General features: G+C 41.5%; 3 protein-coding genes across 4 annotated transcripts; 1 reads left to right on the top strand and 2 right to left on the bottom strand.

Moving 5' to 3' along the window:
• The first annotated feature begins 50099 nt into the window (after window positions 1-50099).
• On the top strand, window positions 50100-54470 carry klf4 (Kruppel-like factor 4). The gene is made up of 5 exons (XM_035141635.2): window positions 50100-50427; window positions 50552-50663; window positions 51284-52190; window positions 52800-52970; window positions 53330-54470. The coding sequence occupies exons 1-5, from the start codon at window positions 50423-50425 to the stop codon at window positions 53503-53505; spliced, it is 1371 nt and encodes a 456-aa protein (XP_034997526.1). The 5' UTR covers window positions 50100-50422; the 3' UTR covers window positions 53506-54470.
• A 1439-nt stretch (window positions 54471-55909) lies between these two features.
• On the bottom strand, window positions 55910-63347 carry rad23b (RAD23 homolog B, nucleotide excision repair protein). The gene is made up of 10 exons (XM_035185094.2): window positions 63129-63347; window positions 62229-62310; window positions 60332-60411; window positions 59485-59672; window positions 59326-59381; window positions 57978-58105; window positions 57707-57836; window positions 57450-57577; window positions 56991-57182; window positions 55910-56836 (listed from the first exon to the last, which is right to left on the bottom strand). Exons 1-10 carry the CDS (start codon window positions 63192-63194, stop codon window positions 56726-56728), a joined length of 1161 nt encoding a protein of 386 aa, XP_035040985.1. The 5' UTR covers window positions 63195-63347; the 3' UTR covers window positions 55910-56725.
• A 2669-nt stretch (window positions 63348-66016) lies between these two features.
• Window positions 66017-113173, bottom strand: znf462 (zinc finger protein 462). 2 transcript variants are annotated; one of them, XM_035184088.2, is made up of 13 exons: window positions 112788-113173; window positions 91874-92124; window positions 86433-91669; window positions 85769-85903; window positions 82457-82869; window positions 80863-80981; window positions 78505-78702; window positions 75769-76024; window positions 75500-75639; window positions 74853-75076; window positions 71754-72060; window positions 70799-70940; window positions 66017-70011 (listed from the first exon to the last, which is right to left on the bottom strand). In XM_035184088.2, the coding sequence occupies exons 2-13, from the start codon at window positions 92082-92084 to the stop codon at window positions 69795-69797; spliced, it is 7599 nt and encodes a 2532-aa protein (XP_035039979.1). In that variant the 5' UTR covers window positions 92085-92124; window positions 112788-113173; the 3' UTR covers window positions 66017-69794. The 2 variants fall into 2 exon arrangements, with proteins under 2 accessions (XP_035039979.1, XP_035039983.1); XM_035184092.2 differs by having other exon boundaries at window positions 82457-82866.
• Window positions 113174-144179: the final 31006 nt, after the last annotated feature.

The raw sequence follows: 144179 nt of genomic DNA, 5'->3' as shown, positions 1-144179 counted from the left end.
TTGTTTTATATTTAGAAATATTGCCCCATAAAACCATTAAAGCAACATGAAGGCCTCGTCCCCCAACTCCAACAAATAAACCTATTACCACATGAAAGACATGCTCTGCTCTAATCCCATTTGCCATTATAGCCTAACATGTTTTAAGACACAGCTTTACTGGGATAGAGGTTGTGTTTTTCAATGTTTCCCAATATACTGGTACTTGATTATGTTTGATGAACAACAGAGGAGAAACACTCCAACAAGTAAAACAGCACCCAAATGGAAAGTGCAAAAAATGCAGGGTCATTTCAATAAAGTCATTACAAACTATCAGGTTAACAGCAGGTTGAAGAAGTGGACCTTTAAGAGGCAGGAATGTTATTTTGTTTTCAATTGCAAATAATGGTTTCCAGCAGAAGATGGACGAGACGAGAAAAGGTATGAAGTCAGGTTGTAGTTAAAATCAACCTCAGCAGATTCAGTCAATACCCATTATTCACTCAAGCTGTCAAATCAAACTGTTGATCTAAAAAGTACATGGGCTTTCCAGGCATTTGTAATTCAACGCAACTTACACTGCAGTCCTCTAATAGCCTGCTGTAATTCTATGGAGGACATGGGTTTCATTACATCCAATCATGACAGATACGTTTCTGAGCTGATGTATTTGGACTCTGGAATATAGAGGGAGCTTTGTTTGCTATGTAGCACACTTCAGTTTTATGAAACCCTGCTCATCTGAATGAGAAGCAGCACCACAAACACTCCAGATTGTAAACTTCACCCAAAAGTGAAGCCAAAGCGTCTTGTTCGCCACCTGGTGGGCCAAACGAAAAAGTCAAAGCACATGTCAAATGTTTTCTGTCATTTTAGGTAGTTTTTATCACTCTGATTTCTATTCAGATCTTAGGTTTTCTAGTAAGTTTGGTTTCAATTAGTTATTTGATGCTATAAAAAAGGGTTAAACATCCTGATTGACCGCTGAGACTAACTTGTGATTGGTCGAGCGCGTACATCTACAGGATCTTGCTACTGCGCAGACTCAAAATAAGAAGGACGGTGGCGTTCGTATTCCGGATATTTGGCTTCAGTGGGAGTGATCGGAGACACATCGTCCATTTTTATATACAGTATCTAGATATACATGTTTGTAAGCTTTAAATGTGCTAGTCGGTCCTTGGACAGACATATGGTAGCTGTTTCCCCCTGTTTGCAGTGTTTATGCTAAGCTAAAAAATTGTGGTTGCATATTTATGTGCACTCGACACTCATCTCACTCATAGCAATAAATTGTGTCGCCAGAAATGTTGGAGTATTCCTTTCATCATTTGTCATAGTCTGTTGTCACAATGTCACCTCTGCGCAAAGTATAGAATCTTATCACAACCACCCTATATTCAAAACAGCAGGAAACAGCAGCTGAAATGTGCCAGAGAGAGTCGTGCAAAGGAGCTCGGCAGCGAGACGCAGCGAGTGTGTTTCCAGATTTCAAAGTTCGCCACAATCATTACATTTGATTCCAGAAAAAGATCAAACAGAGGGGAAGGGAACCCGCACGCTGCAGACATCAGGAAAAGCTCCTCACCAGAGGTGGACAAAAATAGATTCTCTTTTTACACACAGCCTCGCTTGAAAAACAGTGCACTGTGCAGCTTCTACACTGCGCTACACAATATCCAATGAACGAAATGGAGTGCAGCAGGAGGGATGTTTTTTAAAAACATTTGTTACATTCAGTAAATGATTAACAAAATTAGAGAATGACTTGTTTGTCCACTGTGGTTTTTTCCCCACACAGTCTCTGCACAACACAGTGGCAGTTAGTTATATGACAGAAGCTCAGGTCACAGTCATTGGGACATAACGTGGCAACACATTTCTAGCTGTGTTTTTGTAGCTTCTGCAGCAAATCAAATGTGTATTTGAGAAAACAATCATCATCCTCTCATTGATTCCTTAGACACCATCTATGTGTATGTGTATGTTGATTGACTTCAATTAAACATTTAATCAAAAGTGTTTTTTTTCTCTTAATGTCTAACCCTGTATACTGGGAATAAAATGACAGTTTTGACCTTTGAACTTGCTTCTTATATTTTAAAAGCAAGAATACAACAATACCAAAAGCATATTCAAAACAGTCTTGAAAAGAGTCTGCAACTTTTTATTTAGGCTAGCATATTGTGTAAATAAAGGGGTATGAAGTTTTACAGTTTTTCTACGCATTAGTTCAACCTTGGCCAAGACATAGTTTGGGTGATTTGCCATTTTTACACTTTGGATTTGTTTGGGTTTAAAATAATGCATAACAAATGATTCCTTTAACTGGTGTTTGTTAACGTGTATGTGGAAGCTAAAAAAAAGTGGTGGCTTTAATGCATGCAAAAATACACTCTCTCACAAAAGCCCTCCGCAAGAGTTGGTGTTGAAGAGAATACCATGTTCCCTACACTACTGGCTCTTCATTATAGTTAGCTTAAATTAAGAGCCACTTCAATAACACTAAAGCAACAGTAGGCAAGCTAATGAAACACTGAGCTGTTTCCAGCGTGCGACTCTGACCCAGACTTCACTCACACCCACCAGCATACTTTTCCCTGACATCAGCAAACAAAAAAAACAGCAAAGCCTTTTTATTATTCCTAAAGCAAGATAATATAAGCTGTCACTGGCATTGCAGACTATATTGTGGAGGTTTTTTCAAACTGTGCATTACGCTCCCATAAAATCCCCACTTTTTATTCAACACAGCATGTCTAGACTATATTTTTATTATCATTATTGCTAGTAGCTAATTGGGGTTTTTATTGTGCAAAGTCAATTGAGGTTTTGGTGTGCCTTTGTTTTCCTAAGTTTTTGTCATTCCTTGTGTCTCTGGGGAAATGCCAGTCGACCAGTCAGTCAGCCACCCACTCAGCCTCGGAGCTGATGGAGGAACCACAAGGAACCAGGAAGCGTCTGCGCGTCTCTCCGAGCATCAAACTGAAATAGAAAAAAAAAGGGCTGTGCTGTGTGTCACATACGCTGAGAGAAAACCTTCCAACCAAGATGTTTACCAGCTGATATTAGAGGACACTCTTCAGGGTGGAGCTGCTGTGCCTCGCGCACCTATCTTCCTCTCAGAGAGTTCAGGTTTTAAAAAGTCTGATTTAATAATGTCAGCGCTGCATACTTCTTCTGGTTTATGTGATTTGACATGGCTGACACCGCCTTTAGGCAAAGCCAGGGAAACAGGCCGGACGGGTTGCCAGTCCATCAGGTCTGACAAAACAGAAATCATGCTTCTTGCCAAAAGTATTTGGTAACTCACATGAATAGAATACATGAATGTACTACAGTATATTATGTAGAAGTATAGGCTGCACCAACTCATCTGCACTGAATTAATTCAACAGTTCACCTGAGGTGCATATTATAGACAGCAGGAGAATTCATGAAAAACAACCAGAACTCACATTGACTTTACCACCTACTTTTCTGACCCTAGGCACTTACACAGTGCTCATGTAATACAGCACTCCTGTCATTTCATTAAGATGAATGTTTACACCACTTTTCACATTTTCTTTTTCTCTTGAATTTGGTGACCCTCATCTGAAAAATATTTTCCTTTACGACTCTCTCACTGTGTCTTATGTAAGGCTGCATTAAGAGATTGGTTGTAAAACGTATTCCTTTCAAACAGCATGAAGGTTTTTTTTTCTGTTTCATCTTGACTGACAGCTCATAAATTGCCTTCAGTACAATCATTCTGCTCACGCTGATGATTTTGAACCTAGACTGCATCAGTATTTACTTACATGATTCATTTTTACAGTAAAATGACAGACAAAATGTTTTGGGGAAATTTTCAAACTTACCAATGGAGCCTGTTGTGCTATCACCCCTGGTTATATGTGACTAAACAGAGTGGATTTGTTTTTGCTGGAGCAGCAAAGTGCATGATTTGATTTAATGAACTGAATGTTTTTTAACGCACTGAGGCTGCTGTTGACTTGACGTTTCCTGGGCTGAGGATCTTCTTGTAATGTTTGAGCCATAAATGCAGTGTACAGGATGCAGAGAGGTCACATCTGAATTACAAAAATGTACTTTGTGACTTCATTATCTCAAAATGCATAAATTAAATAAAACGTAAGCAAAAATGCTACCTGATGAATATCAAGGAATGATCATCCTATGCCGATCCCCGTTTTTTAAATATCCCCCAGTCATTTCAGATGTGCACCTTCACTTAAGAGCTCATAGTGAAGAATGTAGGTAAGCCTGCATACATTTTCATTTTATACCAGCTCTCTGCAGAAGGGTAAGGGTGGAGGTTGCGGGAAGAAGGAAGGTGGAAGCTGTGGAGAGAAAAAACGAGCGCAAGTCACACACACACACAAAGAAAGAGTGGGAAAACTGAAACCGAAAGCAGCTCAAAAGCTAAAAGGCAGATGTGGAGCTGGTGATGCTTCCTATAATAGATGAGGTGGTTGGTGTCGGGTTACGCTCTTTGCCACTTCACTCCCTGTCTGTTCTTCCTTTCCCCTCCCGGCATCTCCCTGGCTGCTTTGGACCTGACTTACGGCCCTTTATTGACCCCCCGCCACACACACTCACAATCGCTATCACCCCTGAGGACATCATTGGCTTGCTCTCCACTCCACAGCTGTCAGTGGTGGGCGGCCAAAGGAGAGAGAGACAGGGGGAGAAGACGTTACCTTCCACGTCTGAACGACTGTCAGGGTTTCATCATGGCTGTTTGTGTTGTGGATGAGTGAGAGATAAACAACAGGTGTTGGGCTACATATGGTAGGCCTGGGGGATCATGTAAGAAGGGATTAGCAAAAATAGCATAGCCTAGAGTAGGTTGGATGACAAAGCAAGAAACTTGAAGCAGTGTTTGCAATGGCAATAATGCCTAGCTGGCCCTCTGGCACACACACGTCAAGCTTCTGTGTACTTTTATATCTCGTGATTCATTTAAATTGTTTCTACGTCCTGATTGGTGCACAGAAATCCATGACATTATTGAGCCAGGCCCACTTTAAACGAGTGAGAAGACACAGACATAAATGTCTCCTGTGAAATAAACAGTCAAAGGAGGCGTCAAAGGAGGCAGACACAGAATAATCTCTATATAATTTTTGGACTCGGAGTTGGAGTTGTCTATTTCATTGGATATATTTGTTTACACATGCAGGTTCAAGATAATTCTTCAAAAATATTTTCATGTTTTTACAGCAAGAAAAGAAAAAGGGATTTTGATAAACTAGAAGGGTGCTCGGGGTGTGCATACCTCCGCTAAGGCTAACGCCCTGATCTCGGCACGTTAAAGAAAGTTTAAAAAAAGGCTTTCCTGGAGCCACTCGTTTATCCGGATCCAGTCCAAGATGCAATTGGTTCATCCTTTTGTCATGCCCCACCCCTCCACAACATTTCATGGAAATCAGTTGAGCAGTTTTTTAATCATACTGCTGACAGACAGACAAACAGAAATGAAAAAATATCCTCCTCGGTGGAGGTAGTAAATGACCAATTAACACAAAGACAGGAATTTTATGTTACTTCTTTTTTAAATTCTATTAGCAAAGACAGAGGCATTGAACACAGTGACTAGTGGATGTGTAAGGGAATGATGTGCCCCCCACGGATGTCGGTTTGGCTGCCTGAGTGTGAATTATGCAAATGTCAGTGAACGGATCCACTAAGACGAGAGGTTGAACCCACAGAGCCCAGTTAGGCAGACATGATAATTACTAACTTCCTACTAGTCTTGGAAATTAGCTCTGCCCTTCATTTTGGAAATGAAATCTCTCTCACTGTCTTTAACACACACACACACACACACACACACACTCACACACACACTCTCACACACACACACACACACACACACACACACACACACACACACACACACACACACACACACACACACACACACTGCATGCCAGGAGGCAGTAATCTGATGGGCAGAGCTGTACCCAGATGGTTTGATTCATATTCCTGCTGTTATAGTTGCTGATGTTAAACAGGTGCTGTTTGACCTTCATTCCTCCGCTGCTCTGCCCTCCTTCACTCCATCATCTTTCATAAAATCATTCCTCTGTGTACGTCGGAGTGCTGCTCTTCCTCCCAGCCCTGCTATTTCTGCTGACAGTGAAGTGCTGTAATTACGCACTGGCAAATTGACTTTTACTGACATGCTGACAGCTTAAAAAAAAGTTTTTTTGACTATATTTTAATCAGAAACCAATCACTGTTTTGTATAAACTCAGCCTGAGGCCATTGTCTCCCAGACTCCATTTTGGTGCCTGCAGTTATTACATTCTGTTAATGAGACCGTCTTTCCACTGAAGTAAACATAGTTTTGTACTTAAGATAGTTAAAGTTGAAAACCGTTGGCTGTACAGCACTTAGCTGGGCACAAACATATCCAGGCGGGTGCCCACTTTTCCTAATGATCCATGGAGTGACGATTGTTTTTCTTGCTCTCTTAGGTAATGATTGATTGGGTAAATACTTTTACTGGAAACAAACTGATTAAAACTTGAAGAGCATTTACTTGAAAATCTACTTTTTACACACGTTCTTTACGCTGCACAAATCAACATGTAGCTTTATCTAACCTACGCTGATATGATTCAAAGCAGCGCTGAACTAAAAAAAGCCTCCTCATTTAATTAGTGGGCTTGCGGCAAAGCCGATACCCTCTATTTATTCGGCCAAACATTACAGCTTCAGTTGGGATGCATGAAACATGCTCCGACCATCAGTCGCCTCTTTGGTGATGCTCTAAGAAGTGTTTAATTATGGCAGAAATTTATGTTCTGAGAAAGTGGATCACTCACATTAGTTTTTTTTCCCAAGCCGGAACAAACATCCATGTGCATGAATTTGGTTAAGTCGACCTCCGGCGTTTTCTCCATATGAAAACAGAGGAGTTCATGTGGGAATGAACTGACAACTCATTTAAAGCAGTGTTTGCGTAGCCATATTACCAAATTTAAAGTTGACATCAAAGGTTTTAGGCCCCTTCCTGTTAATTCATGGTTATTCCTAACGACCACAACGTGCCAATTTGGTGTGTAAAAGACGTTAATCCCACCTCAGGGCCTAAAAAAGCTCCAGTTGTCTTTCTTTCCTCTCAATGGAGAGATGCACAAAGAGAAGAGGGTAAGGTGGTAACCCAAGCTTTGGGCTGTGTTGCCGGATAGCGTGCCGACTGCGAGAGGCCTAGATTGCGCCCCGCGTTTCCCGTGGCTCGGAGAAAAGAGTCAGTTCTCCTTGGCGGTGTCCGATGTCACTGGATCCACTGGCTGCTCTGGTTACGTCCATATCCAAGTGAGGGAAAGCAGAGACAGAGTGAAAATAATATTTTTCATATAAATAGTAATGCAATAAATCCTGCATGACAAATTTCCACTTTACAAAAACTAAAAGGGATAAATTATATCAACCTGAAACAATTTTACGTCTGTCACAAGTTTCTGAAAATAAACAGTGGCTACAGTAAATACTCAAAGTCCATATTTAATACAACTTTTCCTGAGTTGTCCTGGATTTTTGGAGCACTTGGCAACCATCCTGCCAGTCATCCTATACTTCTCAGGAGAAGCCAGGATAAGGTGACCACAGAGGATGTTCTGGGATACAGTGACACAAAGCAGCAGGTGTGGGAAGAAATGGCCAAGTCTCGAAACTCAGGCATTTCCCAAGGTAACCATCAGTAGCTTGGATTTCCATCTGCGCTTAACCTCGGTTTGCATTGACATTGAATGTTTGTGACAAAAAAAGGGGCTGATTAAAGGTTACAGAAAATGGGTAGGGGGTGAGAAGTACGCGGAAGTGTTTCACCGGTAAAAGGTGACAGAATACACAAGCATGCTGGATCTGCCATTATATGGATATTTCATGTGAACATTCAAACACATGAGTTGTTGCAGCACCCTGTTGATGGATTAGTTATAAAAAGTTGCTGTGCAGCCATTGTTCAAGCCCACAGTCCAAAAAGTCCAAAGAATATGATATTAGCTTGTACCTGTAACTTGCTGTCCACATAGAGTGATCTAGATTATTTAGAAAATATTTATCAGTGGTAACCCTGATCACAGAAAATATCGTTTTACTGGAAACAGGTATCAACATGTTGGTTAAATGCTCTGGGGGAAAAAATGTACAAATCTTTATTACTTTTTTGCTTAGTGTCTATGTTGTTGCCACTTTCCCATTTAAAAGCATATAAGCATACCAACACAAAGTCAAAAGAATGACCTCGGGAATATGGACAATTTCGATGAGCACATGATCCCTCACAATGGGATGAGACGATTGATCTCAATCGATCAATCTGTGGGTGTTCTGAGGCTACAGCTAAGGGGCGGTTAGCTTGCATGTAGTTTTTAATACTTATTAGACCTTGTTAGAAACCAATAAGAGTGATAACAGGTCAACAAGTCATCCCGCTGCCAACGAGAGAAATAAGCAGGACAGAGCTGTCAGACAAACGACAGCTCTGAGAGGAGGTCTAATCAAACAAAACCTGTATGGGTGGACTATATGTGTGCGTTTAGACTGACATGAAGGAGAAACAGGTAGCCTCACTTTGCCCAACAAAAAACAGCCAGGGGTGGATCCAGTGGCAGACCAGGGGGGCACTGGGCCCTTCTTAAATCTGCCCCTGTCCTGTCGGTAGTCTTTATTTTATTTTATTTTCTAATAAGGATGTTGTTTACTAACAATAATAACAGATTTTTTTTATTTATTAGGAATTTTTATTTACTTTCTTTTTTGAAGTACACATGTGACTTTTCTCAAACTTTTTGAGTTAACAGCAAAAAAGAAATTACTTAAATGTGCATCTTACTGAATCAGGAATTGTGCACGGATGTTATACTTAAAATTGCCCTCTCTGTGTAAATTGCCACTTTTACCAGCACCTCTAAAGCAAGCTAATTTACCCGTCAGTCTATATATGTTGTTTTTGTTTTTACTTTACAATTTGCATGAGAATATTTCTTGACTGGGCTGGAGCCATACCAGCTGTTTCCCCTGATTCCAGTCTTTATGCTAAGCTAAGCTAACCACCTCCTGGCTGAAGCTTGATTTTTAATGAGCACACATGACAGTAGTAGATCTTCTCTTGGCCAGAAAACACACAAGTTTGTTTAAAGAAATGTGGAACTAATAACTGAAGGGAAAACAAAAGGAGAAAACAGTTTGCTAAGGGTTTTTACTTGTCTGCGTCTCGTATTAACTCGTCTTTAGCTATTCAGGTATGGCTGTAATAAGACAGCAAAAGAGCATAAAGGAGATGAAACATTAACATGCAGAGGCTTGCGTTTGAGTAGTCTGACAGTCATTATTTGCCTCATATTTCACTTAATATAGCTCTCTTTACAGTATATTAGCAGTTTGTGGTTTGAGGAGACATTCGTTCATGAGGCTTTGAAGGGCAGAAACCTTCCCTCCTCTGATGTGTGCTAAGCCATTCAGCTCGTACCCCCTCTGGCCTGTAATTAGTAGAAATCTGGTATAGTCCTCAGTTAAAAACGCACTCGTCCGCTGTGAGAGATCTGTTCTCATTTCTCACACTGGTAATGAAGCGTGTACCTTCTATCTGTGCAAGCAGGGGAAGCGGAGTGGAACATGCAAAGCCTGAAACAGACAGATGAATTGTCGTACACGAGTTCAAAATGAAAACTTGATAATACAGAGCAGCCTAATCCCCAATCCACCTCAATACATGCTGAAGGCACTCTGGAGAGAAAAGCAAATATGCTTACTAAGTTTCCCTGGATTCCCTCTGAAGTGTTCCTCGGTGTTGCTGCCAAGTGAACTGCATGATTTTGTCATTACTTCTTATCCTTGTTTTCCCCTGCTTCTTTCTTTCCTCCAATATACAGCATGCAGAAAACTGTGGTTGCTGTGATATGCTGCTTTGTTTATGTGTCATCTGATCATGCCTAGGTAAATGCATCATCATGTGCGCTTGGCGAACCTCATTGGAAAGCCCAGAAGGTGCACTGAAGTCAAAGAAGAGGAGTTTATACGAGGGTGAAGTGCGTAGAGAAGACGCAGAGTGAGGCAAGCTCACGAGGGACAGAGAGTTTGGACGAAAAATGTCACAAACATCTGTTTTCCTATGATGCAATCGCACCGGGCCTGCAGCTTAATGTTGCAGGAGCTTTACGGGTTTATGAAATGGACCAAGCCCTTCACCTTGAGGCAGTACATGGAGGTCAAGTACAGACATGTTGAATGCAAACCTGAACAAAAGGCATATCTTTCAGAGGAGTCATCAACGCTAAAGACGAGCGCTCCCTTCTGACACCCTTCTCTACGCAGCGAGGAAATCCCTTTGTGTAATCTGGATACAAGGTACGCCACAATGCATTTACACACAGAAATCAAGTGTGACACCACCGTCACGTGGCGCCATGCCCAGCGATTCCAGATCCGCACTCTCTCCCCGGTGCCAGAAAGAAGACTCCCCCACACCTTGAGCTGGTCTGAGCGGGCCTGAGTCAGCAGAGCTGCGATGGTGCCCCGCAGATTTAGTCCATGTTTGTGTGAGCAGAGCAGAGCAGACATGCTGGGGGATTGTGAAGGTGGGTTGAAGAAATAATTTTGTACACAAGAAATGCAAAAGCTCAGCTGTATTTCAGGCAACTTTAATGACATAGACAGTGAGAAAAGGTAGTAAAGAGGTAATTATATAATCATAGAAAATCATGGGGTTTGGTTATTTTGTACAATACAATAGCGGGACACCATATTATTAAAAATCAGCTTTGCTGTGTGTAAGTAGAAATATGAATCATCACTCTCAGTTCATTTAAAGGTAAAAAATCTGGCATCAAATTATATGAATTAATAATCATAGATTCATAGCTTTGGCAGGAAAAGATGACAACATCACCAACCACAGACATTAATGGAGATGGATTTAGTTCTAACACGGGTCAAATATCACACATAAACGGCCCTTGTTTAAATTTATATGTCACATAAGAAAAGTCCTTGTCTCTGACATAAGTGCCTGGACCTCGCTCCACTTCTCTCCCTTCATGGAGGTTGGAAACATTGACACTATCATAATTTTATTACAGAATTTATTGCACCCACAGAGAGGCACGCTACATGTCGCTCGTGTTTTAGGGGGTGGAATTAGTCACTCGGCTCACTGAAAACAGCTGCTCGGCCTCTCGTGGTCAGACGCGGCTCTGATGCAGTTCACGGGACGTTCAAGAGCGTCGTCTTTGCAGATATGAAATTTTATATCTGTCGTTTCTGGAAGATCTCATGGAAAATTGCCTGCTCGGAATGCACTGTTGGGATTATTGGTAACATATTGAGTGCATAACGCCTCAGCTGCTCTCTGTTTACATTGATGGATGTCAGTAAAGATCTGTGTTTACACAGTGAGGAAGAATTCAAATGTGAAATTATCTGGACACAAGTGGCTGTAAAGCTGTAAACAGCTATAGAGTCAAATCTATTTTGTCCTAATAATCCAATCATAAGAAGTAATGATATTTAAATCTTGGCATTAGTTTATACATTTTTAAAACTTCTCATAATAAGTAATTAAATCTTAGAGAAGGTAAATGGATTGTTTTTATATATTAAGATTAAGATTAAGTCCCCTAAGTCCTTTATTAGTCCCATAATGGGGACATTTGCAGTGTTACAGCAGCAAGAGTCAAAAGACATCAGCAAATAATAAGTAAGTTACCTTAATTAAACATGAACAATGTGTTTCCAGATTCTGTGCTATAGGCTAAACTAGACATAGGCTGTGGCTTCATGTTGAACAAATATATATGTGCGCTATCAAACTTCTCATCTTTCCTTTTGGCAAGCAAGCGAATAATGATATTTCCCTAAATGCCAAACAATTACACTGAGCTAACATTTAGCCGGCAAGGATTAATTGAAACTATAAACATGTTCCTGCTCATCAGCGCTCTGATTACTGAGAGTCATCATGGGTTAAATGTTCCTGACATGCTGAGACCTATTCAAGGGCAACGTCCAAAATAACGTTCTGACGAAGCAAATATCACATTCATGTCATAAATTATTATTGTAATTTAACTTTTAGACAGGCTTTACGTCAACTTTCAATTCTGCATTTAAACAAGAGAACTCAAATTTGTCTTCCATACATCTGAATTAGCACTGTTCAATACAATTAGTGTCTAAAAACAAGACACATATAGATGCCCTACATCCGTCAATAGTTCTGTGTAATTAAACCCAAGTGAATGGATATGCTGTCGTATTGTCAGTGCACAGTATTTTAAGTCTCACATGACCAACTCGGTATTCACACAGCTGTCAAGCCATTAATATAGGAATCTTTTCCGCCATTCATCCCACATGAAGCTCCAGCAGTAGCAAGGCCTCTCACCGTATCCCAGCATGCACCAGACAAAAAGCAGGGAACGATCCCCAGATATTCACACTCAAATTCACTCCAATTTAGGTTTTTGGTTCTCTTTGCTTTGTGGTGACAGCGCTCAGCCGCGGAGGTGCCTTAGGGGGAAAGTTCGAATTACAGGGGAGCTAAGGTGAGCTCGGCTCCTCTGACGTGAGCTCCGCTGAAAACCTACTTTGAGATGTTTAGGGTGAGCTCTGAACAATTGTCCATTTTCGTTACAGACTGATTTTTTGTACAATGGGGTTCCAGAAATAAAAAATAATGTTATAAAACTAATTTGTTAATGTCTCTAATAATTAACACAACTGTCTGTTTTGACCGTCTGGTGATGCTGGTTGCTGCGTTCTCTCTGAAACTGTAAAAGTGACCTGCAGTGATTAAAAAAAAGACTGAGATCCACAACAGTGATTAAATAAAGATTTGAGACCGAGAACAGTGATTAAATAAAGATTGGCTGTAGGACTCAGTCCACAGAACCGTGAAGCTCCAACACAACTGCTGCACAAAGAGCTGTTCACCTGTTTAGTCAATGTTCGGTGAAGCTCAACTCAGTGCTGGATAATCAGTTGTCGTGAACGTGCTGTTGTCATGATCGACAACATCAATTACGCTGATGAGTGGCACTGCCCTGAACTCACACATGTTTTAACGTTACATCTGAACTTCTCTTCACTGAGTTGACACAGTTTTTGTTTGTTGCGTGCAGGTCGTGCAGACAGTCAGACAAAGACAGACAGATCAAGACAGACAGACAGACAGATGCAGACATACCTCGGTATGTAAGACTGAAGGAAAAGTGACACCTTGGATAAAGAGACACACAAACACAATGTTTTTCACAATACCGTGCAATTCACAGTGCTGCCGTGCACTTCCATGTGTGCGTGCACGTGACATGTTTAGTCCTGCCACCAGAAAACAGGGCTCTGCTGAAAGCCGCTGTGTAATTCAAACACTGCTCCTTGGGAATAACCAGCTCAAAGCAATATACTGCACATACAACTGCATGTGTGTGTGGTGACCTTCTACCATGGATTTGTTTGGTGAAAACTCTGAAATGTCAGTTTTAGGAAGAAATCACTTCAGCAGAACTTGTGCATTTTGCATGGTGGTATGAAGAGCACCTGTGGAAACTGACCTTTAGTTTCACCCAAATGTTTTTGAACACAATATCAGAGAATCTCGAATGGAAAAGATGATTAAAAAAAAAGAAATTCAGATGAGAAGATATAAGGGGAAGAGTCATTTCAATTATCTGCAAATGTTTGTGATGCACTGGACTCTGGCCACATCCCTAACCTGATTTGTCATTTGGCTGCATTCTTTTTGTTTGATATCATGTTGCTCCTCTGTAATGCATCCATCTGTCTGAGGTCAGCACTGTTCGCTTCAGTCCGCAGAGAAAGAGGAAGAAGGAGAGAGAGAGAGAGAGAAAGAGAGATGATGATGAGGAAAGAGAGAAACAGATGCTCCCTCAGGAGGAGGGTTGGGCTGCCCATCTCCTCTCTCCCTCCATTCCCTCCGTTTAATTCTAAGAGCATATGGACAGTAAAGAAAGACCACAGGACAGGAGAGGACAAACAGAGACACAGCAAGAGGAGATAAATAAGAGAGAGAAAGACGCACAGGCAGGAAAGAAAGGTGGAGAAAAACTGTAAATAGAGGTGTAAGAGGGCCTCCGTGTTTTAAATAAACTCGGGGTTTTTTTCCGGAATGAGACTGAACGATGGAAAATAGCAAGCATAGCTTTGCTCATGAGGCAGCGGGCAGCTCGCCGGCTGAGGCAGGGTGCGGTGAGGATATCCTTGACTTAGTTTGCACCATTTTCTGGCCGGAATCTAATCACTGACAGGCTTTGGAGAGTCTCTGAGGCTTATCAGTTTAATAAATCCATGTGCTTTGATTCGGAGAATTAAACGTTTAGTTTACAGTGACAGTTTTGAGAGGGTAGTTTAGAATCTGGACAAACTTTCTTTGAGGAGAAACCTAAATCATTCCACTGTATGTCAAAGTCACTGCAAATAAAAATAACAATAATCGAGAGTGATGAACGCGGCGTCTCGTGATGTAAAGGAATAGATGGATCACGCAGCTTGATGCTTTCAGTCCGCCCAACATGTGTTTGGCTCAGAGGTTTGAAAAACTGGAAGCGATATTTGTTTGCATGTACTGTGTAACCCGTGCATGTGGAAGACATTGCTGAAATACAACAATTTGCAAATGGCTTTCCAACTGTTTCTCGACATCTTTTCAAGTTTCCATTTCACAGTTTCATCTTACTTACAAAACAGGGTGTTGCTGGGTGGATTCGTAAATTTAGCAAGAATGCAAACTGCCTCTAAAGCCGTAAAAATAAATGAGATATAACATGAGAATGTACAGTGTGAGATAATGTGTCAGCTGGAGCTGTTACTGTGCTTCAGCTGTCGTTGCTTTCGTACTGTTTCCAGTTAGTGCTAAGCTATGCAAACACAACCTGGAAGTATCACGCGCTGCACAAAATTGTTATTGGATTTCTTGACTGACTGAGCTAGATAGAACAGAACTATTTATCCAATGTTCCTCTCAATCCTCAATATCTCACTTCTATAGACAATGGCAAGACAAAAGTTTGACATGAGGAAATTCACTGAGTTCGATACGAGGGCATTGCACACTGAAAGTCACCTGCTGTCTTCTCATCGAGCTGCAGGAAGTCATAAAATTCAGCTTAAAGTTCATTTAATTTTTTAGTACAACAATCAACTGGGGTTTTATCACCAGGCAGGGGAACAACACGGGATATTTATCTATCATCAGCAGCAGAATGAAATGAAATGTTACAATGAATGTTACAGCTAAAAAACACACGCTATGTTTGTTTTCCTTTCTTCATGGCACCTCGTAAGAACCTGTTGTTTGAAAAACATTTGTTCACTCGCCAGGTTCCTGTTGTTTGTGTCAAGAGTGTTGATAACTAAGAGGAATGATGCTGCATTCCCAGATTTTACCAGTTAGCATCATGGTCATGATGGTTTGCTCGGATTTCAACATTCTGTTCTTATTTGCCCTGTTTCATCATTTCACAATACAATTTCTGATTTATGGCCAAAATTAAAATGTCAGAGGATGCATTGTTATTTCTTGTCTTTGCATTGGTGGAGGAACTCTGTTCAGGTGTTTCAATACTACAATCTATAAATACTCAATTACAAGTAATTCCATACCAGAATAGCCCAAAATATAGTTATTTGTAAAAAAATATATATTTTTACTACAGAGGTAGAGATTCAGGAGAATAATGGTGGAATAATGTGCTCTTAAAGGGTTTGTGTGCTCAACACTTGGTGCAGGCGTGATCATCATAATCATAACAATCCCTGTTTCATGGTCGGGACTCACAACCAAACCAATTGGTTAACTTTATTCTTTGCCATTTGAATCTGCCAATCACGTTTTATTTCATTCGCCCTGTCAGAATGTCCAGATTTCTGAATTGCTCGTTGGACATAGGACAGGGTTAGAAAAAACTATTCCCTGATTAAAATTGATCTTTATTTGAAAAAAAGGACGAATCGATCACACTCAGGTCCCCGGGGGGAAATGAGTTTTGTTTTTAGTGCTGCCTTCAGGTGAAAAATGACTCTACTCAGAGGACAACCAAGTCAAAGTCTCCAGGTGTTCACAGTTTGTTCACTTACTAAAGCAAACCGGGCTGTTGAACTTGTTTTTTATGACATTTTAAATTAATGACACCAGTATCATTAAAAATAATCGTCAGTGTTGTGTTTAATTGCAGTGTCGTCCATTAATAGCTTCCTTAATGGAACCCATCCCCTGCATGTGTGCTTCCGCGCAGGTGTAAACAAGTTTGGTGACGCTAGTCTGTGCGTTGCACGTGTAAAACATTTTTTGTATCAATCTTTGTTATTATTATTATTATTATTATCATTACTCTTATTATACCACGGCTTGGTTGAATTTCCTATTGTGACGTGTTCTTTAAAACTTGGAAAAACTCTCAACACTAAGTCCACTGTGTGAAAAGGTGCCCCCCCCAATCTGAGCAGTCTAGATCCGAGCCTGATACGCATACGTGTGAGTCTTGCGTAAATGTCAGCAGCGTCATACCCAACCAAATGTTGCCAATTCGGCTTTATTTGTCTACTTTAAACTCCAGATAAATTAACACTTGTTTTTTATTTGGTTGTATTTGTTTTTTATCTTACTTGAAAATCAGATTTTTCTCAATCTGCTTCCAATTTGCAAAACAGACCTACATGAAATTATAATTTTCTGCAGATATCTGAGCAACCTTTTGGTTATTTCAGTCAAGAGAAGTTTTGTTTCTGTCCCTCCTGGTTTGAAGTGAGCCGAGCTGGAAAAACGTAATGCATAATTCTGTGCACTTGTCAGGATCGAGCAATATTTGAATGAAAACGTCATGAGCTGTTTGCTTGTGTTACAAGGCCACTGCCAATCAAATCTTTAGTCCACAGAGTCCTGATGTAGCGAGAAATACAAAAGGTCTGGAACCGAGTTTTAGCAGCTTTCTGCCTTATGCGTGTTTGTCGAGGTGGAATAATTTGGCCGTTCTCAATCCGAGCATTTGCAGTTGCTCCTCACACCCCAGATGTTGCCTCACGATGAGCTAATTTCATTGGCATAAAGACAAAACAAGTTCCTTTCCCCTCGCAGCAAAAACAATATCTCATGTGATCTCCTCAGGTCAGCGTGAGGATTATTTGTCAGAGGAGAATTTCTAACCTTTGACCTTTGGCGAGAAATATCATAAGAGCCTGCGTTTGTTTCCCAAGAGGTAACGGTTCCTCGGAGCTGCCTCGAGGTGACGCATCGCGCGAGGAATGTGCTGATTTCAGATGTGGCAAATGGCATCCGCGATGACTGTCAAATCATTGCAGTGTTGTTATTCAAACCATGTTTCACTCAGCAGGAGACACTCCATCCATATTTCATAAAGAAGGCCAGCGAACCACAGCAAAGGTAACAGTGAACAATTAGTGGATCTGACAGCTGCTTTAAACAGTTGTGATCAACACTTGGATTAGGCAACACTGGCTTATGGTTGTAGAATGATTGATTCCTCTGATTATTCACAGCTCCAGTTCAGTTTTTAATCAAATTGCTTGGAAGGAACTACTTAATTTTAACATGTATTTACGGGATGTGATGTTTTCTGGACTCCAGATTCCTGTTAAAGTGCGGATGTTGATCTGACACGACTCCGGAGAAGAACAAAATAATAACACACTTCCAATTAATACTACTTAATTTGACTTCTACTTTATCTCTTGCACGGTCAGCCAATTCTTTGAGAGCAGCACCTGGAACAACCACAACTACAAACTCCTCCAATTCTATAGAACAGCAGATTTAAGCTGCTTTCAGACATGCACCGAACTCCAGATAATCCTAAAGCAGTGGAAGAGGACGCCGACGAAGATGTCAAGAGAACGTTTGGTGGTGCTCTAAACAAAAACCTGTGATCTTTGCAACTGAATTAATAGATTACGTCCTGCAGAGTCATGCTGCACCACCCCTCACCTGAACCCTCCGGAGATTTCATGATTGCATGAAAAGAAAAATGCCTCTGATTGAAACGTCACATTCTGCATAGGTTATTAATGCCTGGGAGGAGTGTTAGCCAACTGTTGTATCAGCTCTTTTTATCCCCAATCTCATGGTGTTTAAAGCAATGACGCTACAGGCAAATCAAATCATGTCACAGTCAGGAATAACAAACTATTCCAGTTGCTGATCTTCTTGAACAAACAGTTTCATGAAAAGTCCCCACTCTAGACTACAACTTCTGCTTCTAATCTGCAAGATAAGTGAGATACTTTTCATTTTACCACCCATTCACAGTCTGAAACAAAACCTAACTCCATAGCTGACATTTGGCACAGTGAATTCAACACCCTCGCCTATCACAGAAGCATAGCAGATGGTTTAAAGTGTGTAGAACCAGGCCAGCAATCAAGTTTGGGTAATGAGTATGTTCAAATACATCCTTTCCGAACGAGTTAGCAAAACAAGTGAGCCATCACATTCACCCTTTGACAGTATGAGGATTGTAAAGTATTTTTATTTGTGGATATTTTAGAGGAACTCAAACACAAGTTAAAGTTTAGAGGAGAGTAAAGAAAGCCATATTTTAGGAACATTTCAGGGCAGTATTTTGTGCATGTGTCTGGGTTTTACATCATATTTTTTACATTTCCAGACTGATTTGATACTGGCTTCTTGGGTATTGTTGAGTCGCCATCTTTTTATGTTAATGCTACTACTAGGTGTTGTGTAGCATGATGTGTGGCTTTAACGCAATTGGTTTTATCTGTATAAATAGTGTTGAAAATACAGATGAATGCTAATTTGAAGCACCACAGTTCTATCACTGAATGAACACTCTTTATTTTATCTTGCATGGCAGCACAGAACATTGCTGATAATTTTGTTAAGGTTTCACTTTATATATTAGCTTTTATGCATAACTTGTGGCAGGACTTTTAGTTATGCTTGCAACATGACGAGGGCGGTTCGACCCCATCCAAGTCTTCTCCAGGTTCAAACTTAAAAGGTGGAAAACGGACGGTCTTCCTCTTCATTTTTTTCATTTAAAATTCTGCTCCATGTGGTTGTCCTCGTCTGAGCAGTTCCACTTCTGGCGTTTCATCATTAGCAGCTCTTTCACCAATATAATAGTGTTGTGAACGCGTCTGATCGATCTGATATCTGATATGAAAAGGCAAACTTGTTGGTTTAATTGTTGTGTTTTTGTATAATTTTTGTATCTCATTTATTTTGGTTGATACACCTTTCTTTATATTGTTTTTAGTGGCAATTTTGCGTGCTTTGCATGTGATATGTCCCTTGTTTGTGTATGTGCATGTACTTCTGTGTTTTTATGCATACGTATATCCATTTGTTATTTGTGTGAATTTTAGTACATATGTTAATTAATGTGCATTGTCCCTTTTTAATAAATAAAAATAACATGTTGAAGAAGGTTTTCATGAAGAATACACAGAGGCAGAATTGCAGTGGAGGGAAGCATCACGTGGTACCACCTGAACCACTGTCCCAAAGCCAGCCGGTCTCCGTCTGGGGTGGATACTACCGGGACAAGCCAAGGAGGAACAGCTTGTGAGACGAGCGTTCCAAGGAAAGGCCGCGAGACATAAATCAGATAAGTATGATGCAACTACAGAGCACACAAACACCCAAACAGATCAAGTTTCAACTCCACCAGTCAAGAGTCCATAGTGATTAAGACCAATATGGCACAAAATGCTAAAGAGAGACAGTGCTGAATTATGGAATCATTGCACTTAAGAAGGTGGAGTTTCAATACAGTTTTTCTAAAAGATAATTCTATATTTTCTGAAAGAAGGCTCCAGAAAGAGACGAAGTATTGGGGGGGCTGACCAATGCACAGTTACTTTCCAGGAAAAACCTGATGAATGGATTGTCTGGACGAGACCGGAACCTCAGTGGCAAGTAGCATAATGTGATTTCATTGTGAGATTGGGTTTAATACAACAGGTGAGATATCCACCGTTGAACCGTGTGGATCCAGGAATGTTTACTACTCTAAAACCTGCAGAAGTGATTACTTTTCTCACATGTTTGGAGAAGAATGTGGCACTTACATACCCAACAACAATAATAACACTGGTGGTCTTGACTGGGTTATGTCTATTGGTTTGTTGCATCATACCGATTCTGAGAAAAGTACTCACAAAATCTTTTGTTAAACAGATGACCATGAGGGAGGCGGCGGCTCAGCTGGCACAACTAGTGGTCCAGTCAGATCTGTTTCCCATTCCCTCATATCTGACGGACTCACATACCAACACAATGCACTCAGAGAAGTGAATCCATGACAGAATTGGCAGCAGTGGTAAAGTGGCCATATGTAATAGCAGTTTTATTATTATTTTTAATGCACATATACAATAAAGAATCCAACAATATGAATATAAATGATGCTGCAACATTAAAACAATCCAACTGTGATCCCAGCTGAGACTTTATATTGGCTTAAAATTCTATTGGTGCTGTCTGAGTTTGGAATTTAACCATGATGAATAGCTGGAGTTTGCCAAATTCTTGTGGTCAAACCACTCAGAAAAAAAGTAATTGTTTGTTCACACTAATTCATTTCGCGACTAAAAGACATCGTGTCTGCTGCAGTATAACTGGTTTAGAATGCTCTGAAAATATTGCAGTTTATTAGGAATTAGGAATGTTCCCCTGAACAGGATATAAATCATCTTCACAATCTTATAGGACAACTTATTTTATAAAAGACATAATGAATCTTTGTTGTATCAACATTGTTTCAGGGTTTTCAAAGGATTCCTCAGGGAACCGTCTGACTGGTCACCATCAATCTTTCTGTGTGAGGGGGAAGACTTGGAGGTGGTTAGCACATTCTATCATTATAATTATCATAACTTCACTAGGGCAGGGTGTTTGTGGGTTAACTCAGCCACCCTTCAAAAGTGTTTCCAGTGGAAAAACATAACCTGACATAATGTGGACTACAAACTCAATCTACAATGACCTGCTATTATTACTTCTATTATAAAACTGGCAGGACATCTACTTCTCTAATGGTAAGTAATATCCAATGTAATATTACACAAGTGAAGGCCAACGTCCATTATATATCAATTTGTACATGTTTATGCATGAATTACGAGTGTGTGTGTGTGTGTGTGTGTGTAGTATAGCTTAAGTCTCATTGTATAAAATGTGTTTTTATTTAAGCATTGAGCTGCTTTTTCTTTTTCTCCTTTCAACAGAATCAAAAAAGTAATGTATACATATATGCTGTTTTGTGTTACTTTTTTTCCTTCATCATAAATTACAAAGACACTTATTGTGAGACAGACTCTTACTAGGCTAACAAAGGCAAACAAGAACTTTTCTTATTGAAACTGGTAATTAGTTAAAGTGTTGTTTTATATTTGGCTTAATACAATACAATTACAACCACAAAAATGTGCATTCAACCACAATCCATGATTGTGCCTAAACTGACCATTTCTAATGTTTTGAACAAACAAGAACTACCTGAAATGACACAAAGCATCTATGAGAAAAAATGTACAAGACAAAGTAAAGCCTGTGCCTGATGCAAAGTTAAGGGATCAGCAAAAGTGTTACATTGCATCCTGAGTGGGACAAGAATGAAAATATTTCTCGACACTCTATCCACTACTAAAGACATTTCACTCAAAACTACAGATTTTTGTGGCACTAGTGGAAAAGTAAGGATATCATCAGAATCAGTGAGCTTCATCCTCTGTGGACCATGAATCTCTACAAAACGTCTTGGCAGTCTATGCAAAAGTTGTTGAGAGATTTCATGCTGACAAAAAAACAAACATCACCACAAATATTTTCTCACAGTAACTTTTAACACATTTGGCATTTATTAATACCAATTGATGTGATAGATCTGAAGACTGCAACACGTTGGTCGTATTTGTTTGGTGTGACAATCAATATGATAATTATAGTATGTACCTTATTCTATTGTTTCTATACTAACTGTTGTATTAATGTGAACATGATCCAACAAAGTGAAATGAGCACAACTCTAAAATCTAGAATCCAGGCTGTCGACGTAAATCATGTGAAGATTACTTCCCTGCAACAAAAATTATAGCATTAGGGTTAAGAATATGGTTATGGTTAGGCAAGTAAAATAATTTGGTGCAGATTATGGTTAGGGTTGAGAAACTCCAAAAATAAGGACATGATTTTGACAAATGCTGTGTATTTTCCTTAAAAATCACTCCCAGTAGAAAAGTCCTGGGAATTGAGCTGGGAATTAAACCTGGGTCACGAGAGTTTAGGGCCATATCCGCCCATCCACTAGCCTGACCACAACAGCCCCACTTTCCACCACATTAGTCCGATGTGAAAACCACCGGCTGTTTCCTTCACATAATCCTCGTGTGGTGAGAGAAATCCCTCTGCCACTCTTCATGAACATGAATACATTTGCATTTTTAAACGATTTATGATGGAGTCATGAACATTTTTTTGGGAACACTGACGGATGCGAGTTGTTCATGTGAAAGTACACACATAAAGCCCAGTGACAAGTTGTATTTACGATGAAAAATAGCTGTACGACTCTCGATGATTGCACAAATTCAAACCCCCTTTTCCCCAACTTCTCTCCGTGTCTCTCGGTTCCAAAACGGCGCTGACAGGGTTCCTAATTAGAGCCAGATATGAGCTGCCAAATTCTTCTCATTGGTTTACTGAGTGCTGATGTCAGAGATGCAGTGGAGGTGAAAGTTGACGCCAGTAATTCAGTTTGCCTCTCAGAATCCTGAACAAGTAAATAGGATAATTTGGCTGTAATTCATATTCCTTTATTTGTTTTTGACAGCCTGCTGTATGGAGTTTAAAAAGTGAGTTTAAACCTACGTAGTAACTCATTCTCTTAGATTCATTGTTTTGACCAGAAACTTAATAAAAACCCAATTAGCTTGTCGCCTTTTTGTCTTTTAGCTCGACTGGAATCAATCAGCTTGAAACAATTATATGTGACTTACTGGGTTTCCATCCAAACGAAACTTTCGCAACGTGCACAATCCATTACACACACATCTCCCCATTTAACATTATAGGCATTTAATTTACATCCTTTAATTTGGTTTTAGGGTGTTTTTAAAAGGATTTTCCACACATTGAAATGAAAAGTTAAGAAAATATATAAGTTCTAAATTGTATGACGTCCAAGCAACAAGAGGGAAAATAAAAAATAAAAAACACAAGATGGTTTTAATACAACTTTAACTGATTAGCCTTCATACATATACGGGGGGATACGAAAACTCATCAGAGTTTTATTAGTTTTGTCTTGTGGCCACACGTGGTTTTGATTTTGGGGAGGTCAAGGGTCATCATATATCTTAATCAGCCAAATATAAGTATCAGGGTGAACTCTGGCCATGTTGCTCCAGACGCAGGGGTTGAATCTCCAACGTCTTTCTCATTAAGTTGTGTTCCGCTCGAGTCCTTTTTCATATTTGCGCCTTCATCCTTGCGTCTTAAGTGTGTTTTCTTAACTTCTCAAACTCATCCCTTCAACTAAAACACTCTCTCCTTGTGTATTTTCCTCAGCAGTGACATTAAAGTTTTATATAAAGCTGCAGGAAATATTGAACAGGAAGATAACAAAGCAAGAGAGGACTTCATTCGGTGACTAGATGGAAAAATATAGGGTTCGCAGAAAATTGTGTGATGCACTTGTGAGACTCAAGGAAAAAACATGACACCCTCAGGAGAGATAAGATCGACGGACCCCCCAGACGTGTGTGTGTTCAGCAAATGTGATTAGGGGTCAATTAGGAGAGGAACATTTTGACACATGTCTTATATTTGGAGGAAGAAGAATGAGACATCAGCGGTGGAGGAAGGTGAAGAAGGTATGGCTGATATTCAATATGCTGCTGATGTTAAAGACTCCATAAGGTACTGACGTGCATTTAGATTTGAGATTGATGTTAATTCTTTATTCTAAATAAAAGTGTGTTAAATTCATGAAATGTTTTCCAAGCTGAAACTTCTTCACACTCATAAGTTATTTTAAAACAACTCTGCTTTTGATCCATCGCAGGACGAGGCTTTAACTTTTTTGGGGGGAGCCGTTTCACAGCGTAGCACTTTCTGGCGAGAAAGAACATTTACAACACTGACATGACCTCACATTTCTACATGCGTACACAAAGTCAGTAATATATCGAGGGCTCGTACGTCACTGGATGGCTCAGTGAAACCACTAAAGCAGAGCTGGAAGCCTTGTTTTGGTAAACACTCCTCTAGAAACCACCATGATCAGAATGTGGCTTGGCGGTTGCTGCCAGGATTAATATGCGGTTAATGACATGGTTTGGCACACTGCCCGGTGCTATTGATCCAGTGCTGATTCTTCCAGTCCACTTTATTGCCCGTACGTAAAAAACATTCATCACTGATGATTTCTCCTGTCCAACTCTGCTGAATACTGTAACAGTGTAATGCAGCATTTTCCTTTTAGCAGCCACGCGCTTCTCCAGAACAAACAGCATATTTGAGATCATCAGATTTGCATCACATGTACATACTTTATTCCTCTATAGCTTTTGCTGGGTTAAAGGCCATTGGCCGAGGGGCCTGGCGCTGAGAGGGTTGCTTCGGTTATACAGGCGCGCAACGTCTTCACGTGTTGTTTTTTGGATTGCTGCGCAGCCAAGTGAGTACAACATGCATACAATGTAGTTACTATCAGTTTATCTCTCACATTATGTGCCTGGTTAAAGAGCATTTTTGCTGAAGTGAATGGGAACTTTACATGACGACATCTGGAGTTGATCTACGCAAAATGGCAGCTTGATCTCACAAATGCCTGACAGCCAGCGGGATGGAGAGAAGGTCCCCCTTTGCAGGCCGTTCTGAGTGAAGCAATGAATCGGTAAGAAGGCGTTTTGGGTTCCAGCGAGAGCCGCAAGGCTGTCACAGGGTTCTTGGCTCATCCGCCTGTCTATCTCTCATTCTCCCTGTCTGTATATGGGCTTGGCTCCAGGTGTGTTGTAACACCACGGTTGATTCCAGGGCATACACTCGCTGCACAGGCGCCACCGTGCTGCAGTTCCTCATGATAAGTTCTCATGAGCAGATGGTTCGCTGGAGCCACAGCCACTTCTTCACATGACACATCACAACTCAGTCAGACGTCAAGTAACTGTCCTCAAGGCAGTTTTGGGTTGATGCTCTCAAAGTTGTGCCAAGTTCATCAGTTTGACCAGCAGGGCCCAGTAATGTTGAATCATCAGTGAATGATTGGACCGGTGCTCTCATTCCAAATTCTTGTCACTGGATTACACCAACTTGATTCCATGGTGTGCTGCCTTTTTTTAAAAACTTTTTTTAAATCACCACATTCCTGGGAGATTGGTAGAAGACAAAAAAAAAAAATCAAAATTGAGAAAACAAAGCTCGGCACACTTCGGTCCAATATAAGTATTCAAGTCAAGCTTTCTCTGGAAAGGCAGTTCACAAGAGTGTTGTCATGGGTCCAGAAACTTTATGAATACAACATGTCAAAGATTGATGATTAGCATAAAATGGTTGTGGTTTCTTCAAGGGATTTGTTGGCTAAAACAAAATATCACCAGCTCAATGCTTTAAGGACGTTTTCACACCTGAAAATCTGGACCAAGGTCCCAACCAAGGTTCCTTTTTGGTAGTTGTAGGCCACCCTGTTGAAATTGTAATAAAGCACTGTTCTTGATTGTGAAAATTCATCACAGATAATCTAAGGTGAAGGTCCCATATCCCTTTTCTATTTGCTCTTCTATTCCCAAATCCTTATTTTATCTATCATGGCACCTAAAAGTCACATATCTGATCCCTTTTTTGCACCTGTCACCATATTTTTACCCCTGTCTTATACCTCGCCCTTAATGTACCATTCTTTTTCCTGTCCCATCCAACCAAGTCACGCCTCGCCCTTCCCTGTCATCACACCCCATCCTGTCCACTCCCGCCCATGCCATCATACTCCTTTCCTCATGTCTGGAGTTTCTCCCTCCGCTCTGCCCCCTGATCCCCGTCTCTCCCCTCCCTCACATTCCTCTCTCCACTTCCTCTTTAATAAGCAAAGTCAATGTACTATTTACCTTGCAGTTGAAATATTGACAAACACAATGTGAAACTGCCCAGAGAGCACTTTATAAACAGCACTGAGTGGCCAAAGAAAGCCCAGCTCCGTCTGGCTCAGATTGTTTGAATTAGAGCAATTACGTCTTTGACTCTCCCCTCTGTACAAACACACACACACACCACCCACAAACACACATACACACACACATCCCTGTACACCTATTATGAACTCCTTAGAATCTCATTGTAACCTGTTGGACCCTACAAGTGTGGAAAGCTACTACATTTCAGACCCCATGATTATCATAGAACAAGGCCGTATGCGCGGCGCACACACACACACACACACACACACACACACACACACACACACACACACACACATCGCCAGCTACAATCCAGCTGCCTCCCCTCCCTGGCCTGTCCACCACTGCCAAAAGAATGATGATGCTGACGATGAAGTTGCACTGGACGTCGTGCCAGCATTGGTCCCATGATGACATCACAGGCTGATGTCATGCAGACGGGCGTGGTGATTGGACAGGCAGCTGAGAAGGGTTACGTGTGTATCTGTACGCGTGTGTGTGCGTACGTACACGTGTGTAAGGGCAGGGTGAAAGTATGCAGTGTCCTCTGGGGTTTTCTGCAGTCGTTCAGAGTCTTGGACGGACACTGACCATTACGTTTGTACTGGAGGAGGAAAAGATTGAGGAAGAGATGTAGGAGAAGGTGGGGGGGAGAGAAGAGCAAAGACCCAAAAAATCTGTGATGTAGATGTAGAAAATTGTAAGAAAATAAATAAGATGTCAGCAGCTCTGTGAAGCTGAAATCGGGCACAGCGGTGGTTTGAGCTCAACAGCACTGTGTCAGTGACTAACATGTAACATGCTGATGTTCAGCATGGTGTAATCTTCAGTTGTAAGCCTTATTATGGAGGCTGAGGGAAGGTTTTGCAGATATTGCTCATTAATCAAGCATCGGACAAATGTTTGGATCTAATGAGGGTGGTTTATAGAAAGTAAAGGGCTCACAGAAGCCGTTTTCAGACCCAGAAAATTGGGTCCGAACATTTTCCGGACTTTGCCTTTCATGTAAAAATAATCATCGGGGTCAGATACGTTCACGACAAAAGGAGAATGTCTGGAACATTCAGGCGAGGGGTGGGGCCTGGGTAGAGCAGGAGGCAGGACATGATGCACACATTCCCCGACGGAAATCACATTCTGTGTTTTCAGCACATTGACACCGACGTTGTCCCTTATCACAAAAAGCTCTTGAATCTCAATATCTTGAGTTTTGTGTTTCTATGCGGCGTCTTCTTCTCCTGATGTTTGTTATCTTTTCTTTTTTTTCAGTTCTGCCTGCGTCGTGTGTTAAATACGTCATTGACACGCCCACCAGCTCATTGAATTTTCCAGACATTTTTTTCTGCTGTATTCTCACATGGGTCACAAAAGTCTGGAGCATGTGACTCTGACATTTACGTTCTCACATACAGTCCCTCCACAAAACTTTAGATTGTCCGGATTTCAGTGCATGACATGAAAACAGCATGAAGTTACATTTTAATCTGAAGAGAACCAGACTATTTGTTCTAACTTTCAGGGTGATGGCATCCAATAGTAACTAAGTGTGTTTCAGTGAGACCATTCAACAGACCAACACTACCATTATAAAGGGAAATAAATAGAAACACGTAAAGAGCAATCAGGGAAGTGGAGCGTTATATCACTTTAAGTCAAATGTGTGTTCATGCTGCTGTGGGTTCTGCAGGTAACTTGAAACCTTTGAACAGGCTGCAGTCAGTGATTAAACAGAGAGGGAATCCAGGGCATCACATACAGTAAAGTGCCTGTGATAGCATGTTTCATCTAATCTCCTGTTGTGTCTCCTCATGAGCACCAGAAGAATGGTTTTCTCTTGAAGCTTGTCCCCCCCCCTGCCCCCTCCTCTCTCGTCCTATCACTGAAGCAAACCCTGTGTCATTCCTTGGACTTTGCTTGGCTTCCTTTGTGGCACCTCAAACCTCCCACGCAGTCCACAAGCGATAAGAGCGTATCAGCAGCTCATAATTTCATGTTGTCAAAACAGTGGAAGAGACACACACACTCGCAGTCATACGTTACTGACAGCATTCAAAGATGTTATTGTAGGAGTGCGTCGGACATTTGGAAAATAGTAACAGTAGACAAACTCGTTTCCTGAAAATAAGCAGACAATGAGTCTTTATCAGATTACAGGTGGACGATGAGTCATGTGTGGGTGAAAGTAGGCCAGCCGATGAATGAGACGCGCTGGTGTTCAGCGGTGGGGACGTAACTCCTGTTATTTGTGGTTTGCAGAAAACGTATGAATACCTGTGGACACTGGGACAGATTAGATGCATGCGATGGCTTCTAACTGATTTCTAGAATACGCACAAATCCGATCTCAATGCAGAACATGTGAGATAAAGGCAGGTTTCTTTTCAAGAAGCTGATTATCTATCTGTGGATTACTGGATGCCTGATGTACAGATAAAACTAGAATGTGGCAGCTCTGTTTCCACTGGCAAATGATACAGACATAAATAGATAAAAACTGTGTTCACTCATTGACCTTTACTATAAAACCATCTGCCATTTATCTCTGCCTTCATGGAAAGGCCCCTTAAAGTTTGGTAATCGTTAAAGTAGCAGTTTAGTTTTGAGAGGTTTGATAAAAATAATATAAATTAAATAATCACAAACCAGTGAGTGAGGTTTCTTGAACAGCATAAATACATGTTATACCTACAGCTGCTGCGCTGAGAGCGCCGTGTGTTACATAATGTAGGGTTTGTTTTTCGCTGCTATGACGCAACTTCAAATATGGCCCCACAGTCCCAGGAGGTTGCTTTATAGACATGTAATTTACTTTTATAAGCCCAGCTTTAGTAGTTTCAGAGTTAAAGATGAAGAAAAAAAAACAAACTCTGCCAATGTTTTGCATGGTCAAGTCGAGCAACGCTCCACAGCAGAGTCCCGACACAGCTCCTCACTGTGTGTCTCTTTTCAGTTGTATTCTCCAGATTAGATGCAGAGTCGTGCCTGAAGAGGAAACTGACATGGAGACAGATACTGATACAGCGGTCCCAAGTATTTGGACAGTGATATGACTTTCATTGTTTTGGATCCACTCCATCCCTTTACATTTGAAACAAGATAATGGCTGTGAGGTGAAAGTGCTGACTGTCCGTGTTAAGGGTATTTTGGACGTTCTCTCATGTTTGCACTCTAAACATGTAGCCACTAGCTAGCTTAGCACAATGATCAGAGAGGTAACAACGTTCAACTGCCAGCAACACTGTAAAAAATGAAAACAATATGTTGAAATTACAAATTTAAATGTAATTTTTAATTGATTGAACAATATATATGTATAAAAAATATATATAAGAGCATTATAAACTTAAATTATTTGCTTCAAGTAACTTCATTAAGTTTGATTTGTAAAGTGGGTCTCAATATACAACTTGAAATGGAGTTTAGAACTGGGTCTAACAGCTTGAGTGAAGTTTGGCGTCCCAAAGGTGAGATGTTGAGTTTGTAATTAGGTAAGGGAATATTTTTATGTGGCTATTTAGTCCATCAAAAGTAATGCATAATTTTTTAATCATCTCTTTAAGACACATACATGATGGACTACTGTGGCTCAGGAGGTAGAACGGGTCGTCGTTGGTTCAATCCCCGGCTACCACCGCTCCACATGCTGTCCTGATTGCTCTTCCATCAGGGTGCGAATGATGCCTGATGTAAAAGGCCTGGGTGAAACTGACTTGAAGGGTTTTTAACTTTAACTCTTCTGTTTTCCTTTGGATTATGTGACTGTGACATATGTAACATACAAGTTATCAGACTTTCTAACCCCTGAAATGAAATGATAAATTCTAATTTTTACAAGTTAAGTTACAATGTGTAAATTTGCATTTTTATCCTGTTTCCTGGCGGCTGTGGCTCACATATTTAACTTTCAGACATTAAAAGGGGAATTAATCTTCTCATCTAACCCTTGGGAAGAAATGAGCATATTCCCCAAAATGTCAAACTTTCCCTATAACATACCTCCCAGACGCATGCTGCACGGTGGGAGGAGAGCTGTCCAACTGTTACACTGACAGGTAGTGAGGTCTGCCGCGGTTGATCTGCAGCCAGGAGGGTGTGGCTTCACTTCCTCTGCTGTAGCGCCGTGTCAAACTTTGGTGCATGCCTCTGCGTCCTCCTTTGGGTGGAGAGGTTCAGTGTCATCGGGTGATGAAGGGTCCCATCATGGCAGAAGAATTAAGGAGGGCAGGGAATAGAAAGGGATCCAGCGTGAATGACGGCACTTGTGCCTCCGTTTGTGTGCGCAAGCAGGCAACATGGGCGTGTGTGCATTCCTGGATTATGGCTGTGAGTATAGTATTAATAGCAGTAATTGTCTTTTAATAGCAAGAGTTAGGGACCTCTTCAAAGTCAACTCGCCAGTGATGGCAGCTCAGTAGATGGCAGTTAATAAAAGTGAAAGACAAGTGCCTAAAGGTGAATTTAGGAATGTTAAAATGCCTCGAGGCCAGACAGTAAAAAACTTTCATCTGCCTCCGTCGGACGCAGTCGCTCAACATGTTGCATAACTTTTTCTTAATTTGTTTCCCTTGAACTACACTTATCTGAATTGAGGCCCCCCGTAAAATGAGCCTGTATTGTTAATGAACAGAATGGTAACAAGATTAGACCTGGCTGGGCTTTGTGTGCGTAACAACTCCACCTCTGTGGCATTCATAACACACAGTCCTGGGTCACAGTTAAGAGGGGAGAGAGGACAAAATAAAGCAACGGCAGCACTCTTATCCGACGCTCCCCTCCCTTCTCCTTTCCTTCCTCCGAAATCAGATCTGAGCTCTTGGCCTGTCTCTCCTCCCGGCCCCCCGAGAGCTGAGAAGGGGGAGATCTGTCTGTTCTCAGCGCTTCCTCCCCGGCCTTGCCAGCATGGGTGGCGCTGGGGCTGTTGCATAAATACAGGTTGAAGGCACGATGAAATGAGGTCATCGTTCTGCTCTGACCGACATTACGCCTGCCTGCCCCTCTCCAGCCGGGCTCCAGCTCCAGCCTGTTCCTCCCTTCCTGAGTGCATCCTGTGATGTAGTGAAAGTCGGTCTGTGTCTGAGGTCAAGTCATGCTCCCGCTACAGTAGAGGCACATGCAAAAGAGTGGGAAAAAATCAAGACGGTTATTATGTCATAAAGATATCATATCATAATGGATATCATAACATTGATTTAATACCACAAAGCTTCTTAACAAGGATGAAACATTTTAGGTGTCACATTAGAATTTACGGAGGGAGCTGTTGTATTTGTTTGCACCGTCGATCCCATCACATGTAAATAAAGCAACCTGCAATTCAGGGCATTTGTGGTGTTGCAGATATATCATCTTCTTATTTAATGACTTTGTTACCTGAACTACCAAAAGATTCAAATAAAGCATCTGCTGGATAATCTGAAGGTGTTTGAAATTCCTTCCCTCACAACTTGGCAGCTGCCATGGATCTATTTTTGTGTCTCGCTGAAACTGAACCAACAAACTCGTAAACACGACCTCTTCACGCAGCAACTGTCTAAATGACTGAAGGCAAGTAAGAAGCCAGGAATTTAACTGTTCACTCAAGCTTTCACTTTCCACAACCTTTTAGCCATTGGGTTATGAACACTATTCTCATTCATTGTCAGCCTCTTTTCTATATTTACATTTTTGAGGTACGTTTGCATGAAATGTGAGAAGAGAACGGGGGAATACATGCAACAAAGGACCGGGTCAGAACTGCACCCGCAGCCACTGCATGGGGATTCAAGCCTCCACTTTGTTGGGTGCTCAGGCGACTTTCTGGCTACTGCAGGAGGATTCAAGCCTCTGTATGAGGGGCGACCAAGTGAGCAACCAGGCATCCATTGCTGTGATACTTTGTGCAGGGAGTTATGGTCCCCAGAGGATGAATCATAATGACTTTGATAATCCTTTGATTCTATTATGTCGTTTGGGGGTGTTTATTTTTCATGTTTGTCATGTAATTTGGTATAGACCAGGGTTCGACTTACAGGAGAGCTAAGGGGAGTTCTAAAAAATGTTCACCTTTGTGTCACATATCATGTTTTTTTCACGTACATTATGGTTACTGAAATAATAATTAAAATAATGTGTAAATATGTCAATTTTTTGAGTTAATTCACCCATTACATTACATTGGTGTCTATTCCTGCTCTGGTCCTCCATGTGTTGAGGCACTGCACCAAAATCAGGTTAACGTAGTCACCTGAACGTTACTATTTCGATTCACTAAACAAACAAAGACAACTATGAGTGACCACTGCGGAGAGAGGTGCTTTAGCGTGGCCAGACACCACCGCCTCCACCTGCAGCCGCGAACCTGGGTCTGAACCTGGTGGCGCAGTGAATTTGTTCTGTACTTATGACTAAATACCTCCAAAACTTATGACCTGCCCATCTTCCTCAGCTATTCTTCATGTTTCGTGCTAATTGGCAAATGTCCGCATGGGGGTACTATCACGTTCATGATTAACACCTGGTCGGACGACATGTTGCTTGACCTAGTTAAGCACATTCAGCCCAACTGTCTCTCACAGAAAGCTTGTGCTATTTTATACTGGTCTGACTTGCTTATGACAACCATAACATTATAGGACAAGTCACCTTTTATCATTGAATTTCTCGCCTGCAATCTGTGACGATAGCTTATAAAACTATGGCTTTGCGCTTAACTATTGAAGCATCTGTGAACTCAAACAGGAAATGTTGTGTTAATGACTGCACTGGCCTTGTACCGTGACGCTGTGCTCGCTAATTAGCTGCCAATAATTACAAGCCTGTGTGTGTTTTAGAAATGAACCTCAGCACTGAGCACAGCTATTAGTGTTGCTTAGACAAGGCGAGGAGGAGAAAGGCACATAAAGTCTCTTTGAGAATGTCCTCAGGTGCATTTTGTCACTGCGGTCTTATCTGATTGAACTGTGAGATGAAGCTAGTGTTCTGGGGTCCACTTTACATTTCCCACTAAAGAAACAGCAACATTTTGTGCTGAGGTTGGTCATGACACACAGCGGAGACCCAGTGGCACACAGAAATACTGATAAACATCAAATTGCCATCATCAGCGACAAAAAGTGTCTCTGTTTCTTAAATTTGGCGGCTCAGGCCGTGGCCCTAAAAATAGGGCACCATTTGACGTGGAGCTGAATAAGACGCATTATGGAGTAGACAGCAGAGAGAGAGAGCTCTCACAGCACGTACGAACAACCAGTGGCCAAACCCCATTTAATCTTAATATCTTTAATGTGCAAGTGGAGGGGTTTAGCTTTTGCTTGGCTCCTTTCATCATGCCATATTTTCGGACTCATAAAAAGACCAAAAGAGAGTTTTTGCAAGTTTCCTAAAAATGAACAACCTCAGAAAACGAGTTAAATAAGTGAAGAAAACAACGAAAATAATTTTAACACCTCAACTGAAAAGAGAGGAGAGAAACCCACAGGTTTTTCAATATATTTGGCCAACGTGGGCACAGTTTTTTCTTTTACATGCAACCTGAGTCTGAGCTCAAATGTATGCACTAACATAAGCAACAAGTCATTTATTTTATCTTAACATTATCATTAATCCCTTAATATTTTCCATGCTCACTGGAGATGCTGGATCAGCATTTTCCCATTGCTCCGTGCTCCTATTTTCCTGTCCTGTCACCATTCCTGAGCTTCTGTGTGTGTGTTTGTGTGTGTAGGTGTGTGTGTGTGTGTGTGATAAAAGGCTGCTCCTATCTGTGGGCAGAGGGTGTGTACACCAGATCAGCACGCACATTATCGTCAAGTGAATATTTACTCTCTGGCCTAGTGCCCTAGCTTTTATCTCACTGTGGCATCTGGACGTGGTCTCTGTGCCTCCGTGTTAACTGGGCCTGTTCTGCCTTTTGTGTCGCTGCCGGAGATCCTCGCCCGGAGTCACATTTTCACATTTCCTTTTGGGCTTTTTCCTCAATTTCAGATCACAACCAAAGCAACAATGTACTGTATATACTTATATAGACAAGCTGATGCATTGACAACTTTAATATTTTATGATGCCAAGTGTAATAGTTCTGCTGGCAGTGTCCACTGCAACATTATAATTTAGGCAACACCCTCATTATGGCTTAATGGGGCTGTAAGAGTGACATAATACTACAGAGACCCTCGACTCTAATGGAAAACCCCCTCGACAATGATTTACTTTTGACCCAGAGTTGTGCTACTACGTTCTCAACACCTGCTTCTTGCCATTCTGACGCTTGTTTCTCACTCGTTCTCTCCCTTTTCCCCTCCCTCCTCTTGCCTCTCTGTTCTTCCAGTCCTCATTTTCTTCCTGCCGCCTGTTCAACTCTATATTAGTTTGTTTTACACTCCAGGCGCTTCACTCCATTCTTACTGTGAGAAAAAAAAACCTGCCGCACTCTAAGAATGAGGAAGAAACGGCATAGCTGAAAATTTCCACAGAGATCATATCTACATTATGATCTAGGCCTGGCTGCTACAGTGAGTTGTTCTCTGTTTTTCATAACAGACACCGTGTTCACCAGCCTGGCAGCCGACAGGACAACAGCGATGATGTAGGTGATGATGATGATGAAGAAGACAATAATAGTGGTAAGAGCAATGGAATACTACCCTTAGTTCCGTAGCGCTGCTTACGCACGTATCAGAATGAGTCACAGGGAGGGGAGGGTCCTCCCTCCTTCTGCAACTCTGTGGTGAGGTATTAAAATAGTGAGGAGAAAAAAAACTGGTTTGACAGACAGTTACACAATCTGGATTCTTTGTCATGGTACGCAGTGAATATGTGGATGGAAGTGTGGATGAAGGGATTGCATGCATGTTACTGTACAGTTCAAATGAGGAAAATTTTTAAAGACAAGATAAAGAGAAAGGAGGAAAGAGGGAAACATGAAAGTGATATGGTATTTGGAAGTATTGATATTTTCACTTGAACAACCCTGCATAAAATGTGCTTCCTACATTCCTTACATTAATTATTAATCGTATGCTATCACAACTTGGGTCTTATTTTCAAATAGATTGGAACATTATTTACATCAGTTCTAACATTGTATGTGTGAAAAGTGTGACATTGCTGCAGTGGATTCAGAGACGGTTGGTGATCAGGCAGGTTGACAGTCAAGCAAGATTATCCAGTTTGAATTTTTCCATTCACCTTTATTTTCTCTTGCAAAAGAGTTTTAATTAAGTTGGGCAATGGTAACAACGATCATGCCAAACCACTGTGTTGCCATCTAAACAACTAACTGAGGGATTATTATAGAATTGCATGGAAATGTCATTAATGTTCCCCTGAAAACTTGAACTGTAGAGCTGCCATTGAGTCCAATGTAAAGGTGTTTAATTCTTTAATTTATGACTAAATACATGCAAAACCATGACACTCACATCAACCTTAGTTCTACTTTGTGTCTGAGGAGAAACGTTTCAAACAATACGACCGTCACAGCAGACTTACTCCCATGAGTCCTTTATGATGACAGGGTCGTAAAGCAGTACATCCACTGGTCCCTCTTGAAGTGAAGTTTCTTACCAGCTTGCAAAGTCCTCAAAAAGTTCCACCATTCTTGACTTTTTTTCCCAAAATTTCACGTGTCCTATGGGGTTCTCGCTTGAACCATTGGCTACACTGCCCCCCACACACACACACACACACACACACACACACACACACACACACACACACACACACACACTATTTCCCTTTCATCTGTTTTGTGTGTATCGGTAGGCTCGTGGAAAATGAACACAGAGTATGGACAGAAGAATCTGTCCATTTCTGTATACGTATCTTATATTGAGCATAAATGCACCATTAGCATGCTTATATGCTAAAACCAAGGTGGTACACATTCTACCTGCTAAACATATTGAGCATGTTAGCATCCTGATCTCATATCAAGTTATGTTAGGTCCTATTAAATCGCAGCAAATGATGTCAAATGAAATCTTTATTTTAATTTTAAGACTTAACTTGGCAAAACACATGCAGAAATATGTTTCGATAAGCTGTGATTTTCCTTTAATTCTTTGAATAACCATAACATTTTTAAATACATCTTACTACTGTAATTGTAATTGTATCATGGTCATATATAAAATCCTCTGGGATGGTCTTGAAAGCAGGAAACTGAGGTGAGTTAATCCAGAAATAGTTGTATGTTCTCCCTACGGTGGTTCAAAGGTCTGTGACAGAAGGCTGAAACTGACACAGTAAACCACAGTTTTCTAATGTACACAATTCCCTGCTTGTCTATTCACATGTCTTTTCCAGACACAGACATCCACATGTATATGTAGGATAAGGTAGTGAAGCTCCTCTATAGCTCCTGGGTATGTGTCGGTGTACAAACAAACTGTCACAACGACACCTCAGCCTAAACAGGTACGCACACTGTTGATTGTTCTTCCCTTTCACGTCATCCCACAAACTGCGAAAACAACTCATGCTCTTGTTTGCTCTATGTGCAGGAAGGAGCCCCTGACTTATTTGACAAGAAAATACAAACACAAGAGCAGCTGAATGGGCCCTTTATTGTTAGCATGGCTAGTGCTTTAAATAGCAAAACGACTTTTTCTTGCTCTGTGCGAATGTGGGGACACTGGCTGCTGAAGCCACCAAGACAAACAAAAGGTTGTGTTTTCCCCTCAGTCTGCAGACTGGAGGGGAGTGTGAGCATGCATGTGCATATGCTTAGATGGTGTTTGCCCCATGTCTTACTGGCTTTTTGTGTAGTTCCATAATATGTCGACATTTCGCCATGGCACAGTATCCAGCATCACATTTTCCCTGTTACAGATGCAGCTAGCTCATGTCTGCCATGTATGTGAGCAGGCATACATACTGTAGCTTGGCATTGTGTGGTAATGGAACAAATCCACACACACACACACTCTCACATGGTCAACGAGCTGGACGGGATCCACTTTGGCTGTAAGGTCTATAAACCAACGCAGGGCAACGAGGTCACGTACTTACACACGACCGCTGTGTGAGTCACACAGTTAACTGTGTTCTCTTAAAACATCTGGTGGCTTGAGGTATTGTTGGAAAAGCCCACAAGATATTCATATTATAATGAAGTCAAGAAATCTTATATATATATTTCAAGATAATTATCCAAATTATTTAAATCTTTTAGCTCATGAAAGCTTTCATAAAAAACTAAATTGGCATCTCCTGAAGTTCCAATTTGATGTGTTCACTCAGGCAGAAGGAGAACATGTCACCATCTCACCATGCACCCAAACAGAAATATGCCATTAACACCTGATTAACCACATTTTATGCAGGTTTTTGGGTACAAATGTCAGATTGAGGTTTCATATTTCTTTGGGATTGAGCCTATTCTAGTCTTCTACTCTGTTCTACCCCGCTAAAGTAAGTGACGGCGATATAATACCTACAGCTCACAATTTCCCCTCGTGGCAAATATGCCAAGTAGAATGGCACTTAGAGAGCATACCTCAGTCAAGGCCCAATGGTCCTCTTAAGTTCAATCAAGCCGCACCAAATTGCACACACTCATAGAAATTAGTCCCCTGAATATGCCAGTTTTACATCCAGATCCATGAAGTTTTTCCCTGGGAAATATGTGAAAAAGTCAAAAACCGCAATGTGAAAAAAATTGAAACATAACCTCCTTTGTGGAGGTAATAAATGAACAGACTTACAGAATGAATATTGTCTCCTGTGTGCAAATTCAAAAGCAGGCGGTGAAATAAAACTGGTTTAATTCACAGCAAATACAAATGTGGTGAACTTGATAGGTGTTGATGCTGTTAAATGTTGTTCCGCTGCTGTGAACGCTCACTGTTGGCCAAAAGCTCTATGGTCTCTATGGGTATCATGTACATATAACAGTGTTCCTGTGCCAGGAGCTAAAAATTGAGACAACTGATGTAACAGGGATCAAGTGTTGATAATGTAACATCAGCTCCAGTGGACTTATGCTTTTTTACAATTTGTAAAATGATTTCGACTCAGTTTCTCTTCTATTCCTTTTTTTTTTTTAACATATACTTTAGACACTTTCACACCAAAATCAATGAAATCTGTGGGCAACAAACACGCCATTCAGAGAGCAACAACAGACGTGCATGTTTTTCCTCTGATGACCAAGCTATAATGATTACCATGCTTTTGTAATGTTTATGGGCATTTATGTGGAAAGCTCTGCCAAGGAAATCCTTATTTAATTCTTAAGAAAAGTTCAGTGTTTCTTTTCTCTTTATTTTTCTAAAAACCTGTTTGATTGCAGAACCATTGCTTACAAGTTGCATCACGAACGTCATTAACAGTTGTTTAAAACGGCTTTATGGCCAAGTGCAGCATTGCAAAAGTGCAGTTGGTATGAAATCAGACAGTCTCTGATGTCTTTTCAGAACTGACTGCAAATGAGGGGTGTTTTGCTGATGTGGCAAATTTCCCGTTTCGGTTCTAAAGAAGAAAGTCCATGTGAACCTACTAATTTAGTTCCCTTCTAACAGCCAGCTTTCTTTTTTCAGCCTCATTAAATCCATGTGTCTAATGAACAGCCTGCGTAGCTCTGCCTCTCTTTTGTGTGCACATGTGTGTGTCATGTTAAAGTTCATCACTGGGACTTTGTTTGACGTTGTGGGAGCTGCGCTCATTTGCTATCTTGGCGAAAGACTGATACCATTCTCATATCTGCACAATATCTCAGCAGCTGAAGTCAGCAGTCGGTTAGGGTAGCATAGCATAGCATAGCATAAAGACAAGGACAAGAAAGTTTACCCATACACTGTACATAAAGATAGACAATGTGTCTCCACTTACTCCCACTATCCAGAAATGAAGCTGGATTCGGAAGCTGCCATGTTGCACCGATGACGTCCTTTAGAGCCAGTGTCTGCGCAGTTGTGATCAGAGCCGATTTACACACGCGCCAGTCTCATCTGTCAATCATGATGTTTCAACCTGTATTTTTAACATCAAATAACTAGTTAAAACCAAACTTAGAGGAGTACTTAAAATGACAGAAAGCATTTTTGAGAAAAGTTTATATGACATGTACTTTGACTTTTTAGTTGGATCCATGTCCCATCCACTTACACGGAGAAGGTGTGATCTATAGACATACACATATTTGTATTTTTTCTTGAATGTTCCTGGCCATATAAAAACGCCAAGCTAGCACATTAACCCACTTTTAAGACAGTTAACCATTGTTTTCATGTTTTTTTGTGGATTACACCAAAACAGAAATAATGTGCTAAGTGAAATACTTCAGGTGTATTTGTATATTTTGTAATCTTAGCTTAGCTTACCTTAGCTTATCGTATCAATCTTTTCCTCTTGGCGAAAAACCAACAAGCATATTTCATATAATGTCAAAATTCTCCTTCAAGCGTCTATCTCAGCTGTCCCCGAAAGAGCATTTATAGATAAAATCCACCCAGTTGGTGAGATAATAGTGTTACAACTTGCTTTCCCATGTCAGCTTTAAGTATCTATGATAAATGGCATGGTATCAAATTCATACAGTAAATATAAATTTGACGAAGAAAAGGGCCCATTTTATTTCATAGTTAAGTATTTCATTGAGCCAAAACAGCAGAGTGTAAGAGAAAGTGAGACAGCGTGGAGAGAGCAGGGGTTTTGGTTCATGAGCCGGTGGCCCATCTGGTTCGAGTTACTGAAACCCCCTCCTCAATTAGACCCAGCATGATGTCAATAAAACGTCAGACTGGAGAAGCTATCACTTAGCTAAATTGGGCCTGTCAAGTATTGTTCTTTCCTCAGCATTCCAGCGGGGAGAATCAGTCTGAAATGATTTGTAGTTTGATTAAGGTTACCACAATGTGCCATTTCTGATTTGATTTGGGCACTTGCCTTAGAAACATTGCTAAGGCAAGTATATATATATATATAAATTCAATTAAACTGTTAGGTACCGTGGGTATAAAGGTTTAGGTCACCAAAAAAAAACTAAAATGTTTGGAAAACAGGCCAGGGATTATGAAATGACAGTTAGCTTACAGCTCTCCTGCAGTAGTGGAAGTAAATGAAGATTTGAAAGTTAATTCTCACAGGTGTCCCAATGTTTGTCTGCACAAAGAGAGTCGGAACAAACAGTGTTACACCCTCTGATGCATTTATAGGACAACACTGTACTGCAGGAAGTAGTACAGTGATCTGAATGGTGAGAAAAGAAGGGCAGCATGGAAGTGGTTAGCACTGTCGCCTCACAGCAAGAAGGTTCTTATTGGGTCAAATCCCAGTTAAGCCAAAAGACTTTGCATGTTCTCTCCCTGTGTCTATGTGGGTTTTCGCTGGGTACTCCGGCTTTTCTACACAATCCAAAGACATGCATATTGGAGTTAGGATGATTGGGACCATACTTTGACTGTAGGTGTGCATGTGATTGTGAATAGTTGTTTGTCTCTGTATGTCTGCTTTAAGACAAGCTTTGATCTGATAATCTCCTGACATTCTCCATTCTCCTGGAGTGAGAGGCTTTGGACTTTCTCCAGAGTTTCTCTGGCCAGCCCACCAGCAAAACCTCTGGATAATTTCCAAATGAGCCGATGTGAGAACATAGCAGGAGATCCTCCGGAGGATTAGCTGTGAGCAAGTTGGGGTGTTGGTGTTGATGATGATGATGATGATGATGATGATGATGATGATAATGTTGTTAATGACTTTTCTAACATGTGACAGACACAAAAATGGAAAATAATGTTTGTAATAGAATACAAACATCTCATGATGAAAAAGCAGTGCCATACACTTAGAACACATCTTCGAAGGTGATAAGGGTTGACGCCGGCTGTAGACAAACACACGCAGCAGAATAAATACGTTACGTCCTTCCATTGCATGCTGCGCCACCCCTCACCTGAACACTGGCTCCAGGGATTCCTCCTACAGCAAGATAATGACCCAAAACATGAGAAGAAAAGAACAAGAATGTGACTTCAAATGATGGAAAACCAGCCCAGTCTCCAGACTAAACCTCTTGAAGCTGGTTTGGGATGAACTGGACAGAAGCTGAAACTAAGAAACCTGCAACACGAGTAGGAACTTGCAACAGTGTTGGGAAGAACTTTCTGGTTTTCATCGTATAGAAAGAACGGGACAAGTGAATGAATCACTCCTGGACCAAAAAAAGTTTCAACCTTAAATTATAACTATTTTTCCTTCTCGAAGAAACAATCCCTTTTTTATTCAACGCTTTTACCATCTAACTGAGATTTATGCTTGAATGTTAAACTTCATAGTGTAGGAAGGCTGATATTTATGTTTCTCCTCTCTTACTGCACAGCCAATTTATTAGGATTTCCTTGATTTTAGTGACGGGAGTTTCCCAGTAAGACCATCTCCTCTCTGCTACAAGCCATGGATCGTGCAGGGCCTACGCGCTGGTATTCAGGCTTATTATTGTAATTTTACATCCCTGAATAGTTCTTGCACCAATTGCAGGCATGTTTTCAAAGTCAGTCCATGGCCTGAAAAACGGTGATCCGTGGAAAAGGTGACACACATTCCCAAGCGCTCCCACGGGGAAAACAGGAGAGTCCACACCTTCTCAGGAACGCAGAGGCCTATACTACCCTGCAATCTGACATCAATTACCAGATGAATTTTGAAAGTTTAGAATGCCAAACACCTTATCTGCAGACCTGCGCTCATTGGTGTTGAGTTTAAGCCAGTTTGGAGATCATCAGCGGAGAATGTGTCGATAGATTTAACTGTATTCATTTAAAGGCTTTGTTTAAATCAGTTGGAGAGCTCCACGTTCACGTTACAGATGCTTACATTTTAAAGTGCAACGGTACAAGGCTCAAAGTCCTGTAAATCACCAACTCTTAGGCTATACACGTGTATGTCGCTGAACCACTGAGCCCTGATCGCATCGCATCTCGAATTCCAATGTGCCTCGTGAAACATAAAGATTTAATCAAGTGTTTGTGAAAATCTGACAGCCACGGTTTAACAGCAGTGCATCGAGAGGAGAGACAACCTATTAGCTCCCTCTGAATCAATGCCAGAGCACTCTTAGGTTTAAGAACGCTGGTGATTGCTGTAATTGCTGTGCACCAGGGGTCTGTTTCAGACTCAAACGCAGAAATAAAAAAGTTTAATACTTGTATGTTTCTATAGGAACCTCTCTAACACTTTAAAGATGTGGTCTTGGTTTAGTGACAGCCCGTGCACTTAGCTTTTATGGCACAAATGTGACTGAAGGGCTTCGTTTTAAATTAGATTGTTCTATATAGCTCGTATTCATCTGGAAAATGCTTTATGAGCCACAGATACAGGGGTGGGCAAAAATAAAATGGAAACAATTTAAGAAAGATAACTACTTCTTCATGGCGAACGCTTTGGGTCATATCAAGTTGCTGATTAGCAGAACTATATGGAAAAATGTTCTGTAAATGTCCAACATGCTAAATCCTCATAAGTCAGGCCCTGCTTGAATGTTTTTCACTCGCCACATGTTATCATGATTTCTTTGATTATTACTTCTACCAAGGAGAGATTATGTTTTCATTTGCCTTTGTTTGTAAAGTAACAGGATTACTGAAAAACTAGTGGATGGAGTACCACGATATTTGTTGGGATGATGTGGTATGAGTCAGGGAAGAACCCATTACATTTTGGTGTGGTTCCGGATCAGGAGGGGGATCCAGGAGTATTTATTTTTTAACTTTCTTTAACATGGTGAATGGGTATTTTTTTGTTTTTACATTTTCTTTGATTTCTATTTCATTTCCATTCCATCCAGTTCAGCAACAGATGGATCAGCCTCTTTAAAGTTTAGTTCATTGTCTCCTATTGACAACTAATGGTATTCAACTTTAGATGACCCATTTTTGAAGCGGCATAATTTATGTGTTTGCATTACGTCAACATCCTGGGGATAAATATTATATGTAGCATCTATTTTACTAGGGACACTGCCTTGTTTGTGCAGATGGCTCGGTTTGGACAGTGAGGCACACTTGAATAAACAATAAGTACACAGCATTAAAAATCCGGCTGAGGGGGTCCGGTGATGCTCAGCTCATACACTATGCCAAGTTTTGGATTTTTTTCCATGCCTAAACCTTTACACTAAACAAAGGTTGGATTGATTTCAAGATAATGTAATTGTTCGCAAGAGTAGTATTTCATATTCTGTGGATTTACCCTTTGTTGTATCATAGAACGAAAAAAGATCTGTATCATCCCAGAATGTGAATCCCTCATTTTCGGTCAACCACAGCTTGTTTCACAACAATGCAGCACAATGAGTGTTTTAATCCCTACACTAAAAATCACTGAGTCAGAATTGGGTAACAGCACTGGGTTAACTTTAACCAGTCCCCTAAAATAACTCAAGACAATGGGTGCATATGACACACAAAACTGAAAAAAATAACATTCGTAGCAAAAAGGGGGGAAACTAAATTTATAACTAGATTAAAGGTTTTCATACCACATTTCAAACACAAGTTAACCAAACCAAACTAAACTAGAATGACACTAGAGCACAAACATTCCCCTTAAATTCAGTAAAGCTGCACCAAATAACACACACTTATCAGTCCCCTAAAGATGAATTATTCCCTGGGAAATCAGTGAAAATGTCTAGAATACAACTTATCATGCAATGTTAAAGAAAGTGATCAAAATTTATTGGATCTGCCTCCTGATCCAGATTAATACATTTCTTTTCCTGACCCGTATCGCAACCTTCCATCGAGTTTCGTGTTAATCCGTCCAATAGATTTTGCGTAATCCTGCTAACTAACAAACAAGCGGACAAGGGTGAACACTCCTTGGCGGAGGTAATTACGGCCGACATATTCTCCATGCTGATCCATTTAACTGACCTGTCCACAGAGGATGTGAAACAACATAAACCAGTCACACATTACAGTTTATGACGTGAGACTGGTATTCATTTTGCTGGTGTCGTGAGGTTAGTGTAGACTGAGACATAAACCAGTCCAAGTTCTCTGTATGTCAACAAGTTGAGCTCATGGGAAGTCCCTGATTCTCCCGTGTCAGACAGACAGAGAAACACATTCTCTCCAGCTCTGGCGAACCAGTCCCAGGCCTTTTCTTTTTAGAGGCTTCTAATCCTGGCGGGTCCCGGGCCTGACGTCACAGGGCACCTCCCCCCACCCCTCCAGTCTGCCGATGTGCTGCGCGCACTCTCTCATTTCCTCCAAAGCTCACGAACACCAACCTCCGCTCAGGTCCCGACTCAGGTCCGAGTATCAGATTGAAGCAAACTGACTCATCTGAGGCCTCATGTGGCCGAGGGGGTTAAACTTTGGAGGAAGGAGGTGCTGAGTGAATATGTGGGCTGGTGTGGGTACCCTCTCCTCCCTGCATTTGCTCTTCCCCACTTCCCCTCCTGTACATCTCTAATTCGTCTGCCTCCCTTGCATCATGTGACCAGGAAGTGTGGCTCCCATCCATTTCCCCTCCTGACAGAAAGGAAATATTGTAACAGAGGGGGCCGGCGCTGGGCTCTGTTACGTCGCTGGTTAAAAATAACTGGCATATTTAAGGCTGCTGAGGAATCCCAGGGCAGGCAAAGGCTGGACAGCCTGCCGCCCGGCAGGAGCTCGCTCTCTCTCCTCTCCTCTCGGTCTCCTTCTCGCCGACTTCTCCTTCTCTCCGCTTCCACCTATGAACCCCTTTCACTTAACACAGGAACCGTAACATGACCACGACCACCACCCTGTCCCTCAATCACATTTTCCTACCCCAGTGGAAACCCACCACCACACTATATGACGTGGTTAGAGCTCCGTGTTGGTTGGTTGGTTTCATCCCAGCCTGGCCTGTCCAGCTATAAAGGCTTGGCCGTCATTGTCCAAACAAACTGCACTGACTCAGAACTCATCCATATGCATAACATCACACTGCAGTCCCTGTCAAGCAGCCCTATGGAAAACAAATACACAATCATTTTGTACTAAAAACTAACAATTTCTAACACTGTGCGACCCTGTTTACGCACAACTAAACTGCAACAGCAAATTTGTTTTGTAGGAAATGTAACCACCAGCTGGATGATGTTCAGAGACAATGTGTTTTTGAATAAATTAAGCAATAAAATTATTAACGGCAGTGAATTTGCAAGTAGGGTGGGTGTTTAAATCATCAGCAACGCCAGACCCTGGGGTTCGCATGCATGAGTCCCGTCTGTGGTGAGGTTTAGGCAACAAAGGCGCTTTGGTTAAAGTTAGGGAGAAATTGTGGTTTTGGTAAAAATGTACGTAAACATGCTTACTGTATTAAACCAGGGCACGATCATTCCTTAAACAACACAGCACTAAAGCTTTAGTACAGTAAAAGTACAACATGTCGTTTCTAGGACTGTGTGTGCAGGAGTTCAGGTCAAGCACTGAACTGACAGTGCACAGTAAGAGTTGGTTAGGCAGGTTAAATGGTGTTGAAGGTGTCAGGAGAGGAGGTGCTCCCACAGATAAATGTTTCAAGAGGTTCTTGAAGATAAATTGGTCTGGTCTGGTATCTTGTTCAACCGTCATCGACAAGACATAAATGATATAGTCCAGTATTGCTGTGGTGGATATTGTTCTCCAAGATCTACTATTCTGTATGGAAACACATTGTTTGTGAAGTTTTGATTCATACATTCAGAGTCGGTGTATTTGACTCTTTATAGCAAAGACTTTATCTTTTTTTTGTCATGTACAGCACTTCGTAACCTTGTAAATTTGAATTGTTATAATATTTTTTATTATTATTAGTTTGTGATTTGCCAAATCTGTGAATTACCAACATATCCTCATTACACCGGTCCCAAATACATTTCCTACAAATCATATTTGCTGTTGCTGTTGTGGTGAACTGTGTGTTGAGATGAACATCAGTTCTGGATCCATCAGGTGGTTTTATATCACAAAGCGTCTTGGTTTTATTATAAACTAAAAAGTTGAGTGAGTGTAGTGGCTCATTCCAGAACAGCTGATCTGAGGTTTTGTTTTCACCCCATGTCTGTTTGTCAGAAACTGCTGAGCAGAGTTCCACAGAACTTGGTGGGACATGGGCCAAGAAAGAACCCATCATTTACATTTTGATGTGGATCCAGGATTTTCTTTTTATGTTTGTTTTTTACATCGCAAGATAGATTGTCTGTCAGTCAGTCTGTCTGTATGTGGCTTGTTTATCTCGAGGACTGCTAATCTCATCAGCTTCACACTTAGCATGTGTATTGTTAAGGGCCAAAAGAAGTGCAGTGTTGAATTGTGTGCCATACGATCAATATGTTCTGGGACTCTTCATCGGAAGTGACGCTCACGACAACAGCGTGTTCACAACAACTGGTTCTCCAGTTCAGGGTTCAGCGTAGTGAGTCGAGCTTCACTGAACTTTGACAGGTGAATAGCTCTTTGTGCAGCAGCGGTGGCTGTTCTGTGGACTGAGTCCCACGGCTGGTCTTTACTTGACGCAATTCAATTACTCCAGGTCACTTTGACAGTTTCAGAGAGAAAACTGCAACCAGCGTCACCACAGGCCAAAGAAACAGCCCATTACAAACAGACACGTTTAGAACTGCACTCGTTTTTTCAAATCCCTGATCAATAGTATGGCATTCATCGTTGTTTCTGATGAATTCGTCATGCCTGAATGGTAGCTTATGAGTTAAGTCATGCACATCATCATCATGCAATGACACAATGAAATGTGATGTGCTCTTTTTGTTCAGTACCAGTGAAGTCTTCTAATTCAATTTGAGACAGGGAATGACGACTCCAAACTAAAAACATTGAGGTCTTAGAACATGCAGTGCCACGGGGACCGATCGTGACTTTCAGGCCCTGTAGTCGGCGCTGTGCTGCCTGAGCTGCTCAAAGGATCTTTGGCTTTGCAACGGGTGAAAAAATAAACAGATGTAAAGTTCCTACATATACAATCTAATTGTATTAGAGCTAATGTGAAGTGGAGGGGAGAGGAGTTCAGCGCTGAGAGTTAAAAAAAAAGCTTGACTCCGCTTTCAAGAGTTAAGGAAAGAATGAAAGCTATTTTTTAATTACTGAACAGCATCTGGAAGAGAGCACTGAAAACCTCAATATCTGGAGTTATGATTTGCTGGTGCTCATATTCACTTGGGTGCGTTCCAGGAGGGGGACTTGACTTGAGGCACACCGGTGGAAACCATGTCAGTCACAGGCTCACCGAGAGAGGGAATCCAAAACATTGAGGAGTTGTGCAGCCGAGTTATTGGGCAATTCGCACTCTATTTACATAATATCAATGTTCACGACTATGTGACTCGATTATCAACTGTGTTTGATCTCGATTTGAATATCAGCAAAACCACAGATCGTGCCAGCTGTAGCCGTGGCTGTTTGAAAAACACTAAAGGTCGAAAAACTCGCGGCGCAGCCAAGCACAACACCTGAGGTCATGTTTTAAAACATTGTTTTTGAAGGTGCTTCTTCGGGGTCGGTGTCTTGACATCCAAACTTGATCTGCACTCATGAGAGCCCGGAGAAACAACATCGGGACACTTGTTGACATTAATGAGAGGAAAGTATGACCCTTCTGAAGTCTCACGTTAGCACTCAGCAGTTATCGTTGCTAATACAACAACATTACCTCAGTCTCTCCACATCCGGTTCTCGGTGATACGTCGCCAATGCCTTTAATGTAATTACGATATCTGGAATTGCATTACAGATTAAATGAATCACTGTGGGGGGGGGGATAGTGCAGTTTGCTCGTTTATATTCCAGGCCCTGCCTTCATGAAAACGCTGCATTAACATATCCCGCACATCAACATATGTGTGGTGTGACTTACTAAATCACCATGACTTAATTGTGTCAGGAAAAGCTCACAGTGGTGTCATGTTCTCTTCCTTTATCTCTTCCCTCTATCCCTGCTTGCTCTGTCATTATTGTGATGCAGAGCTCCTCAGCTGTCAGAGTCAAACCTTTTGTTTATCGGATCATTTTCAAAACTATTCTCTTCCATCATAAAGAATATGGCTATAATGACACAGCTTCCATTGTGTTAATACCTGCTGTAGGAAGCAGGTCTTCCAGAGCAAGACACGTAGCGCAAACACTGCAGGTTTCGGGCCGTCACTCCGCACCATGCAATAGCAGAGCTGAGTTGAAGACATCACACATAATAACTGTTTGGAAACAAAGCCTATTAAATATCTCACTGTTAACAATAATTGAACAATAAATCATGGGTTGCCCAACAGGATGCGATTTCTATTTGCAAAGTTCCCATGTCACGTAAGCCTATATTCTCCTAGCTAATGTTTGATCAACCAAAAGCATCCATTCAACTTCCACCTGTGAATGAAGACACCAGCAGACGCTGCCACTCGATGTGTCCTGTTGGAGTGACGCCGTGTTTGTTGACTTGCCTAACGGACAAGATCCTGATGCAGCAGGATCAGCAGCAAGAGCTTTGTTTGCTCTCGCACTGAACTCTTGAGTCAATGTGTCTAATTATCTTGGATAGAGAGGTTTGTGTTAGCTCGCTACCTCTGAGCAAACACGGCCTGAACCCAACTCAAACTCAAGGGTGAGCTGTTCTCAGAAAGGTAGTGTTCCCAGGTATTTTATTTGCCAAACAGTGTTTTCATGGCTGCACGTGGTGTGTTGTTTTTTCTGGTATGTGCTGGACTTGTTTGGCAGCATCCAAGATTTGCATGAAAAGCCAATAAATATTGTTTGACAAAGAGAGACTTAATTACAGCTGCTTGCAAAAAAATAACTTGTCATCCCAAACATCTCTTTTTTAAAGAAACATAACTCTGAAACTTAGACACACAAGCTCAGTGTGAACATTTCCTCTGGGATTTCCTATGAATCCCATCCGCAATTGTTTAAGCCTATAATCATCTTTGAGAATTTGCAAGTTTACGTTATATATATATGTACATACAGTACATACAGTGTTATACAGTATGTCAGGCTACTTCAGCTAAAGAGAAATTAAACATTGCCTTGTGGGTGCGTGCGTGTGTTGTAGGTTGGCTGCTCTTATTGCAATGCAGAGATGTAATTTTAAACCCGACATGGGAGTGCCCATAATGCTTTGCATAATTCCACATAGACAACCTATGTGGTAAAAAAAAATCTTGCATTTCATCTTCATTTGAAACCAAATCCACTTACAGTATGTATTGTGAAACAGGTTGAGCAATAAGAAGTGAATACGTGTTATTATTGGATAAATAATTAATCACCCTCTCGGTGTCACATTTCAGTGGTAGCTCATCTATGCTGGAAAGCTTTGAAGCACATTTCCCTCAGGTTCTGTACATAAGCAAAATTTTGAGTTAAATATTTCTAATTAATATAAATTTAATCAACTACTGTTGCAAACTTCTATCCATTTAAATAATCAACGTGTTACTCTACTACATTTAGTTGACATTTAAAGTTACCACTTAATATTTAGATACAGGGGGCATATTGGTGTCCAACAATATACGACTGGTCCTGGGCCCCCTAAAAGGATTCATCCGGCCATGCTTTTACTCTTGTAGGCACTTGTACTAAAGTATTTTGTCCTGATATTTACTTCTCCCACTGCTGCAGATAACACATAGACTAATAAAGGGTTGTTATTCCCACCCAGGTGTCTGCAGGTGACCCCTGCAGACATAATGAAATAAAAGTCAAGAGTTATTCCCACGTCAGGCGCTGAGAAGAGATGCGCTCCTTCACCCATATTTTCTCAGGAATAACAGTGAGGAAAGGTGCCGTTGCTATGAATACAAACAAACCTCTCTCTTACTCTCACACACTCTCCCTCTCTTTTTCTCTCCCTCTTTTTCTCTCGCTCTCTCTCTCTCTCTCCCCCCACAGCCTCTCCCCCCCACGTGATGTTTTTTCTCGCTGGTTGCCGGGGCGACGTGGGCGTGTCCAGTGCGCAGACTGGTCCATCTCCAGTGATTTAAGGATACCTCTCTCACGCGGTTGTCTCAGTTCAGGCTGCCGGTTCCATGCATGGCAACAGGCGCGAGGGATTCCCCCTCTCCCGGTCCGTCGCCTCTCTGTCTTCCCATTAAAATATTATAATTAAAAAGAGAAATACTTCAGCGTTCATAAGTCCGTGTGTCTGGCGGCGGCTGCCCGGCGCGCCCATCAATTGCAACATGTCCTGGATCCTGGTTTGAGACGCGGAGGCGCACGGAGCAGAAACTTTTACGCCCGGGGGATATTTAACCACGTAGCCCGCAAGGTGACACCGAGGACGGGACTCCACATCCAGATTCTCACTGATGAGGTGCGGGGACCTGGAGAAACTTTTATATCGCACAACATTTCTCACTCACGGACCGCGCGCTCTGCTGCGCCAGGATCGCTCCACTCCACGAGGATTTACCATATTTCTCTATTTTCAATTTCAGGCAACCTCCCAATGACGTCGAGATGGCTTTAGGTGGAACGCTTCTACCCTCCATATCCACGTTTGCCAGCGGCCCCTCCGTCAAGAGCAAATCCATAGGAAGTGCCAATTCAGTGAGTATAGCCCCTTATTTTCGTGCGTAAAAGCGGTGGCGCATCATCCTCACCAGCCGGTTTGTGTAGCCTGTAGTGGAGCTGTTTTTCCTGTGTTGTTATGTGCACGTTCAGGGCTTGACACATGCACGCTCTGCTGGGGCGTGCACCGGTTTACACAACCTTATCCATTAGGGTTAACGTCTGCAGAGAAAACATCCTGTCGCACAGTCACAATAAGTGGTTGACTGTTGTAAAAGGCTGTTGCAAGACACTCCTGATGAATTTTCTACATGGTTCGCTTTCAGGACAAGTGTTATTTACCTGCTAGATGCCACTCCTAGTGCTTTACAATGCAGGTTTGTTTGAATACGACAAATCTGTATTCTAAGGAGTGCCAAAGAGACCTACCTCTGTAGCTGAGCTGGCAATATAATCCCCCTATAGAGTATAGATCCAGGTTCCTTCCTCCTTGAAGCAGTAATCTCTCTTTTTTTTATCAGATATCTTTAACTATTTAGAGGAAGCTGTGATTTTTAAGTAGGCAGGACAAACTCAAATGTTATTTCCTTGACTACTGTCTGTGGCTTATAAACAATAACAGTAGTTCAGTCATTAACGCCTCTGTAACTTTCCTCTAGAGATGGAAGGAGGAGTTGTCCCATCTTAAGAGACCCAGCGTTCCAACCGGAAGCAACTGCACCAACCCAGACCATCCCACTGCCACCAGCACAACAAGCCCCAGCATGTCCAAAAAAGACATAGAGCTAGACCTGGACTTGGACTATGATTTTATACTGTCCAACTCCATTCTTCAGCAGCAGCAACAACAGCAACAACAGCAACAACAACAGCAGCAGCAGCAGCAGCAACAACAGCAGGAGGAGACCATGGCCTGCTCCTCTGGCCAGGCCTCGTCTCCCTCCCCAGGCTCCTTCTCCTCTTCTTACCCTCTCCCCTCCCCTCAGGGCAATTCCAGTGAGCTGCTCTACACCATCCCAGACATCAGTGATGTTTCGCCCTCTGGAGGCTTCGTGGCGGAGCTGATGAGGCCGGAGTTGGACCCGGCGTACCTGCACCCCACTAGCCTCCATGGCAAGTTCGTGGTCAAGACAACATTAGACATGGGAGAGTACAGCCAAGGCCTGACCGTGAGCAAGGCCTGTGTCAGCGCCGTGTCCGACCCAACTCCTCCGCGTGTCTCGCCATCCTTTATATGCCACAGGATAAAGCAGGAGAACCCCGGCAACTGCACCATCTCACAGCCAATTGACCTCCACATGGCTGGGGTAAACTCTCATGGCAGAGGGGGCCAGCAGCAGCGCCCCAGCCACTTGGACCTACACGGGTTCCCCGGCGGAGGGCGGCCCATGACGGGAGGCAGGTTATCCTCATCCTCATCCGTCTCCCCAGACCATCCTCTGAGCCGGGAGCACCAGGTGTTGGGGCATCCCCACTCTCAGATCCCTCTACCTCCCCAGGGATACCACCATAGCTCCCCACAGGGCTACACCTCGTACCCTCAGCAATCCTCCATGCAGTACCAAGGTGAGGGCACGTTTCCCTTTTTTACTTTCTGTACTTTCTCTTAATCTAATGGGGCTACAGAATAGGATTTTGTTAGAAGAAAAGTGAAAGAAAATGAACAGATACATATAAAGCAGAGTAACAGGGACATCTTATACAACCTGAAGGTCTTTAATTATAACCAATACAATGAGACCATAAAGATGTTAAAAACCTGCATCCAATGGCATTGGACAGAAAATCCTCTTGTCACCATAAAGACAAGGCCACATAAAGATAATTTGTATTTAATTTTCATTAGGTCAGTGTTGCCTTCATTGCTTAAAGACACAAAATGTCACTTGTGTGTTGTTCTTCTTGGTTATGCCACTTTTATGCCTTTTTACACAATAGTGCTATGAAGTTACAAGGTAATTTGGTTGTTTAAGAAGAAAGCTGCTGTTTTCTAAAGCATCTTAAAGGTGCATTCAGTAAGTTCTCTCCTCAGCAAAGCTCCAAAACATAAAATGTAACCTGCCTTTCATGAAAGTCAAAAATCGGAATCTTATTCCACCGTGTTATAACTGACATAATTTCTCTGTATGATCAGGTAGAATATTGACCTTGTCCGTGATCTTTTGACCCCCACAGACCCCCTCATGATCTCCAGTGGGGACTGCTTGCCGGAGGAACCAAAGCCAAAACGCGGCAGGCGCTCCTGGCCGAGGAAGAGAGTCGCCACGCACACGTGTGACTACGTTGGCTGTGGGAAAACATACACAAAGAGCTCCCACCTCAAAGCACATCACCGCACACACACTGGTATGTAACTGCATGTTCACGTTCTGTCATCTATCTTTCTTGTTTTAAATTGTCACATGAAGATATAGTTTTAATGTAGGAGAGCTCTCTAGCACAGCTTTAATTCATTCGTGCTGTTTTATTTGTTCAGAGCTAAATAGTCAAACAACCTTGTCTGTTGCACGGGGGTTAGATTGGTGTGGGGTGGGTGAGGGGGGAGTTGTTGAGCAGGTGGAGTGAAACAGGTTGATACTGATCTATACACGAGCTGCAGGACAGGATGGACCTCTTTTTCCTCCTGGAGGTGGGGAGGGGTTGGGCCAGTTTAACCTCAGGGCCGGTGTTAACCGCTCCATGTGTGTATTGTGTTTCCATCAAAGGGGAGAAGCCTTACCACTGCGACTGGGAGGGCTGCGGCTGGAAGTTTGCACGTTCGGACGAGCTCACGCGCCATTACAGGAAGCACACGGGCCACCGGCCGTTTCAGTGTCAGAAGTGCGACCGGGCCTTCTCGAGGTCAGACCACCTGGCTCTGCATATGAAGAGACACCTATGAGACCCGGTTGGCGGAGCAGACTGGATGGCGATGGATGAAGGCTCCTGAAAAAGAAAAAGAAAAACATTGGCACAAACCCAACAGACTTGTGACCTACACTTTTTTAAAAACCTTAAATTTTCCTCAAGCTATTGTCAAGCAACAGGACAAGCTGTGGTGTTCACGGCAAAGACCATTACTCGCCTATAACAGCCTAGAATTTCTCTCAAGACTGATCCCGTCTTCTCACGTTGTGCCGGTGACTCAACGAGACCTCTCAGCCAGGGTTGTTAAAGCCTACGAAAGGGACCAAACTGGAATTTGTCTTATTTAACCGACAAAACTTGGAAGGACCAGGTGCCAACGACTTTTAACTGGAAATGTATTCTTTAGTCAGGGAAGCCAGAAGCAGCTGACACACATCATCAGAGGCCTTCTACCAGCAACATGCCATTTATAGGATCAGCTACACACTGTTCTAAATACTGTATTAATAAATACATCTATATTTATATACACATTTCACCTGCAATGCCATTAATTTCAGGTACAATGTTAATTTATACAGAATGGTGCTCAGTGACTCTGGAGAAGGTTTTCTTTAAAGAAAAAAAAGGTACCAAAGATAAAAGGAAAAATATACAAATAGGTGAAAACTATGAAAAAGTGCCATATTGTTGTTTGTGCGTTTCTCGGAAACCTCTTCCACAATCTGACATAAATCAGGTGAACACTTCACTTTTGAAACGGTGATGGCAATCTTCAATGCACTGCAATTGCAAAGTGCAATAATTTATATGAGACGTTCATATTTTTGTATGGAATGAGTAACTCTGAACAAAGATTTTTTTGTTTATAGCCTAAATATGTAATATAATCTTGAATTTTGTACATTTGTAAATAAAATTGCTTTGTTATTGTTTTTGTATTTTACAGTATAGTAAAATAAAATGTATTTGAAATAAGAAAACAAAGATGTTCTTTATACCCTTTTATGAGTCTATGCCATTATTTTTCACTTCATTGCAACGAAAGCAAACAAACACACATGTTAACGCCATGAAATAAACAACATTAGCTGCATAGAAATGACATGCATGATAAGTTAGTTTTAGTTTTAGTAATTGTATATTTCCCTGCTTGTGTAATGGAGAAGCACGTTTAAATGGCACCGATAGCTCACAGCCAGCTCACACAGAATATCCCCCTGATAATCACGAGATTGCCGCGGGGCAAACGAACACAATGTTGCCGTTAAAAAAAGATTTTCAGAAAATACACTCCTTCAATGTCCTGTTTCCATGGGTTTCTCTTTCCACCTGTCACCGGGAAGAATGGGGAGGACAACTGAGTTCCCGGCTGACATTCAACGGTGACACCAGATCTGACTGGCACTAAGCTCAGGGAGCACAATATGAATGAAACCTGTGAAGATGCTGCAGTGAGATAGTGGCTTGATATGTTTCTGCTGAATGATTATTATCACAATGCATCATTATTTGCAGGGTATGTGCATACTGTATTTATCTACATGTATTGAGTTACAGCAAAGTTGTGTGGTTATATTATAATATAGAAATTACATACATTAAGTTCTGCTGTGTGTTTAATGTGCACTTAACAACTGAAAGATCAACTTGTAACCAAAAGAAAGCCAGAGTAATATAAGTTATATTGTTATTAACATTTAGATATTTGCACATCTTTAAATTTATCTTTTAAGATATATATACTGCAAACATCGTTAACTTGTACAAAAATGTTAATCTTTTCTTTTTAAGTTAACGTCCTTCTTGCTTTTCCTTATACCCTTCCAATTTTATTTTTTAAAAATGGGAGTGTATGATAGGATAAAGGGTTAGTTCTGAATTCATTTATATATATTTTGACTATAAAGTGTGGTGACATCTATAACTTTATCTATTCAAATTAACGTAATTGCATGTTTTGCGAGGTGATATACTAGCAACTAAATTAAACAAGAATAAAAACCAGCAGAAAGAGAATAATTTACATCCTATTTATAGTAGAAGAGTCAAATGACAGAAGAGTTTGTGTTTGCAGTGATATTAATATGTGTATCTATTTAAACCTTTCACAAATTTATTCAAATGTTGTTAAAGTTTGAGAATTTGACCCAGTTTGTGTTATTCAAGTCAACACATCTTCAGGATGGCAAACAGAGCTTGGTATTATTGACTTAAGGAAAATGCCATGGTCTATGTTGCCCCCTATAGGTCAAATCAGTATTAAACACACTCCTTGTGGAAACTGCTCTTAAGGTTCCTTGAAAAATAATCCAATTTACTAAAAACTGTGGGGTAAGAACACCAAAATATTGGGTGTGGGTTGGATGACACCAAAGAAATAAAAAATGTCCTAAATACACTTTTTCTTAGAAAAAAAAAAACAGTCACTAAATTAGTCGAGTTTCTTTCACTGCAACAGTGAGTTTTTTATTTAATATGGAGCATGATGAACCAAGCAAAATGTGTTTTTACAGTCTATTGTATGAAATTACTAGAATGGGACCAGGAAGTGATTGTAAAAGCCATTTACTAACACTAAAAGATGTTTAGGGTAAAGTTTTCTTTTAAGACCACATTCAGTTTTCTGCCGTCTGACTCAAACACAGCAAAACAGGCACAGCTTTCATTTATCTTGAAAACTTTATTTCTTTTCTGTAAAAATGACAGTCGCTGCAACTCAACCCCATCACATGTAAACTATACACATGTTTAAATGCCTTCATATATGTGCTGCAGTCCAGAGTTCAAGACACAGCTCCTGTTGATTTACATGCAGATTCAGGGTGCTGAACAGAAAAAAAGAACCAGTGCCGTACATGTTTTTTGATGTCCACAGCTTTAATTTTTTTACATCTCCTCAATTAAAAAAAAAAAAACGAACAATAGTGCATGGATACCCTTCAGATCTACCCTGACCACACCTCACTTATGAAACATACTGGCATTGCAAACAATATTGACTTAACTAGTGTTAAAGAAATCAATAGCATGCAGGTGATTTCTGATGCACAGTCACTGTCCCTTAATTGTTCGTCCACTTCAAACTGATCACAAACAACAGCCCGTCATAATGTGATAATCATCCAGTGTTATTAATAGAAAGTATGGAAGTGGTGAATAAAACTTTTTTTTGGGAAATGCAAAAGGCTTTGTTGTACACAAAAAGTAGAGGAAGAAATAAGGAAAATAAATCGAAAATAAGGATGGCTCTTTCAATCATCAAAGGTCTGTTGTAAAAGGAAGTTGGCGGCCAAGTCCTCGTTCTTCTCACAAGCAAAGTACGCTTGTATAACAAGTCCTTCTGGAAATCCTAAGGCTTTTAGCTGGAAGTAAAGAGACATGTTGCAAATTAGCCCAAAAATATTTAAATAAGCAAATAACAGTTTGTACTAAGTGGGAATAGAGCAAAAAAGAAAAAAGAAAGCATCACTTTTGCACTGGTTGGACAGATAGAGGTCATATTATGTTCCTGCTCACCCTCTCGATGGCCTCCTTCTCCTGCGGCGTGACCTGAATGTAGCTGGTGTGACTTCCGCCAGGTGAGCTAACCCCCATTCCTCCGGCTCCTCCAGATCCACCTCCGGATCCACCTTCGCCACTGACTGGCACAGCCTCTGGATTGGGCTCATTCAGCATCTGGATGAATTGCTCTTGGTGGCTGCTGATCTCCTACAGTGCAAATGAGCAGTTTAATCATGACTATGGAGGCATGGAAACTATTCACAGTTGCCTGGACCTTATGAGGCAGCTCTTGTCTTTCCCTCAAGACATTCTGGATATATAACGTTCACAAGGATAGGACAGACGGGAATCTCAGAGCCACTAAGTGTCCCATAAAATCAGGACTGTGTCAAACTCTTGACACTTTCTTCAACAATCTCTAATAATAATCCAATAATAATTTAGAACGAGATCAGTCATCTGTCAGGACTTCACCTGCAACAGCTCGGGGTTTTCTCTGCCGATCTCCTGCAGCAGAGCCGGGAGCAGGGCGGCGTTCTGTTGGATCAGCTGTCGCATCACATGAAACTGGGGCTGACTTCTCAGGAAACTCAGGGGATTGGCTGAGAAGATAAAGTATGAGTCAGATAAGCAGCAAGACACAACAAGACAGACATAGAAAAGTTAGAACAGACCCTAAGCACTTGCTCACTGAAGCTGATGGCGTGTGCAGAACAGTGTGGGCCATTTACCTCCAGCACCTGAAGAGCCAGTGTTGGCTGGGACGATAATACCGCCTGTCGATGCAGCTGAAATTCCGCTTACTGGAGGCACCACCGCATCAGAACCGGTCACATTGCCCTGATCCCTGCCCGGGATCCCCTGTCAGAGATTAAAACATTTCACATTACACTGAAGAGGGTAGGATCCCACAATTCAGAATTACATGTAGTCTATGAGGCATTTAAACGCACATAGCTGGAATATTGCACAGACACAATTGTTATAGGCACAGGCTCTTACGGTAAGCAGGTACTCCACAGCTCTGTCTGGGTTGTTGAAGCTCGCTCTCAGAGCTGCCACCACCTTCTCCCTCTCGTAGCCCATGAGCATCATCTCGTTCACCATGGCATCATATGACGGGCCAGTTACTAAAGCAACACACACACCAAACACATGTCAGTGGTGGCACCAGAGAGCTACCACAATTCCTGTTTGCTCAGGTTTTTTGAAAAAACTTAAGGGCAGTCCCTTCCTAATTATTATTGACAAAATATAAAAGTGGATTAATAAATTACTTTAAAAGTAAGCGTCAAACCACGAGAATAAATAAGTTTAATGTGAAAAATATGAATAATCTCCAAACACAAATGCCACTAGGAATTGAATAAAATGTAAAATATCAACATACTGTAAGACAGATGTTCTGCTCCCACATTTTTAAGATAACATAACACAAAGAACACCACTAACATTTGACCCTAGAATATTAGACGTGAACTGTGTCTAGGGTATAAACAAGATGAAACTGAAAATCTTTAGGACCTTTTTAAAACCACTTAAAATGAAATTTAAAACCAAACTTAGTAACATGCATAAATGAGTAATTATGCATGTTATATTCCACACCGTTGATTCGTACAATCCCAAGTTTAAAAAGACAGTGTGGTTTGCTTCACAAGAACTTCCAGAAACTGTTTTTTACCACGAGTACTCGTTGTTCTCAAGCCACTTATCGTTAAAGTTGCATTTCCCCGTGCTCATAAACTAGTTAGCAGGCTTGTTAGAAAGGCATTAGCTTTCATGAAAGGCATGAACTTAACCAGAATAATGCAATTTCCATGGTATCCCGAGGCGGCAATGGGCCTAAAACAATGTAGACCCATCCAGTCTATATTTGAGACAATTAATACTCTTTAAGGCCTTTTATTTGTAAAATTGAATTTAAGAGATTTTAAGATCTTTGAAGAATGTGCGGCCACCCTGGTTGAGCACAAATTGAATACATAACATGGGAAGATAATTACAGGAGTAAACATAAAGATTTATCCCTCTTCTGTGTCCCACAAAAATAAACAACCCACATCACACACTGAATATTCACATGAACCAAAATAATTGACAACTAAAGGATTTGCTCTGAGCAAAACAATATTTGCAAAGTTTAGAGCATGTGACCATAAGGAATTATAGGATTATGTTTCGGCTGAGCAGCAGTATCAGACCTTTTATTGATTAAGACATGTCAATATCAGTGTGCAATGGGTATCAATAAGAAATTATTTGAGGCAGCAAAATATCAGACTCATAATTACACATCTGTCAGAGCGAGCACCAATAAAAAGTCTTAGGTTTACAAATGCAGCCTTACCTAGATTTGAAACAGCCTCATTAAGTAGGTTTGTGTTTGTTGATGCCTCAGAGCTTCTGCAGGAGAAAAAAAAGAATTTGATTGAAGCCTGTAGTGCAAAACTTCTTGACACACAGAAAAGAGCCCTTTGGTTTCAGACAAACATCGGTCGATCTTTACCCGACTGGGGAGGAAGCCGGTTCAGCAGTGGAGGACCGCCTCTCCTCTGGTTTCTCATCTGTAGAGGAGCGCTCGATCGTGTTTTCCGAGACAGACGAAGAGGCAGCAGGTGCTGCGGGAGCTGTGGAGGTGGGAGCTGAAGTGGAAGGCGAGGGTGAAGGCTGTGGGGTGGCCGAGGCTGTTTTAGGCTGTAAGACAACATTTTAAATATGAAAATATGTCATTGTTGGGTTACGGGTCATGTAAATGTAAATTTTAGTCTATATACGGCTATGCACCGTAATTCCAGCAGAGTTCTGGAGAACTGTAAGCCCTGTATCGTACATAAGTATTATACACAGAATGAAGATTTGGACAAAAACGTTTTCTATACCTTCAGAATGAGAAAATACTAACAACAGCCGAGCTTAAATACAGCCATTTTGAGGAGAAAGGATTGATGTAAATTGTTCCTTTCTTTCTGAGTGCAGCTAGCAACAAGACAATGTGTAAAGATGTTCTGATCTTTGTGGAGTTATGTGCAGTGTGATACAAAGGAGTAAACCAGAGCAGGGCATGGACTACACTGACCCCACTCAGTGTCAGGGCTTCTTGAGTCTTTTTGTTCATGTGCACAAAAACGCTTGTTCAACAGACAAACTTCAGTTGCTGATAGTGGGAAGAGAAGGTTACAACCCATATTCATAGTTCTATAGTAGCCCTATCCATTACATTCAAGGACAATATGAGCTACAAAAACTAAGCATGATTATAAAAAAATATATTAATAAATACATAGATGATAAAATCACGTTACAATACAATGATCTGCCATTTAAGAAAACGTTTTCTTTTTAGATTTCTGAACCTTTGTCACCATGATGACCACAAAGTTCTTCTCATCGATTTTATACTCCTTGAGGGCCGTGTCATCGTTGAGGATTTTACCTGCGAAGAGACAGAAAAAGGAGTCACAACTCTGTGGGGTTGACCCGCCATGAACTCTGAAACAACACGTGGAGACGTAACAAAAGACGGTATCATATTGTATCATTGAATAGAAGATTTCTGAGCTGATAAATCGCCTGCTTTTGTCACCACATATGGTTCTTTTTGTTCTATTGCAGGGGCGGGGAACGTTTGGCCTCCGGGTCGTTGATATGCAGCCCACAAGACAGTTTGATCTGTCCTGCACCGCAATTCATAAATACAATAGAAACATCTCAAATACAAAAAACAATTCCCATGACAGAAATGTATATTTTTATGTGATAAAAGAAAATAACAAAAACGGTAGATTAACACCCTTCAGGGTGGTTCCCCTCTGGCTGTATGCCTCTCAGGTCACAGTCAGGGTGACGCAATACGCATGTAACAGTTGTGCATCATCACTGAGAGGCATCATGGTGATTGTCAAGAAAAGTAGATGCAGAAGTTCATGCTTTCCAAGGGAAACTGACTAAAGATTATTTTGTTGTTGAAGTAAAAGACAGACACGGTTATGCAGGTAAGTTTTGTGGTTTAAAAGTTACCAGCTAAGTAATTTCTATTAACCCATTCTGCATTTGAATATGCAGAATGTGTAGGTGAGGGACAAGATTTAAGGGCTGGAATCCTTCTGGTTTCCATTTCTAGTTTGACCAAATAGGCTTTGGTTGCTCGCAGGTAAACAGCCGATGATGTGCAGAGAAAAAGAGGCGGAACACATTGACCAAAATGCATTTATTTATCTGCATTGATAAGCAGATAGATGTTAATAAAGATTAGCCAAAACTTCGTCTTACACCTACAAAAAGTATCGGTGATTGTGTTTTGTGTGAGAAAACTTTCGACTTATGTGAGAAAAGAAACTAGTCGGACTGTAAACACAGTACAGCCAACGGAACTGTTTTGGCCCTGATATCTACGGTCTACACCAGAAGCCCCAAAATATTGGCCGTTGCACCAAGATGCTAATTTGTCAACAGGGGAAAGCTGTTGGGCTGCCTGATTTCCAGCTAATAAGCTGAAACCTCATCCAGGAGGAGAATTTGTGAAAGATCCATGCTGCCACTTTGAGCAGCAGACCAAGTAAAATTGTCAAAAACAATCAGCATGTCATTTTGTCTCAAAGAATTGTCATAAAATTGGATATCTGATCTGAAAGCGCTGCTTGCTAATGATGGGTTTCAGTAGTATCCAATTTGTTAGTGTTAAACCTCACCGAATGTGGTCCAAGTCCAAAATATTGCCAATTACACATTTGATACCAAATCCTCTGTCTTGTATTCAACTCTCCTCTCGTCACATCTTTTTAGTCAATATTTGGTTACACATACTAGCATTCATGGTTTATTCTACAAATGTCAACTCCCCTACAGCTCTTGCACTTGTATCAGCAAACTTTCGCCTCCAGCTTTCACTGTCAGTACCAGACAGTCACTGTAGTACTCATGGCTGATCCAAATAAATTTATTTTCATGTGACCAAAGAATGTGCTGCCAATATTTATCAGACTTCTCTTCATGTTCTTTGGCCAATTTTCATTTAGCATTCTTGGAGGCCATCCATAGCTGCCGACTTTCTGCAATCTCCTTTACACTGTCTGATCAGTCATCGAAAAAACATATTTGCAAAGATAATCCTTGAGCCAGAAGCAGTTTCTTGTCTGTTTCTCAAGGGCAGATTTTGTATATAGCAAACTGTGCATGGCATCATTTCCCTATCAGGACAATAATCTGAATAATGAATAATGAATATAACCACAGCAGACAGCGGTAACGTACCGGCATAGATCAGCTTCTGTCCAGCAATGGAAAATATTTCCTTTCCCTTCTCCTGTTCGATCCTCTCTTTTAAAGTCTTCACCTGTTAGAAGATTTAAAAAAAAAAAAACAGTTTTATACGTCAGGACATTGGTGCAGTGCTGGTGACACAACTTTAGAACCAATTCAAAAATGAAAGTACAAAGTGTGCAGAGGGTTAACTACTGGCAGCGTCATACAACTGCAGTTACACGGATATGATACTGACACACTGAAATCATATTGAAGCTTTATACCTGAATCCAAGTTCATAATATGCATTTTTCATGTTTCACGTAGATGTGAAGGCTCAATGAAAATGAACAAAAAGAAAAATGTGAAAATGAGAAGTTTTATTAATAAACTGCAGTGACCATCAGACCTCAGTCAGTAGAGGTCTTATATGATATCGACATACAGTTTAGTGCTGGTTCACTCTTAGCTAAAATATAATACCTGACTCATTGCATTAAATGGCGCTAATTAAATGCTGCTAACTTGCTAATTTTGACGTTTTTGATAGAAAATTATCGGGAAACGTAACACTTTACGAACACTAAAGGCTACAGCTAATGCTAACTTAACCTGTCATCTTTTCATAACCCCATCTGGAGCATGAAGTGGGCTACGGCTAAGTGCTGACGATGCAAACTACTTTCCTGCTCAAGCCATAATAAATAACGCGGTTCTCTCTCAGGCTCGGCGTCAAACATCAGCCATGTTAACTCGAACAGTCGGGAAATCGAAAAGATTATTTTTTTTACGCAGACTTATCTATGAGTCTATAAACGGTCATAAACATGAATGACTCGCTTCCAGGACATACCCCACTCCCACTCCACCCCCTTCCCCACAGACAGATGCATGGCTTCAACTCTTTACCGTCTCCTCCTCGTCGATGTCGATTTTAAACGTCAGCTGTTGTAGGGTTTTCAAAGTTATCAACATCTTGTCCACCGAGTTTGTATCCCCGCGTCTGGATTCAACGTTGTGGGTCTAACTTGCAGGAGTCTTGTGTGTTTTTGTTGGCTCATTAGAAACTGTCAGCCGCCATGACTTCACGTCTTTCTTCTTCTGCGCGTGACTCGCTCAGGCTACAGCGCCCCCGCCGGTTCCACTTCAGCATCGCATCTCATGTCACGCAGGAGAGGAGTGTTGTGTTATTCCGCTATTATAAATTATTTCATAGGGTTTTAAATCACTGATGCATTACCATTGGGAATAATCTTTCAGTGTGTTTTATATACTGTTAACTGTTTATTATTATTTAGCACTGCATCATATTGTATGTGCTGATCATATATTTTGTATTCATCTGCAAAATAAATACCAGATTTTAGAGGACGTAAGAAGTAGCAGATAATAGAAACACCCAAGTAAAGTTGAGTGCAGTATTTGTATAAATAATAATAATAATAATGATAGTAATAATATAATTTCAAAATCCACATTACAAACATCAAATGCTTTACAATGGCAGTAAAATGAAATTAATCAATTTACTTTCCACCATTGTTTTAATTTCACATTGATTAATAAATGGTGTAAGATTTACAGATTTTAAGGTGATTATTATCTGTAATTTATATTCACTATTTGCTTTTATCAGCTTTCTCAGTTTTTTTAAACTATGAATCTCTTTGTATAGCATTGGTAAAATTGCTATGTAAATCAAATGTATAATAATAATAACAATAATAATCATAATCATAATTACTCTTACTAACCCACTCAGGAACACATTCTGCCCGGAAGCAGACTCCAATTCAGCTGAAGACATGACGGAGCAACAACTCAACCATGCAAGTCAGTGCACTGCAGTACCTTCAGCGTGGGTGTTAGGAATTATTTGACAAATCTGACATCTGGATGCTGCTGAGACTGTAACTGTTTATGAGTCGATTCATCTTTCTTTCCAACTGCCTTACCCTGTCCTTCCTTTGTGTGTGTGTGTGTCATCCAGTTATTACGTTGTGAGCAGTGCCCTCGCCTGCCTCAGCCTGAGCACACACTCACCAGGCGTTCCTTATGTGGCTTCTCTCAGCAGCAGCAGCAGCAGTGTCCTCCTTTCCCCTCTCCCCACCGGTGGCTGTGCCTCTTGCTCTCGTCTCCAGGGGTCGTCAGTCTGCCATCGGCCCCCACTGAAGTGGCGAGCCACAGAGATTGCAGTCTGCTCTCAGGTGACTTGGAGATATTTTTAAGTGACGATGTTAGACATGTAAAATAAAGACTTAGCCCCTTCTAAAATAGGCTGGAAGAGGAGGAGGAGAAGAGGAAGCGCAGAGGATGTGTGTGTGAGACGTTCAATAGGAAGACACCAGAGAGAGAGACCACCCCAAGGGCTGCTTTTATCTTTTTTTAGTGATGCAGTAAGCAAAACAAAGGAGCAGTGACACATGGAAGCATAGCTGACCTAAATGACTTGTGGTATGTAGGGTGCAAGAAGCTCAGCACTTCATGCATGTACACAAAACACACACTCACCACTGCCATTTGCAGGGTTTGTGGTTCTGGTCAGCAGAGCTCTTGCAGGATGTGTAGTGGAGTAGAGAGAAACACAGAAGGGTGTAGCACAGAGAGAAGGCTGCTGAGATGCCTTCTCAGCCCCGGAGCTATTTCCTGTGGACGAGCTGCCGGCTATTATTGGTTGCTCCAAGGTCTCTGTGGAATTGTTACAAAGAAAATTGTATATGTCACAGGGAATTGGAAACATGTTGCAAGAAAGCTAGAATGGATAACCATGCATGATTAAACCAGTGACTAAATATCACCAGCACAGAGTCTAGAGCCATACACAGTCACATTGTGCAGCTGGTGAGGCCTTCAGCTAAATACTAACATGTGCATACTGGAAATAAAATACTTCAATGACATGAATTAGTCATACCTCAATAGTTAATTTGGTATCACTTAACCCTGGAAACATATAGCAGTCAATATACAACATATTTCCATTTTACTATTCAGAAAGCTTGATTATCAGGGTTTTATTATACTTACAAATCTGTTCTGATTTGCATAATTCATAGAGGGTAGTTTATTAGGAAGTGATATGAGTGATAAAGGATACCAACTTTGTAGAATCTATATACATTTACATATGGAGTTCCTGCTCCCTACCCTAGTTTCAGTAGCCCACTTCTTATTAGGTTGCCCTGGTTCCCCAACAACAGATGCAGACCTTGTTGACCCGTGCGATGTCAGACAGTATGACTCTCCTATTTGCTGTTACACTTGAAGTTTAAGGGCCTTGCCATGCAGGAATCCAATTCCAGCCTCATGCACCTCATGCTACAAAGAAAGTGATTTTATCCACTGAGAACATTTTAAGGCTAACCAGTGGTGGTCAACACGGCAGAAGAGGGCAGTGGTGTTAGATGTAGCGATCCCAAGCAACAGCCACATCAAGCAACCTGAGAAGCTTGAAAGATGCCTCGGGTTTAAAGAGGAGCTAGAGAAGATGTGGAAAGTGAAGGCAACATTGGTGCCTTTGGTAAAGGCAGCACTCAGAGCTCTAACCCCCCCGAACTGGGAGAGAGGCTCCAGCAGGCTCCAGGAACAACATCTGAGATCTGTGTCCAGAAGGACAACTCAGATACTGTGCAGAACCCTCAGGCTCCCAAGCTTCTGGTATAAGAAACACAAGACCGCCCACATGGGAAGAGTGGGGGATTCATATATACAGTATATAGATATATACAGTATATTTATGAATTATAATGCACAATTTTACATTGTGACATCATGTAGCACACAATCAAAATCCAATCAACCATTATCTGATAACTTTATTATCAAGTTAAAAAAAGACAATGAATTACAATATTTACAGAATATCCAGAGATAAATGGAATAAAATTGTAAACAATCATTCTAGGCAACATCACAACCCACCATCAGGTAATCAGATTTATATGGGAAGAAAGGCAAGAAGGAGAAATTCTAGTGTCAAACTATGGAGACAACAGTCTGAAAAGAGAAATGCATCAGAAAGAAACTAAACATATATACAAGTATCCAGTGTGTTGTCAGCAGGGGTTTAACTTTGGGTAAACTGGGGGTATTACAGTCTATGGACTGCACACAGTGAGGGATTCATAGCCATGTTCTATTAAAATGATCACAGAACGACAAATAATTTTGGGATGACAGCTTCATTACCCAGACTGAACCAGTTTATCGTCTGGTTTACACCGGGTTTTCAAGCTGCCGTACAAAGCTTATTACTACAACAACAGTTTCAAACAGTTTAACTTTCAAAGAGCTACAAGCTGGTCCTGTAAAACAGAAAGAAAGGGTCTTTGAGACTCAGCACCAACTGAACTGGTTTTTAAGGTAATAAACAGGACTGAGGAGCAGATTGTGGCTGCTGCACTCCCTCTTTTTGTTGACAGTGTAGACTTAAGGGTAGGCCTCCTTTGAACGGGCTGATGCCCTCACAGGCCATGGATAAAAGAGACTGGAGCGTCAGATTTGAGATTAGACATGAGTACGCTAGATTTCAGAGGGATCTATAGGTCCACCGTCGACTCAGATGTTGGCCGAGCACAGAAAAAGTCCAAGCAGTTGAAGAAAATGCTCCCAGAGGAACTCATTTTTTCTCGTCTCTTACATCGCCATGCATTTCTTTTTCAAAATAAAAGCCCTGGCTATTAATTTTCAGAGAACTGCATCATTTTCCTTCATGTGTTTAAATATCCTACAACCACACTTCTCTTCCCATCTGCTCATTCCCATTACAGTACAAAAAAGGAGATATTTTTCATTGTAACCAGACATTGTACAACAGCTTAATAATGTTGGATTGGGGACTCAAAAAGCCCCGGAGGGTTATCTATCATCTTTAAGATTTCTTTTTTTTCTCTTTTTTTTAAAGCAAGAACACCTAAAGGAAAAAAAGGGTTTAAGTATCCTTTCTGAAACACCACAGTTCAAACACTTAACGAGTAGTTTTTGTTTTCCTATACATGGCTGCAAACATGTAGTTTACCTGGGTTCCACGCATAGAACTCTAATTCTAAAACTCCATGGCCCAAACCCAGATTTCCCATTTCCATCTAATGCTCAGGAAAGACAATCACAGCAGCAAACACAGCAGACTTGGTAAATATTTTGGTACCAAGAACACGACTAGATCAACCGTGCTCCTCTACAAGTTTTAGGCTATCTGTCATTTAAACGTTGCTAATTGGTCATATTGGAATTGGGTATGAATTTGACTTAATTTCTCTTCACTTCTTATAAGGCTTATGGGCGTTCAAGCAGCAAATTCCAGCAAATACAATCTCTGCCTTTTGTCAATATTAACACTAACATGATGACTTTTGTCTCAAAAGAAGTGCACAAGAACGCAGGCTGGGACACTTGAGTCGATACAGGGTGAGAATTTAAAAGGGGTTTACGTTCGGGGGATTTGACACCTTTAGAAAAGTCAATCATCAACAGAGTGTCCAAGTGGCACATATACTCAATATATGTGGAAACCAATGATTTTATTGGCCTTTTGACCGAGTCAGACTTGTCTTTTCAGTGTAACCTATCACTCGTGAATGAATAACGTGACCATGTCTGCAGCATCATTACTTTTTGGAGGGCTGAGTGGAAGCAAACATGGCTATAAACATCAACTCATTGTCACATGGATTTTCATTTGGTAAAAGAGAGTTCCAATAAAAGTCACTACATCTTAACATTTTTTGAGTATAACAAATTCAATTCTATTCACTTCCACTGGCATTAAATTTTTCTACCATCCATCCATCCATTATCTTTAGCATTTATTCTTTGAGGGACAGGGGGGGAACTGGAGCTAATCTCATCTGACATTGGGTAAGAGGAGGGAAACACCATGGACAGGTTGCCAGTGTATCACAGGGCCAATGTCCAGAGACAAACAACCATTCACCCCCACAGTCAATTTAAAGTCTCCAATTCACCTAAGCCGCATGTTTTTGGACAGTGAGAGGAAGCAGGTGTACCTGGGCTGAAAAGCTGGATATTTTCCTCGTTACCTGACACAATTTGGGACTGTTTTCTTAAAGCAAATAAAACCATCACGTGGCCATTAGTGGAACTGCATTTTAAGGCACTTGCATGCTGGCTTCAGCACTCAGACATGGTCTGATCCCACACCCAGAGGTATACACCATATGGATCACAGATCTCTCTTAACCATTAAAAGTCATTAAAGGTTCAGTGTGAAAGATTTAGATGAAAGGACTCTATTGGGCGGAAATTTAATATAAAATAATCGTAGTGATGTTTTCGCTAGTGTGTGATCATATAAATTGTACGAATTGTTGTTTTTTTTACCCTAGAATGGGCCCTTTATATTTAAATATTTGTACATTTACATCGGGAGCGGGTCCTCTCTACGGACGCCGCCATGTTTTTGACAGTAGCCCAAACTGGACAAATGAAGCCTTCATGTTTGGAAGGGGAGGGTGTTGCGAGGGTTATTCAGCTGCAACATGACACTTCGCCACTAGATGTCACTAAATTATACACACTGAACCTTTAAAAGTGTGTGGATAAACTAGATGAACTGGATTCTGGCACATCCCATCACATCCAGTGTTTTGCTCTGAAAAGACAAGGCTAATCTCTGTCTCTTGGTCAAGATGCCACTACTGTTATAAAACCTGTGTTTATGTTCCAGGATACCTCATAACGGATACCTCATACGGTTGCAGTCACAATACAACATATCTCTGTCGTTATTTTGATCTGCAATGTCTCACATCCGGTAACCTGGATCACAAACAACATGGTATCGAACAAGGAAAATGACATTTTACAGTATTACCAGAATTTCCAATATTTCGTTTTAAGTGAAATTACTAGACAAAAAAATACTAAAGGTGCCACAGGCTGAAGGCTTATACGCAGTATAATATTAAGGGACCGAAAATATAGCAATTTGCTACAAACATCAGGGGAAAGTGTCGGTAATTTTACGAATGAATAAAGCATTTTGCTAAAATAGATAAGGTGCGACTCTTCCTCAAGGAATACTTCTACACATTTAACACAAGGCTAAGATGAAATAAGTTTAACATTTTCAACAACAAACAAAGACACTGGGGCCACGGCTGTAAATGCTTTCATCATCTTGTTTGTTTCTTCTTGGTCAATTTACAGTAACCCCGTTTTGGATGGGCAGGGGGAGTGTAAAAGGTGCTTTCAATAATAAAATGCTTAAATTTAGTTTTATCATTTTTGACAAAGTTATTTATAAATAGCTCGATTTTTATCTAGGTGGGATCGTTCACTGTAGATTTGACCAGAATGTCAGCAATAAAGAGTTCTGTTCACTATTGGTTACCAATATATTAAGATCTGTCCTAGGGGACCGCTCATTTAAAGAGCTCAGTCATTTTAATGCAGCACAACCTAATACGTATATATGTAACGTCTAAAATCTAATAATGTTCCAACTCATAAGAAGTCACTTTTTTTTCCATTTCAATCTTTTTTTTGTTTCCTCAGTGTTGATCCTACCCAACGTTATCATTTTCTAGAACAATATCCCAAGAGGCCACAATCTGTTCAAGCAAACTGTTGATCCTTTTTGGTGTCAAGCATTTCATTGTCCTCCATAAACAGGCTTTGACTTCTCAGTGATAGATCACCAGGGTTTCCTTCCTCTGTTCTGTTGCCGGAAAGGTCCAGGCCTGTGTCCATCAGGACAGAGGAGCCAGTGGAAGATGAAGCGGAGGCCTCTATTGCTGAGGTGGCGCTGGTGTCGATCTGACTGTTAACCGTCCTAAAAATACAGGGAGCAAAAATAAGTTTGCATCGCTCACAGAAACATCGATGACAGAGGAAGGACGACATAAGTGCAAAAGTGAAGCCAAATCATCTGGATCGCCCCCTAATGGCTGGCTGCAGTCTATATATATACAGTTTAAACTCTGCCTACCTAATATTAAACTAAAAAAATCAAAGTACATGCCTAAAAAGGTTTTCTGAAAGATGGTTTCTATTGCGCAGACTTCATATGATGTCACCAGTCATAGATGGCAGCACCCGTATGCAAGATATTTTGGCTTCAGTTTTGCACAGTGGGAGGAAGGGGACATGCGTCATCCATCTTTATTTACAGTGATTGGTAAAGATATGAATAAAAGGACAGAGATGGCTGAATTTTAAATACACAGATACACTAATAAAATAAGACTAAAAGTCTAAAGCCATGCTTGTGACTTTTAGTCTTATTGGCTAGTACCAAGCTGTAGACACAATGGTGCTTGAGCTAAATGTTAAAGCAACCATGCCAACATAGTCACAATGTCTACATGTAATGATGCTTACCAGGGACACCACGTTAGAATGATTAGTGTGTTAGCATGTTAAGGTTTAATAAATAGCACTAAAATAGCACTATTTGGTTGAAATTCAAAGTTCTCAACAAATTCAAAACTTTACCCAGAGTTGTTAAATTTCAACCTGAGGGGGACTGAATGAACATCTGTGCCAAATCTAATGGCAATCCAACACACAGCTCTCACCCAAACAGAGTAGAGAGAAAGAGAAAAAGGAAAAGTACTAACATGCCATGTCGAAGGACGTGTCGTTCCCACTCGAGGCTGTCGGTGAAGCAGCGGCCACAGAACTCGCAGGGAAGACGCTTCTCTACACCGCTCGGCCCACAGCTGCTGCTGCTGCTGCTGCTGGAGGGAGATGCAAGGACGTCTGGGAAACAGAGTTTGAATGATTGGTTAGTCTCACTCGTTTATTTCCTATTCATAGAGTACTTGAAAACAATAGACATATTTATGGATAGAGTTTATTCATTATGATGTAATTATAAGTAATACACCAATCACGAAGTCAAATTTTTAAATGAATGTGGGCGCCTTTGGAGTGATTATATCTTACTACTATACAATACTATAATAACCAGAACAATGAAATAAAAAAAGGAATCGAAAAACACGTATGTTATGGGACTTCCAAAACACAATATAAAATATTCTGGAAGTGTGAATCAGTCTCAGCAGCCAATCATGACGTCTCACCCCATTTTAAATCGCATTAAACAACCAATTAGAACCAAACTTAATGGAAAAAATGTAACACTTGAAGAGACATCAGTGTGATAAGAACAACCTTTAATGACCATCTATGTACTTTGCTCCATGTCCCATTGGTTAAGATGGATGAGGCATGGCATATGACCTATACTGTAGCCAGCCACCAGGGGGTTGTTGAGACACTTTGGATTCACTTTTGGCGAGCCGTCATGTCGTCCATCTTTACATACAGTCTATGGTAAATATCAGTAGCTGTATTACTGCTAGTGACAGAAAGGTGCTCTCACTTGATAATAAACATCAACAATGTTGGTCCATGTTTTATTTTGTCGTTTCAGATTGTTTTCTTCTTAAATAAAATGGTATAACTTTGTTTACAGAAGGTTCCTGGAAATGATCCGCGTCTGTATGAGTGAATAATAGGTGAAATGATATCTATAGAAGATTTGTATTGATGGTCTTTTCTATTTACCTTGTAGGCCAGTCCTTTCTTCCTCCATCCCCTTAATGTCCTCTTCTTCCTCCTCCTCCTCTTCTTCTTTGATGTTGTCCTCCATCTCGTCATCATCCATCACTCTCTGCTCAGCCATTAAGTTTTCCATAATTTCCAATCCTTCGTCATCATAAAGCTCATCCTCCTCCTCTGCAGCCAAGTCTCCGTCTACGACCATCCGCATCATATCTCTCTCCTCTTCCTCCTCCGCGCTGCTCCCTTGTTCCTTTATCATCTCCAGCTGGTCCAGGTTGACGCGGCCCATCAGCTCAAAGTTGCGGATAACCTGATCAGAAACAGGAGGTAATTTATCAGTTTGGTGCAGTGTGATTGGAGCCATGTTTGTCTTTCAGAACTCGCTTTCATTTCATTTGGGGATTTTTCTTTTCTAATGCAGCTTGTTAAAGAATTAAAAATAATTAGTAGTATATGGTCTGTATTTATATAACGTTTTTCAAGTCTTGTCGACAATTAAGTACTTTACAGTACAAGTTAGATTCCCCCATTCACTCACACACATTCATAGAGTGCTTCTATATGCAGGAATTCTTCTATCACACACCATGTCTAGTCTTCTGCACCCTAGAGAAGCCTGGGATAAAACCGCCGTCCCTTGGCGTGCCCCTTTGTAACAATTACTAGAGAAACTGAAAAATCGAATCCTGATTGTTCTAAACTATGATAAATTCTTAAGCTGATTTATGCAGATTCTTACAACCGGGTGGAGACACTTGAGTTTGTTTCTCTCTGGTTGTTTGTTTCTTTATACATTAACTTTCAGATTAGCTTTATACGTTATATACATTTTAAAACCTGATTTAATGTTAAAGCAATAGTAAATAATAAGTGAAGTTTTTTTTCAGGAGCAGACTCTTCAACAGTAACTATATATTTTGAGGCAAAGAAACTGCATTAAAAGTTTCTGGATGATTTTTTTTCTCCAAACTACCAAAAGAACAGAGTCAGCAGTCTGTTGAGTGAGAGGGCCAGTCTCTTGTCACCAGTCAAAACGTTCCTAGTAAAAAGGTTTTGCAGATCGCCTTTAATGAAATCAACTTTAAAAAGTGAATTTCTCTCAAACAAGATGTGTGTTTGTATATTTAGTTGATGAGTTTATCAAAACGACCTGAAATTATTAACACCAACATAAATGGAAGGTTTGATTACACATCTTGCTCCTCTGATCGGTCAAGCGCGTCAATAAATCATAACAACTCTCCTTGCACGAATAAGCTCTTTCTCTCTATCTCCATCATTCTTCCTTTTAAAAGCATATACTCAGACTCCCAGGGTCCACATCAGCTATTTAAGTGTCCACGATGGAGCCATACATTCATCATATTCCAATGGCAAGAAAATAAAAGGATTTTACTACCTGGTGTGCAATTAAAACTCACAACTTGCTGAGTGGCTGAAGAAGTTGTTAAATGATTGCCGTGTGTATGGATGATGAATGATTCAAGGCTTATAAATTATGGCCTGGCTCCTTGAAGTTAACGGTCATGCTCAAGGCCGATTAGAAATATCTACAGGCTGCTGCTGTTTGACCTTCATCTACCAAACATCTTTACAAAATGATGATATCAATGAGGACGGTGCTGAAAACCGTATTTGAAAGTGTCAAGCTAAATATAATAAGAAGGATTCAGGGAATGCATTACTACAAGACGCTTTCTTTTCTCCTTTGTCTGTCCCTTTTCCTGTTGTTCTTACAATCTCCATCTATTTTGCAGAGCTCCTGACCCTCTGAAGTCTTTTCTCTCCTGGATGTGGTGAGAATATACAGAAGCTTGAACAATCTGATATGTTTCCACCCACTCATCTTATTCTGTTGCATCACTTCACTGATATTTTGTTATCTCTTTGCATGTCAAGGTCCAGCACAGAGGTCAATTTTGGAGTTATTGGTCTGTGTGTCTTGAAGAGGACAGAAGTTTAATGTAAAAGTGAGACAGGGATGAGCAGAGGTGTTATTGGGTCAAATTAAATACGGTGTAAAGTTTATATCCTCTCATTCTTGTGACTGACTTTATGGTCCCTTGTAATTGGACACTTCTAATGATTTCCCCCCTAATAAAGTTTTATGACACATGCTAAAAATACAAATACCACACACACACACAAAAAAAATGTTGTGCAGCAATCAACTCATTAATGTTGTTTTCTCTGCTTAATTTTAAAGCCCTCTGATTAGGATGTTAATGTGGAGTTACTGGGTGTAGCTTATTTACATTTCACTGATATCAATGTACTTCAAAGAAAAAAAGTATACATGGATGATGAGGTTATAAAAACTTTTGACACTTTTATCCATGTAGGTTTGTTGGACACAGACAAAACTTATTTGACTCACCTGATAACATTATTAAATGATCTGTGTGTCTTGGATTCAAGCAAAGACTGTATATTAAGATGGACGACATGACGGCTCCACAAAAGTGCAGCCAAAGCGTCTTGATCGCCACCTGGTGGCTGGCTGCAGTATAGATTATAAACTCTGCCTCCACCATGTGAGTGGGTGGGACATTGACCACACTAAAAAGTCAAAGTGCATGTCAAATAAATTAAAGTGTTCGGTTTTAATTACTTATTTAAAACGTCATGATTGGCAGCTGAGACTCCTGATTGGTCGAGCGCGTGCATCAACAGGACCTTGTTACTGTTCTTGCGGCTGATTACTCAGGATTTGTTTGATTTAGGGGTTTCACATTGGATTTGCTGTATTATGTGATCTTTCAACACAGGGGAAATACAGACAGTTGACTGGTGCAGGCTTGATAATTACCTCCAGTAAAAAAGCAAAGGTCATATAGGATAAATTGAACAGTTTGAAGCTACAGAGTGCATAAGCTGTAAACAACTGGGGTTACAGCCATTAAACACACTGATGATTAAAACCCATTCTTATCAGTAAACCGCTGACTCTGACACTGATGAGCCACAAAGTCTCTCATCTGTAAAATGAGGCCCCTGTTTCTGGCCACATTCCTCCTACTTCCTACTTTTTTACGTAAGTTCTAGGCATTCAAACTTAGTTACAGAAAACTTCATGTGCATCATATCCAGACTCCAACTGACCTTGTGCTCGAGGCGGAGATGCTCCTCCAGCTGACTCCGGCGACTGCTGTCATAATAGCAGAGCTGGCACTGGTAAGGCTTGATCTCAGCGTGCTTCTGCAGGTGCAGCTGCAGGGCCTGGTCACTGGAGCATGTGAAGGTGCATTTGTGGCAGCGGAACACCAGGCCCTGGAGGTGGCGCGACAGCTTGGAGCGGCTGACCTCCAGCGGAGCCACGCGCTCCTCTGGCGGAGGAAGAGGAGAAGATGCGATGTGGATTATTAGGTTGGAGGAAATGGAGGGAGGGGAAAAATGGTGGAGCGAAGAACAGTGAGAGCTAACGACATAATCGGAAAAAGAGATGTTGGGATGCAGGACAGACGTTGAATGTCATTTGTCACACACACATAAAGAAAAAAGGGATCCCAGTGGCTGTGGCTTTTGTCATTTTCTCAATTTCAACCCTAAAACACCATCTAACTGAAGACAGTGTCACATAAAAACGACCTAAGCAAAAAGAAAATAGCTTTATCAACTCATCAGAGCAGGACCATCTCTCTGTGGATGCTTTTAAATGTTTTCTCTCAGTTTCTGAGAGTCTTCTCATCTGACTCCATAACAGAAATTCTCAAATGTCAAACCCCTTCATTAACGGGTGTGACTCGTACCTCTGTGCAGGACGATGTGGTCGATCATATTGCTCTTGTGTTTGGTGTGGTAGAGGCAGAGAGGGCAGCGCAGGTCTTTGGGGATGTCTTCAGGTACGCTGTTGTTGTGTCCAGCCTCCACGTGCATGGTGAAGTTATTCCTGAGATAGAAAGAAGGAGGGTCTATTGTTTTGACATGTGAAATATATTATGCATTGTTCGTAAGCTTTAGTTATCAGCGTCTGTACTGTCTGTACTGTCTGTACTGTTTTCCTTGTTTCCTTCCTTACTTGTAGCAGGTGAAGAAGGAACAGTCTTTGCACTTGAAGAGCTTCTTGCCGCCGTGACGGTCCCTGTAGTGCCGGCGAAGGCTCTGCATGTATCCGGAGCTGAACTCGCAGAACTCACAAGTGAGGATGCCGTCTGGTCGATTGTCGCCCACTGTCGAGCCGCCAGGGGCTGAGCCAGAGGACATGTGACTGCGGGAAGCAAGCTGGTAATGACTCAGCTGCTGACGAACATCGGCCGTCTCCAGGTAGGATGGATCTGAGAGAGGGACCGAGAGAGATTAAGAAAACGTGTTGTTTAATATACGTCTGATTATTTCCTGAAAAAATTGAAATGCACGTTCTTAATAGTTTATTGAACGCTATCAGCAGACAGCAGAGGAGTTTGTCCTTTCCAAAGGAGACATGGTTTTCCAGATTTGAGTTCCATTCACACTCAATGTCTCCTCCCCACCTCCCAGACACTGAAGTGTAAATGTGACTGTCATCATTCGCCCACTACCTTTTTCCCTTCTCATCCTCCACCTCTCACGAGTCTGTAATATCAGTGAAGCAGCTCATCTTCTCGTCCTACTTTGAGCCTCCAACACATTAATAAATAAAGCACAGTGACACTAATAGAATATCTGTGAAAAATGCTTCATTCAGCACTCACAGGATGAGGAAATGTGGAGGGGGAAAATATATTTTTTAAGTTTGACTTGCCTGAGATTTGATTTGTCACTTTTGCAGTAGAAGCAGAGGAATTCACACGGATCCAAAAATGGAACAGTTGACTCATTAATATCCCCGTCATTGAGGAGATGAGATGGCAGCCAGAGAGCAAATATTGTAATGATGTGTCTGCTTAAATTAATTAATGTTTATTTTCCAAATTTCATGAGGAGTTGAAGACAGAGGTGGAAGAGAATGCCTGAAAAACATTTTAAGAATCAACTGGAAGCAGTACTAAAATTGGGAATGGATTTCAAAGATCTAGGGGTTGTCATGCCTCTGCGCTGGCAACAGCCAGAAGCATTATTTTTTCTGCTTGTCCGCTAATCTGTCTCATTCACGATATCGCAAGAAATCCTTTGATGGAATTTCTTCAAATTTGGAGTAAACATTCAGTTGGACTAAAGGATGAATTGATTCAATTTTGGTGTTGAAAGATTAAAGTCACTGTGACCTCACAAAATACATTTATTTTCCTTGTGAACCCGATATCTCTGGAACACGGGGATTTCCTTTCTAATTTGGTAGCTGGACTCAAAGATGAACAGATTAGAATTTTGTGGTGGAATGCCAAGGTCGCTGTGACCTCACATAACCCTTTTTTGCCTCGCGGCCATGTTATTTCAAGAATGCCTTGAAAAATCTTTTTGTATTTGGCATCAATGTTCACTTAGACTCACAGAGTGGTCGAAGGTCAAAGGACAAGAAGCCAAACATGTTTTTGGCCTCTTGAACATTAAATCTCAAGTCTGCCTTGAGAAAATGTCTTCGAACTTTGTCCACTTGTCACTTGGACTCCAAGATTAACTGATTCAATTTTAGAGGTCAAAGGTCAACGTCACATTGGCCTCATGTGAGACTTCTAGTAATCATTTTAATAGTTTGGGGGAGGTGTGGGTGTAAATGTTAAAACAAACTACAGTGACTATATTCAAACCACCTTCAATAAGTTAAAGTTAACTTCCTAGTGATGAGAAGCAATCAAATGCTAATCCTCAAACACATTCCACTGCAAACATCTGAATTTCAGACATTCAACTGAAGGTAGCGACTGTGGCGTGGTGGAGAGACATTCAATACGTCAGCTCCGCTCTCTCTCTCAATGCTTCATTTGTCTTGGTGAGGCACAGCTGACAGTGGTGGTTGGTGCATTGAGGAATGTTGCCCTGCTCCAGCTCCAGGGAAGATTCCACAGCTCCAGCAGCAAGGTAACAGCTGCTGCCAAGAACAGTCTGCGAGCTAAAGCAGCGGCTGCATCACATCACGTCGCTGTAGCTGCTACACCAACCTACAGTGAAGCTGCCTCTTTAACTCAACATAGTTTGCGGAAAAAACGCGTCAAAATTAAACATTAAAGGAGAATCTGAGACTCCTAAATTCTCATACTCAGTAATTTATTCAATCTCTGCACACAACTGTCTTTCAGAGGCTGTGAATAAGACAATGATATAACTATATCAGCTATAACTGCTGATTTTCATAGTAAATCTCTTTTGTGTTATATTAATGGCATAAAATATACCACAAACACAGAATTTCATTATTTGCTGGGTTTGCACATTCTGATATTGATGGACCAGAGAATATTGAGATAACTGAGCCCCATCTAAACGGATGTCAAAAATCATAGAAAAGTGAACATTGTTGCTCCCATTTTAGGCCTCTCTTTGTTTTACTTTGATTGGAAGATAGAAATACCTTGCTTCTGCGGTTTGCATAGATGGTTCCATATGGATTTAATTTGTGATGGACCTCAAAGAAAATGATCAGATAATTGCACTGAATCGCAGAGTGTGTGCATCATGTCTGTGTGATGTGGCTTTGAGAACAAGCATGTATTTTGATGCAAATTGTGGCAATCCAACAAATAGGTTTTAAAGTACCTTCATTTCACCTCACACAGTTTATTTCTTCCTGCATTACAGTGGATTCTGCTGCAATACTCGAATTAGATTTCCCAAAATTTGGCCTGACGAGTCCATCGTATGACATTACATCAAAATCATATTACACATGATCTCATACCATCTGAGGCCAGCGGAGTCTGCTCTGTGGAACTGGCCAGCCGGGAGGCCCTGAGGGTGGCATGAGCAGCCTGGGTAGCAGCCCTCAGTTTGGGGAGGGTCAGGGCCTCGCCGTGGTCTCTCAGAGAGTGCTCCTTCAGATGGCTGATGGTCATGGAGGAGAAGGGGCACGACAGGCATTTGTATGTGTGCTGCTCGCCTGGAAGATAAACAAAAATAAACAGGAATCACAAGTCAGCAACATTATCAAATACACATAACGCAGTATTAGATGAGGATTAAAGAAACCTATAAATCGTTGAGACTGAGGAGTAAACATGATGATAATCTACACACTCTCCACCACAAACAAAGTTCCCCTCTGAATCCAGCTCTAACAAATACTCACCTCGTACGGGCCGGTGCTCCCCTCGGACTAATTAGTGTCAGTTTGATAGAATCTTTTTTCTTTTTAATAAAAGTTTAATCAAAACTCAAACGAAGCATCTCAAGGTGTCACAGGTAAACTTTACTGCAGTAAATAGAGCCTAACCAAAAAAGTTAGGGGGCCAATGAGGACAACATTAGGTGGTAAAAACCTTCAGATACCAATATATCGGCCAATATATAAATAAAAAATAAGAATACTAACATCAGCAGTTGGGACTGACTAAGACAGTAAATAAAAAATATAAATGGTATTATTTATTTTCTATTGTTGTATTTTTCATCAGGTATTTTTCATAATTCATTTTTTTCTTGTTCTAATTCTTCCTTTTCAGTTTTCTTTACATTTGAATAGTCAAATGATCTGTCAGGTGACCCATTGGCAGAGGTGTATCCACAATGACTGCTTTGTACTTTGTCTGAAGAAAAGGCCTGAGCCCGACTCTTGACTTGAGGTAACTAAAATGTTTCTTTCTCCCCTGGTTTTTGTCACTTGGGTAATCAAGTCTGAATGTGTGTGATTTTAAATACTTTCTGAATGATTCCTATGATTTCTTTATGAAACCCTAACGACAAAGAAATGTAATTGAAGCTTGATATTTTGCAGTTTAACCAAAAACTTTATCATAAATATATAGAAGTTAAATTAAGAAAATGAAATACACATCTGTTTAACATTGTTTATTCAGTAAAATAAAAGCTTTCATATCTGCAAACACAAACGCTAATAATGTCTGTGAAAAGGTCATATTAGCTAATATTATCAATATTAGTCGTACTTTAGTAGTAAAGTTGATTCTGTATTTTCCAACAAAAATCAACAGTACAGAATGTTAGAAAACCTACTGCAATAATTTTGAAGGCCTTGAATCTAAGCTGCTGTTGTTGAGAGATCTGATACAAAGACTAAAGATTAAAGGGACTTTTGTGTAGGTTGTTTGAGGACACAGGACAAAATTACTATTGTTATTATGCTGCTCCCCTGTATCACTTTGCTCAAGCTGTTTTGCCTAATGTGTGTTTCTTTGCTAGAAATGTAAATTTTTCCACAGGTGTTTTACAGCATCTTGCTTTAATATGTTTGCTCAACAACATAATACAAGCAGCGTCCTGCAGAGTGAATCTGATCTGACTGTAACATGTTGTTGTCCAGAAGTGGTTTTAATAAGCTTCTGCTTTGTTCAACTGTCCCTAGTGAGAACCAACAGTTTGGCAGCTGCTCGACGTGGACGCGTCAATTTTGAGTAAAACCTTTCTTTAGTTTAGCTGGAACTACAAGCAGCTCCGCTTTTCAAATGTAACTGCAACAAAAAAATTGGTATGTGTCAATTTTCCACAGCAGCTGTAAACTCGTTCTGCTGCTTCTTGTTCTCTCCGAGCAGACAGTTGAGAGCACTCAAACGCCGATTGAAAATTGGTCTTTCTAGTTTGCCGGTTTCCCGATTGTTCCTTTTGCTCGTGTATTGATCTCTCAGGTGCAGCTTTTTCTTTTCTTTTTTTGCATTTCTTGAATGTCTTTGGATCAATGTTGCCATCTGGCTCGCTCAAAAACAAGAAACACCACAGGCAGAGAACTGCGTCTGACTGAAGACACCTGCATGGAGCATGCTGAGGATTTCTCACCATATTCCCAAACAAACAACATTAGCAATAGACTCATCTGTGGCCTTTTTGTGCTAAAATCTTTGAATATGAATTTGATTCCTTTGGGTGGGCTTAATTAGGTGTGGCTAATGTACTCAGTGAATTCAGTGAAGCTGCTCCTCAAGCTAATCCACTGGTTGTATTGTGCAGGAGAAGCTGAATCAAGCACAGCGTTGTTATGGGGAAGATGATAAAAACAGGAGGCTGCTATTCTCGTCATGGACACAGCTGTAAGATGTGATTTAACATATGTATGTGTGTGTGTGTGTGTGTGTGTGTGTGCGTTTACCTGTGTGTGTCTTATGCAGGTGGCTCTTCAAGCGACTCACGTAGGCAGATTTAAAGGGGCAGAGTTTGCACTTGAAGGGCTTGTGGTGCCCGTGGTGAGACTGCACATGTCTGTCCAGACTGCCGGGAAAAAGAGGGAAGGATACGAGATAAGAGGATGGAATCAAAAGAAAATAAATGAAACGAGGACAAAGAGATAGCAGATAGAGAGAAAGCGATAAGAATAGGGTACAGGAGGCTCTACTCCGAAGCATCCACTTTGATGATTTTCAAAAGTGCTTGTTTTCTGCAGCGTCTGAAGCTCTTCATTCTGTTTGGCTCACAAACAACAGCTGCACATTTCCAATGACTACTGAACAAGGGAGCCATGGGGTGAACTCATCTACCCACAATCCCCTGGTGGGAATGAGTGTGCGAGTGCCTGTGGGGACGGTGGCTGTGTTTTTTTAATGCCGGGGCCTCCTAGGTGGCATGGGAATTCGGCTCCTTTCTGGGTCAGGGCACGTACAGTACAGAGAGATTACACCTGGGAGCTCAAAGGTGATGAGGACTCTCTCTCTCTCTCTCTCTCTCTCTCTCTCTCTTTCTGGTCTGAGTCTGTGTGATGGATAAACCAAATCACGCTTCCTACATGTCTTCTGCTTCTAATGTTTGTCTTGCTCTCCTCGGAGGCAGGAAATCTTGGAGGAGATTAAAGAAGCGAATGCGACGGGGTAAACAGAACAAGGTGTAAAACTGTGCAAAATGATTCCAGCATCCAGTCGATCTGAAGAAAAGATTGCGTAAGGTACACAATGGTATCAGTTTTTAATACTTATACCTATGGCTACATATTGGACATATTGTAAGAGTGTGGGTATAAAGATCTATCACTATAGAAAAACAACAGTTTATGTTTATCTTTGTGCTGCCAATACATTACACTCGTTTGAATCTGGATCTAAATCTGGCAGGAGCAGACACATCATCAGCTTCAATCAGCTGTTTTATCTGTAAAATAATGATGACCGAGTTTGTAGACATTGTTAGGCAGCGGGGGATCATGGGAGTTTTTGTTTTCACCACTATTGCTTCGGTGAAAATCGTGTTCAGGGATGAGGTGATGTAATAAAGTTTGTAATAAATAGCCACACTGTTTGTTAAATGTTTTTCCATCCGTGGATCATTTTTAAATTTCTGCAAGGAGCAGCCACAGTCGGCTGAACAGCAGCAGCGGAGAGCTTCTTGTCCCATGAGCAAAAAGAAATCTGACAACAGTCAAAAATGTACCTGGACTTTTTTGTTAAAACAACAAAAAAGTGTTTGGGTGTCACCAAATCAACCAGGAAAAGAATTGAGAAAGTCAGAACAGATGAATATTCCGTGGAGCATCAATGGATCAACACAGGAACACTGGTAAAAAATAACATTCTGTTTAATGTGTTCAATTTGGGCATCGTCGCCAAATTTACTCCAATTTACTCCTTAAAGACTACCACTGGAGGCTCAGGAGGTAGAGCGGCTAGTCCACCAACCCAGAAGTCGATGGTTTGATTTATTGTGTAATTATTTACTAAATTATAAACAGTGGTCATTCACTGCTCCTCTCTACTTACTTGTGCCTGAAGGGGGAGACGAACTGGCAGTACTGGCAGCTGTATTTGTCCTCTCTGCTAAACAGTGCCATGGCTGAGTGGCTCCTCTCGTGGGACCTCAGTCCCTGCATGGACATGAAGACTCGGTCGCACTGGGCACATGGGTGACCCCCCGCAGTCAACCGCTGCTTCAGTTGGTCCTCAGTCACCACGGCAGTGAGGGCCGCCTCGCTTCCTTCAACGGCATCTGTTTCCGGATCAACCATCTCCGTGGTAGCAGCATCACCACCAGAGGCAGCGGAAATCAAAGGTGGGCTCATCGTTGCAGCCTCGGGTCTCTCGAGGTCATCGGCTTCAGCTGCTTCATCGGCCTCCAGGTCGCCATTAGTTAGGCTCTCTGTGGGCAGGGTCAGGGGGACCTCAGCGACCTCCTGCTTCAAAACAAAGAGCACAAGTCTCAGTAAGTCTTTTTCTACAATAAAACAAAGAGAAAGATTGTAAGGAGTAAATCAAATGCATCATATTAACAGTGCCCAAGCAACATTTAACCACACCTGCAGTATGGTTCTAACTCTACTGTATTGGCAAAGTAATTTTCAGTTAAATTTTAGTTACGCCTCTCTTTCAACAGGACCATCATATGAAAGACATTAGAATAGTCTGAAATGCTTGGATGAAGTGTCTCTCGTCAATGAACAAATAATGGGATGATAAACATGAGCGGAACAGACGAGACTAAATCGTAGAGTTAGCCAACACGACAGTGATCTGACTTCCTGTATTTCTGGACACACCTTACTTACTTGATAATAATGATTTGATTGTTTTATACAAAAAGATTGGGACGAGAAGATTCAAGCCCAAATCTTTAAATCTGGAGGAGCATTTGTACATATTATATCTAAATCTATTCATATCTTCTCATATATCTCCCAGCTCATCTTTGAAGATTCTTAGTCATCATGGTATCTAGAGCCCATTTCCCACTGGTCAAAACAAAACTCGTCTACTGACAATGGGAAAGGAGTCAATCACGTTTACCTACGTTTAAGAAACCCATGTATTTCCATGGTGTGAAAGAGGAACAACTGAAAGGTGGGTTTATGACATATAGGTTTCAACAGCCAGTCACACCTTGACTCACCACAACGACCTGCATGTTTTACATAACAACTGTCAAAATAGGGAGCATCCCACAGAGGTTAAATACCTGGAACCAGGCAGTTGGAACTGAAGAAGCCTCTTGGAAGAGAAGTGAAACACAAGCACAAGCTATTCTAGCTCCCCACACATAGATCTCTCAAGCCAAATAACTCTTAATAATAATAATCATAATAATCATAATATCAATAATAAGTCTGTATACCAAACCACAAGCATTTATTCTGAGTGACTAATACAATTTCTTTAACTGCTAAACCTGATGATGATAATAAAATCAAGGCTTCAAGTCAATCAACATAAAAAAAGCTACAGAGCAGAACAGAATACCATAATATCTTAATATCCGCCAACAGCGACACGAGCCGACTGCAAAAAAACTAAACTCCACCATCTCTTCCTGCGTCCGCCATGTGCTGGAGTTCAGAGCGGCTCCTGCAGTCGTCCCGAGCAGACAGACGGATCACCCGTGACTTTTTTATTGCCCCGAGGAAGATCATTCTTTCTGCAGAGGGACCTGACCCTGCACTTTGCGTAAGCCATAAATAAGATGTGGCATCCACAGACCCATCCTTCCAGTCTGCCCTGACTCCACCGTGGGCTTGTTCTTTAAAGAGCTCCATCAGAAGCCATTGCAGCTCCAGAATTCAAACTGTGCTTGTGATGCTATAAAAAGCAACGTTTATTTTTATCCTCTGCAAATGTGTAAAACAAATGATATATTTTTATCTGGTGGACATGTTGTATGTGGTCATTATGCCATAGGACATAACTGCTCACAGGTAACACAAACCCTCACAGGGTTACCACCTTTAGCTGCACACAGTAACATTTTATTCTGAAAGCTTTGAGTTAAATTTTATTGGCAGATCTCAGTTGCCACAATGAGTTAAGTAAGTCTTCACTCTCAGGGGCTCATCTTAAATACATAAAAAACAGAGTGAGTGTCTGACGGAAGGAGCAGGCCTCCGCTGGGGTGAGGCGTTGGATCCCTTGGCTTGTTCCCCTCGCTGGCAGCCTCAGCGGAATACTAATGTTCAAATGGTTACCCGCCGCTGCCCTAAAAGTTATGGCTCACCACCCCCTCTGATACTCTGCTGCAATGGGACAGCGTTGCTTGTTTTCTCTGGGGGGAAGCTGACAGACTGTCTACCCAGAAGCCTCTGTCAGTAATAAACAAAATGGGAAACAGAGCCCGAGCTCAGTAAAACACGTCGCTGCAGAGCTCGGAGGAGTTGGCTCGTAGGACGCTGGGCTCCAAAAAGTGGGTCTTTCAGAGCGTTAATGTTAAAACAGGAGTGAATAATAGATACTGAGCATTTGTTTGATCCTCAAAGAAGCAGCTACATGATTAGGAAAATAATTGGTTCTACACTTTTAGGAAACACGCTTATTTTCCTACTTGCTGAGAGAGAGATGAGGAGATAGATACCACAGTCATGCAGTGGCGAATCTAGGATTTCTCTAAATCAAGGGCCACTAGGGGGCCAATCACATGTCCAACATCCGTGCACAGTTCTTGATGCAGTAAGGTGCACATTTAAGTCATCACTTGTTTACTGTTTACTCAACAGCTAAGAATGAGGAGTTTTTTTCTTGCCGTCTGTTGCGTTTCGTGACCGGCTCGTATCTTTCTTCTCTATGCTCCTGGTGATTTGCTTGAAAAAAATTCTCAGGGAAACACTGCAACTTTCAGTCTGGCAGCTGCCAACATCTGGAACTCTCCCCCAGAAGAAATATGTAATGCCCTCATTTCTGGACACTAAAAAATAACTTAAAACCCACCTGTTGACAAAAGCTTTTGACCATAAGTTTCTTTATCCTCAACTAGCATTTCAAAGATTACATTTCTGTTGTTGTTCTCGTTATTTTAATTAAATTTTTACTTCTATCCTTGTTTCCTAACCCTGTGAAGCAGTCTTGGGTCCCATGAAAGGTGCTACATAAATTAAAGTTATTATTATTATTATTATTAACCCTCAGCAAAAAATCTAGTAAGTGTTTCAAAAATCATCTTCTATCATCCCTACTACTACTTTAATACTTCTTACATGCAAGTAGACATGCCTTTATACATTTAAAAACTTACAATTGTGTGTTAATACATCAAGTCACAGAGGCTACTACAGTCACATATTACAAAATGTAAAAACTAAATCCAACTCTATTTACCTTGAAGTGTCCTTCTTTGACCTCTCCATACTGGACGTGCTTCCTAAGGTGGTTGCAGATGGCTCGGAGGGTGGAGTGCACTTCAACGCAGAAGTTACACCTGAATCCTATGGGGGCTTTATTTGCAGGACTCTCCTGTTCAGAAAAAATAAATAAAAAATCAGTTAAAGTCACAGATACTATTTCCTTTTTGTTTGACATCTTTTTAAATTGTATTTGAAGGTGATTTTTGTTTACCCTTTAAATGACACAGTAAGACAACACGACTTCTCTCCTTGACTCCTTGATTTTATAAACTTCCAAAATATACAAAATATTAAATGAGATCAATAGCAGTTTTAAAAAACTAATTATGAAAGTAATATCACAACTCATTATTATGCACTTTTACAAATTCCTGGTGACTGTGAAGAGGCAAATTAAAATATCAAATGTTGTCTTTGTTGTCCATGTTTACAATTTCTAGTCGAGTAATTCAACACTATTCTCTAAGAGATGTATTATGTCTATGAGCTGATTCAGATTTATAAACATGGCCACGTTTGACCTCAAGGGGTCAAGGAACACTTGCAGTATAACAGATTGTAGTAGCTTGTGATAACCTCATCAGATGATACAGTATGCTTTCACATACATTAATGTTGAGAGTGGTATCTTCACCCACCTCAGGTTTGGTGTCAGGTAGATCTGTGCTCTTCTGTTTGCAGACAAGCTGCTTCCTCCGCTCCATCCTCATGGCCCTCTTGTGAAACTCCTCGTTGTGATTCAGCAGATGCCTGGCCAGAGCCGGGAGAGCCAGGAACTTCAGCTCGCAGTGAGAACACTGGTACAACTCAGAGTCCTCGTCCCCAGGGCCCGGTGACATCATAAAGTCCCTCTTCAGGTCTGTGCTGTGGTGGTCGTTGTAGTGCATAGAGAGCAGCTGGCCCGTGCTGAAGGACAACTGGAAACATTTTAGACACTTGAATGGCAGCCATTCAGCGTCTTCGTCTTGCTCGGGCTCCAGCGGAACGTCCAGCACCTCCTTGTATTCCTCTTCCGCTGCACTGTCAGGAATCTTCTCCGGTTCTTTGGCATAGATAACGGTGAAGTAGCGACCGAGCTTGCTAGCATGCTGCTTCTTGGGGAAGACACCTGGATGGCGCTTAATGTAATGTGAGACAATGCTCTTCCTGCTGAAAGCCTGGAAGGCACAAAGAGAACACCGTCGACTCTCCACAGCCAAACGCAGGTCTTCACTCATTTCTGAATTCTCTGGCTCTGCTACTGGGGGTGCGATCACTTTGCAAGGCGTTTCACTTAAGGTCTTGGACGCAGCCAGACAATGGGTGTAATAAGCATCGATGTCATGGCGCTTCTGATAGTGTGCTGCCAGGCCTTTGCGTATAGGATTTGTGTATGCACACAGAGCACATTTGAAGACATTGTTTTTACCCTCAGGCTGAGCGCGGACGTTGTTGTGTTTGATGCGGTAGTGTCGAGCAATGCCTTTCCTGGTGGAGCAGAAGTATTTGCAGAGCTGACACTTGAATATAGCATGTTTTTCTGTCTTGTTGATGGGTAACTTAGAGAGGGCAAGGTCTAATTCACTGACCTCCTGGACTTTTGCAGAACTTGATATATTACTAGCGCTGCATTCTGCTACTGGCTCTGTGTCCTTACCAGAAGAGAAATGTGTAAGCGAGGGCGTGAACATATGAGAGGCCGACTGATTGTGATACTTCTCGTAATGAATTTTAAGCTTCTCCAGTGTACCGTGCGTGTACGGACACATTTTGCATCTGTACGCGCCGTAACCCTGCCTTTGGGTTTTGCACTTGTCCTCTCCTTCAGTTCCATCAGTTAGTTGCTCTATGTCATCTGCAAAATCTTCTGCAGTGACTTTCACTAAAGGGTGTCTTTTCTGATAGTGAGTTAGGACACCATGGATGCGAGAGTTCACATAAGGACAGTGGCGACATTTATACACAGAACTAGGGTTGATGTCAGCCTCCTGTGCAAAATCGGCAGCTTTTACTTTCATGCCTGGGTGCTTCTTTCCATAGTGAGTGAGGAGGCCATGGAGACTGTTGTACTCTGACAGACATACAGTACACTGATAAGGATTGTTAGAGATGGAAAGACGTGGGTGGGGAGGAAGAGGATTGCTTTCTTGATGTTGTGTGGCAATGGCCAGCACTCCATCATCCTCCACAGACTGACAATTGAAAGATTCGTGTTCTTCGGCAACCTGCTGGTGGATCTTTTCAGCTGAGCCATCCCCTTTGATGATATCCAAAAGCACAGATTCATCCCCTTTGATGGCCCAGGGGTGGACCGCCTGGTAGTGACTGGTGATGTCCCATATTGTACAGGCCTCAAAAGCACAGTCTCTGCATTTGTAATGTTTAGTTTCCATATTGCCCCCTGGTTGCTGGGAGGTTTCTGGCCCGGCCCATAGCTTGCTGGCCATGTACGTGTAATCAACATTGTGCTCGGGATGGCGTCTTTGGTAATGGAGCAGCAGGCCCTGGGGTTCAGCATGGGAGTAAATGCACCATTCACAGTGATAGCCAGCCTCCAGAATGCCATCTTGGTAAGCCCAGTGTAAAATTGTCATGGCCGTGGCTTTCACAGTGGGGTGCTCTTTCTTCAGATGCTTCTTCAGGGCATATACGTAGGGGGATGTGTAGGTACAGTGTCTGCACTTAAGGGATCGCAGGGTCGTAGTATTTTCAGGGTCAGGAGGTGCTGGGATGGCAGCAGAAGAGACACTACCTGACTGAACCATCTGTGCGCGCTCACGCTGACTCCGGACAACCGCAGTGTGGCGACGTACAAGGTCAGCATTGGCCTTGGTTTCTTTGTGCTTCTTCTGGTAATGAATAAGTACTCCTTTTACTGTGCGGTTGCCATAATCACAGTGCTGACAAAAGAACAGCTCATCCTCACCTTTATCACCACTTCCTGGTTTAGGGCTTGAATTGTTGGATCCATCGTGACCGTTATTTTGAAACTGCTTCAAAAATTGTTTGGGAGTCGCAATTTGTAATTCATCCATTAATTTCATCAACCCAGGAGTGGGAGGGCCATGTTTGATATATTTTGCCGTCACCTTTACTTCCGGGTGTCTTTTTTGATAATGGACTAACACACCAACAACAGATTTGTTGCTGTACACACAATGTTTACAGTAGAACATTTCTTCATCTGATCCATATAGTGCTGCGTTCGACTGTTTTTGAGCTGTAGACATGCTGAGGTTAAACGAGTTGGCTGCAGGTTGTGACTGATCCACTGACACGACCTTCATGGTTTTCTGTATACGGAAATACGATGCCTTCTGCTCTGGGTGTTTCTTCTGATAGTGGACCAAAACAGAGTGCATGTTGGGGCTAGCAAAGGAACACACGTCACAATCGTACACAACAACATTACCACCCATAGCTTCTTTAAGGGTGTCGGCTTCTGCGCTAGTTTCAGGTGTCTTGGAAACAGTTTTCGGCACCGGGCTGGAGGAGGACCTGGGCGTTGACGTGGCTGAGTTAAACGTCTTGGGGCCAGAGTTCAATATTTCCCTCAGAGTTTGCGATTCACCTGTTTTTTGTGGCTGCTCCACTATATAGCTAGAGAAGATCATGGCGTTGTTGATTTTCACTGTGGGGTGCATTCTTTGGTAGTGGGGCATTAGGCTCCTGACATTTGGGCTTGTATACGAACAAAAGCGGCACAAGTATAACAGATGTGGTTGGTTAAAGTTGAGCACATTGCTTGCCTCAGGGTGATGTTCCATGTAGTGTTGGTGCAGATCGTTGTAATTTGTGTATTCAATGTAGCACTCTAAGCAGCGGAAGACCGCGCTCTGGTCTTCTGGGTCCAAGATGTACTTAAAGCTGAACTTGATGTACGGGTGCATCCTCTGGTAATGAGTGCTGACGCTACGAGCGGACTTATTGTGGTAATCACAGTGTTTACAGTAAAAACGTGCAATTCCGGTTTCCTCTGAAAATTCAGCGTTCTCTTGCACTGCGCTGTCGCTGGGATCAGCAGAGATGTTCTCACTATCATCTGAGAGAGTCAGTGATATTGGAATATTTCTAGGTTTTGACTTGGGGTTGCTTTTTCTTTTCCCTATCCTGCCTCTTTCGTGAGAGATCATTGATTCTCTTGCATTAAGCTGTTGTGTGTTGAAGGCAAAAACAGGGTTTTTGACGCCATGATTTCTGCCCTCTTTATCAACACCGGTGTGATTTTCTCCGGTTTCTTCATCATCCATGTCATCCAGATTTATGATCATGTCCTGTTGGCTTTGGCTTATCTTGCTTTGAAGGTTACTGGCAATTTCATCAATTCTGGTTCTCTTCTTGACTGAGGATAAGTCCAAAGGCAAGTCGTTAATGGACTTCCTGGCTCTTTTCCCTGTTACTAGGGGCTTTTTGGTTGCAAGTCCTAAAATGGAGGTCTGGGTTTTTTGCAGAAAGATTGGAGAAGCATCCACTTCAGAGTCTGGCTGGTCAGTCAGCTGGCTTTCAAAGGCAGAGGGATCTAGGTCATCACAGTAGGAATGCTTATGCTGCTGGTGAACCCTCAGGCCTTTCAGAGTGGTAGTGGAAAAGCTGCAGAGCGTGCAGCGATGAGGGTTCTGCTGGTCGTTTGGTGTGCTGGTTATCTTTTTTCCATTGACTTTGGAGCTGACATTGCCTCCATTTACTGAACCTTCACTGCCATTCTGAGGTTCTGGGCTATCGCTTGTCAGGTCCATGGTCTCTAAATCTGAGGAATTGTGGCTCTGCTTGTGTGTGCCGAGTTTTAGAGGGCTGGTGCAAATAAACGGGCATTCATCACATTTATATACTGTGGTTTTGCCAGAGAGGTGAATGTTTTCAATGTGGCGGGAGATGCTGCGCCGGTGCATGGTCAGGAAGGAGCAGAAGGGGCACTGAAAGCGGTTCATGTACTTTCTGAAAGGTATTCCTTTCGTCTCCAGTAATTTGTTATCCTCGTCCGTTAAAAGCTGCTTTGCGTCTGCTGACAGGGTTCCAGTGTAGCTGGGATCATCTATATCACCCAACTCTTCGTCATCATCATCCTCTAAGCTGCTCCTGGAGTCTTCCTCATTGAGTAAGTTGGCATCCATATCTACGACGCTGTTTGAGACATCGGATGAAGCAAACCTCTTGGATAAAATAGATGTACCTGTGCTGTTTGGTGTGACAGCACTAATCTGTGCATACTGGAAGGATGAGATCTCTGGGACTGACTTTTCCAGTGTGTGTTCTGGTGTTTTTCCTCCTGTCTCCTCTTCCTCCTTTCCATGAACATCAGCAAAACTGATCTTTGTTCTAGCCGGGCTATGGGAGGAAGAGGAGGGAGAATCTGGTTTGGGTGAACTTCCACTGGCCTCCCCTTCCGGCTCTGCAGTGCAGGAAACTATCTTGACCTTGTCGCTGTGCTCCTTCACCACATGACTAGTCCAGCTGTCCTTCTGGTCTGTTTGATAGTCACACCACTCACAGGCAAACGTTCCCTTCACGAGTGCACTAGCTGCGTCAGATTCCTCTGCAGCCTCGGCGTATTCTGAGGGATCTCCAGCGCTCTCTGAGGGAACTTTGCTGTGATACATGAGTTGGTGTTTCATTATCCTTGCTCTGCGCGGAGACTTGTATGTGCAATACTGACAGGAATACACTTTTGAATGGTCGTTGTGCATTATAACGTTGTAGCTGGGCGGCTTTGCTGACTGTGAGGAGACGCTCACATCTGAATCGTCCTCTGCAAGATTATGCACTTTTTTGGTGTGATTTCTTAAGAACGATTTTGATCTGAAGTAACGGACACAGAACTTGCACTGATAAAACGGCAGATGGGTTTCAGCTGTCTGCTTCTGTGGTGTTTGATTCAAACTGTCAGCAGAGTTGGGGCCTACAAAAAAAGAAAATATGACATTTAAATAGTGAAACAATAACATTTTGATGCCATTATTTAGTCTATTACAGCTGTTTCTTTTAATACATGTAGCCAAATATATAATACATATATGATCGTTTTACTGTGGTTGTGAAAAAGAAATGTTTCCTAATCCTCTGTAAATGAACTGTAACATCTGAATTAATGTGGTAGACATACTCGTGCCAGCTTTAGAAGGTGTATAATCCCTCTCATCCTTATCCTGCAATTCCTCCTCTTCTTCCTCGTCTTCATCCTCGTCTTTCAGGGAGTCGGACTCATCTGCATCTGCAGGCTGCAGGAAAGCAGTGTGCACTTCCTGAATGTGGGTTTTTAAGTCGTCATATGACTCGGCACGGAAGTCACAGCCATCACACTGCAATACCTCCATCACTAAAGAGAGGGAGCACTCCCTGGAAAATCAGGGGAACCTGCAGAGCAAGAAGAGAGAGAGAGAGAGAGAAAGAGAGAAATCATGAGGACATGCATCATTTTCCAAGGAGTCCACGGTGGAATAAAAGTCTCATTCACGTGGTTGTGAATGAAAAGAAAAAAGCAGTTTATGAGAATCTTGTTAAAGTGTTTACATGTGCCATAGGCTAAAACCCATTAACAATGCAAATGAAGGTGTATTTACTACAGCAGGGAGACTCGTATATACAGAGCTATCGCAAAGCTTTAAGGCTGTTTAAGTCATTTCAGGACTAATATTATTCTATTATGCTTCAATATTCAGTGCTGTGATCATGCTCTTCCATACAAATTAGCCTGGTGATGATTTTACAGAATCACCAATAGCAATTCCTGCTGTGAACCAAAAAATAATGACGTCCACACCTTTTCCACATAACAAGACAATTACCAGCGAAAAACGTAATGCTTACAAATGTTAATGGTTATGATTATGTGTTTAAAAAAATGCAAATACATGCATGTAAACAAAATGTTAAAAATGTATAAATAATAAAAAGACTTAATAAAAATTGTTTGCTGTTTTCAATGGGAAAATAAGTTTTTAGAAAATACTGTTATTGTACTTTGAGGATAGGGTAGAAATGCATCATTTGCATTAATTTTTCATGAATACATTCATGCTGATAAATGCCTGATTAGGATAAGGAAACCGGGAAAATTAAAAGTCCATATCCAATATCACGAAACACCTTCCAAAAAAGCTATGCGAAATTGTGTGTATATGAGTTCTCTGTCACTGCAAAAATATTCATATGCAGATATACATATTTATGCAGAACTGCCACAAATGTCTGTCTTCTCATTACAATGCACCACATGTGTGGAGTGTCATAAATTGATATCAAAATGATTTTACAGCTCTAATATGACCGGAGCTGTCCACAAACTCTGATAGAAAGCCCCACAAAACATGACAAAAGAGGAGAATTTGACTGATGCTGATGTTGCTCAGAATACTAAGAAGGTCCCAGTTTTTTAGTATAGCATCATTCAAAGAACAATGGCGGGACTGAGGAGGGATTATGGGCTGATTTGTCCCATTTTTATTACCTTGGGATAAGCAACAGCTGGAGAGCAGCTCCACAGCTCAGTATTTAGAGCAGACTATTCCATCAGATTGTATCAACGGCTCTGAAATAAGATTGAATGAATCAACGCAGAGATGAAGGCTTTGCGTCTTTGGGCTCCTCCGCAGTTCGGATTTGGCCAGGGGGAAAAAATGTAAGCTGATGATGTGGCCCATCATTTCATAGCGTTTTCATCACAGCTTTCTAATCAATTGTTGTTTTTGTCTTGAAAATATCGCAAATAGAACTTGTAGCTCACACTTCAAAACCACAACATCACCAACACTTTTTACAGGTGGACCCTGCAAACAAAGGTCCCTTGTAATGGTTCCACAGGGTGTAACCCATCAGACAGTTCATCTATATTACATTCCAATGTGGATTTAAGCTGTTTTGAACATTCAATAGGCTTTTCTTGTCAGTATCTCCTTGATGAATTGTCAGACGTTTCCTTTACTTTGTCCACTTGTTCATACTAATATCAGTTGGAGAAGAAAGAACTTGAAATACAAGACAAGAACTAGGGAAGCGCGTAACTCTGCCAAGGCCAAACAATCCCCTCTTTCAAGTTTGTAAAAATGACTTGGCTATCAGCAAACCACTGTTGTTATTGTATTAGTTTCATGTACAGTTGTGTGATGAATTTCTTTTGTGAACATTTCTAAATGCACCATGTGCTTTTTTACTTTTACTACAAATAATACAACTATGTGTTTTAAGTAGATTTAGCATTTCCGTCCTCTTCCAGCAGATCTGGACTGTTATGTGATGTGCACCAGATTTTCCAACCAAAAAACTCAACACTTTAATATTAAGTACATTCTTTCCTAATGAACATGTTGAAAAATGCCCCATCTTAGGACATTTAGGAATGTGATAAACAATTCCTGAATCTGCTCCTTTCACCAGATTTGCACCAAAGTGTTCTTCCCAAATTCTGTGCAGACAAACAATAAAAAAAATTAAAAAAAACTACAATAGCACTCAGTCGACCACACACCTCCACCAAACAAATATGTCTGACTTTTTACATTCCAATGTCATTTACTATTTAAAAGGTGCTGCCTTTTCAATAAAACATTTTCCAAATCAAAACAATTTATTATTAAAAAGCCACTTCTGTAAGTAATGTTTGTTTATCACAAGGTCACATTTGTGTATTTTATTAGGAAATCAACAGCGTATTTTGTAAGTATTCAAAGAGGATTAATGGTTCACACTGGAAGCATGACCTTTTGTCAATCCATCCCAAAAAAAACCTGCACCACAACACACCATGACTCATGTTGGCTCATCTTAACTATATGACTCAACAGAACTAACAGGTCGCTTCATATTCTTCCTGAATTTAACTGTACTTAAAGTGAACAATAATTATAAAATAAAATGTACGGACTCATCTTTATCTTTTTTCAGCAAGGTAACTTATACAGGAAAATAATCCATATAACTATTATAGACAGTGATTTAGACCAAAACAAGTCAATAAGCAGGCGATTTAAAAATGAAAATAGGTTTAAGTCATTGATTTAATTGGAAACATAGAAAACCATAAAGGCCTCTTGTAATGGCTACGTTTCTCTTCAGCCCAATAGATTTTTTTAGTTTGTCTAAAGAAGATGGTTGTTATAATGTGATGTGCTGACGTTGCTTCCGTGAACTTGGGGTGAAACTGACTTAACTGTAAACATCAACATCAGGTCTGCATAAGTGAAAAGAGTTCTAAAGTGCTCCAGATGTGCCTCAAGTCACTTGACTAAGAGTCAGTGAAGGCTACAAATATAAAAATAAAACCTGGTGGTACGGAATTAGAAAATGGATACATTGGACACGTAACATACAGGTAAGTTGCATTCTGGGTAATGTCTGCATTCGTTTTTTATCAGGAAGAGGAATATGTGGAATAAAACCATCAATTTGGGGGGAAAAAGCTGTTCAACCACATTGGTGGGAGGGCAATGCTAATCTGGCTAAAATAAAGATGTTATCCATTGTTTAAAAAAGACAATCAATACTTTTTTTTACTTTTCCTCATGTGAACAAGAAAACATTTAACAAATTATTGGTAATTAATTTCCACTAGAAAAACCAATGAGACAAATAGTGCACAACAGAATCAGGATTAGTCAGAAAATCAGCCAAGATGTTTTTTTGTCAGAATGTAGCTTTAATACCACTATGTAATTCAGCCCACTGCTCTGGATAGTGACACCGAGACATTTCAAGCGTGATCCAGCCTCAGACGGTTGGGAATCCCACCCTGCTTCCCACACCCAACCGTCCTGCCAGTGGAAAGCTGCATGTGAGCCGGCCAAGCCGCCAGTATGTCCCCGAGCAACCAGGGGATCCATTGTTGTCCAGGGTCAGGTTACAGCCTCACCACGAGGCCCCACCCTGCGCTCTTGGCTGTTCAAGGCAGTTTTGAACAAAGTTGTCTCCTAATGCCAGGTTCCTTGACATAGATATCAAGAGAATCCTTTTGGAGAAGGAGGGGAGAGGAATGCCCGGGGAGGAGGAGAGAAAAAAAAAAGCCTCCTACAGAACCATAATCTGCCTTAGAGTTGGCTGTGTCTTTTCAGCCAGTCGGTCTCTACACCACACCAAGTTAATGGGTGAGATTGTGTCACTGCTTTCATCTAGTCAGCTGGGGCTCTAACAGGCAGCGGCTGAGCTGCTCAGATCCTCCTCTGAGCTGAGCTTCAAGGGCAGCCATTTTAGGAGCTGACTGTGTGTGTGCTTAGGTGTTCAGCCAGCACACAACATGGACCCACAGATCTGATCCTGTTCCTCAAAGGCAGGCAGCCTGTCACTGGAGAGCTGCTGACAGAAATGTATCTGCCAGATGCACAGTGCTGTACCCAGGCCGTCTTCCCACACCGCTCAGCAGAAAACATCTCCAACTCTCACCAGCCTGATTTTGCCTACTCCTCTCATTTCTCAGAGACATTATCCCTGACATCAAGCGATTTTCAGAGGATGGCAGGAAACCCTGTTCCTAAGAGAGGCGGAATAGGTCGGAGCGAGCTGCAACACTTTGTGGAGAGAAGCACGGCACTTGCGTTTTGTAGGACCTGCCAACCGCTTTCCACAAGGGGGTCGAAAAATGTGAGGCATGTCTGAACTTCTTTATCTCAGAGCTCTGCAGCCCTGAGCCACGAGGAGAAGACGAGAGAGAGAGGGGGCAGGAGAGAAGCAGAGGGAGAGAGAACAGGCCTCGAGGGGAAGGGTGGGAGGAGAAGGGAGGCGGCGAGGGAGCATGACAGAGCCACCTGGAAGACCTTCAGTGGTAGGCAACGGAGGACAAAGCCATCAGACTGGGCTCCCCAGATTCCAAAGTCTACTGACATTTGTTAATCACCAACCGGTCTCTCTGCATCGGTGAGCTCTGCCAGCAGTCACACCCTCTACTCAAACTGGCTGACAGCAGCTGCTCTGTCTGAAAGAGGGCCTTTGAATAAGCCAGCATTAAGCTGATTAGGAGTACAGAGGTTTTGTCCTTAACTGTTGGTTAGCGCTACCGTCTCATGGCGTTTGGGAGACAAAGAATTCTTGGATGTGTTAGAATATCGTGTGGCCCGGCATCCTGGCTACAGATCATTTATTTGGCAAACAGGACAGGACATGCATCTTGTCAACCGGCGCAGCCTCAATAATTAATGACCCATCGATTCAAAATGACAGGCGGCTTTTTAAAGGAAAAATACAGTGGCAATAACAGCAGGGAAGCCAGAGCCATGGACATTGATTTTTGCAGATATGAGATGACAGCATCATGAGGAAAAATCAATAATTTTTTTTGTTTCAAGAAAGTTACAAGAGAAAGAGAGAGGAAAGTGAAAAGGTATCAGCATCATACTCCAAATTCTGATGATCTCTTTAGCCCGCTGTGTTCAGCTGGTTCACGAGAAAAAACTGTGAGAGCGCTGAGGAGGATCTCATCCTGTCTGCAGAGGAACAGAAAACGCTGCGTCACATGGACCAGTGAGAATTTGGCCTCTTGCACAAACATGAGATGGAAAGAGAGAGAAAGAGAAAGAGAGAGAGAGAGAGAGAGAGAGAGAGAGAGAGAGAGAGAGAGAGAGAGAGAGAGAGAGAGAGCTGGAGATCAAGATGGCTACTCCCATCCCCTGATGTCTGCAGCCGTGGAGAACTAAACACACCGGATCTGAGAGTGTGCTTAACAGTTGCACAAATATCACACATCATCATGCAATCCAAAGATGTCCCAATTCTTGTTTCCCTTACAGACACCGAACCCTTTATGATGATTGCTATGATGACACAGCCTCAACAAATATGGAACAAAAAGCTTGAATAAAGTGGAAGGATACTTGTAACCACCTGCTCTACACAGATGTTTGTGGAGCTACTCTCACCAATCATGTGGGAGTGTGGGAATGACTAAAATATCAGTACAATAAACAGACGCATTATAAAGCAGCAAAATTTTGATGAAACAACAAATGACAAATTCCACAAGAACCACTATCTAAAAAAAAGTTTACGCTCACATGATGATCATATTCATTAAAAATGCTCAATAAACTAACAGAGATTATGAAACTCCGGAATATTTGATTATTATTTTGGGCTCAGAAGAACCACGCTGATGAAAATAAGTGTTAAATCTCTCTGGTACAAGGCCGGTGCCCGTGAGGTTTGCTCACATGGATTCAGGTTGATTATTTTATCCTGAATCAGTCACATGAGACAGGGTGTCTGGTGCACACCACTGTGACAAAGCCAGTTTAATAACATCCAGTAGCAGTGTTAACATGCTGGTTCACTGACTCTCGGTGTCAATAATATTCACATTATGTGATCGGACAGTTTTTGTTTTTTTTTTAAAGGACACTTTCTCCTTTAAAGAACAAAAACCTGTGAAAACTTGGAACAGTATCCTGTAATCACATATTCTATTGAAGAGTAAAATGAAATTGGGAATTTGGTCAAAACGAGGGAATTTGAGCGATGAGCAGAAGCAAGAGAGACATTAGCATCACAAGATGTTCTAAAAAAATAAAAGTAAAAGGGAGACAAAATCAGAAGAAAGCTGTAAAAACTGAGAGGAGCAACAGAGCACAACAAAACTCTGAGCAGCATCATACTTGATAATGGTGGATTACTTTTTATTGCATAGTAACCTTGATCTTATGGCATCTGATGTCATATTACTATACTGCAAATACATGTACATAACTAATACTTCACTTTTGTCTTTTGTCGTAGTTTTAAATACCGGATCAAGTAGCTCAGGTTGTTTTCTTATTTTTTGAATTTATTACCTTTTAACACATTTTTTCTTAGTCTCTCTTTGACTGTGGTACATTTTAGGGCCTCTGTGACATTTGACTGAACTACAAATTAAAAGTTCATTAAATGTTAATGCACTGTTCCTATTTTATGAACTTACTGTACAACTGAAACAAACTGAGGATCTGAAAATGACACACTTTTGGCAAACTCTTTTGTTTTCTATGCTCAAATGTTTTTTGAAATTCTCAGCCACTGAATCACTCGCAAAAAAGTTTTCAGACCATGAGCCTGCTTAAACTGAACTAATTGGCAATAGGTAAACTCCGGGCACGGCTCACCACCTGGCTAATACCACCATTTCAGTGAAGTGTGGTGGTGGCAGCATCGTGCTATGGCGGTGCTCCTCAGCAACACAGAGGTGCGGAGGAGCGCAGCCAAATACAGGGAGAACCTGCTCCATGGTGCAAACAAGTTCACCTGGAGGGTTCACCTTTCAGCAAAACAATGAAGTCATGTGGTGAATCAGGTCTCTGACTATGGAGAGGCCTGAAGATGACGGTGTAGGCGCTTGAGAGGATCTGCCAGGAAGAAAGGGATAAACTGACCAAATACAGGTGTGGAGAGCTTGTATCGTCATGCCCAAGAAGAGTTTAAGCTATAATTGCTGCCAGAAGGGGCTTTTACAAAGTACTGTAAAAAGGACTCAATGCTTTTGGAAATAATATCTTAGATTTTTAATGAATTGGTTGAAATTTCTGAAAAATAATAATTGAAGGCTATTTAACAATATCAAAGCACTTCCGGTCTGAAATAGCCCCTCTATGAACTTTCCTGAGGAGATGGCTGTTCAGGGGAACTGTGGAATTCAAGATAACATCTAAGGAACCAAGAAATCTATCAGATTAACCTGTGCATCTGCTAGACAGACATGCAAAACCCTCATATGACTGCAAAGGAACAATGTGCAGTGTTGATACACAAACAGGGCCAACATGGAAGAGTCTTCAGCAGAAAACCATCACATAAGTCAATGTCTTCAGTGTCTGGGAAAGCAAGAGTCGTTTTGGAAAGTGCAGTGGGCAGATTGAGGCTACATGGGCAAAATCATGGTGCGTGTGACAAACAAGGTGTGTCTGCAGCATTTGATGAATAGAGCTTCTTGCCAGACTTTAAACATGGGTGTGAGAATATTCTGCATTGGGGTTGTGTGGCAGCCAGTGGAATAATAACACTGGCACAGATAGAGGGAAGAAACCAAATTAAAACAAGCTAAAAACCAAAAAGAAATTAAGAATGAGGCTGGTTCCTACAACAAGGGGTTACTAAGCACCGACTGAAGTTTGTGCCCAAACCTTTCCATATGCCACAATTAGTGCATTTTTTAAGTTAATGAAATAAACTTTACACATTCTATTATACAGTTTTGTTATTGGCCTTTATTCAATATTGTCTAACAATTAACAGGCTAAATAAGTAATGGATTATTTGAGAAAGTAATTGCAAGAATAACTGATAATTTATGCAAAAGATGACCTGTTATGTGAGGCAAGATATGGAAAGCATTCAAATAATGTTCATTGATTTTCTTGAAGTATTGACTCAAAATGTTTTCACAAATATTACAATGTTTCATAAAATTTCAAGCAAACATTGTATGAAAATGTTTTGTAACGGTGAGTAAAGTAAGTCTGCACTTCCTCTGTGTCAGGTGCATTCCATCTAGCACTGCAACGAACAATTATTTTCATTATTGATTAATCTTACGGTGGTTTCCTCAGTGGCCATTATGGCTCCCCTGGGCTTTATTTAATCTTACAGCTAATTTCAGGACAATGCTTACATGTCCGGAATCCGCAAGTTTGCTGCTTTGGTTCACACCGACTTCAATAAACGGCACGAAGACACAGTAGAGCAATTAGCTGGTGAACATAGTGGAGCATTTAGCAGCTAAAGAGGCAGATGTTTCTCTCAGGGGTTGGTGGAGACCAAATTCAAAGTTACAAGAGTTCAGTTCAAATGATTACTGATATTACTGATTTTTCATCCTTTATATAGATACAATAATAAACAAAAACTCAAATAAGATTATACTGTTGTTGATTTGGGGCAGACACATTTGTAAGGACATTTTCCTGTTGTATTTGTTATGGTGAAAAGGACACAGAAACCACAGCTAAAAGGTAACCAGGGAGCATATGTAATTAACATTGGTACTATTAACTAACAACCAGCCATTTGTGCATCTACCTAAATTTGCTGCCATACACAAACAACATTCAGTTGAGGCAGATTACACATACACAGTCATCAAGTATCATCACCATCTCAAACACACACACACACACACACACACACACACACACACACACACACACACACACACACACACACACACACACACACACACACACACACACACACACACACACACACACACACACACACACACACACACACAAGTACAGCGTCAACTTTTTCCGTGGCTTAGCGTCGTCTGAAAGGTCTCAGAACACACATAAAAGCCTTCGGGTGTGAATATGTCACAGAGCATTAGCCCCTAAAAAGGATCTCCCGAGTATTTCTTAATGCATGTTTTTGGAAGTTATTTTGGTTCAGATTGGGAAAGGACCTCTCAAATACAAGCCGGTCAAATGAACATTGTCTAGTCTGCAGCGTTTCTTTGGCCTGCGTTCAGCTCCCTCTCTGGTTGGCTCACACTTTTATCTGTCGGCACTGTGGCAGATAACAACAGTGGTTCAAAAGGGAAAAGCTGGTCTGACCTGACTGACCTTCATCGTCTAATACTGTGCTGCTGCCTCATCCTTTCACTGAAGAATAACATATTGACAGATGCAACCACAACACTGGATGGGACTGAGTTAGCACGGAAAGTGGAGGTATGTAGGGGCTGTGTATCACTAATGCTGATGGTTTTTCTTAAAAAGCAGATTGATTTATACACTCACTCCAACACTATGTCCCCTTGTACCGAAGAGATCGGTCTCCTGCCTCAAGAAGACACAAGTTTACAGTAAACAGTCATCGTGCAACAAGATGAGTTCAGATAATGTACTTTCACTTTGGCCTGCAGGTACATGTACAAGAATTGAGGCTCAACTCTTGTACATGCATAAACCCTCTCTTTAATCAATAGTTTGCCACAGGAAGTGATGATAGCACAATCTTACCACCGGAAACAGACAGACTGATGAGTTTTGATGAGCATATCTGTTTCCGTTGCAACTGTGATGCAGCTCTCGTGTGATAACAGCAGTGAGGTGGACGCTAACCTCACCCCTCCCGTCTGTGATCAGAGGATAAAGCTTCCTTGAATGATCACATGGTGCTGCTCATTTGAGGAAGAGTGAATACACTGAGATGAGGCATCGATCCCACCTGGCCGATCAATGGACCAGGCCTTTTCAGAGGAGATGCGAGGAATCAATAATGTTCAGTATGAACGTTTTGTCATAACATTCATCAGACATCTGCTGGAATTGCATGAAAGGGATGTGAATGGTAAACAGGTATAGTACAGAAGAAGAGACTAAAATAAAAATACAGCTCTCCTAGTGCACATTTCCGTGTAGATTGTTGGCATACATTTGAATATTAGTTATTTTGAGGTAAGGATAAACCAAGACTTAACAACTCTGTTAATAATGTATAAAGATTCTGTGCGATGTTTCTTCTCTGGGGTCAATTTAATCAATAAAAAAACGGCAGATTGAGTAAGATTATTGAATCACATTTTCAGCTAAATCACTAGCTATGTGGCTGCACATGTATCCTCGTCATGGTAACGCTGAGGCTTTGTCATGTTAGTAATGAATCAACCATATACAGACAGGCCAAAAGTCCAAAATGTCTCTAAGAGCGCTCAAAAACACTGTCATAAGATATTATCAGCCACCTGACTAAAAAAACACTGGCGTTAATCTGACAACAAATCTGTTTCAGGAGGCATATGGCATTCGAAAAACTAGGTCAACCATTAACCAGCTAAAGCCTTGACTAGAAACCTTCTTCTAGCCTTCCTTCATCACAAGCCCCAAGTCCATCTGAAACATCTGGTGTAAAGCAAAACACTGTATTAAGTGAGCTTATGTACATTTTGAAATAACAATTGACACCATTTTTTTTATCTTACAAGTTAACGGTTAAATTCAGAATCAAACATCTTTGTTTAGTTCCAGTCAATCTGGGTGTTGAGGCCTCGCTTCTTCTACATGACCAGAAGCCTATGCTGACCAATGAAAAAATTTGAAAGATACCGATCTGTATTTGACTTTACTGAACAAGTTCACCAGCTTCTTGAACTTTACTTATGATTATCTAAAGTGGCTACAGAAAGTATTTCAACACTTTATTGTGTTTTATATTTTAAATGTTGCAGAAGCCTTTTTGGTGGCAATTACAGCTTTGAGTCGTCTTCATTAAGTCCAAACAAGCTTTGCTCACCTGGATTTGGGCAGATGTTCTATGAAGATTGAGTCTGGACTTTGGTCAGGATACTCAAGTACGGTCAGAGGTGTGTTGTGTTGGCTGTATGCTTTCATTGGTCATTCTTGTGCTGGTAGGTCACCCCAGGCACATCCAACTAGAGAATTGTTTCCTCATGCTCTCAGTCCTTTAAAAGGTCATTTGGTGAATGTCACTCTGTCATGGAGTGATCCTGAGGTGGTCATCCTCCCAGTACGTTCTCCCATTACTGGAGCAGAACTTTTAAAGCTCTGGATCATTGGTCACCTCCGTGAGGGCTGCTTTGAATGAACAATGAACAATAAGGAAAGTCTGCCCGTGTTGGTATTTACCCATTAAACATCATCTTATTGAATTATATTTTCAGTGTTTGATCTTTGATAGATCTATAAAGAATTTTTTTTTTCAATGTAATAATGTACTCTACTTTTCAGCCACAATACAAGTTGTCTCCCTCTATTTATTTAATGTCTTAATTTATCTATTTTACTTTGCATAACAGAAAACATTGTCTTTAAGGTGAAGAAGTATCCTCCATGTGCCATTGCTCTGTATTTAGGAATTGAGATCAAAATGTTCTACCTTGGTTTCATCACATCACAAGTTACATTTCCTGTCATGGGAATCAACCACATTCTTGCAAAATGAACATGTGCTCTTTGGTAAGAACTTGTCTTTGTGTTGCTGCTTATCACTTAGGGTAGAAGTATGTAGAACATGCAGGTCTTGTTAAATGTATGTTGTGGACTGACTCTTATACAGTCCTTCAGTTATTTTTAGCTTGCTGTTGGCCTCTAGTTTTTCCTTCAGAGCTTCCTCCTCACATGAGCATCCATCATAAAAAGATGACCTGGTCTAGATAAGGTCCTGGTGGTGCCTTGAAGTTTGTCCTCACTATGTCCACGAAAACAAGACTAGGTAAAATCTCGGCGTATACCTGGACCCTGTATGGTCAATGTGCAAAATGGAGGCTGTTAAAGGCATTGGGAAACTAAAACCCACTAATTAACACATCCATGATGTCATTGCTTTGTATTTGCATTATGTCAATTTCAGCCGGTTTCAGCCCTTCATCTGTTTGCACATCAGCTCAATCAGACATCACATGGACTTTGAACTAGGGAGCTGGCCGGGTAAAGAGCGTTTAATGTCCAGTTCAAATGATTTGGACATTTGCATTCAGACAGCTCCTCCGGGTGCTGGATAGAAAAGTTCAGGGTTGTGGTGGATGTCTGAGAGCAAATTGTGTCTGTTACATAGTGCACAGCCTTCGTCTGGGTAACAAACTGCTGCTCCGCCTCTCCGTCACTCACTGAAGGGAGTAGAGGCAGAGAGAAGTGTGGCTGTCACTCACGGAGCAGTACTGGCGACTCTTTTTAATGGGGAGTGGCAAAGGTTTGTCCAAAAAGTCGCTTAATTTGTCACAAGATGCTGAGGGACGGCTACGCACCAGCAGGTATAGACAGGTTGTCCACCAAACAGAGGGTTGGAGTTCGAGCCCCAGCAGCATACCGAACCCCAAATTAACCCTGATGGTTGTGCTATCAGTGTGTATGAGTGGATTTACCATTCACCATTTTCAAGAATGTTCATTTTAAAAGAGCAGATGGAGGATCTTCCAAAGATGAACCAGCCAACCGATGTTGTAACTTGACCACAAAATAGCAAATATAGCGGATCAGGAATCCAAAGGAAATGTAAATGTATTAAGTCCGATTTTAGGTCTTTTCCAAATCAGACACTTTCAGAATCAACATTAGCAGTTGAGATTCACTAAAAATCTAGCTTTATTGAATTAGAATCAGTGTATTTCACAATTTTGAATGCAACTAATTGAATCTCACAATTAAAACCCCCCCCATCAACTAGGAATGTGCTTTTCACAACTGAAATTTGTACCCATTCTTAGCACAGACGTAATATAAATAGTATAAACATTAACCTTTTGTGTTTAGTTTCCGTTTACTTGTTATATTAACTGAATGAATGAGAAAAAGAAACCCACGTTTTTTCTTTTGGTGAAACCAGCTCAGTAATCCCACATTGTCTCAGAGGACTGGTAAATACAGGTACAGAGCCTTTCAGACACTCCAATCCAGCCAGCTTTGCTGATCTGTCTACAGCCTGACCTTCACTGGTGTCACATTCAGAGGTCAGAAAAAAGAAACAACCCACACCAGCAGGACAAGTAGACCCTTAGGAAGTTTATGAAGGCTTACTATGCTCTTACTAAATTAACCAAATGCAGGTTTAATGGAAAAAAGTGAGACATGGAGATATAGAACCGAATTTGTTTTTAAACTGTATAACTGAGAGAATGTTTACACACAAGTCCTGCTCTTAGACCTGGTTTACTTCACATCATCATGCTTCAGAGATCATCTGATTCAACATCAAAGTTAATGCATTACAAGATCTGACCATGTGCCACCTCAGTTTTAAAGGACAACAAGCAGAGCCCAGAGGATTGAAGGATTTTGATCTTTGGACCTCAAAGTATTCTGCTGACAGAGGCCTTCAAGGAAGTCCTCACATCAAAAAGAGAGACGGAGCAAGATAAAAAAGGGAGAGAGGAATGCCACCAGCAGGACTTTCAGTTGCAATACTAATCCCTGGAAGAGATGATAATTTTCGACTTTACGTCTGGGTTGTCCATACTGCAAGGTCAGACGGTGCCTGTGTCAGCCTGCCTCTTTCCGACAGATGGTTACCTGACATCACCCCAAACCCAGACAGCCTTTAATACTTAATATCACTCCACTCGCTATCCTCTTTATATTCTTTCCTTGCAAAAAAAGATATTTCCATTTCCAAGACATCCAACTTTCTAATTCCATGTTTCCCTCTTAAGCTGCAAAGCAAAAGAAAGAGAAACTGGCCATCATGGTACAAGTAACCTTGCTCCAAGGGTAGCCTTTGTGTTTCCTCCTGAAAAGGGGGACGGCTGCAACAGAGAGCACTGAGTAGCGACATTTGGCCTCTTTTGCACAAGCAGATTAAGAAGAGACAAGCATTAACAGCCATCTTCCGTGAGGCTACTGTCTTCAGGTTGTCATGGTGAAAACTCAACATGAAAAAGAATAATAATGTCAAAGTGTGGTGCGTACGCTCTTTTGCATCTCCTGCATTTACTTTTTAATCACGAGCCTTCAGAGATAGTTATGTGACCTTGAAGCCTGAAATTTTCACAAACCAACAAAACAGGGGGCTGGTAAATCCCTCAGCTAAAGCCTGCTGGGTGTGAAGATTAGATAATGAATACTCATACAAAATCATTCTCTTCATTCCTGTTAACAATACCAAAATGAACCTTTTCATCTTCACTGATCTTTTTTTTCTATCGCCACGGTGTGTGTGTCCTCAATGCAAAAAAAATATAAAGCACCAAATTCAGAATCCAGGAAACCAAGCAGTTGTGTGAGAGAAGAAGAGTTGGAAGGAAGCAGACATGCATGACATGAGTCCTCTGGAAGCTCAACCTTCTTTTAGTGTAGTCACCTCACTTGGCTGCTCCCTCGTCTCCCCCTCTCTCCTTCTCTCCCTCTCTCTTTCTCTCTCGGGGGCTGACAGAATTATCTTCTGCATCAGAGCTGAGGCTGGGCCAACGCTCCACACAGAGGACTCCATTTCACACAGCCAGCCCCACTGTGGCCAAAGAGACGCAGCCAATCACGCCGGAGTATCAGTGGCATTGGCCATCCACCATTTTGTGCTCCTCAAGGTCTTTGACTGTCCTGCTCAGCTGAGTGGAGCTGTTGCCTCACTGCACTCACTCTGCTATCTTGTTACACAGATGGAAGTGTTTAAGTTTAGGAGCACAGACCTGAGCGAGCAGCTTCCCCTCCTGTCGGTTCCTCTGCAGAACGTCACGACAGTCAGCGAAAGCAGAAGTGAGATGTGTGATGTTTTTTTCTTCCTTTTTGCTCGCTGCAGAGATGGCCACCTAGAGTGTGGTTCTGATGGTCTTCTCAAGCTGAGGCGATCTGAGGACTGTGCCTCTAAATATGGAACTGTCAACCACACTGTCATAGAGAACTGTAAGAGAAGACATCAGCTGCATGTTTCTGTAGAAAGGTAGTGACCTGACATGTTCTATGGAAGAGCCAAAATCTATGGAAGAGCCAAAATCCTTCTTTTTCTTGACTGAAAAAGCATAAGAGATCAAACTAGGGGCAACCCTCAGTGACATTATTAAATATTCCATCCAAAAATGATTAAGTGCATAATTTAATTAATAGCCTCAGGCGTGATTATTTTTACAATTCGAAACGGGAAGCGATAGGTAGATATATTTGGTTTTCTCCAGAGGTTTCTTCCCTCGAGCTTGAACAGAAAAATATAGAGAAGAAGATGAAGAAGAATTCTTTCAGGTAGTGGAGACAAGTAGGCTACAGCAAAAGAAAATACACACACACACACACACACACACACACACACACACACACACACACACACACACACACACACACACACACACACACACACACACACACACACACACACACACACACACACACACACACACACACACACACACAATTCAAAATTTGTTTCATTCAGATTTCTACCAGCTGAAACACACAGGTTCACGGGCTGAATAAACACTGTCAGCGAGTCGGGCAAGTGAAGGATGCCCAAGGACAGATCTTGGAGAGAAACCAGGAAGTGTTTTTTTTCCACAAGGACAATTACTCCAGGAAACGTTACATTCCATGCAGCCTTGTAGTCCGTCTATCCCGGGAAAGCACTTCCTGACATAAATCAATCTGCTGCTGTCTCAAATAAATCCAGTGTTATCTCACGCACCGTATACAACGGACTGAACAAACCACACAGATTAAGGTCGCCTCTCAATGTGCCAAACTTTGCCCCCCCCCAAAAAAGGTCACTAGAGATCTAGTGTCCTCACTCCTTCTCAAACCATCTTCCACTGATCTCAAACGTCTAAAACCTCGATTTCCTTCCTGATTTTATTTTCATTATTAAAATGCCTTCAGCAGTATGTAACTCCATCAGCTCACCTCAAAAACACGAGCAGAAGAAAAGCCCGCGAGATCTGCTCAAGGGCTTCTTGTAAGCGGTGCTCAGTGGACAACTGCCAGAAAGCTGCGATGCTTACTTCCTTGTAAGCCTGACATGTCAGTTACTACAGTTACAAGGAGTGGGTGAGGTTACAAGCTACTCTGGATGGAGTATTTCAGAGTCACCAAAAGAGGACACAGGAAGCAGTAAAAAAAATAAATAAAAAAAAAAAAGAGCTGAAAAGCCAAAGGCAGTTTGCTTTGCTCGCAGAAATGTTGGAGAAAGGACTCTGCGACCGCAATCTTTTTAAAGCTTCTGCTGAGTTTATCTAAGAGGAGAAGAGAAGTTCTCCTTTAGGTTCAATGAACTGACCTCTCGAGGCAACTCAACAAGTTTGAGAAGGGAAAGAGGAGAGACCCATCAATATTAACTTACCACTGAGACCTCCTTTCCAAGCTCTTAAATATTTAATCGTCCTTGGACAGCTCTGTTTCTTCGTAGGCCGGGCCAGTGTGGATCCCTTCTATAAGACCACTCCTGTTACTGCTCAATGAAGGCCTTGTCCAGTGGCACCACACTGCCCAAGGAACGGGCGTCTCCAAAGAATTCAGGATTTTTTCCACCACAGGCAGCTCGAGGCTGACAGAGCTGGTTCACTGTGTCTCTTCAGAGAAGCACATGAATCCTGACTTCAGGCTGGAAACCTGAGGACGCCGTATAGTTGGTTGCATTTATCTCATCAGCATGGCCGCTTTGTACCTGAAGTGTTAATTTGCTATAAAGCTCGTGCCCTGTTTTCATATATGTGTGCCAAAAGATAGACAACCGTCTGAGCTACATGGGTTTTTTCCCAGGAGGGGAGAGGCAGTGTTGATGTTCTGATGGAAAGCAGAGAGGAGGAACCAGTTTGTCAGCAGTGTAACGTGGCAACTGACAACAGAAACTGGAATGACACCTCTAGCAAGCCACTTCCTTGTTCCTTTGTAACCCTGAGATGTTGTGTGTTTGGTATTCAAACAGGCCTGTACCTAGTTACCTAAAATCATGCGGTTGATCAATGTGGCTTTAAGCACAACACAATCAAATCTTGCAGCTAAATCCAGGAAGGCACATGATTATTTAGTGCGGAAGGTCAGTGTAGTTTTGCTGGTCGGTAACGACTGTAGTGCTGTGGATGTGGGGCCTGTGTGTCTCAACACACTTACAAGTGTAGCAGCAGGGCCAGGCTGCATCTCATGAGCCATGCATCATGTCAAGAAAGCACTCACTGGAGCATTTCAATTTGCTTTTGTGCGCCTCCATAGCCTTCTTCACTGCCCCAGGTAGAGAAGAAAGGAGGAGTGCATCACCCAATGTGAGTGAGTGAATGAGAGAGAGAGAGGGAGGGAGGGGGGGAGGGAGGGAGGGAAGGAGGGAGGGAGAGTTTGAGCGTGTGTGTGTGTGTGTGTGTGTGTGTGTGTGTGTTTGTGTGTGTGTGTGAGTGCAAGAGACACAGAAAGAGAAGCTAGAGTGAATGATGAGCTTCACAACCCTTTCCTTTCAGTGTTCAAACCATCACAGAAGTCTCTCTTGTTTAATCCTCCGTCCTCTCTGTCGAGATTTTTAGCGTAATCCTGAAATACCTTGCGGAAATCCAGTTATGTAATTTTTTTTCTAACTGTATCACCACGATAGTTCACTCTGCCCTGTCACCCCAAAGCTGAACTGCAGCAACAATGTGTGTTAAATATTGAATGCAGAGGTAAAATTCAACTACTTATGGCCTTTGTTGCACTTCAGACACGATGCAAATCTTTGCTTCGAGCTGCAAAATTAAATTACAAATTAAACCTGTATATTATGTTATGACATGGAGCGGTATATTATAGCAGGTTGCAAGATACTGCGAATAATTAAATCAGTACTCGCATTACCTGTATTTTACATGTATAGTCCAAGAAACCAGTATTTCTATATTACCACAACACAAGGTTGTTCTGTGTCAGCTACTTTGTCATGAATTGAAAACACAAGTGATGATTATTAACATTATCGATTTTATCAGGGGATTATTCCCTTGATTAGTCGATTAATCTTTTCCTTTAAAACTTAAGAATTTCCCATCAAGTTTGTGACATGTTTTAAAAAATGTCTTGTTTGGTTTAAAATCCAAAGAACTTCAATTTACTGATATACTATGACAGAGGTGAGCAGTTTTTATTGGTTTACACTGGTCCAAATTAAACAATAGAAGCAAATTCTTATGCTGGAGAAACAGGAGAATGTTAATGGACCAATTGTTTTAGCTTCACAGGTTCTCTTTAAGATGCTTCCTCAAGGGCCCTTTTCTTTTTTTGACAATAAAGTAACTGCCACACAGAGAACCCTGAGGACTTGTGGGGCCTCTCCGTGGTTGCCCACTTTGTCCTGTTAGTAATCCAACCTCAGTTTACTATAAGACAAACTACTTGAAATGCCATCTCCGCCACAGCAGAAGAAACAGTCCTGACCCACGCGACCGTACGCAGAAAACCTGAGCGCGAGCACATTAACTACTACAGCAGCACTTCACAATCTAGAAAGAGCCAAGAATGTGTGGAAGACTTGTGAAAGTTACAACAGGACCTCTGTGTAGCAAAGGGACGGCGCACACTGGGTCAGAGATCTGTGGAGAACACATCCACGGTTTTACATCAGCGGGCTAATTCGAAGAACATCCACCGTCCACCTAGACTATTTCCATGGCACCCGTCTGCGAGACAAATGTGTCGACCGCAGCAGATTCCAGCCCGGCCGTCCTCTGCCGGCTCCTCCTTGAGAACCTGTTTGCCCTGCCACACCGGAGGAGAAGGAGCATCGCCACCATTTTGATTGCTCTCCTCAGCCCCGGCATTGTCGCAGCACAGTGTGTCAGCTCACAGTCTCCTTGTCAGCAAGATTTCACACAGTGGCCGGGGGGGAACTGCAGAGCCCCGCACACACGCACACACACACATAGAAAAACACACTACGGCTTGCAAACACACCTCCACCCTCCTGACAGGCAGGTCAACACACACCTCAAGGATGTGATGTGTGGAGAGTCATCTAAGGCTGTGCATTGTATGACAACAGAGCTTGGTAATAAATGGTCAAGAGCCTAATCCATTAGTCCAAATAACTTTAAAAGTGATTCAAACACACTTCAAAACACAAAATAGATCAGTTTAACTTTGACATCACAGGCACGTGTGTCGTTGGATGAACAGAAGAAAACTTCATTATGCTCCTGTTTAACTCGTCGGTCAACAAATGATAAAATTAAGACTGGAGACGGGAGCCTGGTTCAACCAAAACCAAAGAGTCGTCTTGAGAACTTACGTGCACAAGAGAGAGTGTGTGTGTGTGTGTGTGTGCATGTTGCGTGTGTGTTGAGACCACTTTGTTGAACATTAACCACCAGCGTGGCCAAATCACTGCATTATTCAGCATTAGAATTCAGACCTCATTCATGAGTCCGTCAGCCGTCGCGGTCGCAACGTCCAGAAAAGTGTCAGCCGCAGATCACAAACAAACAAACTAAATAATCCCACATACTATTTGAACGCCCCTGGGTTGTAAAATGAAAGGTTTGCACAGGCAACCTTGAACGATCCGGCCTCACTTTGTCTGAGTTCTTCTTCTGCTTCCTCTGGTTGAATACAACTTCAGAGGGTTTGAAAAAGCAGAAGAAGAAGAAGAAGAAGAAGAAGAAGAAGAAGAAGAAGAACTGGAAGAAGAAGACAACCTCTGTCATGGCGTGAGGGGATCCTGCCTGTCCTGTCTGTCCTGTCTGTCTCTGACTCCAGGGCTCTCTCTCCCTCTCCCTCTCTCCTTGGAGACTCATCTGCTTTCCTCCATTTTATGGTGAAGCCCTTCCACAGGCTGACATACCTGACTTGAGACCAGTGACAGCAAACACACACAGTGCAGGAGGAGGGACACACACACACACATACACACAAGCGGCTAACAATGTAGCACTGAGCACCACAGAACAAGAACAACACACTGGGATTAAAATAAGACAGGAACACATGAAGGCGCACAGGAGACATGTAGCTCCAACCCTGTGGAGCCACAAATCTCCTGTTTAGAAATAAATGAGGGAAGGAGGAGGGGGCACGTACATGCTGAGTGTGTGTGCATGTGCGTGTGTGTGTGTGTGTGTGGACCCGCGGCTAATGCCAGCTCCTCTGTTGTCGCTAATGGAGGCTGGAGAGCAATCCGTGCAATGGCTTCTCCATGAAGCTAACGCGCAGCAACAACGCGCGGCCGGAGAGAGCGCAGGAGGTGGTGGAGGGGTGAGGAGGACGCACGGCACGGCACGGCACGGCCAGCGGCAGCAGCAGCGGGGCTACAATATCCCCCCTGACCAGACATGTCAGAATAACAAAACACCACCTCTCTCTCTCTCCACCACCACCGTCCATTTCCTTGTGTCACCGCTGACAACAAACCGAAAGGCGACATAGCAGCGAGGCAGCGGCGTTAGGAAAAACGAGAGGAAGCGAGAAGACCCACTTGACTTTGGGTGCCACAGCCGGAGCGCCCACCCGGCTTTAAAGCACCCTCTCCCCCGGCTTTCCTCCTTCCAAAAGTCCCTGCCTTGGACTGGAAGGAGAAGCGAGGTGGTGGAGGGGGGGATCAGCTCTTTCCAGGTCATTCACGAGGCGCTCTCCAAATCATATCCCATGATCTACCATCTAGCAGACCTTGAAAGCCCAGCGGAAACCTTGGAAATACGGTGCAAGAAGAAGAAGAGGAGGTGGTGGGAGAAGAAGGACAAAACTCACTGGTACAGTCTTCTCCTCGAGCGATCCTCCCAAAAGTTGTCCTCGTATTTCATGCGTGCGCCCAGTCGCTCTAATGGATGATCGCCATCTTTCCTGCTTCTCCTCCGCGCTGCAGCTGCAGATGACCTGAGATCCGTCTGTCTCTGAATAATGAGCAACCACACGGACGAGGAAGACAATCTGCGGAGCGGGCTCACACAAAGAAGTTTGGGAGACGAGCAGGCACCAGAGGGTGCACAAGAGTTTGCGATGAGACGAGGGCGCATCAGCGGGATGGACAACGTCTGCGTCTGAGAAGCTCATCCTTCATCCAGACTGAGGGTCGGGGAGGGAGAAGCCTGCAGAGCCCTCAGCCAGACAGACCCACCACCACCACCGCCAGATTACATGCCGGCAATTTTATATAGGCTTTCCATATAGTGTGTCTGCCACGTCATGGGGTTATCTGCAGTTCACTTTGGTGGTGGTGGTGGTGGTGAAGCTTCACACTTGATCCAAACAAATACACAACTCAGATTAGATTAAAGATTAGACAGATAGACAGATAGATAGATAGATAGATAGATAGATAGATAGATAGATAGATAGATAGATAGATAGATAGATGCACTCATATTATAACATAATATTAGCCTATAATAAATTGGTTATCTGCAGTTCACCTTGATGGTGATGTTGCTTCCTTTACACCTCAAGCACAAACACACAAGATAGATAAATAGATAGATGAATAGTATCTCATATTTTAAAAATATAATGAATAATAACAACATAATAAAAACCATAATAAAAAAACTAATCTACTTGAAAAATCTCTAGTCCTGCCTTTTTTAAAATAGATAATATTATTTGGTCAGATAATTTTTACATACATGTAAAAAGGGGGGGGGGGGGATGGTAGAACCCCACAAAATGAGATAAAAATAAATTATGATAACAGACTATTTGAAAAATCTCCAGTTTTTCCTATATACTCATCATCAACCCCTGCACGTTTATCATCTTTATTTATAATAAAAGCAAAGCCATCCATTCACATGATTCATTCTGTTCTTTATTCATAACAAATAAATATATGGATGTGTTGCGGCATGCTGCTCCGTCCACCAGCAGCTCTAACAAAGAGAGAGCCCAAGACAAAAGGTGCAGGGTCCTGCTCAGATGTATGTCAGTGCAGAGGGTGCGTGAGTGGGTGGGTGGGTGGGTGACTGGCGGACAGGCAAGCAGGCGGGTGGGAGGGGGTTTAGCTGCAAGAAAAGGGGCACACACAGGGGAGCGTGGTTATTGAGGAGAGGAGCGAGTGACTATAATGTGATCTGAAGACGTCCATCTCTCACGATGTCTTTTGTTCAGAAGAATTTAACCTGTTAGTGATGCTCATTGCTCTAAATGTAGCACTGAAATGTATTTATATCACTGGGCCGATGAAGTACTCTTGTCATATTTCTGCAATGTAAAATATTTTTGATACGACAACTTCATAAAAAGGCGCATGCTTCAGAGTTCTTATGTCAAGAGCATTCATGCACTCAAACTATCTTTAGCTCTTAAAGGTCCAGTGTGTAAGATTAAGGTGAAAGGGATCTATATTGAATATAAAATAATCGCTAGAATTGGCCCCTTATATTCAAATGTATTTATTCATGTCGTATATTATATATGACATATTTTATATTTACATGTTGAGTTTTTATGACAACTGCAGGCTACCACAGGTTCTCTTTCATGTTTGGAAGTGGAAGGTAAGGCGAGGAGTATTCAGCTGCAACATGACACTTGACCACTAGATGTCACTAAATTCTACACACTGAACCTTTAAGATTTTAATGCATCATGTCGCATAAATCTTGGCATATTTTTTTAATAAATGTGGTAAAATCACGATGTGTTGCTTGCTTTTATTTATCAGTGAACTTCAGTGCAGTTGCTGTTTTTTGTTGTAGTCTTTTGTGATCTGCTGTGATCTGTTGTAGTCTTTTGTGACTTGCCATTGTGACTTACACTTCAGGACCCCCATAGTTTTTGGTGAAACCAGTCTTTACTTTTTAAAACTTGTTCACAGTGGGTTTTTTTAAAGGTGCATGGCAGGTATGTGGTTCCCAGCCTCATGGAGAACCTGCCACAGTCCCTCTGTGGATTCAGGCTGCCTCTGTGTCTCCTGCCTCCACATGTAATCCCAGGCTGACACCATGATGTGGAGATCAGCGCTCTGTGCAGGGGGGCACCATCTGTTGCAGGACTCCCATGTGCTTTGCTGCTGAAGATAGTTCTTTATGACCCTGCATGGCTGCATGTTTGGGATCATGCTAAAGAAGGACTTTGGGAGCAATCAGATCCTGCTATGATGGGACTGTAAGACGGGTAACACTGTAAACATCCACAGTGCCTTAAATATCTGCACAGTACTATATGAATCATGGATGATATACGATTCCCCAAAAATCACAATAAAGCTTAATATCATTCAAGTTCATCCTCCCCAGGTTATAGGACATATTGTCTTGCAGAATTATAATAAAACACATATAGGGCAGCTGTGGCTCAGGACATAGAGTGGGTCATCCACTACCCAAAAGGTCAGCAGTTTGATCCCGCTCATTCTGTAGGCCAAAGTGTCCTTGGGCAAGATACTGAACCCTTAAATTGTGCCTGACGCCTGAACCAGCAGTGTATGAGAGAAAGTGATGCACATTGATGCACTGTATGAATGTGTTTGTGAATGGGTGAATGGCATCAACTACTGTAAAGTGCTTTGACTGGTCATCAAGACTAAAAAGTGCAATATGAATATAGACCATTTATATTGGTCTGAATGCCATTATTTTATTATTACATTATCATACTTGTTCATTCTAATAATATTCCTCTGCATGATGCAGGCAGTTGTTTTTTTCTTGCCTCTTGCAGGCAGTAGATGGCAACCAGAACATTTGCGCTGATTAGTCAAATAAAAGCATGTGACCTGTTTGTTCTCTGAGGCTTTACAAGTTTTTACCCATTCATAAAAAAGTTGTTTGAACTCGAGACACAGCTTTTTCTCTCTTTGTGACATTCAAATACCTGGAAAACCATCAGCCACAAATCATGTGCGTGTGCTCTCCGGTGATTGTTGCCTGATTTACAGGCAGAGACACAGAGAGGAATTAAATTTGTGTAAGATGCAGACGTAGTTAATCATGTTTGACAAGTGTTGCTGTTTCCTTTTGCGAGGCTCGGTAATGAATTATGGATCGTGGAATGCATATATTTTTGATGGGATTTAATAGAAACCTTCAGATAGGAAATGCTATTCAGTCACTCTTTGTATCACCGGCCTGCTGTTTGTGCCACCGCGGCTAATAACAACAGGGCTCCGTTCTCGACAATGTTGTTACTCAGTGTGATACAAACAGTGTCTGAAACATGTGACGCTTTTGGAGCTGAATCAGGTGAGCATATGAAATTTAGAATGTAATGTTAAGCATAAGGTGACAGATGGAAGCAGGAATGAGCCTTTTTTTTTTTTAAGCGCCTCCATAGTGCCAGTTCCTTTGTTGCAGTGACGTACGTAGCCCCATGTATTTCCCATACACTGTGGCAAATGATCAAATGATTGGCCCAAAAGTGACTTCCTCCTCCATCAGCATTCTGCCTCTGACGCGCTGTTGTTCTTTTCCCTCAGACAAACAAACAAACAAAAAACCCTGGTGTTATTTACTCCAACATCATTTTGATATCTCAACAGATCTTTGAAGGAATGTCTCTAGAGGAACAGGGTGTGAAATATACACACACACACACATACACACACAGACTGTGTTGACAGTGCGTCCTGTGGGTGCCAGGTAGCAGCCGGGGTTTGTCACGCTGCTCGGGCATATGGCTGCTGCGGCAAATCTGATTAATATGGGATGGCCGGGGAGTCCAGCGTATAGTGTAGGACAGACTGCACCAGGACATCCCCACTGGTGCGGCCTCCCCCGCACACACACCGTGCCAGGCCTCGATCCAGAGCAGCTAAAAACAGACCTGTCGTCAGGGACTCAGATGGTCTAAGCAGTGGGGGAGAGGAGGGCAGAGGGGGCGCTGTACAGATTTAGAAGGTGACCAATGACTTTTGGGATACTTTAATATTCATGTGGCACTATTTAATATTATTGCAAATTAAAAAATGTTTTTTAGACTTGCTTATTCTGTTGTTGTTGACTTTATACTCACTTTTAATTCATTTATTTATAATTTAATTCTGTATTTAAAATGGCACTTTTCCAGTCTTGTTGACCACTCAAAGCACTTTACTGTACAATTTTGCCATTCACCCATTCACAGATACAGTCATACAGTGCATCTATGTACAGCACTGGCGTCAGGTGCAATTTGAGATTCAGTATCTTGCCCAAGGACACCTCGGCACATGGAATGGAAGAGACAGGGATTGAACCGCCGACCTTCTGGCTCTACCTCCTGAGCCACAGCAGCCCCTTCTATCGTCTATTGTTTTCTTGATGTCTGTAAGGTGTCCTTGGGTGTCATGAAGGGATTATTATTATTATTATTATTATTATTATTATTTTTAATACTATTATCATTATTATCATTACCTTCACTTAATTATTTTCTATGCGTTTCTGAAACACGATTTATTTAATGATTGCCATTGGGGACTTTCTGTGCTGTTGAGAGATCAAAACGTGCCCTTTTCGAAAAGTTCCCAGCACAGGAAGTTAGACGCAGCGGAGTCCTGCACGGGTCAGCAGACATTATGAGAGGTCAGGTCTATGTGCTGGAGAGGACAGAGGAGACACAAGGAGAGAAAGTGAATGCTGCCCTGATGTGTGAGTGCGAGTTTTCCTTTATTCAAAAATACCTTTAAAGTCTTTGCCTCAAAATATAAAAACACACACAACCCCACACACATACACAGTGAACACATGTACACACAACTCTGGGGTAAGTTTTTTCTATTATCAAGTACGACGAGCATGGAGAATGAAAGGTCTCCTCTGATAGATAGACGGATTCTGTCACGTCTTCTTAATTGAAATTGATTTTTTTTTTCACTATGAGATTATGATGAAACATAAGGGCAACTCATATTGTTTCCTTTGTCAGTATCCTCGCCATCGCAACAGAATATTATTTTACTCCAGACATTACACTGCAGCTATGATTGCAATTTTTTTATTCAATTTATTCGTATAGCACCACATCATAACATACATTATCTCAAGGCATTTTACAGAGAAAGGTCATGACCTCTCAGTCTCGCTAAGAAAAACCAGACAGTTCCCAAAATGAGGAAGCACTTGGCAACAATGGAGTGATTTGAAAAAACAACTCTCTTGTAACTCCCCTTTATTATTATTATTATAATTATTATTATTATCATCATCAACATGCTGCCTACGAGGGACATTTAGACAGGGACAATACATCCAGCAAATTGTCATGGCATGTGTCTGAGTGGAGGGATGATCATGAATTATTAATGCTTCAATTACTATTTCATTTAGATAAGCCCTTTAAGTTGTCAGTAGAAATGTTTCATAACTGTCTCCATGTTTTCAGAATTCCCACACGTTGCTCGGGAGTCTGCGCTGTGAAACTGACAGTTGGGTTTCAACAGTTTTAAGATGCAAATCAGGCGAATGTCCTGGGGCACCCAAAGGTGTGCATGTGTTTGTGTGTGTTCATCCAGGCAGACTAGTGACCTGAACCAACATAGCAACATTGTTTTGGCCACACCAAAATGGTAAATGGTCTGTAACACTTTCCAGGCATGATGACCTCTCAAAGCGTTTTACAGTACAGTTGTTTGCCGTTTACCCATTCACACATAATCATACAGTGCATTTATGGGCAGCACTTTCTCTGTTAGGGGCAATTTGGGGTTCAGTATCTTGCCCAATGGCATAAAGATGAGGAATACTGAGATCGAACCGCTGACCTTCCAGAGGACGACCGCTCTATGCCCACAGCCCTGAAGCGGCACACATCCGAATGTTACTGCAGCTTCTTCTCCATCCACTGAACGATAATATACAACTAAAGATACAGAAAATAAAAATGATCTACAAGGATGTTGCACAAAAATGAAAAAGAAGACACACGAGCAATCTCTGAGGAAGAAAAGAATAATTATTATGTCATTCAGTTGCCTCTGAGCCTTTATTTTGTTGGATTTTAAACCTTGTTTAGTTTCAAGTCAATTTTTCCTTCAAATCAAAAGAGAACAGGCATGATTATGCAGCACTTATAGTACACATCAAAACATCACCATTAACAATAGATATACCTTCTGTGCAATCTGAATGAAAGGTTCTGCAGTCTAAACTTGAATGTGTATGAGGGCGCTTTATATAGTTTGTGCAAAACAACAATTTGTGATGGCACATAAAACAAGAGTCGCTATTTTCTTTACTGCCACAATTTAAAAATGCTGCATTTCCCCTTAAAATATGCAGAATGTCCCGAGTCATATTTATGGAACAGCTTTAGTCATTAAGAGCAAAATGGAAAAGAAACATTGGCACGTCAATCAAAACATTTCAAGCCATTACAATTCTTTTCAAGCTGGCCTTCAGCATAAAACTAACAATGATTAAATAAAGAGAAAACATGTATTTTCCTTTACTTCAGTTAGGAAACCGACAAATGTTAAAACGTTCATTCACATTTACATCTGCTTTAGAGACAAATTTGAACCTTTGATTCAGTTTGTAAGAAAGTAGGCCAAACGTGACAGGAGCCTGGCTTTAGATTGGCAGTTGCCCGGTGATTTGCATAACCCTCCCACAGCTCATCTAGCGATGATAATCAGGAGATGTTGTCGCTGGATGCATCACCTTTCTAAAGGGCTGACGGATTCCTCTGCAGTCTCTGCTCACCCCTCGTCTCCCTCATGGCTGACGAGCTGTGACTGTTTCTCCTGTGCCGATGGTACTGATGCTGTAAGGGCCGGTCTGTATGTGCACTGACTGGATCCAAGTAAATAGGTACGTCTGGAGGTCATGGTTCCTATTTCCTACAGGTGGAGATGCTACACTACAGTTTACTAAATCATCAACAAGTTCTATCACTATTATTAATGATTATTGTAGTGATGCGAAATACCGGATCCATCACAGTACGGACTTTGACTATTAGAAGTAAAGTCAGCCATGCTCTCATGTAGTTTTTTCAATCAACACTAAACTCAAAGTACAATCCAGGCTTATGGGTCATTAGCTTTTGCTAATGTTTGAAATTGGCTCATCATATAAACATGCACCAAACCCTCCTCCATAAACAAGGCTATGCTTTATTGTTATTGTTTATTTGTTTGTTTATAAGCGGCATTACGAAAAAACTGCTTATCCAATTTCTACCGAACTTGATGGAGAGATGCGGCCATGGTCTGAGAGGCATCCCTTAAATTTGGTGTGAATGCCTGTGGGGACTTTTTCTTTAAATTGTGCACAGTCAAGCACTTTGAGTGGTCATCAAGCCTAGAAAATATTAATACAGACCATTAACCATTTACAAATCTTTTTTATAATGTGAGAGCTAGACAATCACGTGTAGGATTGTTCAGCCTTGGAAGTAGTATGAGCTCTACTGAGTGCCATTGCAGTTCAAAATTACAAACGTCAAAACTACAAAAGGACAAGACATTAAGATACATCATCTTGGAACCAAAACTTGTGTAGCAATCCCCAAACTTAGAGGTGGGCACAGGTTCACTTTGGCACAGGTTCTCTTTGGTGTTGGGTGCCCCTCAGTACTTTCTTGCCTGAGGCCCCCAAAGTGCCTTGAAATGCTCCTTTCTACAAGTACAAAATCCACTTAATCATGCTTAATGAAACTAAAAACAGGGCTGACCAACGTACAGAATTTGTCATATTTCAGAGACAACTGTGGTGGGCATTGTCATCCACATAGAGCCATTCGTGCTAATAGACTAGTGCTAGTTCTTATCCGCAGTAATTACTTCTCTACAGTTGCTTTTCCATGTCTTTGAACAATAGAAATACCTTTGTGTGTGCGCATGTATGTATGTGTGTGTTTCCGCATTCATGCTGGCAGACAATGCCTCATCATGGGGAACTTTATTGCTTTCAAGTCCTCATTCTCTGACCTCAGTGAAGTGATTGCCTCTGATAATGCCATTAACCACTGCCCTGCAATTCTCTGGGGCGCAGTGAAGAGACTGAGAATAGAAAATACTTTTATTTCTGAGGGGGGTGTGGATGTTTCTCACTGCTGAAATCAAAGGTCAAAAATTGACCACGTTTTATTTGCTCCTAACTTAACTGAATCATGCATTGATCGGCCCTCACCTATGCGAAGCCTTTCATTTGTATTCTGAGACGGAGAAGGTGGTGAAATGAATTGGGAGTATCAAATGGCACATGTTAAAAAGCTAATGCATTCTCTTCCATGGTAGTAGCTGTAAACAGCACTAGAACAGGGTGTGCTAATGACCTGAGCATTTCATTGAATGGCAGAAATACAATTACATGTCATTTAGTCTACATTTAGCCATTAAAACGTGACATTACAAAGTGCCAGCCCACCACTTTGCTGCACACTCATGTATCTTAACAACTGTCGGATGGATTGCCATGAAATTTGGCAGCCGCGTTCATTTTCTCCCCTCAGGATGAATTGTAATTCTTTCAGACATCGTAACAGACTACACTGTGTTAAATGCCTATTGTATATGAAGCTTTATGTCCACTGTGAGTTGCCGTAAAGCAGTTGTTATTAACCAAGTGCCGTTTGGCACACGTGGGCATGTGAGAAATGTGAGAAAAGTAGGTGTTGCTGATGGAACTTACCTCTGCCAACAAGGTTATTTTTGGTTTGTTTGTTTGTAAGCAACATTATGCAAATACATACCATGGAACTTGATAAGAGGATGCGTGCGGTAGGGGTCAGGAAAGAACCCATCAAATTTCCATGCAGCTCTGAATCAAGCTGAGATGGGAAACATGGTGACCATTATACCTGTTAAGCATGTTAACACTGGGATGTTATGCTGGTTACCATTAAGATGTCAGCATGTAGCTCAAAGCACTGCTGTGCAGAAGTGCATCCTTTCAGAAAACCTAGGGAGGCTGTAGACACTTAGTCTTATTAAGGGCAATTTGATATAAATCACTTTTGTATGTGATACAGATGGATTTTATTGTTGTCATTGTTGCACCATTATTAAAAAGGCCTGTTCCTTTGTATGCCTGATCATTTTAAACCATCTGCATCTGCTCCCATCCTCTCAATCTGTCTCCCCCTCCATCCTCTCTGTCTGCAGGGGGTGTCCAAGGTGCCCAGCCTTTATCTCCATCTATGTAACAATAAATCTGCTCTGCCAAAGGAACTAAAAAGTCCCCAGGTGAGAGCTGTGTAAGGAGGCCCTGCTATCCGGGAACAGCCAAGCATACAGCGGACAGCGGCATCTCTGGGATTAAAAACTGCTGCTTCCACTTTTCCCCTGGCCCACTGACGGATGGATAAAGCCTTGGACTTCACCTTATTGAAAGAAGGAGAGAGTGCCCGGGGAGCCATGAAATCCATAGACCCTTCTTTAAATGGGTTTGTAAGAGGCTTCCGCCTAGCAAACCACAGCTGAAAGAGCCCATTAAATAAAGCCCGGCTCCTCGGCGAGGAGCTGGGGCAGACTCATCAGAGAGAAGAAGGCAAAGATAATGATAGCTCATGGCCAGATATGAGACACTGGCTCCACTCGCACGTCATGTGGGACCACGTCAATAACAGTCAAACAAACAGTCCTTTCTCACTGTCTTCTGCCGTCTCTCTTTGGGGATTGTGTCTTGCAGAAGCAGCTAAATGCAAAGAGTTCAGGACAGGAAACATGAGTTGATTGGACCATGTTCTTGTTCACCACCAGCTTATTGCAACACAGGTCGGTGAGCTGGATGTGGGCGCCGTCATTTTAGTTGCGGATTACGAATCAGGGTGGGGACATTAGGCCACCTTCCTCCTCCCCTGGTGGTTTGGCCAGACCTTCACAGCAAGAGAAGGTGGAATGCAGCCTGGGCAGATTTAAATGTCAATGCGTTCAAATAGGATGGGAAGGTGTAGGAAGGAAGGAGGAAGGAAGGATGGAAGGAAGGATGAGGAGGGCCTCTGGCAGGACAGTGCGAGAGAGAGATGCAGGGAGGGATGTAGGGATGGAGGGAGAGATTTGTCATTTGCTCTCTGTTCCACCTGCTCCCTTGTCATGCATCCTGCCAGGGGGGGAATACACACTGATGTTCGAGGGAGACTGAGGGAAAAGGATAAGTGAGGTGAAGGGTGCGGGGGCAAATAAAGAGGGGGGGGGGAGAAGATGGACAGGATTGAGAAGGTGACAAAGGCAGGAGGCGAGATAGAAAAATAAACGCACAGAGTTGCAGGAAAAAGGGAAGAAAATATATGCATGCCGTTGCGTATTTGAGGTGCCAAGTTCTGAAACGCAGGAGCTAACTACAGGGGCTGGCAGGTATGCAAATAGGAGGATGTACCAGTGCGCCACCAGATTACTTTTCCTGCATTTGCTATTCATATATTTGCAAGGTGACTCACTTCAGACAAAGCAGGTGATCAAGAGCTCTTTCCTTCTCCCTATAGCCTTTCTCCCTCCTTCTCTCTCTGTTTCTCTCCCGCCACATCTGAATAGCAAGGAGAGGAGGAGAGCAGGCAACACTTGATGGATCCACAGCCTCAGCAGAAGTCATAAGTCTGGCGAATGCTGCAGCTTCACAATTGCATGCCCAGAGATTTGATATGTATTCCCGTCAGCAAACCCTATTTAATCCATTTTGCCGTCAGCCCCCTCCCCTCAAAGCATCTCGGCTGATGCGGGGGAGAGTTTAGAGAGCAAGGGAGAGACAAACAAGACACTGACATGCATGGCTAACAATCATACTCCAATCACTGGGAAACATTTGAAAAGGTTCATCTTGCTTCTTCTCGACCAGTTGGCTGCAAACTGCTTTCGCTTGCTGGATCTTTTTTTTCTTTCAGCATGTACATAAAGAGCTAAAAAAGCTAAAACTTTGACATGTCTTCCAAATTTGTTACGCTGATACTTTAGTTGTGCAACATGAGACAGTTGAAGGTCTTTAATAAAGACAAGATACAGTGGCTCCCCAAGGCTCTGCGAATCAGCTCTAAAAACAAAGTATTGCTCACAAATAATGGAAATGTATAGTTATAAACCAAAGATGTAAAAAAAACCTTGACCTGATGATGATGCTGCTGATGATGATAGACAGATGGCCCTGCGATAAGCTGGAGATCTGTCCAGGGTGCACCTCACCCCTAGCTAACTGGCTCGAGCCTCCTCCCCCCCGCTACAACCGTCAAAGGATAAGAGGTATAGATAATGGTTGGACGGATGGATGGCCATCAAGATATGTTGCTAAAAACCATAAATATCAACCTAGAGGGAGGCACTTACTGTAACTCAGCCGGATACGTCATTCGACATATGATGTGCATATTCATTGTTTGTCTTGGAAGCACGAATGTCTGGAATGGAGCGATCGACTCGAGCTGCACGTCTCTACTCATGTGACATGCTTCACTCTCCACAATCCTCCATCATACACACCCTCCCAAATTGGAGGTCAATTTCAGCTAAAAAGATTTCCCATCTCTCCTTTTGCTTCTTGATGCCTCTGCTGCCCCTCCTCCACCCCAGCATCCACCTGTAGTCTCTGACACGGGGTTTAAAGATATTTCCTCATTACTCCCATTATATCTCTGTAACCATATCTGGAGGAGTGATGAAGTCGGGAGCCTATAGACGCCAAACACTAACTGCTGTTGTAATGAGCATCTCAAATATGATGAGTTAAATTGATTTAATGGCAATCAATCCAAAATTCATTGAAATATTTCAGCCTGGACCAAAGTGCTGGAATGACTGACAGACGAGTGTTGCCATTCTTCGACCCACAGCGCCAGCATTGCTAAACAGTCTCAATATTACATACTTAAAACATACCAAGCGCAGTGGTCAAAAATCATCACATGACAACATTAAAACATGGTGAGAAAACGTCTGACACAAGCAGCCATCTCATCACAGTCAGTAGGACCACGTATGTCTGCAGGTTTAGATAAATGTGTGTATTCGGCATTACGAGCAGGACAACAGACTGATTTACTCTCCTTGATACAGGCTCCCGACAAACCTCCGGGGACGTCTGGGGAGAGCCGAGATGAGTTCTGTGTGATTTCAGCCCTGTGATCTCCCAGTAAGCACAAGGGAAAAAACTGTGGGGATAACATTTCCCTTTGAAAATCACAAATTTGTAGCATCGCAGCACCATCTGAGGGGATACAGTGCATAAAGAGAATATCTCTATTGCACCCACAGCGCGACAAGGTGCCACAGTCTCTCCAAGGTCACACTTCATCTCTCCACCAGGGCTGTCATGCAATCACGAGAAATAAATGAAAAGCATGCAGCGTCCTGAGGGGGGTGAAAGCACAACAAACAGAGTGGGCTTTCTTCTGAAACCCTGCAAATTAGGATTTTTAAAAAAGTGTCCATTAGGTTTCATAGATGATTCTGTATTACATGTATTTAAATGTTAGGCCACAAAAACCGCAGAGTGACAGACATGCATGTTCAAGATGACAGGCCCAGTATTTGTGAATTTCATTCTGGGGTGACTTTTCCTTTCAGGTTAAATCTCAGGAACCAAAACCAAGTCTCCAGGCAACGCAGTGACCCACATTCTTTTTGTGTGTGACCACTTCCCTCACATTACTTGGTTGTTTCCTTTTCCTTTGTAATGCTTTCCTGATCTCTGATGCCGTCTTTGATCATAAAATATATACTAATATTACAATACAACAATTATTCATGCAGCTTATTATTGCATTTAAAGGATCTGGTCTTGTGGATATGGTTCTTGCAGTATGTATATAATAAAGCATTTAAAGATGCAAAATATGTAACTTTGGTCACTAGGAGTCTCTCGATCAAAACAATAACAAATGATGACATCGTGAAGCAGCATGGGATCATGGGAGTTATTGTCTTCACCATCATTACTGGTGAAAATCTACCTGGCGCGACTCAGGCCCAAGTAATGTTCATGGATGAGGTAATGTACTAAAGTCTTATTCATGTTCTGGAACAAACAGCGATGAATGGTCATGATCAGTGGAAAGACAGATTAGACTGGCTAACTGGCTAGCAGTTTTAATAAGACAATTCATGCTCTATAAATCAAGGATAAGCTCTTCACAATGATAAACTAAGGAGTAACTAATGTTAAAAATCACAGTCCATGAAATGGGCCATGTTATGTTGTTTCCCCTTGATTCCTTTCTGGTGATGTCAGTCATGGATGAAAATATATGGAAGCAGGTATGAAATATTAAAGCCGGGGTGTAACTCCAGGAGGCACAGAAGAAGTTGTCGGCATTTAATTTCACTTCTTTGTTGAGATTTCTTCCTGAGACAGTTGGCGGCGTCAGCAGATTCTCACCACTGGAACGAAATTCATGGGACAAGTGTCCATGTCAGCAGTTTCTCCCCACCCCTCAGCCCGCGTGTGAAAGGACATCACACTTGTCAGCTGGAGTAAACCCAAATTATAAGGACAAATAAAATGGTGTGTCTGTGAGTGGTGGGGGCTTTTCACAGAGCGTGTCCTTTTGGCTGAACGATATGAGAACTTGTAAAGGAGCTCTCACATGGACAGACAGATCCTGCAGCTGTGTGTGTGTGATCTTCGCATGTACAGCCCAAGAATAGTCATGATTTATACTTTGAAGCTGACCTGAAATTGGTACTTTTCCCCTTTTTCGTGTAAGGACATGAAGATAAACTGCAGCTATTGTGTATATTTTTCAGATGTGTGTGTACATTTTGGAATATGAAATGAAAGTGTGTTGAATCAGCTAATGCCAGTTGCTTTTTTCTATATATCCAAGGATGCACATCAGCCATCGACAGCTATCAATCGATTATTTTGTTACTCTTACATTTTCTTTAAAATGTGATATTCTCAAACCAATTCTCGAATTAGAAGCAAGATCTTTTCTATATCTATGGGGTTTATATATTTATATTTATATATATACTGGACAATGCACTGGTAACAGGGAAACCGAGTGAATACTTGAGACCCTTAGAAAGATGAAAAATCCTGGGGAGTACCACCAGCTGGTCCAAGAGCTTTGTCTGGATGATGATTGATCCATGAGGTTTACTCTCGGATGAGTGGGGAAAGTTTGATATGTTCTGAAGCCTGTTAAGGGAACAATGATGCTGAAAGTGAGATCAACACAACCAATGAACCGTACGCCACCAGTTAACTATTAGTACAGTTTAACTTGACAATAATAACTCACCAGAAGGCTCATGCACCATACCAACTTGCCTCCAATCCCACTGTTCAGATTGCGATACCTGCAGTTAGTCAAGTACTAACGGTGTATCCAGCAACAGCCAACACTAGTTTAAAAATAATCAGACTGGACAATAGGGGGAAAACGTGAATGGCATAATCCATTCATTATCTCTGTCCATTAACTGACCTCTGATCCTTTTGAGGGTCGCGGAGGTCACCAATCCCAGCTGACACTGGGTGAAAGGCACTTCGACCCTTGCCCCCAGTGGAACCACTGCAAGATAAACATTAGTGCAAGTTAAATCGCCTTTTAAACAATTTTAACCGAGCAAGTATCAAACAAATACGTATACACTTACTTATAGTGATTCCTTATCAAAGATGAATTTTAATATAATAATTTGCTTTATTTACATAGCACCATTCATCACACAGTTTCAAGGTGCTTTACGAGCGAATCTTTGTAAATTGAGGGTAAACAATGTGAAACAGTTAAAAAGCAATTTGAAGATAACACAACAATATAAATGAATAAAAATGTTACAGATGAGAAAAGACTAAAACAAGATCAAATTAAACATTATAAAATATGACATTGAAAACTATGAGCTTCATGAACCAGTGTCATGCTGCCATCAACACAGCCATCCTCAGAGCTGCATGGTCTGCAAGTGAGTGGGAGGCGAGTCAGGTTAGGAATTAGTAGCTGGTAGGTGTGGATTAAGGTTTGTGCTCATTAGACAGGGGGAGCAGAGCTATAATCCACAACCTCCCTCAAAGCATATACTGTATACAGGCAGACACACAGACACACACACACAGAAACAACAGCCAGCTCACTTAATTAATTTTGCATGACCAGAAGCCTCCCTTTCAGGTTTTTACAGACACTGAGCTGCTGATGTAACCGGGTGGAAATGACACCCAGCTATACCTGCTGGGGGGATGCAGCAGGGACACAGGTACATGAAGAGTGTGTGAATGGCTGTAATGTTGCGGTAAAGGAATCTGGATTACATGGCTGCATTTGGCTTCTGAATCGGTGAGCTGGAGCAGAAGCACAGGTCCGCACGACTTTAATCCCCCTCCCCAATTCTATCAAAATCCTCACAGGGCATCGTTATGAAGTTATCGATCTGATGACTGCCTGCGCTGAATGTCACAGCAAAGACGGAGACAGTTTTTTTGATATCTGAAGGTATCGAAATTGCGTGCACAGAGAACTCAGGCAGGAGGGGCAGTGTGAGGCGTAATCAGGGTTAATTGTGTGAGGTGACAATCGGAGGTGACACTTAATGAGGGAGGAAGTTATAGTGAGGATGTGCAATCCATGAGCAGCAATCAGTGTCATTGAGTCCTTGCTACTGCTGCTGATGGAGAAACGACACGGTGGAGCAGTGGTTATCATTGTTTTCTCACAGCAAGAAGGTGTCTGATTCGAACCCCAGTTTGGTAAGGGAATTTTTGTGTGGAGTTTACGTGTCCTCCCCGTGTCTGTGTGTGTTTTCTCTGGGTACTTCCTCCCACAGTCCAAATACGTGCAAATCAGAGACTCTAAACGGTCTCTGTGATACACTGGGTACCTGTCCAGTGTGTACCCCGCCTCTAACCCGCCCAAAGTTAGCTGTGATTGGCTCCCCACCGTCGACCCTCTGGTGTCTACAATCACGAGATCACCAAATATTTTTACACTTATACCCAACCTTTCAGGTTCATTCATTCTCATTTAAAAGAAAATACTCTACATGCATTTTATTTAGTTAACTAAATGGTTATAGACAACAAATATGAACAGTAAATCTATCAGAGAGGTTGTATCACAATATGTTCTACTCATAAACAGTCATTCATTTGTTAAAAAAGATCCAATGAAGCTAAAAATTGTATAAATGTATCCATTAATAAATAATAGTGATTTCTAGCTGTCAGTGATCTCGGACACATCCTTCCAACCATTTTCTATAACGCTTATCCTTTGAGAGTCATGGTGGATCCCATCCCAGATGACATTGGGCGAGATGTGGGAACCCTGCTGGCCAACATACAGAGACATACAACCATTCACATTCACATTCATATCTCTGGTCAGAAGAACATCCGTTTAACCAAACCCCAAAAAGCATGTTTTTGGACTGGGGGAGGAACCTGGAGAAAACCACTGTCAATCTTGGAAACGTGACTCTATGGAAACCCTACCCCCCCCTGCTCATTTTTGTATTTATGGTTGTTCTGATTGTAGTACAGTAATTCCTCAAAGAGACCATGATGCATTGCTACACTGAACAATGCATTTTCACTGTCTGCAAACAAGCTATTATATAGAAAAAATGAAATATATATAAGTTTGAAGTATTCTCTAATAACGTGTGCTGTTGACTGGGGTGAAATTTAGGTGAGAATGATGTCAGTGCGGCAGAAACACAAACAGCATGTTAATGATTCAGAAAGGTTGTGAGGCGGTATACATCAACAATGACAGCTCTGCAGAAGTGCATGGCTTTTGAGCTGCAAGGTAATCATATCTGCTTTAAATAAGAAAACCTCTTGGTGTGGGAGGATACGCCTCCATGAGAAGTACAGTATAGGAGACTGCATTCATCACGCTGGTGATAGACACATTTTTCCTCCACGAAAAAGAGCGGAAAACACAACTCATTTGTCTTTAAAATTGTATTTTTCTGATTCCTGCTTTTGTTCTGCCGTCCCTGCTCCTCTCACGTCGGAGGGGACAAGCTCACAAAGGAAGCATTCTGTTAAAAAATTTAAATAAATAAACCTGAACTTCATCTAACGTAGCTCCACCTTATCTCAGCAACTCTGGAGGCAGCCTGTCAGGCTTGTGATGTTTTATATTCAGGGGTAATATCTGGATTCAGATGAACAGAGGAACCCAGGTGTATCTGGCCACTGTCGCTGCAGAATTCAATCAAAGCCAAACCATATCTGCTCCAGCTCCCTCCTCCTCTGCCCCCCTGGCAATTTCTTTTAATTTGACTTCAATCCACTCGGCTCTGTTGGTGTGAATGACGGAGGAGCAGCACCTAACAATAAACAATTGTCTTTTTTCTGACCATTTGTATCTGCGTCACATATTCATGTATTCAACAGCCAGAGCCTTTGTTGCATCTCCTCTTCCTATCTCCCCCTGTCAGGTAACATCACTTCTGACAAAGGTCAACGTGATTTAGTTCATGAATTTCAATTAGAGCGTAGTCAAAACTTTCCTTTCCTTTTATTAAGAGTTTATTTTCTACTGTCTTGCAGTTGACTTTGGTTTTATTTGCCTCCGTTTTAAGCGGTTTGTATTTTCTCCTATGATTTGGTCTCTATTCACACAGTTCCGTGTGTAGTTTGTAATGAAGACACTGCTGTCAATGCTGTGTAAGAAAATATATCAATCTGAGCCGTAAGATCCATTTTACTGTCTCCAAAAACAACATTTCCTTTACATCACGATGGAAAGTTAATTGTACTAAGGCACCAGATGCTAGTACTTTAATAGTATTTAAATTTCATATGCAACTACATTTGCAGGGAGAATATGCCGGTCTTTACTCCACTGCATTGCTCAAGATTAAGCCAGGGGTTTGCGGGTTGTAAGTTCCAAGGGTTGTACAGCACACAGACAAAACCTGCATGTTTGGGCAGACAGACAAAATATCTGCAGATGAGTGGAGGTGCACTACACCATGTGCAGCACAAACAGGGTCAACAGGCAAGAGTCATCAGGAGAGTCCAATCACAAAAGTCAACATCTGGATCAGCCAGAGATTCATTTTTAGAAACATGTGCTGGAATTAAAACGGAGCTTTTCGGGCACAATCACCAAAGGTGGGTGGAAAAAACAGGAAAAGCATTCCATGAAAAGATCATCCAGCCAAACATCAGGGTGTAAATATTCTGCTTGGAGGCTGTGTGGCAGCCAGAGGCACAAGAAAAAATGAATTATATAAAATATTAGCAAATTCCCTAAATATTCCAGTGTATTTTTACCTTAAATTGGAAAAAGTGAGAAAACACATATTTTGTCATTTGGGTGCATCAACACAAGTAGTTGGCCCGACAGAGGGAGGCTCTTCATCCAGCCACGCTCTGTGGTGCATATTTGCTTCTGTTGGGAGGGGATTGGATTTTCTCTCTCCATTTGGGCCACCAGTGATTAGATGAGTCTATGTCTGAGAGTTTAATCCTGGTTGGAAGGAGCACCAAGTTGCATGTGACACACACGCACACACACACGCACACACACACAATTTGAGATCCAGATGTATCGTTTGTTTTTTAAGTGAAGCTGCATCTGCAGGGAGGCATGTGGCCCTCATGGCACAGGCCCAAGCTGCTTATTGATGGGCAGATTTAGTCCTCATTTCACTCAGACATTCCTTTGTCAGACCCCCCACCCTCTCTTTCTTTCCCTCACAACACACACACCATGTGTCAGATGATACCAGCAGGAGCTGGAGACTTTGTGTAACAGGCCAGACCATTAAAAAAATAAATAAGATAATAGCTTTTAAAACACTCTCACTGACACAATCCAGTATTTAGTTTGCTTTTGTCTTCTTTTTTCTGCAAAGTATTTTAAAAAATGAATGTTGATGGACTAAATTGACAGTGAGGTGTTACATCAGTGCATTGTTTGCATATCTGCCTCAGACTGCTGAGGGACAGAATGGTTTTAGCATAATAATTCAGCTTGTGTACTGTACATTAATATTCATATTTACATACTCGGCTGCTGCTCTGACAACTTGGCCCTTCTCACACCTGCCAGACGTGTGTGTCAGTGTGTCTTTGCACATACGTTCATTAATAACTTAGCTGTTGTTTTACATCTATACGTATGTTTTGTATATTTACAAGTAATACAAATGTACTGTAATACTTTTTTATAGCTATGGAAATGTATTGAATTATACTGACAGGTGTTTTTTTTACTTTATGCACCCCACATATTTAAAATGTAAAAGATTTGTTGAATGACACTGACTTGTACCATGACCATCTTGTTGTTTCTTGTAAGCCCATTGGTACCGTGTGGTATTTATAGTAGCGACAGTTTTAACTTGCTGAGGTTTGTGTGTGTGCATGTGTCAGTCTTCGTGCCACAGCAGCTGCCATTTCCTCCGTCCTCCAGAGCGACTCATGCATCCTCTGGCTCCAACACACACACACACACACACACACACACACACACACACACACACACACACACACACACACACACACACACACACACACACACACACACACACACACACACACACACACACACACACACACACACACACACACACACACGTTACTCAGACCATCCTCAACCACACAAACACATCCACCATCTTACTCATTTCATCCCAAACACAAGGCCCGCCCAGACCATATTTCATCACACACACACAACACACACACACACACACACAATCTATAAAATGGGCAACAAAACAGGGTTACCCAAGCTCTTCATTGCTTTTTTTTTTACATTTCCTTTTTCTGTGAGCAGACTATTCTCCTTGAGAAAGGTCTCCATGCATATAATGAAAAAGCTGGTATCTATAATAGAGAAGATGACAAAAATATCTGCATTGTGCATTCAATTCATTTGTTCTTTGTCTCAGGTATTTTAAATTGCTGTCCCTCCACCAAATGCTTTATTCAAGCGGTGTGCTGGAGAGACATCTGGTTACCTGAGTGCGTCTCTCTCTCCTCAGAACTATAATGTTTTTACATGTCACTCCAGCATTTCATTATTTGCAGTCATCTTTCCTCAGCGGCAAGAAAATGTCATATCTTACACCATAACAATGGGAGCGTGAAGGTTGAGAGATGCATCAGAGGATTCGTCTGATATCCTTCAGGGAGAAAACAAGAGGGCTGATTTTGGAGTGTAATTGAGGAACAAAAGAAAAAGGTGATTGCTGTGGAATTAGAATTGGGAGAGGGGAGAAACAACAGTTGAGATGTGGCGCATCACCGGAGGCTGCAAGGAGCCAAAGGTGTTTTTTCTGCATTTGCAGATGAAGCAAAACTGTGCTTATATTGCCATGTAGACTTTTTGTCCCCAAACAATCACTTCTACTCCACGTTTTGATCTGCACCAGTTCTCCACGGATGACGCCGGATCTTGGATATTTGGCAACTTGTCTTGGATGACACTTTTTACTGCGGCAGAGTCAGTGAAAAATAGTTGAGTTCCTTGCATAGATTTCCTCGCTCATTCTCAGAGGTGAGCGTGGCCCAATTAGTATGCAATAAAGACACCTCGATGTGGCCACAATCTGAAAAAGAGAAAATGAAAGTTGGAGAAAATATGTGTTTTCAGAGCCCTGGGAGAAAAGAGCTAATATGCATGTCAGTCAAGCCTTGTGGCAGCAGATAAAGCCGAGCTACTATTTTATGCTGGAGAGTGACTAAGGTATTGGTGTGAACTAACTGACCGGATGCTGTTTTCAGAGTCAGTGACCTCCAAACAGAGATTTATGCAGAGCGGGGGAGTGAGGGAGAAGGGAACAGTGATTCTCATTTGTCCGAGACGTCATTCAAATCGGGAGCGGAGTGACACTTCAATTAACTCCCCGTCCTCAACAAAGTTTACCTTGGTCTTCAGAAAGGCGCCGTATTTCGTCTCATCCTGCAGGATTAGCTAATCATATTTCCAATCTCAGACCTGTCACCATGGTGTCGCTGTGCGGCAGCTGGTAGTCATAATGACAATCTATTCTACAGGAGGTGAAGAGTTGTTTTTCCCTCAATTTTTTCCAGCCAAAGAAGAAAGAACATGGTGGTTTTCTCCCTTGTAGCTTCCTCTCGTACACACAGTGTTGGTCCATCGTTCCTCTGTTTATCCATCCACCTTGACTTGTTGCATGCCTGTCAATCAATCCCTCAATTTGTTGTTCATTTTTAAATACAGATTTTTCCATAAATGGACGATACAGCAGTTTCCCCAAACCCTAAATACAGAAACGAATTGGTATATTTCTTGGGTCATTTACTCTTCCCCTGCATTCCACCTCTGAGCTAGGTTATGATTCTACATCACAGACAATGTGGGCCCTGGTCAGCCAGCAGCAGAAATACCACTGGCATGCAACCAAAGCTTTGTGTCCGCAGGCCTCCTCCACAGCCTGGAGATGGTTTTACTGCTTTTACAGGATTTTCAGTCCGACAACTTCCCCTTCTCACGGAGAAGAAAGCTCCACCATGGCGTTCTAGAATTAGGATTAGGGTAGATGAAACCCACTGGGCGATTCTCAGGATTTCAGAGAAGTTGCAGATATGGACCTGTGGAAACGGACATTGTTCCAGATGTTGTAGGTCTGGCCAGCATCACCTCCCTCTCCTTCTGGAGTTAAGCACCAGGAGACAGTTGAGGAATGCAAGCAGATGTTTAGCATTACTGTGTGTAGGCCCGGTTTGGCTTGGCTGTCCCATGATAGATGTTATGATGGCTGACAAAGAGTGACACTGCCTCCGCTGCAGCCAAGGACAGCTACAGTGATGCAGTGCATTCTCTGCTGCTTGGAAAAGGTATATTAGAAAAAGAGAAGTACAGTCAAAACAGTACTGCAGAACAGATTAGGGTAAACAGGACATTGTGCAGGCCACAACAGATGATTCTGGGATAGGAGTGCATGCCAACGTTGATTTACTTGTTATGAAAATTTTTATTTAATTTGCATACTCTTTGTGTTGTGCTAAAGACTGGCAGGATTAGAAAAATAAATACAAGGTACTTTGGTACAGCCATGCTTGTGCTCTTAGAAGTAAAGTCCTTTCAGCTAAATGCTAACATGCTGACAATTTCAGTGTTAAATTGCCAAATAATGTCCATTTTAAGCATCTAAATTTAGTGTTTCACAGTGCTAACACTTGCTAAGTAGCAGAAAACAAGTACAGCTGAGGCTTATGGGACCAGAGGCGCCCATCCCATAGGTGCTCCAGGTGTCGAGCAACCACAGAGAATGCAAAGCACCTACGTGTGCCAGCATACAATACAATTTACATTAATTTGAAATTAAAGCTCAATGTTGGTGCTAAATTGGATCAACTGGAAGGACTACGTATCTATGATTGGTTATTTCGCTGTCGATGATCCAAACCCTAACCACCAATAAGAGTGTTGGTTGATCCATTCTACTGCCATAAAGAAGTAGCACCAATGTTGAGTGAAAACAAATAACATTTTAATATTTAATAGTTGTTTTGGCAAACATTCTTGTAGGCTATGATTTGTGAATGAAGTCTGTTATGGGTGTGGGGGTCAACTGTTAATATTAGCCACTGGCAGTTGCATAAATCAGCAGCTATAGATGAGAATGTCAATAGTTTGACTGGTTTGTCACATTTGTTTTTAAATATCGTTTTTTTTTCCTCCTGGTTGAGCAAGAAGAGACTTGAGAGGCTCCCAAACATGATTACGCTTTATCCTTCAGGAGACATAAACATCAGTGCCACATTTTGTGGTAGTTCATCCTACAGTTGTTGAGATATTGCCAGCCTCGAGCATTTGTCATTAAAATCACTTATCTTTATCCTCTGGGAACCATGAATGTCTGACAGCAGACAGGGTTCGCCACTGTCACACTTTGCTGCTTCAGCTTTGGCCATTTTTAGTCTAATGAGTATCCCGCATTTGTGGGGGCGCAATATTAATATACTGGAAACACATTAATTTTACACATGTGCTTCATGGTTGAAACATTCACTCTGTAATTGCTTTGATAACAACTTCATCCTCAACTATTTTAAATAATTTCTTGAGGGATAAATTCGCCACAGAGATCGGATGTGTGAGACAATGATGTCTCTTTACTCAGAGTCTTCCACCATCAGCGATCTGTCCCTCGTTTCTGCAAAATTAGAACAACTGCTGTGTTATCGTCTCATTTGTACTCTGTCGGTGGCATCCATCTATTCATCGCTTCAAACCATGTTTTATTTTACAAGTTGAAACTGGCGATTTGAACAATAAAGCTTTTAGTGCGAGGACTTCATGTTGTGTTTTAATGAATTGTTTTTGAATATTGAAAGACAAAATGTGAGATCACGAAGCAGCTAATGTACAGTTTGAGATGTTTTGTTCATATAACCAGTGTTGGTGTGTTCAGCAATTGTGTAAAAAATTAATATTCAAGATGTGCTGTCAATGTAATAATTAAGTTGAGGTGAGAATCATTACTTTTCCTTATAAATATCTCCATCCAGACAAGAACAACTACAAATACTCAGACAAGCATGCGGAGCAGAAGCAGTGGTGATAAAGTCTTCATTAATGATCTGTCAAATACCAGAGAAGAACGCTGTGGTCCAAGTTATATTGGGTGAAGCAGACACCTGTGAATGCTGGAAATGTTGTGCAGTGATGCTAAATTTAACTGCAAACTTGTCATTAGACCTCGTAGTGCTGACCAGACATAGACAGACCAGCATATGGTTGCTATTGTTGTTGTTTCTGGTATATGCTCACAAAGTAATAGTTGGATTGTGCGACGTAAATCTCCCACATGCTCCCGGTTAGGAATACAAATACATGGACACTGGAGTTTTTTAAAATGTGTACTTTGGAAGGCCCTCGTAAAATGTTCTTGTTTAGAAACCTCAAACAACCTTTGCGGAAAATAATTGTTTTGCAAAAATATCCGCAGTCGTTTGGACAGGGTGGAAGTCTTGTGTTCCTTACTCCTCCTCTCTTTGTCTCCTCCTCTCTCATAGTCAGCTGCATCGTAATCCTACATGTCAACAAGTGATCACAGATGAATTCATACATGGCTTTATAAAATACATAAATGCTCTGATTACTTCAAAGATCCTTAAATGCTTCAACAGGTTTTTCCTCTCCCTCAGCTTTCGATATCCATCACCAAACAATAAGCAGCCGTCCTGTGAGAGACTTGCATCACATAAGTCTGGATGATCAAAACCCACAATGAGACACACACACAGATGCAATATATTCCTTTTTTTAATCCATCTGAGTCAAGGTGTCATCCTGTGCGTGCGACACAGACTCATTCCAGCTGGTGCAAACACAACAGATATTAATTCCTCTGTAGCCTCGTGTGCTAGGACAAGACTCCTCCATCATTACACAGCTTCAAATGTGCATCCGTGGTCATGAATATAAATTTGACGCTCCATAAAGAAATGGGTCTCAACAACAGCATCTAATAAAAATATTCATACTGTATATCAACCGAGACATGCATGAATAAGTGTAATTGAGTGACATGGTGCAAAGGAAATGACAGAGGGAGGAAGACTGAGGAGATGGAGAGATGTGGGCATCAAGAGTTGTGAGCTGAATACTGAGATTAATGACAAAGCAAAGGACGAAAATAAAATCATGCAACAGTTTTTCCTGTTGCAAAACATGACCTTGATTTCAATGTATTGTTATCTTTTTAATTGCTCTGTCTTGAATTGCTAGTGTGACATATTGCATCAAAACACCCTTTTATCATTAATATTAAGAGGGACGATGTGTTTAAAGCTGCCATCTTGTGCATTTGGAGGCAGAGTCTGCACAGTAGCGATCAGGGGACGGAGATGTGGTAGCGAGGTCCTATGGATACATGCGCTCCACCAATCGTGAGTCAGCTGTCCATCATGATGTTTCACCACATTTAATTAGCATCAATTAAATAATGAAAGACCAAACTTACCAAACTAAATGAGCACTTTACATCAGTGGGGGAAAGATCTTTGAGAAACATTTTGATGTGTACGTTTTTTGTTTGGCTCATGACCCATCAGGTAACATGGAGGAGGCGGGGTTTATGACCTATAGTGCAGCCAGCCACTAGGGGGCAATCAAGATAATGAGTTTTAATAGTTATTGTCATAAAAAGCAATGTTGCATGAAAAATGTAAATTACGAATTGATTAAGTAATCATTACATGACTCATTACTCCGTAACCCATTATTTTGTTTCCTCGGATCAGCCTCAAGCTCTGATACCCATGTGCCACATATTTTGTATTTATACGAATGTGAAAAAATAGAAAACAAGTCATTTTTGGAGTCAACGCAACTTCCAACTTAATTTCCGTGGTGTCACAGACGTCTGGTGTCTGTCTGGAATATTAAAACATTTGCACATTTACAATTCACTATTTACTCTGAATGTGCTGCTCCTCTCTGCTCGTCCTCGCTAAAATACATACAGGGTTTCCAGGTCTGTGCAACAACAGCCAATTACAACCAGCCCAGGACCACAACTGTAAATATGCCTCTGTCATCCCATACACAGTACACTGCTCTTTAAATCCAGCATTGCTATAATTGCCAAATGTATTGTATCCAATACAACACCATAAAAGTTTAGTGCGCCAGCGTTGGAATCATTTTCACATAAACAGTTTCATCTAAATTGGCCTTGTGTAATTAAACAGTATGTTATCATGAGTGCAATTTAGCTCTGTAGTGTAGAACAGTAAATTTCAACCCCTGTATGATACAATTTCATTATTCCATATATGTATATACAGTATATAGACAGGTTAACAGTGGAGACATTCATAAAGACAATAGTTATTCTTATACATGTGCACATTTAGCTAATTTCTACCCCATGTAAATAAATAAGTTGATCCTCAAATTGCAGAAGAATCACTTTATACAGTGTCCGACTGTAATTCTATCTAATATTTGTCATTGGGAAAAAAAACAGACATTACTGATACAGACTGTTACCAACATTCTTCATAAAATATGTAATTGAAGTGGGTGAAAAACAGCCTCAAGTACAACTAGCTGATGAATGAAATTCAGATGAAACCTTTTACCACTGAGGGTAATAACTTGCTCCAAGTCACGTTTGGCATGAGGAATTTTGCACAGATCCACACATTGTACCTTGATTGAATTTTTACACATTAGCCACTTACCCCAATCAGCAGCATTTTCTCAGGAGCTAAACTCCAGATGTGAATCGTAGATCTACAGTTGAATATTTCCTAAAAAGGCAACAAGGTCAGAGTTTATTTCAAGAAGGTGTAATTGTCAGCCTCTATTTCAACAGTTGAACTAATGTAGCTGTACATAGATATAATGGCAGTTCAGTGTTTTTAAATTCATTTCTCAACAGTTCCTTCTACACCATAATGAATAATTAACTGTGTTGTGACTGTAATTGTTCACATACTTGCCCATAGACAATGTGTGTGTCAATGCTTTAAACTGACACAGGATAAACAGGGCAGCCATTATTCACACACAAATCCATAAAAGCAAGTATTTCTGGTTTATTTCTGCATATGGTGTTAACCTAAGACAACGAACAGTTTCCACCCGAGACAAAACAACTAACTTAAAGTTGTTTTCTGTTTCATAGATTGTATATAGAGATAGAGGTGTCTCCACTTCTTCATACTATCCAGAAATTAAGCCAAAGTATCCCCAGATGACCATAGCCACCTTGTACTTTTGGCGGCAGAGTCTGTGTAGTAGCAATCGGGGGATGGAGCCACAGTAGCAAAGTCCCGCCGATACATACATACAACTGTAGCATCGATTACATTGATGCTACATTTTATAGCATCAAATAACAAATTAAAACCAAACGTATTGGAAAAATTTGCATTTAAACAATTAACACCACCATTGTAGAGAAAATTTCATTTGATGTCTCCTTTTTACTATGGTACAGGTCCCATCTACGTACATGGACAGGGTGGGTTGCGCGACCTATACTGCCACTAGGTGGCGATCAAAACGCTTTGGCTTCACTTTTGGGGAGCTGTCATTTCATCAATCTTTATATACAGTCACATAACAAGTGACGTCGCTGTGTAACTTGTCAACAAACGCTTAAACCTGTCCTTATATCTGCTTACACAACTTACAACAACATTATAGTTCACCATAAACAATTTGTTAAAAAAGTGTTTGTACTGCTCATGAATTTTAGGCGTGGAACAATTTCACGGTGGTGCACGGACGAGTCACCTCTTTTTGTTGGATATCCGTTTTCATCAGGTTTAAGTGCATTAGTTTAACACCACTGACCTTCCTCTAGCTAATGACCCTTGTCATCACGTTGGTGCCACACCAGCACTTTACACCAGGGAGACAGTATAAACTACAGCCTCGGTTCACCAGTCCTCAATCACCACTCCATAATGGCAGTTACCTTGGCACAGTTGATATCCATCATCATCATCAGCCAGCATTAATTTATTATAAGGGATGAGACATTAGAAAGTGCAGAGGAACCAGACATGGCAGAGCAGTGACAGGGGCTCCCTCTGCTGTGATGAAAAAAAGCACCGGGAGCCTCATGTTGTGATGAGCAAAATGGTATGTATGACACAAATGTGATGGATTATGTATGGGAGCTGAGTGGTGATTCTGACAGAATGATAGTCATTTGAGACTTTGACAAAGTAGTCGTATGTTGTCTTAAAATGTGTTTGCACTTAGAAAACTAAGCTTGATGTCTCATTTATTATTATTCAACTCTCCATGTTTATGTACATCTGTCTTTTATGGTACACACTGGTCACTTGTATGGTCAGAAGGATCCTAAATAAACTCCAACAAAATGATGTAAAACATGATGAAGACAGTCAGAGTTGTGGCCAACACTGAAACAATGGGGGATTAGGCAGCAGGGGCTTGGTGATGGGAGCAATTTACACATTTTAAGCTGAATCCAGTAATATTAGTCTAGGGAACTTTTAAAAATCTATTTAAATTGACTAATTGGCTTTTTAGAGACTTTCTGATGGGTTACACTTCAGGGTTTTGGGGACTTGACTCATGACCTTAACTGCTGTCCACATGGGGTAAAGTTAGGAAGAGTCTAAGGGCCTGTGACTGAAAGGGGCCCTAAAATTTCTGATTACATTGTTAACCTTAACAAGTTCATGGAATATTTTATCCACAATGTACTAAAGTAAACAAAGAATAAACAAACATCTAAACTGTATACTAGGGGCACTCTGCAAGCACATACCTCAGCCAAGGTTGATTGGCCACTTAATCACCATATTGCACATGTATTGAAATCGGAAACATTCTGTACAACATGTACAAATATATTTTCTGCAAACTGCTTTCAATCACCTGTTCATAGGTATTAGCACTGTACATATCTTCAATGTTAAAGAATTATTATTATAAACTTTTTTGAAATGACACTTCCCACTTGATCAAATCTGATCCAAAATGTATGGGTTCTTCCTTGGCTCATACCCGACCCTTCCACGAAGTTTCTATAAAATCTGTACAGTAGTTTTGGTGTAATCCTGCAAAAAGTGTTATGCTATCAGGGGTGGCACGGCCTGTGCTGATGGGGCCCTAACGTTTTATGGGACCCCAAATTCACTTGGAGGCCCCCCTGCATTCCTCTCAACAAAAATATTACAGCTGTAGATGAAGAATTTTGAGTAAAACTGCATAGCATTGTAAAATATCAACATATGTCTGAGGCTTTTCTTAGTCACAGTGAAAACAGTTTACAGTAAGAAACATGTTAACAAGTAACTGTGATAGCAGACAGTTCCACAGGGGACTGTGAAGGGTACAATGGTCTCCCACAGGAAGGGTTTCAGAGCAGATGGTTGCCTGGGTGTGCAGGCTGGGTGGCTATCCTCCCTGCCCCCTTTTATTATTTTGTCACCCTGGCATCATGCAGCTCCTTCGTGGGGGGGCAGCTGACAAACCATTCACCTACTCATCAGCACAGACACCATGGTGGAGCTCGTCCTTGGTGCCGGAGGAGGCAGATTAGAACCAGACTGTGGTGGAGGATTCAAGGATGTTTTCAATCTTAGACGTTTTATGATCAAGCTGCATACCTGATCATTTTCCTTTGTTCTTTGTTACTATGCAATTATTAGAAAAAGGTCTCTAAGTGTTGTTAAAACAGTCTAAATGCATAACTACAACACATCCAGTTTACAGCGTCCATGTTTTTGCCACATCATTCCGACTTCAAAGCACGTGAACACACCAAAGTCTGGACAACAACTTCACAACTTGGCAAATGGGCCCTTCCAAGAAACACAAGAATGTTTTAAATTTCAGGTTCATGAAGGAAAAGAAACTTCCAGAATGATAGTCAGACGTAATAAATCCCTATCCACCATCACATCCTCCACAAATTCTCCGTCCTGCTACGTCTAGGTCCCACTACTTCCCGTTTGGCATTTGATGTAAAGAAATGTCAATTTCAAAATTTTATTTAAATCCTTTGGTATATTGATATGTCGCCAAACCTCTGTCTTGTAAAGTTCAGAAAAGCATGGAGAAAATTATCAGGATATTGAGACTTTAACTAATTCAGTGGCAGTCTTACATTTTTTTGTAGCATAAAGTTAAACTTCTCATTTTGTGATATTTGTGGTTTTAAATATTCACTTTCTTTAAATTCACTTTTTTGGGGGGATAATTTTGAAACAGTGTGTTAATGACATGGTATTGGACTTACAGGTTTGGGAGCATAGGTAGGAAGTCGGGTATTATCCAAAAATCTCCCAAGTCGAAGGCTCGGTCAGGAAATAAAACTTGGTCAATAACTGAAACATTATAAACGCAAGAAGACCACCAGAACACTGAGAAACCGACGAGACACTGACGAGACAAACCGTCACTCAGAGAAACACAGGGATTATATAAACAAGCTAACATGACACAGGTGACACCAATAAGGGCGGGGCAAGTAATCAGAAAAAGGCGGGAAAGCAGAAAAAGACAGGAACTGAAGTGAGAGAGACAAACAAGGAAAAGAAGCTTCAAAGTAAAACAGGAAATAAAGAACTCAGAGTTGAAACAAAGATATACATAAAAAAAAACAACACATGGAAAACAACAAGGTCAAAGTCCATAAACGAGGTAACTTCATGTTTAACTCTGGATTTTCAGTCCTACAAAGCTCGTTCACTTGTTACCAAGGAAAGTCACCACGGTGTCCTATGCTGAACAACAACCAAATAGTCTGACATCAATAAAAAAAAAAAATTTCAGCATCACATATTAATAATACAAAACAAACCATACTCAGTAATAACTTCAATAAGATAAAATGAAAATAAATCCCGGGTTTGCAGAACTTGCTTCAAAATGTTTGTTTCACAGGCTCCAGGTTGCTGTCAGTTCTTCTTAGAAGCATCCTTCATCAGAGTTTGATCTTTACGTTGCACCACCACCTGTTTCCCCGTCCTCTCCACACATTTCCTTTGTGTGACGTACTTTCGCTTCCTGTCCTCGTCATCCATCCAAATCCCAACTTTTCTTCCTCTGTCTGCAACCCTTTGAAGTCGCCACATGTGTGACATTTCAAAATACACACTTTACTTCACAGTTTTCAATGAACTTGACCTGTGCAACAGTTACACCAATGCCCATGCTAAAAGCATTATGAGTTCAACCAGCACTGATGCTTGCTGTTACTCCAACATGAAAAGCTTAAACTCCATCTACCTCCGCCTCACTCTTTCTCTCCTGTCTCTCTCTCTTCTGGCTGTACTCTAATGTATTCTACCCCTGTGGTGGCCTCTAGCCAGCCTCGCTCTTCTGTTCTTTAACAATGGAGAGGGAGGAGGTCACTCGATGCCTCTCCTAAGCTTGACTCTGCTCTCTCTCTTTTTTCTCTCTTCATATTCTCCAATATGTTGTTTTTCCCATCTTTCCTTTCTTTCTATCTCCTCTCGTCTCTTCTGTCTGCTCCCCTCCCCTCCTCTCTCTTCTTCTCCCCAGCCCTCTGGGTGAGGTTGTCCTACCAGCATGTAACCAAGCTCTCTTTCTCTCTCTCTCTCTCTCTCTCTCTCTCTCTCTCTCTCTCTCTCTCTCTCTCTCTCTCTCTCTCTTTCTCTGGAGAAAAGAAAGAACTGAAAGGAGGCTAGTTAGTCAGAAAGCAGGTTCTTCAGAGGATGATGTGCCTTCATGCAAATGTATACGTCAGGAATGTGCTGTGTGTTGAAAGCAGATGGTACATGTACTTATAAAGTGATCGTATATGGTGCTGTACGAATTGGCGACTCCACAGTGTATCAACTAAAACATTACGCCCGTATGTGATAATTGTTGAACATCTCATTCCAGAACCATGAC

The sequence above is a fragment of the Hippoglossus stenolepis genome, chromosome 18 (assembly GCF_022539355.2).
Source record: "Hippoglossus stenolepis isolate QCI-W04-F060 chromosome 18, HSTE1.2, whole genome shotgun sequence".
In the NCBI taxonomy this organism is placed as follows: domain Eukaryota; kingdom Metazoa; phylum Chordata; class Actinopteri; order Pleuronectiformes; family Pleuronectidae; genus Hippoglossus; species Hippoglossus stenolepis.
This window is presented reverse-complemented; position numbering and strand designations above follow the sequence as displayed.

Coding starts and splice junctions, on each gene's coding strand:
- rad23b (XM_035185094.2), bottom strand. CDS start 63,194: ATGTTGATAACTTTGAAAACCCTACAACAGCTGACGTTTAAAATCGAC. Junction 62,311..63,128: donor ACATCGACGAGGAGGAGACG/GTAAAGAGTTGA, acceptor ATCTTCTAACAG/GTGAAGACTTTAAAAGAGAG. Junction 57,183..57,449: donor AAAACCCCGAGCTGTTGCAG/GTGAAGTCCTGA, acceptor TTTGCACTGTAG/GAGATCAGCAGCCACCAAGA.
- klf4 (XM_035141635.2), top strand. Junction 50,664..51,283: donor CCATAGGAAGTGCCAATTCA/GTGAGTATAGCC, acceptor ACTTTCCTCTAG/AGATGGAAGGAGGAGTTGTC. Junction 52,971..53,329: donor ACATCACCGCACACACACTG/GTATGTAACTGC, acceptor TTTCCATCAAAG/GGGAGAAGCCTTACCACTGC.
- znf462 (XM_035184088.2), bottom strand. CDS start 92,084: ATGGAGGTATTGCAGTGTGATGGCTGTGACTTCCGTGCCGAGTCATAT. Junction 91,670..91,873: donor ACCTTCTAAAGCTGGCACGA/GTATGTCTACCA, acceptor CTTTTTTTGTAG/GCCCCAACTCTGCTGACAGT. Junction 72,061..74,852: donor ATCTCCGCCTCGAGCACAAG/GTCAGTTGGAGT, acceptor GTTTCTGATCAG/GTTATCCGCAACTTTGAGCT.